Genomic DNA, 139,709 nt, shown 5'->3' on the forward strand with positions numbered 1-139,709 from the left:
GATGTGTGGCAGTTCCTGAGTACAGAGACAGAGAAGAGATTGGAAGAGAAAGAGTTAACACCTGGATAAGGAGTGCAGCCCCTCTTGGGAGAGAAAGCCAGGCCTTGTCACTTATTTTGGAAAAATGGTCCAACACTGAGAGGAAGTGGGGGCAGAGCTCATCGTATTAGTTCCCCACATCTGCATTGTCACACCCCTATCCTGAAGCCCCAGGAAGGAGAAACAGTGGATATGTGTGTGTGTGGTGGGGAGCTTGCAGCCCAGGAGTGTTGCCTGATCATGGTCTTAGGCTCAGAAACTGCCTGCAGCTCACTCCCTGGGATGCTCTGTAGTCTTTCCCTCCCCACAAACAGGGGAAGGAGGACTGAACACACATACAGGGGAAAATAGGAAGGGAGACCCTCCTTCTCCTGTCACCTAGCCCCTTCTCTCCCTTCTCCTTTCTTTCCACAGTCCTGCCCCTCTTCATTCCCTTTGATGGGTTCTTTCAGGATGATGAGGTATTTGAGACCAGAGATAAGACCAGGGGTCTTGCTGACAGGCCTGTTTCCCTATGTCCTGTGTTTCCCTCCAAGTTTACCAAGCCAGAGTTGGGGCCTGACCTCAGGATGCAGGTAGGGAGGGCTGGGAGAGTAGAGAAAGGCCGCATCCCACCTAGGAATGGGCCATGGGTCAGTCCCTCATTGCTCTTCACTTATTCCTGAAGGCTGGTTGCAGATGCTGCGGTGAGAGCAAAGGGGCAGAGAGCTTGCCCATCCTGCCCCCAAACAGAAAACCCTGTGCCTGACACCACACTTCGGGTGTTGGCTCCTAATCATCTCCTTTGGGAGACAGCCAGCCTGCTCTTGCTCGGGCCTTTGGCCAGTTGGGCCTCCAGTTCCAGTTCCCTTCACAGAGTAAAGGACAAGTCCAGCCCGGGGGCAAGGGTCCTGTTCTCCTGGCACCTGGTTACTCTAATCAAGCAGGCATGGAAGTGTGAGAGAAGGCATCTTCCCATTGGAGCAGTTCCCCCCATGGCCAGCACCCCACACTTGGAGGGAAGGGCCAGGAGGCTCTGCCTGGACCCATCATCACTGCGCACCTCCAGGAGCCCTGCCTGGAATTAGGACCTCCCTTCTCTGCTTAGGGAGCGCACACTGAGAAACGATGGCCTCTGCTCAGCTCGCATCCCAGTTGACTTTGATTCGACTCCTGGGCCCCCTGATAGCTCACTCCTGGTCCCTCTCCCTCTCCCTATGTGTTCCATGGAGAGTAAGACCAGGACTGGAGAGAATTAAAGGTGGGGTCACTGGGCCCAGAATCAGAGTGGCTATGCCATCTCAGCCCGGCCCACCCTCTCCCACCTGGCACAGACAGGCTTTCCTAATCTAAAAGCCAGCTTCCTCTCTTAGTCTTTTATCTTTCCCCCTCTCTTCTCAGGAGCTCTCACTCCAACCTCTCCTTGCCACCCTCCCCTCTGGCCAATCCCCTTAATTCCCTTGGACATTTTGAGACCAGCAAGGAACAGGAGAGTCACAGTGGGGGGTACTTACTCCCTCCTCAGACTAGAGGGACTTGAGTGGACTGCCCTCCCCCAAAATAAAGCAGTGAACTGCCCCACAAAGAAGAAAGGAACCAGCAGGGTTGGGTCAGGCCTCTCCTTCCACCCTTTGGCATAGAGAAACTCTGCACAGAAACCCACATGCAGAACTGGAAACAGGGCTCCAGCTTTAGAAAATAAAGTGTTTGTTTATTATGAAATTAGAGATGGAGGCCCCTCCCCTTCCTCCCTTTTTCCCCTTCCCCAGCTGCCTCCCTCTTTCCTTTCCTTCCCCTCCCCTCCCCCTGGGGCTGGGAAGCACACAAGACAATTCCCAGAGCTGGGATGCCCAGGGCAGGCCAACAGCTGCGCAGAGCTCCAGGGAGGCGGCCGTGTGGGGGGCTGGAGCTCTTGCCCTGGGAGGTGGGCTGGCACCCTCTCTCTGCTGGAGGCCAGTGGAGCCAGGATGAGGCCATGAGTGATGGATGGAACCATGCGGGCAGGTCTGTAAAGACAGGAGAGCCAGGGGTTCTAGGCAGTGAGTGGAGGAGGGCTTCAGGCCATCCCTCTGCTCCCTCCTCCCCCTTAATTAGGGGCACTGACCTGGGGCCAAAGATCCCCCTGCAGGAGGGTGGGCAGCAGTGGCTGGAAGTTTCTCTTGTTTTTTGGGATGGACAACAGAAATAACTGAAAAGCCAGTCACAGGGACCGGAGAGAATGCAGGCAGATGTGGGCAGGAGACAGACACAGAGCATGTGTGTGGGCAAGGGAGACAGAGAGAGGGTGTGGGAGAGATTTAGAATCGGGCAGACAAAAACAGAGTCACGGAGAGAGTGGAATCACAGTGAAGGAACAGATTGAGAGTCGAACCACACAATCCAGACCCAGACAGGAGAGTGTTACAGAAAGAGACAGAGATCCCTGGAGGGAGACAAACTAACGACTTGGGAGAAGGGAGGCAAGAAGGAGGTTGCCCTGGGGAAGCTGGGAAGAGGGACACCGGGAGGAGAGGAGGCCTGGGGGGCTCGCCCCCAGGCTGCTGCCGCCTGCCTGGAGCCCAGGGCGTGGGGGCTCACTCAGAGAGCCTGTGAGGGGTGCCCCACCGCAGCGGGCAGGGCTGGGGCCCGCTCTCAGGGGGTCGGGGGCTCCTTGGCCCCGTACAGCTCAGCCAGGGTGCGGAAGAGGGGACCCCAGTCGTCCTGCGGCTCGGCGGGGCCGAGGGCGCCCCCCGCCTCGCTGCCGGAGCCCAGGGAGCTGAGCGAGCCGCAGGAGGAGCCACGGCCCTCGTAGCCGTAGACCTGCACGGAGTCGTAGGGCGGCACACTGGGGTCGTCGTCCGCCTCGCGGAGCCGCAGCGCCAGGAGCTGCGCCACGTCGGCGGGCCCAGGGGGCCGGGGCTGGCGGGGTGCCCGGGCCCGGGGCAGGACGTCGCGGCGCGCTGGTGGCCCGGGGTTCGGTGGGACTGCCCCGTCGGGGTTCTGCAGGGCGCTGATGTCGAAGGCCTCCGTGTCCTCTTCGCCGCCACCCTCGTCGTCATAGGTGATGATGTTCTCACGGACGTCCTCCTCCTCCAGCACCATCAGTGCTTCCTGCTTCTGCCGCCGCAGGGCCACGAAGAGCACCACCAGGGCTGGGAGAGAGGCGCACACAGGCCCGCTGAGTCTGCGGGGTCCCCGGGAGCACGGTGGCCTGCTTCCTTTCTGGACCATGCGCAGGTTGGGAGACAGAGGAGACAGTGTGGCCCGGGGTGGTAAGACCTGGGTTTGACACCTGGCAAGCCTCATCTGGAGTCTGACTTCACCCTGCATTCGACGGGTGACTATGGGAAGTTGCTTCACTTCTCTGAACCTCTTTGACCCTTAGAGGGCTTGTGTAGATAACAGGGAAAATGAATTCCCCCCTTAGAGCTGTTGAAAGGATGAATCCGAACTAGCACAAGTGATGTGCCAGGCACCACATGCCGCCCAGTCAGGCTTCAGTAAATGTTTTTTAAGGCTTCTGGCTCGCATTGTGGGTTGGTAATGTCAGGGACGTGAGACCAGAGCTCTTCTCTTGGACACACAAGGGAGTGGGAAAATCTGGGCATGGTGCTTCCTTCAATACCAAGGGGGAGACTTCCCCAGATCCAGGGACTTGGCCCCTCTCTCAACCCCCTGCAGGCTCAGACCCCACGTTGATGTTCCGAGGTGGCCCGACTCACCAAGCAGGGTGCCCACACAGGTGACGATGGCAAGCAGGGCCCCAGTGCTGAGCCCGGCCGGTGAGAGCTGAGCCTCGGGCCGGCAGGAAGCCACCGAGCCATCGGGCCGGCAGCGGCACACGCTGACAGTCACTGTGGCGGTGCTGCTCAAGGCTGGCTGCCCCCAGTCCCACAGTTCTATGGGAACCAGATAGGGTGCCTGGCGGGGCGGAGCAGGGCGAGAGGGCAGCAGCAGGCTGGCGGAGCCATCTGTGGGAGAGGGAAGGTGTGGGGCCCCTTCCTGAGACATGGTCCCAGTAGGGTGGGCGCGGCCCAGGGAGACAGCTGCCCATGGGGAGGATTGGCAAAGAGCAAATGTGTGCACATCCACATCTACCTTCTATCAGGTGGAGGGCCCAGATGTGGGGGCGGCAGTGAGGCAGACCAGGCTAGAGGGTGGTAGGGGAGCAGGAGAGCAGGGAGGCCACCCACCTCGGTTGTCACGGACAGTGAAGTTGGCATCAGGGCCCAGAGGACCTTGAAGGGAGACACGGCTACTGTTGCCCACCTCATCTCTGTCCAGGGCCCGGATGACCTGAATCAACTGGGAAAAAGAAGATAGGCCTTGTATGGAGTGGGCACTGGGAGGTCTTAAAGTCCCGAGCCCTCTGCCGCAGCAGCTCACCTGGCCGGGGACTGCTGAATCACACACAAAGGTGTCATAGGGCTCAGCCAGCTGGGGGGCGTTGTCGTTCTCATCCAAGATCTGGATGGCTACTTGCACACGGGAGGCCTGTGCGGAGCTGTCTGAGGCCAGAACATGACACACACAGTAGTTGACACACAACATGCACGGTGTGTGGGCACGGATGCCCCGTGTAGCGCCCAGCATACACACGCGTCACGTGGACATACATGGGGCAAATGGTGTGAGACGAAGGGAACAACACCAAGAGTATACGACAACATTCAGGTGGGAGCCAAGATAAGTGCAGTGCAGAAGGTACATTCCATGGGGGCACGGAGCACCCGGGACAGGCATACATGTGCCATAAATGAAAGGCAGACAGAAGGTGCATACAGGATGCATGCAGGCCAGTCATGAAATAAACGCATTCATACCACATATTCGATATACACTCAACATTTACAACAAATACAACATACATGGAGTGGGTGTTGGATACACACCGTGCATTCATTGTCACCCCCCACCCAGGGTCGAGAGTATGCATTTTCATACATAGCACCCACGAGACAGACAGACAGACACACACACACAAACACACATGCCCCATCAGCAGTAGGAAGGCTACGGTATAGCCGTGAGTAGCACTTAGACTTGGCCTTGGGGAGCCAGGCCAGCCTGGGCCACAGCCAGACACAGGCCCCCTTCTTCATGCAACCCTTCATCAGGTTGTTCCCTGTCATCACCGACTTGCCCCTCACTGCCAATGCCATCCAAGGAAGAATGGAAGATGGGTATCCCTGCCCAGGCTGGTGCTCACTTCTCCTGGCTGAGCCTCCCAGACTCTTTAGTCCTCTCCCAGGTCGGGAGAGAGCTGGCTGGCCCCAGGGAGAGGGCCAAGGTCCCAGCCTGTGCAAGGGAGGCTTGCGTGGGCTCTCTGGCTAAGGGTTCAGGGCTCCATCCCTTCTCTGCAATAAGGGTCTTAGGCCTGCTAGTTGATCTTAGGGTTTTCTGGAGAGCAGGATTTGGTGAGAGGGTGAGAAGACAGAGAGGGAAACACACACACACACACACACACACACACACGGCTAGCAATGTATACACAGGCAACTCTAAACACTGCATACACACAGGGACATTCACATGACAGACATGCATGCAACGCCACATAACACACAGCGACGGGGCCATAAACATGATCTTCTACACATAAGAGGTAACATGGTGGCAGGGATAAGTGCTCTGACTCCATAGCCTCATAGGGTCTCGGGTTCTGCCCCTTCACAGCAGCATGACCTCGGGAAGCTACTTAACTTATCTTTGTCCGAGTCTCCTTATTTTCGAGTGGGGAAGTAATTGTACCTCCCTCCTAAAGCTGTGACGGTGATTACATTAAGCTATCCACATTTGGTACTAATGTATACACAGTAGAACAGTACTTGGTATACAATAAGTCATAAATTCTTTGTCCACGAACACTCACATACACAAAACGATATCTACAAACAGCCACCTGTACCAATCCTTATATACCTCTAATCACACATTCGCACAAATATTCTATCTGCTCAACTACACACACAAATACGTGTGGGTATATATGAACTGTTACACACATGGAATTACACACACATGTAGGTTTGCACTCACATGTGCACATACATAGAGCTCTTCGCTGCCCTGTACAAACATCTCATGCGCACAAGGACAGTTCCCAGAGACAGGACACAGAAGGCAAATGCAGGAGGCCCTGGGGTGTGAGCAGGAGTGATAAGGGGAGGTTCTCACAGGGAAGGGAGGTGTCCTTGCTTCCACAGGCCATGGCAGCCCATAGACAGCCAAAGCATGCTGCTGTCAACTGGTGGCTGACAGGGGCAGGAGCTGGCCCTCTCCCCTGCCTTGGGGGCTCTCTGCAGGGCATCCCGGGGAGGGGCTGCTGGAAGAACCCCTCCAGTCAGCCTCCGGAGGAGGGCCCCAGCCCCACCCTGGCTTCAGCCTGAAGCAGACAGCAGGGATGGCAGGGTCTGCCAGGGTGCAGATTGGGGTTTCCCAGGACTCAGGAGTAATTTGAGGTTTCCCAGTTGGGGAAAGTCAGGTATGGGAGTGAATTTAAAGTCAGGGCAATACACAGACAGATCACTGTGCCCAGGCCAGCCCAGCCTCAGAGACCAGGAAGCCTGCCTGGCGGTGGTGATCCAGGCTGGGAAGGCAGCCCTGTACACTGGTGAGGCCTGGTGGCAGTGACTGCCTCCCCCTTCCCCACTCAGGGACAGCTCCTCTGCCAGGCGCCTGCTGCCTTCCCTGTCTCCTGGAGGTCCAGGACTCCTCACCGAGCTCCGTGGCCAAGACCGTGAGGTTGTGCCAGACGCGAGCCTCGCGGTCCAGAGGCACCACCGTGCGGATGGTGCCGTCTTCAGGCTCGATGGAGAAGCAGCGCTCTGGATCCGAGTGGGGGAGGATGGAGTATCTGGGGAAGATGGAGTGGAGCTGGAGGCTGATCTGATCTGTGGGCAGCACTGGAGCTTGCAGCTAGGCCTCCCTCCCTTCTGTTTGTCTTGCTGGCCTCTTGGCTCTTCTGGGCAGAGGGCCCGAGCTCACCGGGCTGAGCATGCCCAGGGTACCCAGAGCCATGATTCACATTAGGGTCCCCTTAAAAGACAAATGGCTTGGGGAAGTTATGGACATTAAACACCGGTCCTAAGACTCAGGGGGACTGGGTTTCCTGGTGGGGGAGAGACTGAAAGAGGTGGAAGGGGATAAACAGCCTGTCTTTCTGACTTTTGGGCTCTATTCTAGAGATCCAGAGACACCTCTGCCTCAGACCAGCTGTGTGACCTTGGGTGAATTGTTTAACCTCTGTTTACTCAACCAAGATGGGAGTGCCATGGCCGGGATGCTGAAAGGTGGGAAGAGCGGCTCTTCTCAAGGCAGACAAATCTGGATTGGAGTCCCAGCTCTGCTGCTTCCTGACTGTGTGACCTTGGGCAAGGAACTTAAGCTGTCTGGGCCTGGCCTCTAAAACGACTGGGGACGACCGTGTTCACTTCACAGGCCCGTTGTGAGAACTGAATGTTCCCAAGTGGGTAAAGTGTACAGCGCCAAGGGAGTGACCGGTTGTGGTAGCCAGCCATTCAGCAAAAACGCACATCAGATGAGCTTGCATCTGCTTGCACCGCCACTGGGAGGCGCCACTGCTATCCTCCCAGAGGGATGGGTGTAGCTGGGGGGGCGGAGCTAGCCGCGTCCTCCAGGCCTTCCCAGGCCCTCAGCCCTGCAGGGAGGGAGACCTCTGCCAGGAGGTGCCCAACCTCGGTGGGAATAGCCTGCCACTGGGCTCCTCCCCTGAGGCTCAGCCCTTCCCCTGCCCCGCCCCAGCTCACCTGATCGGGCTGGCTGGGGAATCCAGGTCCGCTGCTGAGACCTGGCCCACCAGCGTCCCGGGAGCTTTGTTCTCAGACACTGCCAGGTAATAGGCAGCCTGGGTGAAGGCAGGCGGCTCTGGGGCGTCCTGCACAGCCACGCGCACGGAGGCCACGTCCTTGAAGGGCCCTCGCCTCAGGTAGGCTGGGTCAATGAGGGTGTTGGTGGCCTCCACGCGGAAGGAATAAGAGCGCCGGGTCTCGAAGTCCAGGGGCTATGGGGAGAGGAGGTGGAGTGACTGAGGCACATGGAGACCAGGGCAGGCCCCAGCTCCTGGAAGTTGAAAGGACCCCTCCCCAGCATCCAGTGCTCCGCCCTCCTGAGAGGAGATGTAGGCACCGAGGGGCAATAGCCATGGTGAGGCAGATTACTTAGCCTGGGACGCTAGGTCTGCCCCCACCTCCATCATAGATGGGCTACATGAATAGTCCTGAGTCAGGCTTTCCCACTTGTTCGCCCCAGTCCCTCATCTGAAAGAGGATGAGATAACCATGATCTCTAAGCTTCAATGCAGTGGTCCCAAGTCTGTTCCAGACCAGTTAGAAGGGAGCCTCATGGGGCAAGAGGCAGTATGAGTAAGTGTTAGCAGACAGGAGGCTAACCTTGCGGACAGTGAGGAGCCCGTCTCGACCCTGGGAGTCAGTGCTGATGCTGAAGGCTTCAGACCCCTCTCCATCCAGGATGCTGTAGGCCATGAGGGCGTTGTCCCCCAGATCTGGGTCCTGGGCCCGCAACCGGCCCACCAGGGTGCCTGGCCCAGCCGTCTCCACCACAGAGAACTGGTATAGGCCTTGAGTGGGGACGGAGGGGAGACATCTTAGGTCCCCAGCCCTCCTCCTTCTCCCAGTACTTCCTTCCTTTTCTTGGGGTCTGGCTGGGGGAGGGTGGGGAGGGAAAGCTTCTCTGGAGGCTGTAGGGGGTGGGGGCAGGCAAAGGACGGCTCTGGGAACAGCACTGGCCCCTTACTCTGAGGGAACTTGGGCGGGTTGTCGTTGACATCGCTGAGGGTGACCGTCACCGTCGTGCTGCCCGACAGCCCCCCCATGTGGCCGCCCATGTCCTTGGCCTGAATCACCACCAAGAACTCCTCCTGCGTCTCCCGGTCCATGTTGGGGATGGCTGTCCGTATCACTCCTAGGGAGAGACGACGGGTCAGTGGGTGCCTGTTCGCATGGCTGCCCTACGAGGCTCTGAGCTCTAGCCTCACCAGTCTGGGGGTCCACAGAGAAGAAAGGCAGTCCATCCAGCACGGTGTACACAAGCTTGGCGCTGTTCCCGTAACTGGGGTCATCGGCATCATGAGCAGTCACCTGGATCACTGATGTCCCTGTGGGGGATCCCGGCACCCCACTCAGCAGGGGCAGGGCCAGGTGGGAAAGAACAGCAAATGAGGGGGACCCAGACACGAGAGCAACGCGGGAAGGAGAGGTGAGGGTGCTCCAGGAGATGGCATCTGGGATGGTCAGAGTTGGGGTACTCACCGACATTGGACATCTCAGGCACCGTGGCGTGGTAGGGCCCGAGTGGAAAGATAGGTGGGTTGTCATTAATGTCTTGCACCTTGATGATAAACTCTGACGGGGGCTCCAGAGGCCGGTTGGAGGCTCGGTCCACAGCTTGGGCCAGCAACACGTACTGTGCCTTCTCCTCCCGGTCCAGGCTCTTGGTGACATGGATATTGCCTGTGGCCTCATCAATCACAAATACAGTGCCTGCCCCCTCCCCGGTCAGCAGGTACTTGGTGCGGCCCTCGCCCCTGTCCACATCCGAGTGCAGCTGTAGGGGTCAGGGAAAAACGGCAGCAGGTTCCAAGCATGGGGACAGAAAGGTTAAAGAGTCTAGGTCTATGACTGGGTGGAGTGTTGGGAGTCCTGAGGGACCAAGGTCATTGAAGAAGTGATGAAGTTGCAGGATTGGGCCTAAGGGCCTCGAGAGTCAGGGCAGACCTGGGGAGGGCTGGTCCTTACCTTACCAATAAGGACAGGCTCTGGACCCGCATATTCTTCAATGACAAAGAACTGGTTCCACACCCAGCTCCTTCGGTTCCGCAGCAGCACTGGTCCTGGGGCCCCCCGGGACCCTGCCCAGGCCCGGGCTGGGGCTGCCAGGCGCCCCATGCAGCCCCAGCCACCTAGCCAGGCCAGCAGGAGCCTCACCAGGCCCCACATGTTTGGGCTCCAGCTAGGGCTCTGGTCGCTGTCCCCGGGTACTGAGGCATGAGCCAGCTGGGCCAGAAGGGCAGACGCGTTGGGGCTACCCCATGGATCCACACCTGTAGGGCAGGTAGCTGTTCAGGGTCAGGGAAACCCTTAACTTTCCCTGTCCCCCAACCAAAGTTAGAGGCTGAAGATCAGACCTCCAAGGAACCAGACACCCCACTGCCCAGAACCCAGACTGAGACAGAGCAGACAGTCTGATCCTTCCCTCCACCCAGGCTCTGCCTGTATTCACCTCCAGCCCTACAAGCTGATAAATCTCTGACCAGTCAACTCTGAGTAGAGAAGTGAGAGGAGAAAACAGGAGGGGAGGTGCAGGGTAGGTTTGGAACCCCAGATCTGGCCCCTGTTATTCCAGGTTGGCCATGCACCCCGGGGGGCTGGAGGCGTTGGGGACTACCAGGGAAAGGGCTTAAAATCCAGGGGCTGGGACTCATGGAGGTGTGGTCTCAGGGTGTCTGGGGTCAGGCTGAGCTAGGAGAAGGGGTGCAGCCTTAGGGTTGAGAGACTGTGAAAGTCCCTCCTCCACTGGGAACCCCACCTCTCCCGAACCTGCCCCTAGCCCACACTGCCAGCTGAAGTCCTTGAAGGGGGACTGGGCTCCTGAGGAGGGGGGGGGCAAATCCAAAAGAAGAGGGTGTAGAGCTGGGGGCAGGGCCAGGAGGCTGAGAGAGGAGAGCAGAGACTACAGACTCAGTGTTAGTGATGGTGAGACCCAGACTCAGGCACTGTCCGGCACAGACCGAGACAGAATGGCAGCAAGAGACACAAGGAGAGAGATCAAAGGAGGCAGCCTGAGTGTCTGACAGGCAGAGAGGAGTCATAGGTAATAGGTTTGGGAATGGTGAGGGTGGGTGGCAGAGGGGTTTTCTGCAAGTGATGGGCAGGTGGGGGGCAACCCTCAGCAGCAGGGGATCAGAGCAGGCCTCTGGAACTTCAATCTGAGACAGGGGGCAGCCAGGAGGGGGTTCAGGAATGGAGCCAGAGAGAGGACCCTTCCCACTGCTGTCTCCTCCCTCTCCTCCTGGGGGGACCCCTCAGGTAGCTGTGGCTGCTGCCCCTCCTCCCCCAGAGCAGACACACACCTGCCAGTCCTTTGCCTCCCGGGGGAAGAGGGAAGCCGGGACTGAGCGGGAGGCGGGACGAGGCGAGGAAAGGGCTGGAGGAGTGGGAAACTGGGTAGAGGCAAGGAAAGAGGAGGCGAGAGGGGAAGGGACGGAGGAAGGAAAGGAGAGCGGGAAAAGGCAAAGAGAAAGACAGGAAAGGAAAGGTAGGAGAAGGAAACGGCAAAGAGGAAGAGGGTGTGAAGAAAAGACAGGGCAAGAAGGAGAGGGAAGGGGCAGAGGAGGCAAACAGGCAGAGAGAATGAGGGTGAAGAGAGACCCAGGAAGAGGAAAATGGGGAAAGGAGGGAGAGAGGTGCGAGGGAAGAAGGGAAAGAGGTAGAGCGCGGGAGAAGGGAACGGGCAGTGGGCTCCTAGCCGCGGAGCGCACCGCTCTTAAGATACCCGCAGGCTGCGGGCCCCCTGCTGCCCCTCCGCGGGTTCCCGACCCCGGGCTCCGGGACAGGCGCCCTTACCTGACAGTGCCGAGGGGCCCAGGCCGGCGGGGAGCGTCCCCGCCAGCCCCCTTCGCCGGGTCCCAGGGGCGCAGCCCCGAGCCGATCCGAGCGGGCGCCGCGGCTCCGCTGCAGGTCTGAGCGGCCCCGGCGAGAACAAGGGAGCGAGACGGAGGGGGCGGGGGAAGGAGGCTCCGCCTGCGGAGGAGCGAGGCGGCTCCGCGGCGCGCGGGAGAGAGCCCAGCCTCCGACCCTCCCCGGCCAGCCCGGGCCCGCGCGGCGGGGGCGGGGGCGGCGCTCCCTGGCCGCCGGGAGCATACAGATGCGGCGCCCCTCCCGGGCCGTGCCCGCAGCGCCCGGCGGGGCACTCGGGCGGGAGGACTTCCAGGCCCCGGCGCCAGGCCGTCTCCGAAGGGCTGGCGGGGAGGGTGCAACCGGGAGCGCCGAGCGTCCCCGCACGTCCCCGCCGCGGGTCGAAAGGCGAGCGCGCGGCGAGGCGGGGAATAGGCGCCGGCCGCAGAGAGGCCGGGCTCCAGCTCCTGGGGCAGCGTCTGGGGCTGCTGTGGACCCCGGCCGCAAGGAGGCGGCATTTGGGGACCCGGTGCGCGGCACCACAGCCGGCCGACTGGGGAGCGCTTAAGGCCTGCAGAAGGGTCCAGGGAGTCCGCAGACTGGGCCCAGGGAGCAGGTCAGGGACCGAGGCAGGCAGCAGTGGGAGGGGGCGGCGGTGGGGAGTGGAACCTTTTTGGGAAGCTCATTTACAGGCTCCCACTGAGCGAGTGGCTGCTGCCCCCTGGCGGCCGCTGTGGGAGGCGTCTTGTAGGTGGCGAGCAGGTGACTAAACGCCTCTAACCTGGGACTGGGAACCTGGTCTGGGACCCTCCTCTTCCCAGGGGCCTTCCCCTCTGGCCTCCTGGGGGTGGGATTGGTGGGAAGACGCTCTGTGGTGATGCGGATAGACCAAGACAGAGATGGAGGGTGGGAATTTCCTGCTCCAGGAAGCAGCAGCCTGCCTAAACGAGGGTATGGAGCGAAAGCAATGGTGCCTCAGCGCTGAGCCGTCCTTTTCAGTTCAGTTTGGCTATCCCCCAGGCCCTGCCCAAGGAAAGCCAGTCACACACACTAGTTAAAACTAAGTCAGATTTTTATTATTTTTCCATAGACCACATCATTTAATAATAAAAAAAATAAAAATAAAAATTGAACAAAAGGAAAAGGTGGATATAAAGTGGAACCGGTGGGCAGGAGGCAAGGGCTGCAGGACAGAAGAGACTGGGAACTGCAGGGGCCCTGGGACTCAGGAGGAGATGCTGATTCAGCTCATAGGTGACCCAGTCTCCTGGCCCCGGCTGTTCCCAAGAGGGGGTTGTGAGTACCCAAAGGAGGTGGTGAGCAGGATGGAGGAAAAATGAGAGGTCTGGGGCTCCTAGCTGTTCCCCACCTCGGGGGCCAACCACCTCCATCCCTAACCTAGCTCTTCCCTCTCAGACTCAACAATGGAAAATGAGAGGGAGGAGAGGGCTAACTCCCAAGAGATAGGTTATGGGGGTGCGGCTTTGTGGGGGAAAGACAGCCACTGCTCCATTTGGTATGTGGGGACAGGTGGCAGCCATACGTGAGCACTGGGTAAATGGTGTGAAAGACCCCTGGTTCTAGGGTGGTGGAGATTGTACCTATCCCTCTGTGGCCTCGAACCCCCCAGGGCAGGGTGGCTGATGCCTGCAGCTCTCCCTCGTGTGTTCCTGGCTAGCGGCGCCCACCCCGGTCCCGCACAGGTGTGCTCCGACTCCGGCTCCTGCTGTGGCGCTTGGTATCTCTGCGGTCCCTCTCCCTGCCTCGCTCCCGGTCCCTCTCCCTCTCCCTCTCCCGATCACCCCTGTCACGCTCCCTTTCCCTCTCTCGCTCCCTGTCCCTCTCTCGGCTGTGCTCTCGACGCTTCTCCCGCTCCAGCTGTCGGTTGCGTTCCCGTTCTGCTTCCTTCTCCCGCTCCTTTTGCTCTTCCTCTTCTTGCTCCTTTCGCCGTTTCTCGCGTTCCTTGGCCCGTTCAGCCCGCTCTGCCTCCTTCTGAACAATCTGCAGCAGGCAGCAAAGGCAGAGAAGAGGGATCTCAGCCCCACTCACGCCAGTCCTGCTTTGTCTGTATGTCCCTTGACCCTGACCTAGCTCAGGATCATTGCCAGCTTTGCCGTTAAGCAGAAACGGGGTTGTCAGCAATCACATCTTTGTCTCTGGGCCTAATCCCTCCAAGTGTTCGCCTTTTACAACCACGATAGGCAGCGGGCACCATCCATGCCCCATGCCCCGCCTCTGATATTTCCTTAGCTACTCAGATGTGAACAAACTACTTTTCCCTTCAGTGGAGTACACCAGCCTCAAATTCCCAAAAAGGCTCATTACAAAGAAACTTAAATTTAAAAAGCAAAAAATCCTAGGGCTGCCTGGCTGGCTCAGTTGGAAGGGCATGCAATTCTTGTTCTTGAGCCCTACATTTGCCGTATAGATTACATACTAAATAAATAAAAATTGAAAAAAAAGGGCAAAAAATCCTAGAAACAGAAAAGCAAAGAAATGGTTTCTCAGCTAGCTAAAAGCAATTTCCAAGGATGGTCGGCACAGTCAACTTCCTAGATGCACAAACCCAGTTCCTGTTTTCATGTTGACCTTCACACTCTCAGGTTTGGCTTCTCTGTGGCATAGTCCTCTGGTTCTTCAAACTGCCTTACCTTGATCGTTTCTTCCCTTATTATCCTATGCCGATACCTGGGCCCTAAGCACGCCAGTAGTCAAGTGCATCTCCCTGCACCGCTGCGAGGCCTGGCTGCTACTCGGAGTGGAGCATGAAGTGGGCACTCACCTGGCTGTCAGTCAGCGGGAGCCAGTAGATGCAGGGAGCTGCCTTGGTCTTACGGAAAAGGTCATCCAGCAGCTTGGCAGGTGGTTCCTCCTGAGCTTTCTCTGAGGTGGAAGAAAGGGAGTTAGACCTTATGCCCTATGACCCTGTGTCCCATCCCATTTGGGTTCCTTTCCCACCTACTAGCAGGTATGTGTGTCCCCACAGCTAAGTACCTTTCTTCTCACTCTTCTTTTCTTTAGACTTCGCACGTTCCTTGCGGCGGCGGTCACGGGACCGTGATCGGGAACGGGGCCCTTCTCGAACTTTGTCCCGATCCCATTCACGCTCTGATCGAGTTCGCTCCCGCCGCTCCATTTCCCGTTCCCGCTCTGCCCACTGTTCCCGCACCGCCCGCTCCTGCTCCCGCTGCTCTGCCCGGGGGTGCTGTGGTGGCTGGGCTGGGGGTGGGGGCGGGGGGTGCAGGGGCCGTGGTACCCCCTGCTCCTCTGTCTTAGTTTCAGAGGGACGGTCCACCAAGAGGCCCCGGTGATAATCCAGCTGTGGGTAGAGGAGGGACAAGGACAGTCAGGATGGAGAGGATAACACTCCCACTGAAGGAGCCCAGGTATCAGGGCAGACAGATTTTGGAGCCCCTTGGTCCAACGAAAGGAACCAAGGGGTAGGGAGAAGAGGGAAAGGAATCTCAGTGACTGCAGGTTTGGCCAGGATCTCAGCTGGATTCTAGCAGATAATGGCCTTCCCTGCCCCTCTCCTCCTTCCTTTCCCTAGGTTTCTTACCTCATCTTGCTCGGCGTAGTCTGCACAAAGGAATTTGGGATTGGACTGGGGCCATTTGACCCCATGTAGAGCTGTGCGAGTGGCAACTGCTTCCTCTACTGTTGAGTACTGGTGGAGGAAGGGAGAAGGCAGAGGGTCACAACAGGCCTCAATCCCTCCCACTTGCCACAACCCCCTTGAACCTGCCCACATTGGTTACAAAAGGAAATATGCGCCACAACCTAGAAAATCAGCTTCCTCCCCTCACCGTTACAAAGCAGTGAGATTTGATCTTGTCAATCCAGAAGGCCTCTTCCACTAGAGTTCCCGTCCGGCCCAACAATTCCTTTAGTTGGCCTAAAGTGAAGGGGCGCACCTGCCAAGGAAAATGGAGTTTCCAGGTCTTGAAGAAGGCAAGAACACTCCTGTAACTAGTCTTCAGCTTCCCCAAGTATCTGGCACAGAAGTACAACTTCAGAGTGTGGGTGCAGAGCAGGGAGTATGAGAGGAGCGAAGAGCAGTAACACTAAGGGAGACACTAGGTGCCAAGCCCTCTGTAAATCCTCCAGACAGCCCTGTAGGCTCATACTTTGTCCCCATTTTTCAGAGGAGGAGACTGGCTGTGAAAGATTAAGTCACTCAATAAGTGAGTAACTGGCAGATCTAGGAGTGGAAGTAACAGGAATGCAAAGCTCAAACTTTTAACAGCCACTGAACAAGGCTGTTCTGTGGGAAATGACTCCGACTCACCAAATTGGAGATGTGGACTCACCAAATTGGAGATGTGGACGATGTTACTGATCTTGCCCCGGGGTGGGGAGGGCACCTGAGCAGTTCGGACTGGGTCATCAATTGTAATGGAAACGCCAGACTTTTGCTGGCTAATGGAACGACGAGTTAAAGTATCTCCTAAAGTCACTATCAAAAAGAGCAAAGGAACAGATTTCAGCAGGGAGCAACGCTAGCTCTCTTACCTCCGCTATGCCTTTCTCTTACTCCTTACCAAGCAGTCACTCTTCCACCCAACTGTGCTGAGTGCTTACAATGTGCCAGGTACTGTCTAGGCAGGGCGCCTGGCTGGCTCAGTCAGTTAAGTGTCTGCCTTCAGCTCAGGTCATGGACCCAGGGTCCTGGCATCGAGTCTGTTTCGAGGCTCCCCGCTTGGCAGGAAGCCTGCTTCTCTCTCTCCCTGCCACTCTGCCAACTTGTGCTCTCCTATCTCTGTCAAATAAATAAAATCTTAAAAAAAAAAAAACACACAAAGGAACTATCTAGGCAAAGCTCCTCATTATGGAGATTCAAAGATTCAAACCTAGCTTTCAAGCAGCTTACTAACTAGGAGAGGAAGGTAAAACAGAGATGCAAAACACTAGAATAAAAAGCAGGAAACATTAAAGGCTTTAAGAGAGGTCCAAATAAAGTGCACTGGGGATTCAGGGAGCTACAGGCTTCACCCACCTTTCTTTACTTCATGCTCCACAGGAGGGGGCAAGGCCACCTCTACCGAAACCTGGGGAGGTATAGGGGGTTCTGCTTCAGGCTCCTTCTCTTCTTCCTCTTCTTCCCTTTGCCCATTCTCCTGGCCCTCTGCAGGAACTACCTGTAAGGTATTAGATAATGGAGGAACTCTTAAACATCAAACTGGCCCATTCTTCTCCACCTCTGGTTTCCTGAGAGGGTGGGACAGTCAACCTAGCATGTTCCTTCCACTAGGAGAAAGATTTTATTTTCCTCCACTGGATCCGGGGATTATGAATGCCTCAGCTCTGCCATGAGGAAAACAAAGGCAGGAGTGGGCAAATTTTTTCTGTATGGGTCAAGATGAGAAATATTTTTAGGCCTTGTCATACACTCTGTTGCAACTCTTCAAGGAGAACGTTACAGCACTTAAGCAGCCAGAGATAAGAGTAAATGAGATGGTATAGCCCTGTTCTAATAAAATTTTCTTTATTATGGACAAGAAATAGGATGTGGTAATCTGCTGACCCCTAAAATCACAATTAGCCCAACCCTCTGCATAGATGGCAGATCTCCCTTCCAGGACTCTAGCCTGGCAGCCTACTCAGTCCACTGCCTGCTCCCCTGACACTGGGTACAAGAGCCTTACCTGGGTGACAGTCCGGCAGATCTTCAGCCCCTTGTCATGGGTTCCATCATCACCATTACGCTCTGTCTCATCCTCAGAGATTCGGGAGTCATCAGCATGAAGATCCACAATAGCCTCCTGCCCCGCCAGGGGTTTGATGTCGGGGATGAGGCTCTGGGACACAGATACCCCCCACCCCGTTACACTGGGCCCATGTCTACTCCCACCTCAATGTGTCTCATCCTCCCCTCCCTGGCTCCTCCCACCTCACCTTGAGTGACTCAGTGGTGATACTGATGGAGGGTTTCTTCTGTGTGGTGGCTGTGCTGGCTCCCCAACGCCGCTTCCGACCAGGCTGGCCCCCCTCTGTGTCACTGTTTCCAGCTGGCACCCCCTTGGTAGCTGCTGTCCCCAAGAAATAGGACCGAACAGTTAGATGGTCTTAGGGTCCTCTGCTGGTTCACACCATTAACACCTAAAGATAGCCTTCGACTGGAATTTCAGTAAAAGGTTTGTTACTTAAGGAAACTGTATTTGGGGATTGGGGATACCAAGCTTCAGAGCGAACAATAAAAGGACTAGAGCCACTTTCTGACCAATAAAAACTACTGTATCTCTGAAGGCAAAGAGGGATGGTTAACTAGGGTGGTGAGCAGTTTAACCTTTTAGTGGCAGAAATAACTAAAGTCATGGGAAAGACCGACTGAGAAGGACAGGGAATGCAGAAAAACAAGACTATGTAATACTGATGTCTAAGTAAAATTTAAGACTGTGATGGGATCTGATCATGCTTTAGGTTCATTTTCACACTATGACTTCACATTAAGTTACAAAGATCTATCACACTTATTCGATTTAGAGTTCCTCATTGGGAAAATGTTAAAAATGTTACTGTTTGAGGTGTGAGCACTCTCCTTTCCTCAGACACTCCCTCAGAATAAAGGATAAACTGATGAACATTATAGAGGAGTCCCTCAAACCCACTGCTGGTTCTGAGGGTTCAGGTATCTGAAAGAGAAAATGCACGTAGGGCTAGATAGGAAACTGTGAGACACCTTATAGTGTCATTAGTTAAGAAAGAAATGTGACCTGGGGAAAATGACAGGGATTATCTGAAGTTTTGAATTTCAAAATGGAACCCTACATATGCCAAGACGACATAGATTCGTTGGGTGGAGGAAGTGGGGTGGGAAGGGGTGACCCAAGAATGCCACTGAGAGTGAGTGGAAACCTATTTCTCTACGAACTGATTTTTATGGTACTCCTGACCTTTATCAGGGATTTGGGGCTAGACTTACAGACAACGGAGATCTTCCTCTTGAATGATTTGGGCAGCGAGCTCTGTATAGAGAAGAAAAGGGGAAAAAAAAAAAAAAAAGAGAAAGAGACACACCCCACAGAGAGGGGGGAAGGAGGTTAGATGGGGCAGTCTTAGCACAGGCTCCAAAGACACAGAGAGAGAGAGACACAGAGACAGACAGAGACCAAAACAGAAGCGGCAAACGGCAAAAACGAAGCAGAATCAATGCAAGTTAGAGAAAAAAATAAAATCAAACATCACAGCAGGGGAAAGTCATCTAGTCCATACCACACCTGTGTATTAGCTTAACCAGAAATAAGCTGGAAGAGGAATTCAGGAGCCTCCCAGCCCTTTAAAGGCATAGGTCTTGTCCTCTTCCACTGTCTCTATGGGTCAAGAGGACAAAACGAAGCAGATACGCCCAGAATTGGGTCATCTAGTCCTCCTAGGTCTTCTTGCAAACTCTCAGAAAACATGAGGAAGCAAGGAAAACCAACTTTGGGATGGTCACTACAACAAGGTAAGCCTCTTCTTCTCAATGCCCAGCCTGACATCCAAGGACTGTGGCTCTGATTTACTGGGACAGCAGACTGTTAAGGCTGTCCATACCCCTACAGGGCAGAGCAGCACTAGACCCATCAAAGAGGATGCTCCTGAGCCAAGGGCCAGGATAAAGACTCTAAAGGTGCCTTTGGTAAAGGAAGGTTATTTATTTTTTTGAGGGTCAAACTGTCCCCAGGGAGCCTCTTGGCTTTTCAACCCACTATAAAGAGCTCTACCAGAGCCTTACTGTTTCCTCTCCAACCAAGGCTTAAGCCTTAGGGGCTCTGCCAAGGATCAGAAACTCCCAAACCTGCCTTTGAGCAAGTTTTTGCCCCCAACACTCAGTGGGACAAAGACTCTGGATAGAGCAAAAAGAGGGAGAGGGAGAAAAGGGGATTAGAGTATTTTTCAGATTTCAGTGCTTATTTCTGGAAAAACTAAGACCTACCACCCTTCTAAAGGGTAGGGCAGGACCCTCTTGATGAAATCCCTTTTCCCCATCCACCCCCCAGCCCCGTTTGTGTCGTCTAACCAAGTCTCCTTGGTCTCCGTTAAGGGCCAACCTGACCCCTAGCCGGGCCGCTCTCGATGGGTAAGTTAGTGAGGAAAAAAAAAAAAAAAGAAAAGAAAAAAAAGAATAGAAAAAAAAGTAAAGAAAGAAGGAAAAAAAAAGGTCTTAATTAAAACAGGAAAAACATGAACCAAATAAATAAATCCAATAAAGAAATCAGAAAAATAAAGAGAAAATAATCAAATAAAAGATTAAATAAAAAGAAAAAGAAGAAAATAAAGAAGAAAATAACTAGGAATATGACAAATGTTCCAGGTACCATCTCACACCTGGGATCTTCAGTTCAGCCAATCGCACCTCACTGTGTACTGTATCTAGTCAACCGCCGGTCCAATCAGAATGAGCCCTCCCTGCTAGGCGCTGTGCAATTGGTGGGGGGTTGGGTTGGCAAAAAAGGTGGGCGCACGGCGTGGTGGTCAGCACGGCACTGCCAGAGTCCTCCCAGGGGCGCAGGGGGGGCGGGAGGAAAACGTGTGGGGGGACGCTGCCCAGTTTCCATGATGTCAAGACAGTTCACTGGCGGTGGCCAGGCTCAGCGAGGGGTACAGGGGGAAAAGGGGCAGAGACATCAGTCCCAGCCCTGTAGGGGCATCATCTTGCAGTCCCTGATGAGATGGCCTGTGAGCAGCAGGAATGGTCCTGGCCTTTTATCGTGAGAGGCAGGCAGGACCCTATGTCCACCAGTGGCAAGTTCCAGCAATACCACCACCCAATACTTGGAATCCAGGTGATGACTCCAGAGTCCCTTTCTCCTCTGCCTGTAAATGGGGAAGGGGTCCTCTCACCGAGTGGGATCATGGAGCCTCTGATGAAGGCAGCCTGGGGGCAGTAGGTGGAGAGCCCCAGGACCTGGCACACATTCAGCAGCAAGGTCAGAATACTTTTCTTCTGAGAGTTGTGTGTGGCATCTCCTCAGGGACTCCAGCTGAGACAGTGCTTCCAGTCAGGTGGATGGATGAACCCCTGCCTCCAGGGATGGAGGAGAAGTTGGAGCAACCAACATGCTGCCCTTCACCATGGACAACAGGGACCAAAGGAAAGTCCATCTGATGAGCAAGTGGTGATACATGGCTGGCTGTCATCAGCATTAAATCCCTGGGCTCAAACCCTAGACTTCTCTGCAGGGCTCCTAGTCGTCACAGCTTAAGCCGAGAGCCTCCACTCGGTATTTTACAGCATGGCACTGTGATCACAGACATTGACTCTTTAGGAGATCTTGGTGCCCTAGATGGGAATCCCAACAGTCTGTAGCAAACAAGGCAGCCCACAGTCCTCAAAAGGGTAAGGGCATGTGGACAGGCGCCCCAGCACTGACACAAGCTCTTCTTGGGGTGTCCCAAATAGGGAGATGATGCAAGTCCACCCCTTTCCAAATGCTTTTTGCTTTCTCAATACAAGTCTCTCCAGAACAGTGCTCTTCTTGGCCCCCTGATGTAAGCAAGGCAGGGAGGCAAAAGGGGGCCCATCACAGGATCCCATATACATGCCCCCCTCTGGCCAAGACACCTGGATAGCAGACTCGGCTCTGATTGGGCAGCTCAGTAGCAGCGGGTGGGTCCAGAGGAAGAGGCGGCATCAGCGATTGGCCAGTTGGGCAGGGTTATATTTTACGGGCGGATTACCGTACATGAGGTACTTGGACAAAGTTTTACGGGGAAGAAGGACCTTGTAATAAATAATATTCTGCACATCAAATCACTTTCACCGGCCCCCACCCCCGCAACACACACCAAAGAAAGGCTACACACACGACAGTCCCTCCCATCCTGTTACCCCGCTCCCAAACCCAGCTAATTCTTTATCTATTACTTTAAGAGACAGAAGACTTCGCTGGCTCTGATGGGGGGAGTCCCCATGAATTGGGTGCAGGATACGAGATAACATATATGCTAAAAAAGGAAGCAGAGGAGTCAGAGATATATGGAGAAGGGGCCTTTGGGATCACCCCAAGTGCGGGCTTCTTAAGTAGCTATATCTCTCCGATATGACCACTAGAGGGCAGAGGAGGAACAAAAATTCCTCAGCACAGTTCATCAGCTGAGAACCACCAAAGCCCACTAGATGGCGGTGAGCCCCCACAGGCTTTTAAAAAGGAGGGAAAGCTAACAGTTACCACAGGGAGAAGCCTGAGAGGATAGCAGGAAAACTGGGCCTGGGTGTTGGATAAAGGGCCATTAACTGACTTGTCCTTTAGTTACAAACTTCCAACAGTTTGGACTGCACTTCCCCAACAAAAAAAAGAGGAATGAATGAACCCTGTCCCCATCACAAGGGGTCTCCCTTGCTAAACCAGCGAATTCTCCCTTGGCCCTATCCTGATCCAAATCTGCCTACCCCCTCCTTTAAGCTATCCCACTGTGTAAGAGTGATTACCAAAGTGTTCTAACTCTTTCTCCTCAGCCCGCTCCTGTCCACCCACCCCAACAGGTGGCTTGGAAATTTACCTCTTTCTTCTCCTCATCTTCAGCATTGCCCTCTGGGCGGTCATCATTGCTGACTTGGTCTGCAATAGGCACGGGGGGTTCTGGAACCTCATTTTCAGGTCTGTTTTCACTTGTGTCCATGGTCACTTCCTCCTTCTCCTCACTGACAGTATGGGCAGAGGTAGGGAGGGAAGGGCAGGGAAGAACCAAGGGGAAGAGAGAGCAAGATGTTAGGTTTGGGGTCAGGAAACCCCCATGCCTCATCACTTGGGTGGGGTTGGGAGAGCTGCTTTTCAGATGAGACTAGATACTTTGCCCCCACAGGAAAACTGGAAAACTGTTTTCCTTGGGAGAAGAGCACAGATCGTAGCAACCACATCCACCCACTGCTCAGATGGGATAAAGCTGTGACATGTGGGGTCAGGACTACCAACTGTTTTTAGGCAATTCAAAAGAGTACTCTTACAAGTAAAGAAAACTGCCCTCTGAACAGTCCCTCAAATGTGACCGATTTGCCCACAACCCTATACCCTCCCTATCCCCTGGCCACAGGCATCTTTTAACAAAATTGCATGAGAAATTAAGGGAAGCCTGACTGCTTAAGACAAGAAAGAATGGCTGTGGCAAGTGATCCCACGCTTGTGTTTACAATCAACTGCTTAATAAGGCCTACCGACCCACAGGATCTGGAAACAGGAATGGAGAAATTGGGGAGGGGGGGAGGCTGTGGTTGCAGGGAAAGCAGGGCTGGTAAGGGTTCAAACTTCAGTAAGGACACTCTCATCCAAAAGGAAAAATGACAAATGCTGGAGTTTGAAGGCTCAGAGAAGAATCAGGCCACTTTTACCTTCTCAGAGGTGTAGGAATTGTTCTTACATTCAGCTTTCGCCCAGTTTCTCCCACTCCCTCATTCCAACTTCCAAGAGATAAAGAGAGCAGGCCTCCCAGTCAGGACACACCCTCCCCCACACCCTGGATCCCCTCCCCACTACAAATACTGAATCCCCCCACCCCCACTCTGAATCACACAAGTTAGCTCCCACTTCAGGGAATGAATCCCAGAGATTCAGTTAAGATAAACTATCTTCCCATCTCCTTTTTCTGTCTTCATTCGTAACTTCTATCTCTAATCTCACTCCCACTACCACCCAAAACATTAAGGGGAAAAAAAAAATCAAATTAAGATGATCAGGGACCCAAGACCCAGGAGAAGGGAAATGAAGCATCCCCACACTGAGAACCACCACCAGAAAATTCAGCATTCCCCATAGGCTGACTGACACTCAGAGGTCAGAACAGCCTCCCTAGAGCAGGCAGGGAGGGATGCACGGGAAGGGGGAGGGGAAAATCGGAACTGTGCCCCCAGCTATCCGGCACCCACAGAAACACGCGATTCAACTGCCTAAATCTAAAGAAAAGACTTATACAAAAAATACCTATTTCCCATACGGAGAGGGCAAGTTGGGCCAATTAGAAACCAGGCAGGAAGGACAAAGGGGGAAAGCAGAATGACTGAAAACAAACCAAAACGAAAAGACGGAATGAAAGCCATGGGGAAGAGGAGGAGGATGAGGTAGGCTAGAGCGGTGGGGAAAAGGGATACATGGAAATGTGAAGCTCTCACCCTTCTTTGCTTTCTGATAACATGATTTTTTTCTCCCCCTGGAAGTGCTGTTTATCCCTTTCTGGAATGGAAGAAATAACAAAAACCAAACAAAAAAAATCCTAAAAATTAAAAAAAAAAACCCACAACACCTTCCTTGTCCCAAGAGCCCACCACCTCCTCCCCAGCCACCCGATCCAGAGAGAGAAAATCGAGATGCAGCAACTGGGGATCCAAAAAATGGTAAATGGAAGGGGAGGTGGTGGTGGTGGTGGTGAGGGGAGGCTAAAATAGATCTGGCTTTTAAGAGATAAGCGTTAAGTCCTCACGGCAAACCCCGAGTTCAGCTGGATTGGTCTCTCTGGAGAAGGAGGAGGAAGAGGGCCAGGCTGCTGGTAGTGGCTGGCTCTATTGTATTGGCGGAGCGGCGGCGATCAGCCGGAGACATGCAGGGGAGCCATCTTGCCACTTACCCAGCAGCCCGTGTGTGCGGATGGGGGAGGGCCCTGCTGCAGCAGGGGAGGGGAAAGAGAAGAGGGAGGGCGCTGAGTGAGCAAGGTTCTTATCCTCTGGCAGGCCACAGGGAGCTCACTGCTGGCTCAATAGGCCTGGCCTTTTTCCTTCTTTTCTCAGGTTACAAAAGCTACCGAGGCCTAACCCCACAGGGAAAGGGTGCACTCTCCTTGTCTTCCCAGGGGGCGGGGGAGGGGGGCTGGGTGGAGAGGACATACAAAGTTACAGCTGCTTGCCTGGAAGATTCCAGAGAAAAGAAGAAAGGGAAACAGCCGAGTTTGGGAATTAAAAGTGACTAAAGAAGGAAGATAACAAAGTCAAAGTTTAAAAAGACACAGAATGGAGGGTCATGAGCAAGTTTTCATGTGCCCACCTCCTTCCATCCTAGAAGCCAGTCAGCTGTTCATGCAGGGAGGTGGGATGAGAACTGGCTCTATCCAATCACTGGAGGAGCTAGCTGGCTGCTCACCCCAAGCAATGACCACGTGTTATTACTCCAACCTGTCTTTTCTCCAGGGATGGCGGGAGGAGAGGATAGAAGAGAGCTCCTTTTTGAATTACCAGTAGAGAGGGGGAGAGAGGTCTCTGAAGAGATGACAGACAACTTTGTTTCACAGAGTCTTTAATCAGGTCACCCTGCCCTGGGGTCCACTGGAGCCAGAAAGGAAAAGGATAAACAGGGCAAGGGAACCTTGGGTAGCTGAAGCATGAAGGCCACTTCTTGGAGCAAGGGCTCCAAGGTGGGGGCTCCGAAGTAGATAGGAAGCCGGAGAGAGCTGTTACATGGGCGGTTGGTGGGGGCGGGGGGTAGAGGGCTGTCTGCTGGGCCTGAAGTGTTTGGGAACTAAATGGAAATTATTAATCATGGGCATCTTCACCAGACTAAATGTGAAATAACCTGACTCTAACCACTCAAAAAAAAAAAAAAAAAAAAAAAAACCACACTCAGTAGATGCTCAAAGACTCCTTTTTTGACTACAGAGATGCTCCTTTTGCATCCTAGCGGCAGCAGAGGTTTAACAGTAAGGTATTTAATCAAAAGCTTGGTATTTATTGTCTCATTTGTAGTATCAGAGCTTTCAGCCAGGAATAAATTTTCCTCCCCACTGCTTAGAATCTTGTACATGCTGACTACATGCTAAAGTGGTCATGTTTACACATTACTCTAAAAGTTCCCTTTCACTTAGTCATCCCTGTCTGCTCATTAAGACTGAGAGCTCTGCAGTCAAACTGGCTAGGGCCCAATCATGACCTGACCTGTTCCCACACAAGTTCTGTGACACTGGGCTAGTCTCTGATCCTGTAAAGTGGGGATCACAAAATACCTATCTTATGGAACAGTATGATAAGGCTTTGCCCTCAGAAGTCTGGCTTGGACAACATTCCAGGTCAAGGTAAGGATATGCATTAAAAACATGTACATTTAATATGCCATTTATCTCATTTGATACCACCTATGGAGCTTTTTCTGAGTTTTCTCAAAGAGTAGACTGCACTTTCTCTGATGTGAAGGCACTCAGTAGTTGGTCTGACAGGTTTTCAGCAAGGACCTCATCACTTTATAATAACCGCTGGATGACTTGCCCCACACCTCCACCTTGTAGGACTCCTCAGGGTCAGGGACTACATTTCTCAACCCTAGCCCAGGGCCTAACACAAAGAAATGGTCAGTAAATATTTCTGAACTAGGCTGTCATTGTGTGTACCAAGTGGACACTTTAATGACTGCCTGCTGATCTAAGTTTTCTTCTTCTTAAAGTAAGCTCTACACCCAATGTGGGGTTTGCACTCATGACCCCAACATCAAGAGTCGCATGCTCTCAACAGAGCCACAAAGCACCCCAAAGTTTTCTTCTTAAACATCACTTTAGATGGAATTCCCACAAGGAATGTTACCTCACAAAGAATGTTACCTTCCAACATCCTCAAATGAACTGTCTTAAAATAGTTTCAGCTGCCAATATGCCTCTCCAGAAGTAGCTTCCCTGGAGGAAAAATTTTTCTTTCATTGGAAATTCTTTCTCGTTTTTTCAAGAATGAGAATTTTATGACATTATCCTTGGCCTTCTTTAGACTCAGTGAGTTTGTGTCATCTATTTCCCCAGAAACAATTCTGTGGGATCCAGGATTCCAAAGACTTTATTTTCATAAGAAAAAGGGGAATCCTTGAAACTGCCCCCAAAAGAGACTCAAACCTACTGGTTGCAGGACCAGTCCCAAAGCCTTGTCAGCTACTTGTCAGAGGTCCACGCAGCTTTTCTTTGTAGCCCTTTTTAAACAAAAGGCATCTAGACATCTCCCTTCCCACATTTAAGTTCTTGCACAAATATTTCTGGTATCTTTGAAAAATCTGTAAAACTGCATGGGGGCTTAGGGACAGGAAACCTCTATCCATAATTGAACAGCACAAAAAGCATCTGCAGCCCAGAAGAAAAGGACAGAACTATTTGGAGATTAACAACATCACATTATAGTTCATATCTAAGATTCAGAAAAAAAGAGAAGGAAATTTCTACAGGCGTGTATGTTTGAATTTTAGTTACTGCAGAAAATTCACGAGGAGCTGAGGACCTGATATGAAATAGTGGGATGCGACTATTCTCAGGCAGTGAGTCTTAAATACAGAATACCGCAGGGGCATACTAGTTTCAAGATAACCAAGGATGATATGATTTGGGGGGTATGTCCTTAGATTCCAATTTCTCAGTAAGCAAATACCATTGATGATCACCAATAAATTCTACTTTTAAAAATTATGCATTACTGGCATACTGGTACTGTGGGTTCCCTGGAGTGACCATTACATTGTCATATTGGCTTAAAGGACTATTTTCTTCCTTGTACTTAGGCAAAAGGACAAATAAACATAATAAGCCAAAAGCCAAAAGCCGCTATTGCCTGCAAGGGTTGTGTACTCAGAAGGTTGTATTAAGAAAAATTCAGGTTTGCATCAACTACTGCTGGATAATACAGTTGCTCACATGTTAAGTTCTTTTTTATCCCCTATTATTTTTTTTTTAATGTAAAAACAGAGTAGCATCATATTCTGCTGTATGAAGACACTTTTGTTATATCCATAGCAGGCAGAAGACTGGATTTTGGAACATGGCTCAACTGAAATAGGACTGAGGGCCACAAATTCCTGTTCCAAGCAATGACAAGATACCTTACCTCATAAATTAACAATTCCTCAGGGCACAATCAGAATCAGAATGGATTTAACAAAGCACAGAAAAAGTTAGGCAAGCTCTTCCAGGTGCTGACAGGTCCTTGAAGTCTTTTTTTTTTTTTTTTTTTTTTAACATTTTACTGATTCAACAGGCCCCAGCTCCGTCTCTTGTTGAGACAGATAGGAAAACCAAGGTGAAGCCACAAGTAGTCTTTTCCATTTAGCACTGTTGATCCCACTTTTAAAATTGGCCAGAGGCTCCAGAGGTCACCAGACTGAAAACTAGGACTCTAGAGGAGTGAAAGACTAGGACGACTGGTGTGAATCAGATGCAGTATGGCTTCCAGAAATGGAGGTAAAACTCTTCAAGAGTCATTTACCAAATCCAGTGCCAGAATAGCCTATGAGTTTAGGCCCTTGGGCATGTCTTTTTATTAGGCTGCTGAATAGACCATCTGGGAGACAGGCAGAGGGAAAGGGGATGTGTGTGAGTTACTCCTGAACTCAGACTGCATTTCTCACCTATAAGCTGCTTCACTGAAGCTTGCCTAGGCAACAATGGACAGTCTGTATTTCCCCAGGGTGCCACTTGCCTATCACCTTGTTGGAATTAATGTGACTAGATTACCTGTCATAAAGTGGAAAATCAAAGGCACCTTTACGTGGGGAGAAAAACTCTGTACAGGACTCCGAGTTTCAAGTGCCTTGGACTTGCATGCTAAAGTCCAGAAATAAAGATGCTTCAAAACAGCATCAAGTGCTATTTTGTTGCCAGGATTTCATACACCCACTAAATTTCAGGGCAAGCAAAAACCTTCTTAGAAAATTACTTGCTTCCCAAAGTGTAAAGGAGGCAGCTCCTCAGGCCCAATTACTAGTAGGTTGTCAACACCTACTTCAAAACTGCCATTATACAAAGGACATGCTGCAGCCCCTTGGGATGGGGTAAGGAAGGTAAGGTATCTCTGGTTGATCGATATGGAAGGGAAGGTGTCACCCCATTTCCTCATCGATGGTGTAGCTGGGGAATCCTGAACACCTTCCAGAATCCGCGGGGTTTTCACTTTATGGTCCTAGAAGAAAAACCCTCTCCAAAGGATAATGTACCCTCCCCAAAAGGGAAAAACAAAACTTTTCAAAGGAAGTAGAGTGAACTTTTGACTTTCAACGAAAAAAGTAATGGCCACAAGATGGCAGCAGAGACAAGACTATTAGAATAGACAGTAGTGAAGGTGTATCCCAAGGCAAAAGCTATACAGATAGTAAGGAGTACAAAACTAGTATTAATGTCATCAGGAAATAAGATAATAAATCATGTCACCTGCCCTCCACCCTCCAAAATCAGTCTGAAACGCTCAGAAGAGTGTAAATTATTAGACTTTTACATAAAGGGAAAAAGCATACTGGTAGTATTAGTGTTAAAAAGACATAAAACCAACCGAGAACAACTTTAGGCAGCCAACTGTCTAAACTGGATGTTCACTAAAGAAGCACAGGATTCTTGATGTCTAAAAGCTAAGCAATCTTGGGACGCCTGGGTGGCTCAGTTGGTTAAGCAGCTGCCTTCGGCTTAGGTCATGATCCCGGCGTCCTGGGATCGGGTCCTGTATTGGGCTCCTTGCCCCGCGGGGAGCCTGCCTCTCCCTCTGACTCTGCCTGCCACTCTGCCTGTGCACTCTCTCTCTCTCTCTCTGACAAATAAATAAATAAAATCTTAAAAAAAAAAAGCTAAGCAATCTTATTTCCACAATGTTTTGCTTTTCATTTCCCTTGGGACTCTAAAGCCAGGAATTTGGGTTCAATGGCTTCTTAACGTATGTATAGTACCTAGCTCAGAATAATGAATGATATAGCTATTCTTACTTTTACTTTTCTAGAACTAAATATAAGGAATAAAAACTCACATTAACTATGTAAATGGTAAAAATCAATCCAAAGGTCCCAGAAACAAACTTCTGGTTGACAGATGCTTCATATTTTGCTGTACTGTATCCATAAAAACTAAGATAGACTATGCTTAATAAAAAGATGGCTAGCAACTAAGGAAAACAACAGAAACTCAAAACACCTCTCTGTGCCTTTCTTGGTAGACTCTTGACATCCTTTATTAAAGTGTGTTCCCAGGCTCAGATATAGCTGGTAAATATGAGTTAAACACTGAGTTAAAATGCCCTGAGTCAACTCCCTTACACAGCCCTGAGTTTGGAAATCAAAGCCTCCGCTATTTGCTCCTTAAAGGAACTATTTTGGTCAGATGATCCCAGATAAGCTCTCTAACCACCACTTTTCAGAGTATCTTAAGAAAGTCGGTGGTGCCTCTCAATGTAACTGAAGCCTAGCCTTTGTCCAGATAAAGCTCTGCCTTTACGTTTTAAAAGGAAACTAGGACTGCTTAGTCAAAGAACCCCAGGGAGCAAAGAACTACTCCACACTGCCAGTTCCCTGTTATACCCCAGCTGAGAGAGATTACTTACACAATATGATGAATCCTTTCTGATTCTGGTAGGTGAGCGGTCTGGGTCTCTGAGGTTTGGGGCTGTGTGGCAGCTGGTGGCTCTGCCTCTTCAGCTTCACATTTCTTTGGGCTCCCCTGTCAGAACAAACATAGCAAAACACCCATAGCAACAAACTTAAATCTGCTTGGTTCCTTTTTTTTAAGCTGGAGCTGGTAAAAGGCAAAGCAGGACTTCCATAGTGGCAGCTCCACACTTAGCCCTATAGATCTTTGTTATTTTTGTTTAGAAAGTGGAATGGAATGCTGCTTAAGGAATTTCTATGCCAGCAATCATTTTATTAGACTTCTTCTTTGAGAGAACTAAGAAAAGCCTTCCTCTGGGGCAGAAAAAAGGATGACACTCTGTGGAAGTGACCCTGGGAGCCCTGGAGAGGAGGACCTTGCTGCCTAGCCTCATATAGAGCTTTCATGAACTAGGGGGTTGGAACGGAGGTCACTGGAATCATACAGGTATCCCCAACCATCTATATTTCTACTGAACCTTATCCAGACTGACCTTCCAGTTTTATAGCTAAGACAAAAGGGAAAATCATGCCTAATCCTCCATTTCCTTCTAGGGAGGGGCATAATAGCCTACCCGCTCAGGCTGTAACCTCTGGGTCACATGCTTTTCAGCTGGCTCAGGTTGGCTCAAACGCCTCGCTCGGATAGAGGATGAGGTGGAAGTCCTGTCCTTTGGCTCAAGGACCTGCAGTTGTGGCACTGGTGGAGTTGCAACCTCCTGACCAGAAGAGGGATCTTTGGTTTCAGTGTAGCTGGTGCTGCTGTCCCTGGAGACTCCAGGGCTCAGAGACTAAAGAAATGAAGCACATAAGGCAAATTATTTTATATGGTATATATTCAGTACATCACTGAGTCTTCCAACTTCCGCTGACTCAATTTAATACTTTGGACCCTTCCCTCCCTATGTTTATTCCTCCTTGAATTCGTGATCTCCTTGACTTCCTAGAGTATTCAGCAAATTAAGTCCCAACTATGTGCTAGAATACTAGGATACACATGTAAAAAGGCCTGCACATATCTTCAAGTTTATAGTCTAGTGAAGACAGATAAAGGATTCAGCTTTGGAATCCAAGGGACTCAAAAAAATTAAAAGGACTCTGTTTAGGGATTGATGAATTAAAAATTAGATTCTGAAAAGATGGGAAAGTAATCACTGACCTGGGGAGTAAAGGAAGCTTTTCCCATTCCTGACAGAAATCATAATAGGTTCTCCTGGGGTTGAAAAACACTGGAATACAAACAAAACACCAACGCACCCAGGATTCTCCCACACTTACTTTTCTGCTGTTGCTTGAAGCTGAACGAGAACGGGAACGGGAACGGGAACGTGACCTGGACTCTGATGTTGATCGGGAGCCCATCTCGGATCTGCCACGAGGGTTGGTGTGAGTACGTGCCCGAGATACATCTCTCTGCTTGGATCTTGGAGATGAGTGAGACTGAGAGCCTGAGCTGTCAGGAGAGCGAGATCTTGATCTAGAACTGGAGGATGAAGAGGAGGACCGGCTTGAGGAGGAGTCAGCTGACTCTTTCAATCTGTGGCTTGGGAGAAGGGTATGAGAAGCCCTTCTACCTTCCTTCTGTTCCAAAGACAGCTGTTTCAGAGATTCCTCGGTGATCCCTTTGGCCGGTGCTAATTCCTCGATTTTAAGAGGGAGTGGTTGAGCAGATTTTTCTGCCTCAGTTTCAAGACCCTTCTGGGTTGAGCATTCAGCTAGTGTGCTTTTCTGAACTAGAGGCAGGACACTCTCCTCTGGCACTTGCTCTGTTTGAGTTTCTGCTTTGGTGTCTGCAGGACTTGACAAAGGAGATAGGCCTCCCACCAGCTGGACAGTATGCTGAGATATTAACAGCTCCCTGACCTCAGCATCTGTATTAGGAGGAGAGAGCTGAGTGAGGACAGGGGGAGCTGGGCCTTCCATGGGCTCTATTTCTTCTTCACTCTGGAGTTGTGTAGTAGGTGGTGGAGAAGATGCTTCCTTGGTAAGTAAAGGTGGGGGAGTTTCCTCCTCATTGGCATTTTGCTCTGGTTGTAGCACAAGAGGGGCCTTTTCTAGATCTTCAGTCAGTCGAGGGGGGGAAGGAGACTTTGATTTTTCCTCCAAGCCTTTTGAAGATTTTATTTCCTTTTCTTCTTTCTCAAAAGGAAAAACTGTTTTCATTTCTTTCTCCTGCTGATGTCTGGCCATATGACTTCTTCTGGCTTCTTCCTGGGACCTTGTGACTCTTCCTCCTCTCTCTAACCCCTCCTGTTCCTGGGATCTTATGGTTTGGGGTCTCTCATCTATCATCTCCTCTGGTTTTACTCTGGGCAACTCTTCCCCCTCTTCTGCTTCCTCAAACTGTTTCAGGACTGGTGCATCCCTAGATTTTTGTCCTTCATCCTCCTCTTCCTCTTCCTCCTCTTCTTCCTCTTCCTCCTCCTCCTCTTCTTCCTCCTCTGTTTTCAAATTTCTATCTGCTCTGACCCTCAGATTTCTGGAAGGTGTTTCTTGATCTTCTTCCTCCTCAGCCACCTGGCTACACTCAGAGAGTTTAGCTGCTCTTGCCTAAAAGAAAAGATATACAATGGATCCAAGTATCTTTGCTCACTATCAGAGGGGAAAGGGTCTTTCAGGAGATACACATAGGAAGGAAAAACTCAATGATACAGGCTTGCATCTACACAAACAAGTGTGCCAGTAAACAAGCACGACCTATCAAACTCTTATGGGGATCAAAACAGAGTACAATAATGAAACTGCTACTAGTTCATTTTTTAGTTTCAAGCTTTAAAAATAAATACAAACTGAACATCTAGAAAGTGGCAAGGGGGTGGGGGAACCAACCTATCATTGCTTAATGTAATTATTTATATCATTTTAGTATATTTAATTTTTTTCCCCATCGTTTCTTTTCCATACTCATAATCATACCACAATACACTTTTGTGTTTTGCCCACTTAACACTGTATCATATGGCTTTAAAGTTCTAATTGAATAACTGTATCTTTTCTAATAATGTACTTTAATAATACAGACCAGCCTGTTAACTTTCATAATTTAGTTTTGATTTTTATATATTTGCTTAGAAATCTGAGTAGACCTAATCGAAAAACAAAAAAATAGTTCTTTTGTCTGGGCTGCCCATATACCACCCAGACTGAGAAGACCTGGACACTTTGGGGGCCACTGGGGTCACAGCCACATCAGCAAACACTGAAGTCAGAGAAGGCCAGGGTAATGCTGGGGCACACATCATCACGTGATCAATTTCAACAAATATCACCCAAGTTACTCTGGAAACGTTGGTATGAGGCATGAGCACTTAAAGAGGAACCAGAGCTTCTGCCCATCTGTCAACCTTGACAAATGGTGGACCTCCATCAGTTAGAAGACACGGGTAAAGGCTGCCAGAAACAAGCCTAGACCTGCTCCTATCCCTGATGTGGTGCACTCAGGCTACTAGGAAGTTTTGGGAAAGAGAAAGCTCCCCAAACAGCCTGTCATCGTGAAGGCCAAATTTCTGAGTAGAAGAGCTGAGGAGAAGATGAAGGGGGTTGGAGGGTGCTGTGTCCTGGTAGCTTGAAGCCATCTGGAAAAAGGTTCATTAAATGCCAACAAATACTTTTGGAAAAAAACAAAAAAAAAAAAAAAAAAGAAAAATGAACAAAAAGTACCCCCCCCCCGCCAAAGAAAAAACCCACAATGAGATAAAGAGGAGTACTACAGAAATGTAAAGAGACACAAACTTTGAAAAAGTCCAAGGAAGAGGAGCAGGAGATACCCAAAGCAGTACTTAAAGAAGTGACAGATGCTTTAAGAGGTATTTGAGTTACCTGTCTGACCCTGGATGATCGTCTTTCTCCTTTTCTTGGTTTATCATCATCAGATTCACCTTTCTCTTCAGAAACAGAGGAGCTTTTTCCTATCAAATGAAAGAAAATCAAGTCAGATTCATGGCATAAACATTCATTCAAGAATGCTTTCTAAAATTCAATCACAGCATATGAACTCGACGATACATATCTGTATTAATTAAACTACGTGAGGGACTATATGAAGTTCTAAGGTGGGGGGTGGGGCGGGCGCCTAGGTGGCTCAGTTGGTTAAGTGTCTGACTCTTGGCTTTGGCTCGGGTCATGATCGCAGGGTCCTGGGACCAAACCCTGTGTTGGGCTCCACACTCAGTGGGGAGTCTGCTCCAGGATTTTCTCTCTCCCTCTGCCCCTCTCCCTCCTCACATATGCGCACTCACTTGCTTGCTCCCAAAAATAAAGAAATAAATCTTAAAAAATAATTAAGTTCTAAGGGTCTTATTAATAATTCCTGCTGTGCACATCTGGAATATTTTCAGTATCTCAAAGCCAATTCACATATTACAAACAACTGGAAAATAATCATTGGTGGCTTCATAACTACCAGGGGCTTCAAACTGTCTTGCAGGGATGTACAAAGTGTACTTATTTCTATAAAATGTTTTGTCACCATTTTTCTGGATTGCCTATTGCAACCACTAGTTTTGAACAAAATAGGATGATTAACAGTTCGCGAAACAACAATCCTATGAAATAAAGTACTTATAAAATGAATTGTTTTTAGGTCCTAAAGTTCCTAGAAATTACTTCAAGACACTGGACAGGGCTTCAGAAATGGGCCCTCTCAATTATGTCTTTACATGAAAAGCTCAAAGTGAGATTTCTTTTTGAAGGGAAAAATAAGGGGCGCCTGGGTGGCTCAGTGGGTTAAAGCCTCTGCCTTCAGCTCAGGTCATGATTCCAGGGTTCTGGGATGGAGCCCCCGCATCAGGCTCTCTGCTCAGCAGGGAGCCTGCTTCCTCCTCTCTCTCTGCCTGCTTCTCTGCCTATCAAATAAATAAATAAAATCTTTAAAAAAAAGAAAAAAAGAAAGAAAAAATAAGTTTAAGAAAGCTTGAAAACCATCAATCTAGGTCATTTCAAATAATAACTCCATATAAAACTGGAAAAAAAATTTCATTCACATTCCATGAATGAAGTTAACTGTGCATAAATCACTTAAACAATTTAATCTTGGGGCACTTGGGTGGCTTAGTTGGTTAAATGTCCAACTCTTGATTTTGGATCAGGTCATGATCTCAGGGTCATAAGACTGAGCCCTGCATTGGGCTCCGCACTGAGCACGGAGCCTGTTTGACATTCTCTCTCTCCTCCTTCTGCCCCTCCTCACTCTCCTGCAAGTGCTCTTACTTTTTTTTTTTTTTAAAGATTTTATTTATTTATTTATTTGACAGAGAGATCACAAGTAGGCAGAGAGGCAGGCAGAGAGAGAGAGGAGGAAGCAGGCTCCCTGCTGAGCAGAGACGCAGGACTCGATCCCAGGACCCTGAGATCATGACCTGAGCCGAAGGCAGCGGCTTAACCCACTGAGCCACCCAGGCGCTCCTGCATGTGCTCTTATTCTTAAAACAAAATACAAAAAAAGGACCAACAACCAGGCTGTGGTCTAAATGTCTTGACCAAAAAAGGGCAGAAATGAACTGAAAGATTTCTAATATTCCTACCAGTATTAAAATATTACACAAAATATGGGGTGCCTGCGTGGCTCAGTGGGTTAAAGCCTCTGCCTTCGGCTCAGGTCATGATCTCAGGGTCCTGGGATAGAGCCCCAGGCTCTATAGGGCTCGCTGCTCAGAGGGGAGCCCGCTTCCCCTCCTCTCTCTGCCTGCCTCTCTGCCTACTTGTGATCTCTCTGTCAAATAAATAAATAAATAAAATCTTTAAAAAAAAAAATCACACAAAATAGCAATGCAGATATTGATGGGAGCCAGTTTAGAAAACAGCTTTAAGATAAGTATATTCCAGATACATAGTTAGATTGGGCTCAATTTTAATATAGTACAAAAGGCTTAAATAAACCATGAAACCATATCCTAGACTAAACTGGTACAACTAAAACAGATGGTGTTTTATTTTTATTATTATATTATTATTAGATGGCTTATATTATATATACACATATATATTATATATACTATTATCAGATGGTTCCAACCCAAGGTCTTGTTTCTATATCCCGACAATCTAAAAGGAATTAGTCTTTGCTCCTGTAATTAAAAGAAGAAACAGAAAATGAACTAAAAGACTGCACATATTCTGTAAAACTTTACTCCATGATCACTTTACTCACAGGATCTCTGAATATATACCATTTCATATCTGGGTTAGTGAATAAAGACTTGCATTATGGGTGTCTGTACAGGATCTATGGTTAGGATATTCAGTAACAAGCCAGATTCTCTAGCAAACACTGAGGGATAATCTGTAAGAAATTAATAATGTGGTGATTGTAATAATTAATAATTAAATTAAATAACCTGGATTATTTAATTAATAAATTAACCAATAATTAAATAACCTGGAATAGGTTAAATTACAACATGAGTAAAACCGAAAAGAAAACTGTTTTCCATTAATTTTAGATAAAGCTCCTCTACAAGTTTAAAATAACCAATTTTTATAGTTTAACAAAAAAGAAAAAATAAGGTAGAGGCTAGGGGGTAGGATGAACAGGCAGAGCAGAGAGGATTCTTACAACGGTGAAAATACTCTATGATACTGGAATGATGGATATGTCATATACATCTGTCCAAACCCATAAAAGGTACAACTTAAAAGTGAACCATTAAGGTAAAATGTGGATCTCAGGTGATTATGACTTGTCAATGTAGGTCCTTCAGTTTTAAGAAATGTACCACAATGGGGGCACCTGGGTGGCTCAGTGGGTTAAAGCCTCCGCCTTTGGCTCAGGTCATGATCCCAGGGTCCTGGGATGGAGCCCCGCATTGGGCTCTCTGCTCAGCAGGGAGCCTGCTTCCCCTTCCCTCTCTCTGCCTGCCTGTGATCTCTGTCTGTCAAATAAATAAAATCTTAAAAAAAAAAAAAGAAAGAAAGAAAAAGACATGTACCACAATGATGGAGGAATGTTGTTAATGGGAGACACTATGCATGTGAGGGAGTAGAAGGCATACTGGAAATCTCTGTACCTTCCTCTCAATTTTGCCATGAACCTAAAACCATCTAAAAAAATGTCCTGAGGGGTGCCTGGCTGCCTCAGTTGGTAGAACATGAGATTCTTAATCTCAGGGTTATGAGTTCAAACTCCATGTTGAACATTATTTTTATAAAATTTTTTTTAAAACGTCTGAAATTCATCCAGATACTTAAGAATTTAAAAACATAAATAAAAATAAAAAAAGAAGGGGCGCTTGGGTGGCTCAGCTGGTTAGTGTTGACTCTTGATTTCAGCTCAGATCATAATCTCAGGGTCATGAGATCGAGTCCTTTTGAAGCCTGCTTAAGATTCTTTCTCTCACTCTCCATCCGCGCCTCCCTATCCCCTTGCATAGTATACTATCTCTCTCTCTCTCAAAAAAAAAAAAAGTTAACTAGGTCAGAGGGACAATAAATATCTGAATATTGCAGATATTTTAAGCTTTACAAAGACAAAGAAAGGTGAGGAAGATTATAGAGCAAAGTTTCAACTGCGATTTTGTTTTTAGTTTGTGAGACTATAAATTGTTTAAAAACTTGGTTTTTCTTCTAGTTTTTCCAAATTTTCTTTAATACATACTACTTTTTATAATAAAATATTATTTAAAAGGATAAAATCCTATCCTCTGGAGAAAAAATACACCCTTCAAATCCTATGAACAGCTAAAATTCATAGGCCTAGCCAACCCAACTACTGGCTTTTATCACTGCAATTCTTTTTTATTTTATTTTATTTATTTGAGAAAGATAGATAGTGAGCAATGTGCGTAAGCAGGGGGAGTAGCACATGGAGAGAGAGGGAGAAGTAGGTTTCCTGCTGAGCAGGGAGCCCAATGTGGGGTTCCATCCCAGGACCCTGGGATGGGCTTAAGAAGGCAACCAACTGAGCCACTCAGGCATCCCTATCACTGCCAAGTTCTATCCAAGAAACATTCTCTTTGTTTTCTTTCTTTCTTTCTTTCTTTTTTTTTTTAAGATTTTATTTATTTATTTGACAAACAGAGAGCACAAGTCAGCAGAGAGGCAGGCAGAGAGAGACGAGGAAGCAGTCTCCCTGCTGAGCAGAGAGCCCGATGCGGGGCTCAATCCCAGGACCCTGGGATCATGACCTGAGCGGAAGGCAGAGGCTTTAACCCACTGAGTCACCCAGGTGCCCCTCTCTTTGTTTTCTTATTAATTTAAAAACAGGAGTTATATGCACATATTTAAAGCCATACTAAAGATGCTTTGTGGTGAATAACAAGTTCTCCATAAGCACTTATACACTCTGTATAAACAAATGTGATTTTAAGGGGTAAGAAAAAGACATGTTTTATGAAGTTGGTCAGAGATAAATGTGTCAAAGAGTTCTAGAGCTGTGATTTTAAAATTAGGTATGTACAAGTAAATAGCCTCTTTCTCCACCTATCGAAAGCTGAATGCTGTTCTATTGGATCATAATGTTGTTTTGATGCTGTAAAACTGCAATGATAGGAGTCTAGGTGACTGCTTCTCTGGAAGCACTTAAGTAATAAGTCATCAAAGAGATGTAGCCTCTTTAGAAAGTTTTGGTCATGACTGTTTTGGAAAAAAAAAAAAAAAAAAAAAAAAGACAACTGGAGGGGACCCTTAGACATAAAACGGGAAATCAGTAAGCAGCACATAAAGAAGAAAAACAAGATAATGAAGAAATGAGGAATTACATTCTAGCTCCCTGTAAGGAAGTGAACTGATGCAGACAAGCTTCTGGGAAAGGTGACATCTTCTATTATGGGCACATGGCCACATTAAGTGTCTTAAACCAAGTGTTAATAATATGTGATATGTAGAAACTGAGCACTTTTAGCAAAGGGTGGAGCCAATGCAAGTTAAGAAATGTATTTCAGGAGTTGAAAAGCAAGGGTAAATGTAAGATTTCCAAGATTCCAAAGCCAGAAGCCTTCAGGCTGCTAGACAATAGAGAAGTGAAGAATGTTTATAAGGGCCATACAGGAAAATACTGTCTTCATTCTAGAAGACAAATCCTTGGATATGAGTAAGAAGCAGGAATTAAGAGAATGGAGGGAGACCGGGCAATGACACCAAACCTGAATCAGACTCATGTTAGCTGAGTAACTTAACTAGCATTTCTCCACAATCTCAGCTTGCAGATTTAATATGAGAAAAAGGAATGAGGACTTTATGCCCTATAAGCAAAAGGCTGGTTAAGATCCCCTGGAGCTATACCTTTGTTAAAGAATCTGTATACGGATAACCATTTTTTAACTTTTTTTTTTTTTTTTTTAAGATTTGTTTATCTGACAGAGAGAGATCACAAGTAGGCAGAGAGGCCCACAGAAAGAGAGGAGGAAGCCGACTCCCTGCTGAGCAGAGTCCACCGTGGGGCTCAATCCCAGGACCCTGGGATCATGACCTAGCTGACGGCAGAGGCTTTAATTCACTGAGCCACACAGGCACCCCAAAACGTTTTTTTTCTACTAATTTTCCTAGACTGGACTCTTCTTGAAATAATTAACTAGTGGCAATAAAGATTTTGATCACGCAACCATGATCTAGAGGTGATTCTAGACAACTTCTCACTACAGAGAATGGATACTGTCTCTCAACATGTTAGAAAAATCTGAAGAAAGTGGTAGAGAGAAAAGTCAAGAAGGAGAGCCAGGAAGGATGTTATACATCAATTCTTCCTATCTGGGATTTGGTCTACAGCACCTAAACAGGAGGTTGCTGGAATATAAGCCAAAGATCCTGGTTAATTAAAATACTAAAAAACTATTCTGTTAGTCATTCACCAGTTGAGTAGATTAACAGGGGTAGGGCCGAGGAAGCCATATTCTTAAAAACAGTTTAATATTAAAAAAAAAAAAAAAAAAAAAAAAAGCCTCAGATGCCATTACTGATTAGCAAACTGTTACTAAAAACCTTCCTTTAATGAAAATCTTATTAAAGAGAAAACCCTCAAAACATCCAAATAAGTGGGCACCCCAAGAGTTTACTGGCCTATGCCAGACTAACATTGCACATCTTGAAAGAATCTGATCTTCTGGGTAAACTCCAGGCATTACCACTGATGCAACTAAACATCACTAGAACTCCCAACTACCACTCCATTTAGGACCCTGACCAAATTCTGTGTCTAAGAGATTCATATTCTAGACAAGATCAGAGGTAAGAAAGTTTATGGCATGGGACGCCTGGGTGGCTCAGTTGGTTAAGCAGCTGCCTTCGGCTCAGGTCATGATCCCAGCGTCCTGGGATCGAGTCCCACATCGGGCTCCTTGCTCCGCAGGGAGCCTGCTTCTCCCTCTGACTCTGCCTTCCACTCTGGCTGCCTGTGCTCGCTCTCGCTCGCTCTCTCTGACAAATAAATAAAATCTTTAAAAAAAAAAAAAAAAAAAAAAAAAAGAAAGTTTATGGCAGAGGGACGCCTGGGTGCTCAGTTGGTTAAGCCGCTACCTTCGGCTCAGGTCATGATCCCAGGGTCCTGGAATCGAGACCCACATCGGGCTCCTTGCTCAGTGGGGAGCTTGCTTCTCTCCCTGCCTCTGCCTGCCGCTCTGCCTGCTTGTGTTCTCCCTCTCTCTCTCTCTCTGACAAATAAATAAATAAATAACATCTTTAAAAAGAAAGTTTATGGCAGAGAGTACACTGAAGAGCTCAAATGGCAATTGTTAGCTACTCTACAATTTACTACATTCAACTCTTCTAATTTATTTTTTACCTCTATCTTTCCTCTTCTTTTCCCTGTTCTTGCCCGCCTTGATCAATTACCACCATAGGCAAAGTCCGGCTGATGACAAAAAGCACTGAAGAGACTGGTTAACCTTTATTCTAAATCTTTATTAGCTTTTGAAACCTTATTTCTGTTTAAGAATCCATTTTTCATTTTCATTTCAAATTACATTTAGAACTGAGACTCTTTTTTTAAAGAGAGTTCCTCATCAAATCATGTTCCTATCATGAATTTTCAATGGTTTTCACCATTACTTTAGAATAAAAAACTCTCATATTCATTGGCTTTTGATATTCAAAGCCCTTGGCCATATTATCCTAATGTACCTTTTTAATTGTTCCTCTGACTATTCTTGAATATGAAAAGAACGCTTTACTCTAGCTAGATTCATTTATTACCTCTCCTTTAAAAATATCACATTTATCCCTAGCTTTATGCTTTCATTCCTTCCTAAAAATACTCTCTTGAGAGTTTCCTCTGAACCAATTCAAATCCTACTTATTTCTAGGGCTCAGCTCAAATACCACACCTTCTTCATGAAGCTCTCTAATCACACCAGTCCTCAGAGAACTTTTGCTCTGTATTTTTATGATCTGTGTGTTTACATTATTTATGTGGCACTTTAAAACACACCATCTTCTGTTGTTGCTTTTATATGCAATTACCTTCTCTCCTGAAAACATTTTACGAAGTGCTAACTCCCCATATGGACCATGGAGATACGTATATAGCAGAAATTTAATAAATATTTTCTTGACTTTTATTTGAGAAGAAACACTAATTTAGAAGAGTGTTCCCCTTCCTCCTGGCTTTACAATCAGGGAAAAGAGTGCTAAGAGCAAAATGGATCAATTGAGGCTCTGCTACTTTTGGATTTAAGGAGAAAAGAGATCTTTAAAATAACTTATTTTTCTTCTATCACTAAATATCTTCTAAAAATCTATGTTCAGAAAGGAATTCTAGGGGTGCCTGGGTAGCTCAGTCAGTTAAGCGTCTGCCTTCGGCTCAGGTCATGATCTCAAGTCCCAGGATGGAGCTCCACGCTGGGCTCCCTGCTCCGCAGGGAGTCTGCTTCTCCCTTTGCTCATGCTTGTCACTGCTCTCTCAAATAAATAAATAAAATCTTAAAAAAAAAAAAAAAAGGAATTCTCTATTATCAGAAGGGTTAGTAACTTTGACATGCTCTAAAAATATTAAATATGGAATGATCACCTCCCATATGACCTTTAACATTAATTATGATTCAAAATACTTTAAATGTACACATGGGTTTAACATATCTATCTATTGCCCATGTGTCTTATATACATGTTTTCCTAAAAGTATACCATCTTAGGTAGTTTAGAAGATAAATGCTGCATTTCTGGATTTTTGCTTGAAATATTATACAAAATGAGTGCTTAATTTTTATATGAAAAAACTAATCTTGCCTAAACTGACTCCATACACCGAGTTAGAGATCCTTGTAATATGCTCACATGATGCGCCGCACTGCTTCTCAGAGCACACAGAACAACAGTAACTACTGTATAACAGTTTGATTAATGTCTAACTCTTCACTAGGCGATACTTTCCTTAGGGCAAAGACTTGTATTTTCTCTCCTATTTTCCTGGTGCCTAGCATGTGCCTAGCATACAATAGGCACTAAACAAAAATTTGTTATATGTATTAATGAACTATGGCAGATACCCATTTTGGGGGGGGGAGGATTACTGGATGTGCAATATGTCATCTATACAACTGGTGAAGGGATGACAAAGGGTTTTGACTACTGCTCAATGCAGAGATAGAGGACACTGAAGAGATACAGATGAGAAGAAACATCATACGGCCTCAGGAAAAACACTCTGAGGGGTTAATGCAACATAGAGGTGAAAGCAGACTTCCAAAAGGACATAATTCCCATGACAAATAGATATGAAGTATCAGTGTCACAGAATTTCCCTGGGACTCTTAATGGAGGCTTAGGATGAAAGGAGGCCTAACTACCTCCCCCCACCAACTACGCAGGATTGACAAAACAGCGCAGTGGGGAGGGAGATACGTACTGGGCGAATGTCTGCTGAGCTCCAGCTCTGGTCTCTCCAGGCTGCTCTGAAAGTCAGGAGGCAGCAGGGAAGCCACTCCCTCAGGATGGATCATCTCGTCCTCCGACTCAGCTGAAGCTTCTGCAAAGTACAGATTGGGTCGGGGCAGGGAGGGAGTGAAGGGCTAAGCATGTGGGAATATGTAGAGGAATGAAGGAGATCAGGCAAAGTCGCGGGACACAAAGTATATACTAAAAAGAGCACTGTACATAGAGAAAAACTCCCTGGGATTAAGATCTACCTCATTTAAAGGGTAGCTTAATTTACTTAGAACTCTTGCTGCTGGCAGGAATCCTCTTCTAACAGAGAGTTAAATTGTTTTCTTCCCTGACAAGAGGTAAATAAACAACTCACTTGGCCTAACTACCAAAGCAAGTAAGTAGCAGTTTCAGCCTTATTCCTGAAATTGCCTAGTTAAACAGGCCTATCTACACAGTGACAGGAGTAACAATGAAAAACTCCTTGTGACACTCTGGGCTTACCTTCAAGTTCTGCAGCTTCTCGGGCTTCACGTTCCAGACGCTGCCTAAGTAGCTCCTGCTGCTTTTCCAGATACTGCTTTATGAAACTGTTCTGGCTCATTTCCTCGCCAATCTGTGTAGAAGACATGGAAAAAAGAAAAGTTGAGGAAAGCAAACCAGGGAAACGGAAGGAAGAAAATTCCTTGGAACAAAAGCTTCCTCCTTATATTTGAGCCCAAGAAAGATAATCAAAATGTTGGAAGGTCCTCTTCTAAGCTACTCTTGTTGAGGACCAAAATAAAAAATCTCATGATTCATAAAAGATGACAAAAAGAGGAACTGCACATAATTTCTTATTCTAAATATTCTGATCCCAACCAGCAATGCCCAAGTAACTTAAAATCAAAATTCCCATAAAATTATGCCTTTTAATCTAAAAATTTAATCTAAAATATTATCTAAATTTTTCTTCCCTTAGTAACAAGAACTGAAGAAATACTAGTTCATACTAGGTCATTTTTTTGTTGTTCCTTTCCAGGAATCATTTTGTCAAATATCTCCAAAATTCAAATACAGTACTTAGAGTATGAAACCGAAAGATTAAGAAAAGGGATGTCTGTTCAACATTTAGACAGAGTTTTAACTCCGTTTTCTTTGGGTGGGAAGAAATGGTAATATTATACTTAAACTCCAGGAGTTTAATCTCTTTTCCCATTTCTTCCTGCAACGCAGACTTCCACAGCACTCTTCCGTCCTTCAGTTTTCTCTTTGCAAGCCCTCCTCCCAGAACCTTCTTGCCTAGCAAGTCCTAGTAGAACTCCAAAAAAAAGGAAAAATATCTGAGTAAATACTATTTATGGTTTTAGTTATCTTTCCTAAGCATGGTAAATGCTTATCTTCACCTAAAATAGAGATGAGTCTCCTCTTGGTATTCAATGGACACATGAAGTATGAGTTGCATGTATTAGAAAGCATATGCATTTGCTAGAAAAAATCCTAGATTAATGAAAGCAAAGCTTCAAAGACTAAAATGCAATGAATAAAAGGAATATAATCACAAACTGATTAACTTACGTAGTTTCTTAAGCTTATACTTAACTAAACATCTGTAAACTGACTAGACTATGATATAGCTTAATGAAGTGGTAACCAGGGAGTAGGAAGGCTCTCTTGTTTTTCCACAGTATCTTGGGACTTCATCTAGTACCAGAGCTGCACAACACAGCACTAACGAAGACCTGGATGTTTTCCTTTATGTATGTAACATACTATAATGAGGGGATTTTAAGAGCTGAAAAACATCTTATGAGATCAAAATGTCTAAAAATCTTATTTTTTTAAACTGTGGGGGCGCCTGGGTGGCTCAGTGGGTTAAAGCCTCTGCCTTCGGCTCAGGTCATGATCCCAGCGTCCTGGGATCGAGCCCCGCATCGGGCTCTCTGCTCTGCGGGGAGCCTGCTTCCTCCTCTCTCTCTGCCTGCCTCTCTGCCTAATTGTGATCTCTGTCAAATAAATAAAATCTTAAAAAAAAAAAAAAAAAAAAAAAAAAAAACAAAAAAAAACAACTGTGGAATGACGACTTCTAAAGAAATCTTATGCTGAAACTCAATATATAAAAACAGATAAAAGTAGATCTAATTTAATTAAGAGGGGAGTGTGAACCCCTGCTCACTTGGGAAGAAAGTTATCTTTCCCAGGAAGCCCCCAAAAGCAGCTCTACAAAACCAAAGTCAAGCAATTATAAAACCTGGATTTAGTCCAAACTTTTCTCATATTGTACATAGGAACTTAGGAATCCAGGGCCTCTAAAGGTTAAGTTTCTTGCCCTAAGTAACAGAGGAATTAATGATATTTAGGAGGAAAAGCATAGTCAGTATTAGCACTAGAGATGGTGTTTAATTTCCAAAAGACTGAATTCTTCAAAAATCTATGTCAACACAAGAATTCTTCTTACAAGTATTTTCTTCCACTGCCCTACTATCTACTTTATTTCTACATTAGAAGGCATCCAACTATTCTTCCCAAATCAACGGCAAATAAATGACTTCAGATTCTTGTACTATACTTCATCAGTTGGAACCACATCTTTCTGCATATACCACTGCAAGCATCAGAAATTAACTAATAGCTTTCCTAATTCAGTTCTTGAATTCTTTATTAGAATTCAGCTGTCCTGGTATGAGGAAATTTTCAACCCAGGAACTTAGGAAAATACTGGTGCGGATGTAAGCACCAAGTATACATCATTATGTCCTTCTATATGTCTGTGCATCCAAAAAAGCCCACCTTATCTAATAAACCTTTTTTCTTACCTGGGAATTTGGCTGGAATGCAGCATGGGGTGTTGAGTGTTTCTGTAAATTTTCTAGCATTAGAGCCTGGTACAGAGAAGGGCAAAAGTCAGAATCTAAGGGAATAAACCCCAGCCCTCCCCAATCTCTTCATTGAATGCAATGGCTAACCACACACACTTAACCTGTACTCCTTTTCCAGGGACCTAAAAGCCCTTTACTAATTCTCTTTCATCTTCAGAAGACCCTTAAAAGTAGCCATGGTTACTGCTGCCAAAAGTACAAATGTAAAATGCAGGCACATAGAGAAAATCATTGACTTGGCTATGTAATAAAATCAGTGACAATGACAGAACCCGTACTACACTCTTTATTATCTTCTGTACTTCTTACTAATGCCCCTTCTAAATCTGGCCATTCAGGTAAAATGACTTCAAATACTCAAGTCAGCTTCAAATACAGGAAACCAACATGGGGCTACTGGTTGTGGTCTGATTGAGTTACTTGGTCAGTTACCCAGGACTAAATCTACTTGAATGAACTTGTATTGCTTCCAACAGAGTGGCACCTAGATTTATCAACTATATAAAAATTTCAAAAAGGAGGCTACAAAACAAAACCACCACAGACTCTAAACTATGGCTGACCCAATCCACACACAAAACTGTCAGCTTCTGTAGAGGCAACGGTCTGTCAATTTAACCCTTGAGCCAACCCAAACCTAATCTACACTACAGGCCATGTATCCTAATTAACCCCAATTAAAACCAAGACATTTTCATCTTCCCTCCGTTTACACCGAATCTATACATACAAATCCACCTACTTCATGACGATCCCACTCTAAACTACTCAAATCGATTCAAAACCCCCAACATATACCAACCTGCCCCACCTCTCTCACCAATATTCACCAAACTCTTATCCGCCCAAATTGCTTCTGGATGCCCTATAAATTATACACCCCTCTATAACCGAGTCCCTTCAAATTAAGGTTTCTCTTCATCTCACCTACTAATCTAATCAGGTAGACATTTTACTCTATCCCAATCCTATTCTTCCGGACACCAACACCGACACCAACCCCATTAACTCCTCCGCCCAACTATACCCCTAACTCCGACCCAGCCCAATTCCCCCCCTCAGGCCAGCAACGCCGGTGGTAGTAGTGGGATTTAACTCCTTCTGCAGCGCATGCGCCGAAACCACAGACACAAACAAGGAGGGGGTGGGGGAAGGAGGAAGGAGCTTAAGACACTCCGGGAGAGTAGCGCGCACCCTCCCATTTTGGGCTCGCGCCGCTGCCGTTAAGGCGGGAACCGGCGCTATCTCTATTCCAGCGCGAGCCTCACCAACCACCGTGCGCGCGGATCCGGAGGCTCGCGCTGGCGGCCTGAGCTCGCTCGCGCGGAGCCCGGACACTGCGCCTGCGCCGCGGCAGAGACTCGTCTCTACCGGGTCCGCTCCCCTCCGACACTCCGGCAGCGCCGACTTCTCACCCCTTTGAGCCGCTTGACCAGGGCACTCTTCTGCCCGCTCTTCGCTAGGCCTCGCTGCTCCAGTGCGGCCTTCAGGTCGGTCACCCGCAGCGCCTGAAGAGGCTTCCCGTCCAGAGTCACCTCCTCCAGCTCCGCCATCTTGCGTGAGGTACTCGGGTCCGTCCCGACGGCTTCGGGCATCTTCGGTAATTTCCGCCAACGCCCTTCGAACGTACCGAGCTGACCCCGCCCACTGCCATAGTCAACCCCTCGATTACCACTCAGAACTCCCCGGGTTCCTCCGGAACTGCTCGGGTATTTCCGTCTCTACATCGGCACCAATCAGTTCTTTCCCTCCTCCCAGCCACTTCCCCCTCCCTCCCTCTGCTTGCAGAGCTCGGTTATTTTCGTCTTACCGAGGCTGTGAATCGAATGTACTCGGAAGCCGTCGACTCTGGCATAACCAAAATCGGAGTTACTCGGCCATCTCCGAGCCTAAGGCTGAGACGCTGAGGAGCTTGGGTGTTTGGGGCTGGTCCGGGACCGGAAGTGCGTGGGCTGCCGGGCTGGCCGTGTTTAGGGTTTTCAGGAAACATGGAAGCAGGGGCGACAGTTGGAGTTTAAGCACTTTTGTGACGGTCTTCGGGTGCCCTGTGAGAGGAAAGGGGAGGTAAGCGGGGTAGAAGTCTCTGTCTAGGCTGGGTCAGACTCGGTGTTTGCGGGTTACGCTAGAAGGGCACACTGCCCGCTCTGCTACCGATCCCCCTGCCGCCTCCCAATCGCTGAGTCCCCGCCACTCCCATCTAAGACTACGTTGTTCTTTGGGTCCTTGGAATGCCAGGCTCTGTGGCCTCCAAAGTGGGCAAGTGGCAGCACCGTGTTTTGGGGCCCAAACTGTGAACTGATTCATATTCTTTGAACTTGAGTTTGCTGTGGAGGCCGTGTCGCAAGACCCGACGGAAGTTTTTTCTTACCCGAGTAAGAATAAAGTTCCTTAGGAGGAATTGCTGTGAAAAAGGCGATCTCCTGGACTGTTTGGGTACTGGACTGATGTTGATTGCTTAGGGGTTCTTTTCTTTGTTACTACAAATACTCCCAATTTTCAGCAGAGGAAACGCAGACAGAATAGGTTATTGATAAGTAGTTTAAGGTTTTCATTGTTAGAAATTCAAACTGTGGAACTCGAAACCTATTCAAGTTAACTGACCTTCTGTTTGCATTACTGATGCAAATCAATGGCAGGGTACCCCTGGATATTTTGCATTAAAACTTGAAAATGTGCAAAGACATCAGTTGTTACACATCTACTGCAGTGTAACACTTATTAGACTCCTAAGCCACCAAACCGACTAGACTTCAGTCTTGAATAAACATGTGGCTTCTGTTTTTTTTTACTGTGTTATCTTCTTTGGGATGAGGCACCCTCACTCTGCTCTTAATTTTTCGTGGTGCTTTATTGGAAATATAAGGAAGAAATGGATGTTAGGAAGTTCTGGGCATAATTCAGAGGCTATATACACATTACAAAGAAGGCTTTTTCATCATACGTGATTTTTTTTTTTCTTTTCTCACCATTGATAGCTCTGGATGATTAGCATCTATGCCCAGACCATCTGCATGTACTAGATTTTAAAATGTGTACCTTTTTTCATTTTAAGGAAGGTGAGATGCACTAACATTAATCGTTTTTTCTTCGCTCACCCTGGAATACAGAAGTAGGCCAGGGAGAATGAGCAAGAAATATGTTGGTTATTTTTAGGTTTCTTATAAGAATAATGGAGAGAAGAAGGGGTTAGGGAAGGTGATGGGTCTGAAAAAGAGGGAGGTTGGCAAGTATGAAATGAAGTTATTCTGGAGTGACTTCTCTGAGGTAATCGGATAATAATCTATATGAATTACCCTTTTGTTTTCCTGTAAGCTGAATTGTTAAAAAGTAATTTTATCTGTAGATGCTGGTTTTGATAAGATTTCTTGTTGGGAAGTTGTATTTTGGTTACTCTAGAGAGTATATAACAGTGCTTTTATGTTTCAGGATGCCACTGGAATCATCTTCCTCTTCAGTACCATTATCCCTCCCTTCTCCCCTACCCCCAGTACCAGATGGTATTACTAACTCTTCCCCTCCCCCAATGTCTTACATCACTTCCCAGGAGATGAAGTGTATTCTTCACTGGTTTGCCAGTTGGTCAGGTCCACAGCGTGAACGTTTCCTACAGGACCTGGTAGCTAAGGCAGTGCCAGGAAAATTACAGCCACTGCTGGAAGGGCTGGAGCAGCTTAGTGTGTCTGGAGCAAACCGACCACCTTGTATCTTTGAGTGCCAGCTACGACTTTGGGATCAGTGGTTTCGAGGTTGGGCTGAGCAGGAGCGCAATGAATTTGTCAGGCAGCTAGAGGTCAGTGAGCCAGACTTCGTGGCGAAGTTTTACCAGGCAGTGGCTGCTACGGCTGGTAAAGACTGATGGGCATTAAAGTCAAGAAGATAATCACAGCTGATAGAACTGCAACTTCACTGCGAGATCTTCAGATGTGTCACTTAAAGGCCTAGGAATGGTATCCTGATCCGCTGACTGAACTTTCTGACCAGTACAAGCTTGATTATTTGTTTGGAGGATGAAGGGGCAGAGGGAATGGGAGAGAGAGAATCTTAAGCAGGCTCCAGGCCCAGCACGGAGCCCAACACGAGGCTTGATCTCACAGCCCTGAGATCATGACCTGAGCCCAAATCAAGAGTTGGACGTTTAAGGGACTGAGTCACCCAGGCGCCCCAAGGCTTGCTTATTCAACGTTAACAGCCTATCAGCTGAACTGTTCATATGAATGTTTTCCATCTAAGTCAATCCAGATCAGCAGTCTGCCTCCTAGCTTGTTCCTTTCTACATGTCACACCCTCAAGAATTCCATGGCTTCTTTTGCAAGTATAACCAGAAGGAACCTACACATTGTAACCCAAGTGTATTGCTGGCCCATGGGGCTATAAAGTAGAGCCTTCCTATTCCAGAAACAGAGAGAAGGACTATTTAAAAAAGGTCATGTTTTTTGTAGATTAACTGGATTCACATGGCTGGTTTCACTGCCCTTATCAGATTCTGGCATAATTATGTTGACATCCCAACTATTAGCTTTCCTAGTAATAATTTTGTAAGATTATGGAAAAATCAGGAAAGGGATATCATTCGTTACTCCTTTCCCACACTGATGTTTATTTGAATCTAAATAGCAATGACTTTTCCTAAAGCATATGTGATATTCTTGGAGCTGATAACAGATTTCCTATTCTGTAAGTTTGCTTGTGAAACAAAAACAAGTGACACTCTTCATAGGTTGAAGGGTTTATTTTTTGTATCAGAATAAAGAATGAATCTTCAGAACCATGTCTCTTGCTTTTTTTTTTTTTTTTTTTCATTACAAGGCTAGTACAGAGGTGATACCTAAAGAAAGAGGCATTTTGAGAAAAGTAGAACTGAAGTGTAGACTTGCCATCCAGTTGTCTTCCAAGAAATAATCTTCCATATCTATCCTGTTATTCTCTGGGTAACATCACACCTCCCTCATTCCTGTAACTGGGCCCCTTGTATCTTGGAGCTCTGGTGAACCGTAAGGGCCAGATGGTGCCACCAGAAGAGTAGCTCGTTTCTGATAGGCCATGGTTCCCAGTGCACCCACCAGGATAAGCAGTGTTAGGCAGAGTCCTGTGGACAGTGCTAGATGGGTCACAGAGGGTTTATGGTCCAAGGTAACCAGCAACCTAGGAACACAGAAGTAACGTTTGTCTTGGAATAATGCCTAGGCTTACGGGTGAAGGACTTCACCTTTATCCTAATACGCAGAGATCATGAAAGCCTGCCTCTTCCCATCAGTAAGCTACAAAGGAAGTCAGGAATATAGAACCTGAAAGTAGGAAAAAGACCAAGGTCTGAGCCTCCCAGCAACTTAAGTTATTGGAAGGAGATCTAACTTGGCAGTGAGGGGAAGTTTAAGGGAAGAGTTAGACTATGGTGTTTGGGTGACTGGACATGGTGCCCCAGTAGTACTTAAGGGAGGAAGAGGACTAGGATCCCTATGTCCTAGACTTGGAGAAGTCCAATGATTATGGAGGGAAAGGTGTCCCATAGTGACAGACCTGAGGTGATCATATTAATTGTCTTCCGAAATAACCCTAAGACTACATATGAGTGAGAGCTTAATGCAATTTCCAACATCTGGACTCCAGAAATTTGAAAGAAAACTACTTAGGATATTCTCTTACTTGATGTGTCTTGTGGTAAAGCTGGCTCCTCCATAATGTACTTCTAGGGGCTTCTGCTGGAGAGTGAGGGTCAGGTGTCTGTGCAGCATACCAACCGAAGGCCCTTGGCAGCCAGGGGACTTGCTCATGTACACAGTGAACACCAGACTAGTGGTAATGGAGGGGCTGTGGAAATAGCACCTATAGGGACATTTGGATCTTTTTAAGGGAGGAGGAATCCCTGGAAGAGTATATCTCCTGAAGCAGGTGCAGGCTTAGGAGTGGGAAAAAGTGTTCAGAGGAATGTTGTGAAGTAACCCACTTAAGCCGTTCCTGTGGCCCACTGTATAAATCCTCAGCCTGAACTGTCCCTTTACCTGCTGGTGTTGCCTCTGCTCACCAGAGCCTGAAGTACTGCTTCGGTCAGCCCGTCCAGCTCTTCCTTCCCCACCGAGGGGCCTGGGGGCCCAGCTAATTGTAAAGACAGCTGGAATAACAGGTCTTGAGGCGGAAGACTCACAGGTGGGGAAGTAACAGCACCCGTACCTTTGAAAGTTTGACAAAGCCGACCCCGGGGACAGAAGAGAAGACCAGAGTACCCAGGTATCTGTAACGAAATACATGGCAGGATGTATTTAGGACCTCAGTTGCTTGCTCAAGCCCCCCTTCTAAGGAAAAAGTACGATCTAGATCGGGGTCATGGACTCAGTGGGCACTTAGTAAAAAATGAAAGAACATTGGAAGAGGTTGGATAGTACTGCTTGCTATATGAGCACTTTTAGACTTCCTTTTGCCAATGCACTATGTGGCTTTTTGCTTATGATACCCACCTGAATAGCCTTTCCGGGAAGGCATTGGACCCAGGCTGTCCCCTCAGCCCGCACCTCATACGCTCCTCTCTCTGTGCATTGGTGTAAGTAGCAGCGGCCTGTGAGCTCTGCTTCCATCGGATGTGGGATCTCAGACGGATGCCTGGTCTCATCCTCATGGAGCAAGTGTGAAGTGAGGTTGGCGAGGAAGCAACGACTCTGGGAATGGTAAATTTCCCCGTGGGGGTTCTCTGCCCCAGGTGGGAACCCGTTTTCCTTCTTCCAGCATTCGCTCTGAGGGGCGGGACAGGAGGCAGAAAAGTGTTTGCCGAAATGCCTTAGGAATTGACTCTGCTCTGGGCCAGTTCCATTCCTTTCCTTTCTATTCTCTAGTCATCTCACCCCATTGGCCAAGGGCTTGTACATGCGGCAGCCTTCCAGCATGGGGTCGGAGGAGCAGCTTCCCTTATCCAGATGCAGATAGTGGCAGCCCAGCCCGCTGTGTGGAAGGGAGGGCAGCTGACCACTAGGATCCCCAACAGCTGTATCACCCCCCAACCACACAGCACACCTACCTGCCAGTGCAGAAGAAGTCTGAGGAGCCAGCCCCACACGTAGTCACCAGGCCAAATTCCAGGCCAGATCCTGCTGGAGAGAAAGGAAGAGAAAGAGCCCTCCAAACAAAAGAAGCCCCAAGTGTCCCTCAGCTTGAGCTGTGCTCATGGCTTCAGTGACACCTCAGTGGCAGAAAATCCCCCCCCAAACTCTCACTGCCCCCACGGTGCTCTGCCAGTCTCCCCTGTTCTCACCCTGGCCCCACGGCAGCTCCTCTGCCACACTGTGATTGACTCGGTACCAGCCGGAGTCTTCGAAGGCAGCAAGAGTGATGGGATCCAGTCGAGTGCGCCGGGCACCATCAAAGGTAGCAGTCATGATAGAACCCTGGAGCAGTCGGGCCTCCCAGTGTGAAGACAGAGGGCCCTAGGAAGGAGGGAGCTGGTTGCCACCAGACCATTCCCTCTTCCTTCCAGCACCACCAGGCGTCCTGTTCCCACCTCTTCTTCCAAGGGAACCCCTGGTGAAGTCCCTGGCACTCCCAAGTGTCTGGCCAGGCTGTGGCTAACAGCTGGGGTGGTAAGAAGCAGTTGTCCCCACTCATCTCTCCTTGTCACTTGTTGCCTTGTAGAACAGTTCTCTCTAACTGAGCACAGAAGGGGAAGAAGGCAATATGAGGTGAGGAATGCTTAGGAAGAGGGGAGCAGAACTGGAAGGAAGGCATGGGTGGGGGGCTAGTGATCCCCTCTTGTTGACATCATGGGAAAGCTTGCCCTCATTCCTCCCATTTACCACTGGGTCCTGAGGGACAATCCCGCCACTTCTTGAAGAGCTGTCCTGAGAAGCCCAGAGCATGGAGCAATTCATGGAGAGTGACCTGAGGACAAATGACCGCAGGATGAGGGAGACCGGGGGTGGAGCAGGTTGACCTGCCACTGGATAGTTCCTCTGCCCAGTCAGCTCTTCCTAGAGTTGAGGCACCTTCTCCTCCATCCTTAATAGATTCTTTCATTCGTGGGAAGCTGAATGACGTGCCCCCTCTCCCCAACCTGTTTGCGCCTTCCTACTTATCATGCAGCAGTCACCGTGACAATGTCACTATGGCTGAGGCTGGGGCTGGAGAGATGCTGGGCACAGTAGATGATGGTACCAGCAAGGGGTCTGTCTTCCGAGTCCAGCTGGCAGCAGGCAGCATAGGCTATGACAGAGGGCTGTGGATGGGCCAGGACAAGGTCAGAGGTGGAAAGCAGGGAAGTGGGGGAACACAGAAGCACTCTTCCTGAAAACGGACACCCAGGGAACCCAGCAGGGATAGCTCCAGGGGAAGGCTTTGAAGGGGCTTAGCTCCCACCCAAACTTCATCAACATGACCAAGTCACCTCCAATAATCACAAGTTAATAAAAGCTGCCTTTGTGCTCTCTCCCCCTTCCCATGATATTTAAAATTAAGAGAGGAAGAACAAGTAAAAGGATTTGATTTGAGTCTCACCTCTCCACGGCACTTGGAAGTGTGGGCCACCCACACATACAGGAGAAAATCCGTGTCTTGGACCCCGGGTCCATCTGGCTGGACCAGTTGTGGGGGACCGTGCTCGGGCCACAATGCGTAACCACGGAGATGGGCATCTGGGATCTGTCCAGAAGTGAAATGTTGCATCTAGCTTAGCAGATGAGGACAGCAGGAAACTGGGAGTGAGGAGCAGGCAGTCTTTATCAGAATAGGGACTCTTGCCATCCCTCCCACCCCCAGGTCTCTGATTTGATAAACTGCCAGGAGAAGGGGCTCAGGAAGTTACTTTTGTTAGGAAGCACATTAAGTAATTTTGATGTTAACAGTCTTGGAGAAGTCTAGGCAGGCTAGAGATCTTTGGATTCCCAAATCTGAGAAATTGCTCTCACCTTTGCCCCCAGGCAACTCTCTCCTTGGTACCCTGGGTTCAAGAGGCTGCACCTGCCAAGCGTGAGTATCTGTAGGTGAGCTGGAGCCATCTTTGGGTACCCTGAAGAGGTCGTATATACATTCTCGACACCACGAACTCACCTGTGGTAGTTTGGGGCATCTGGGTCCCCCCAAACAGCGTGGCAGTACTGTGCGGGGTCTCGACTCAGAAGCAGAGGGCCTTGCACTGGAGGGACTTAAAAAGAGTGGTCAGTTTCACCTCAACATCTTAGAGTTCCTTTCCTCTAGTCATCTTCCTCCCTTACCCTCTGCTCCTCAGCCCTCCCTGTTGCCTCCCCACTCACCTGTGAGCATCCCCTGGAGTTGCTGAGCAGCCTGTCTGGCTGCGGCCAGGGCCAGGGCTTGTGGTCCTCCTCTCATTCTGGCTCCCTCCGGCTCCCAGGCTCCATCTGATACAGGGTCTCTGATAGAGTAGGTTCGAATTCGTAGGGGCTGAGGCTCACGGAAGCCAGACAGGGTGAGGGTGGAAAAGCGGAAGCTGGGTGCAGGTTGGGAGAGATGGGGCCTGAGAAGTGTCACAGACTTCTGCGTCTCATCATGTAGGCATCTGCTCACAGCCGTCCCCACCACCAGCAGCAGCAGGAACATTTTGCAAGTGTTTCTTCTTTACCTGGCCAGGATCCTGTCTTCTGCTCCTCTCTTCCCTGCCTCACTGACTTCCCGCTTCCCCCTCTCTACTCTCTCTCCATACCCCTCCACACCTCTCTCACTTAGCTTTTCAAGATTTGAGTGTGTTGTTGACAAAATCCACATCCACAGTTCCCACCAGGAGGTTGGATGTGAAGAAGGGCCAAAGCTGCCACCCCCAGGGGGTGCTTGAGGTGGGGAGCCGTGTGTGTGTGTGTGTGTGTGTGTGTGTGTGTGTGAGAGAGAGAGAGAGAGAGAGAGAGAGAAAGAGAGAGAGAGAGAGAGAGAGATGTCAGGGGTGGGGAAGGCAGTGTTATTACTTAAGGCCTCAGCTGATCTTTCCAGGGAGGAGCCTGCCTCATTCAGGAATCTCTCATCCTAGTTGCCCTCCTTCTGAGTAGATAACCTTGGAACCATCCCAGAACTACAAAATCAGTGTTAATGTAACGGTGTTCATGGGGACACTCTGTGCTTCATAGATGCTTACTTATCTTATTAGAGATGGGCAAACGAGGCTTCTGCACATCCCTGGCCCTGCTCTCAGAGCTGGGTGGACTCTAACTAAACTGCAAGGCTTTCATGCACCTCTCCTACCTACTCAGGGCACTTAGTAGGTGCTCAGGAAATACACTTTGGCTGACTGACCCCTCCTAGGAAAAGCTGTTGTGTTAGCTCCATGAAGCTTCACAGAGCCACATATGGTCATGCTGGAAGGGAAAGTCACCTCTTAAAATGGACGTTAATAGAATGTGCTCAAGGATGTTCTCACCCAGCTCTTGGAACTCCCTGTTTTCTCTGTTCATGCTGTGTTTTCACATCCTGTCTGGATACACTCCTCCTTCCCTGCCCACCTGGCCAATTCCTACCTTCCCTATAATTACGCTGGGAAGCCTTTTGTGCTTAACACCTTCTGCCCAAATTCCACACTTGGAGGGGGAAGGGAGCCCACTTCACAGGAGGGGCATCTCCTCCCCTCTCTTGCAATGATCACTGGCTTAGTGGCTTTCCCTTCCTTCCGGTCCCTCACTCCTTCCAGGTAAGCCTGCTTCCTGGCTGACTTGGTAGCTGCAGTGCTCAGCACTGTCCCCAGGGCCCAGTCTTCAGTTTGTGGATGAAGGAACAGAACCTAACCCCATTGCTTAACTTTTGAAGAAATAGGTCAGGGGTGAAATGACGTAAAGCAACACAGCTAATTAGTTACAGACAGGACAAGAGTTTACAGAAAAGCTGCTGATTTACCAGGGAGGCTGGATTTTATACTTGGACATTACCAAACCCATGGCTGGAACGACCAGTTACAAGGGAAGCAGTCAGATGCTGGAGACAAACCAACTCAGTCGCTTTCCATCTAGGTGACTTTGGTCCAATGCCTCCAGCCTTCCATTTGCAAAAGGGGGATGACTGCATGTCCCTGGCAAGGTTGCTTTGAGGAGGAAGCAAAGACTTCTTCAGGGGCATCTGGGTGGCTGAGTAGGTTAAGTGTCAGGGTCATGAGTTCAAGACCCACATGGGGCTACACGCTGGGCATGGAGCCTACTTAAAAAAAAAAAAAAAAAAGGATTTGTAGGGTGCTGAGAACAGCCTGCAGCTCATGTTCAATACCAAGTCACATCAACGGTTCATATTCTACACTTCCAACTCAGTGGAGAATAGCTCTGTTCTTCTTGACACGTGTATCAATCTTTATAGGATTCCTGTTCTTTTTCTAAGGCAAACCTTTTCCTCCAAATATCACATGCCCTCCTTTTCCTGGCTAGGCGGGCAGATTTGCCCAAGGGGGTCAAAGTCTGTGGGGGCTCAACTCAGGTACCCCCACGCAGCCCCCACCCTGCTGCTGTCACTCCTAGTACTTTGCTGCCCCCTTGTGGCTGCATCGAGGAGGGTGCGCCCCGGCCGGGCCGGAGTTCAGCTGAACTTCACACATGCCTGCAGAACTTCTACCTTCCAGCAGCAACGGCACTAGAAACAGCTAGAAACAGCTCGTGCTTCTTCTGCTGCAATACCTCTTTCCTGCTTCTGCCAGGCAAATTCGCCCTAGTCTTTCCGGAGCCAGCTGAGAGGGTCTCCACCTGCTGAGTTTTTTTTTCTTTACCCACCCCCACCTGGGGGGGGCGGTGGAGGTGGTTTGCCTCTTCACTGTCCTCCAATACCAGTTCTCACACGTCTTTCAAGTAGCGCTATTACATTCTCCTGACATTTATTTTTGTGCTTATTTGCCTGCTAGACTGTGGGCAGGGGCTGAGTCTGATTCGCCTGTGCCTCTTTGAAGAGGTGTTAAGTAGGCACAGAGGGATAACGGAGGTAGGAAGGTGGCTGGGAATAAAGAGGAGGTAAGGAGAGAGGGTGAGAATAACAGTTATGTGAGCACACCCTTTGTGCCCAGATGTCTTGCAAGTGCTTTAGAATCATGTATTCTTTTTGGCAACCTTCCAGGGTAGGAATGATTATAATTACCCCAGTTTTACAACCGAGGCACAGCAAAATTAGGCAGTGTGGGTCAGTGGTAAATGTGGGGTTTAAGCCACCATGCTATCATGTTCTCAAGTGCACAGCATGGAGACTAAAAGTAAGATTGATCAATCAGAGAAGCAGCTTGAGAAAGAGGGGGAGCAGGGAGAACGGGTGGAGACAGGAGGGAAGAAGGGTAAGGAGAGGATGAGTTGTGGCAGAGGGTGGGCAGACCACAGAGCAGAAGGTGAAGAGGACAGGAAGGGACAAGGTTAGAGGAGGAAATCAGGGAAGGGAGGGAAGGCGTTAAGGAGAAAGGGGGAGGAGGTAGAGGCCAGCTAGGATGAGGAGAGGGAGTGGGAGAGGATGGGGACGAGCAGAGCATGTCTCGGTGACCTCACGGTCCGTGTGGATGTTCCGTCTGGCATACTGACTTCTCAGTTCCTTCGCTGGCCCATCTCCAGCATTCTCTGTTCCACTTCAGCCAGCCACTCCCGGGAGCCTTATCATCACCAGAAACTGTAGCACCTATGAAATAACTGAATCAAACATCACCCGCTCTGATATGATCTCCTTTCCTTACCGTTGGTTTGCTCAAGTGGGCTTACTGCCGCTCTTCTAGGGGCTCATGGAAGAACCGCTGGCCCTTCCTGTCTTTTCATCTTCACCTCCAGGCTCATCACCAAATCCCTCCTTTGAAAGGGATTTCCTTCACCGTCTGTCCTGTGCCTCCTGCCCCCGAATGTTTGTCTTCTCTACACCGGCCCCCAGCAGCTAAGGACCACTGAGGGCAATCACCCCAGAGGACAGCCTGCGGTCATGCCATTGGCATCATTGACTTCAGCGGGGCACCCTCAAGTCAGAGATCTCAGTCCTCTTCCCTCACAGCACCTGGGGTCTTGCTCCTCCGAGCCTCTGCTCGGTCCCTAGCACTGGGCTCCTCCGTCCTGGTAAAGACAGAGCCACTGGACAGAACAGGCGAAGGCGCGCCTTTTTCACCCTCCCTGCACTGGTGTCTATCGCTGCTGCTGTCCCTTCTTTCTCCTCAGAGGACAGGAAATATCCTCATCCTTTGGGAGGTGGTTCATCCCTCCCACGCTCTGGATTCCTTCAGTGGGAGATGTGGCTTCAGCCCCTCTCTGACTCGGTCTCTTCCCCAGTCCATCAGTGACCAGGAAGGGCTTGCCTGGGGCCTTGGCATGCATTTCTCTGTCTGCTGGGAACCCCTGCCCTTTGCCTGTCTGACTCCTCACCTTGCAGATGTCTGTGTGTTACTTCCTCAAAGACGCCTTGTCTGACCTTCACCTTTCAGTCAGGTGCCCTTGTTAACATCCATCCCAGTCACCCTTCGCTTTTGCCACATACCCCTGCCCATTTAGAATAATCAATTTATTTGTGGTGGTGTGTGTGTCTGTCCCCTTCATGGATCTGTAACTGGGGCAAGAACTGCTCTCCACCTTTATCCTGTAGCTTCTATAACAAGCAAAGTGTCCAGCCTGAAGTAGGTGTTGTAAGTATTTTTTAAAGATTATTTATTTATTTGAGAGAAAGAGAGAGCACGAGGTGGGGAGGGTTGAAGGGAGAAGCAGACTCCCCGCTGAGCAAGGAGCCCAATGCAGGGCTCAATCCCAGGACTCCAGGATCATAACCTGAGCTGAAGGCAGTCGCTTAATCAACTGAGCCACACAGGCGCCCCTATAATTATTTTCTGAGCAAATGAATACACGAATGGGCATGGTGAGGAGACAGGAGGGATGTGAGTGGGGAGGGCAGGTGGGGATATAAGGTAGAAGGTGAGGAGAGGAGATGGGCAGTGTGGGGACAGGATGGTAATGAGGATGGGTGGCGTGCAGAGGTGAGGTTAGGGATGGAGGGGAAAAGCGGGGAGAGGAAGACCAGGCAGAGGCATCTCTCTGTGGGCCTGCGTGAGGCTTGCAGACCCTGAGTGGCTTCCCAGGAGCTCTTGTCCCTTGGCCATGCTGCTTGAGAGGTTTGGAGCCCCAGCCCGTAGGCGGGGTTAGACTTTATCTTGGGGTGCAGCCCTAACCTCAGATGGTGACAGAGCGGGAGCGAGCTGGGGTTTTGCAAACCGTCCCGATTGCAGCAGGCCAGCCGGCTCGCTCTGGACGGCGGGTGGGGCCTGGGCTTATCTCCCAAGCGCAGCCCTAACCTCAGATGGTGACAAAGCGGGAGTGAGCAGACGTTTTGCAAACCGTCCCGATTGCAGCAGGGTGGGATGACCTGGCCAGGGCCAGCAGTGCTAGGTGTAGGGGGCGACATAGGCTTGGACAAGTTGGGGGCCTCGGAGCAAGTCTGGCTTGTGGGAGCCATTCTGTATGTGGCTTGCCTCTACCTACCTCAGATTTCTGTTTCTAAAACCAAAGGGAAGGTCGCCACTCTGTAGGTGGGGCTCTCCCTGTTAGGAAGCCTGCCAGTTCCCAAGTCCTAGGACCCCTCTGCTCTTCCGGAAGTCAGAATTGGTGGCCAGTGGCAGCCATTTTCCTCTAAGATCACCAACCACGTCTCCAGCGGGGTGGCCTCCTGTGCCTTTGAAGGTTTTCCAGGACCAGGCCTGCTTAAAGTTGCACTGACAGGGGCCAGTCAGAAGTCCTGCCTGAGCTAGACCATTCCCACTTAGGAGTAGCACAGGCTGAAAGGGGAGGTGTGCTTGCTGGGGGCTGGCGAGGGTGACAGGAAGTGACTGGCCTGTCGAAGAGGAGGCACACAGGCCCTCAGCCAGCCCTGGCTATCGCTGCTTCAGCATCTCCTATACAGCCCCCTGCATCCCATAGCCCCCTCCCTCGCTGGCGCAGGGTAGGGGTGGAGGCGAAGAGGCCCCTTTCCACCCCCACAACCCCAACCGGGATCTTGCAACACTGGGATGGGGGCCCTGGGGGCCCAGGCATGTGGCAATCCGTGGGGGTGGGGTGGGAGGTGTGCACCGAGCAGGGGAGCGGCTTTCACAAGCAGCCACTGCAGGACTGACCTTGGCTGGCTCACCTTGGGCAGCTTCCTCTCTCTTCCCAGTATCACCAAACAGCCTTCCTTCTCCTCCGCCGTTTCCCCCAGGCCTGAGATCCTGACTTTCAACTCAGCATTCTCATCTGGGTTCCAGGCTCAGCTCATGAGGGAAAACTGGGCCTGAGCCCACTGTAGAGTCTAAAGCAATGGGAATGCACGTGTATGCTGTTTGGATCTTGATTTGCTGGTTTCTTAAAGTCACCGTGTCCCAAGGACTAGTGCCTTGGGGCTCCTTTCTGCCTCTTCTTTCCCTACAGCAACTTGGGAGAAAGGGCTTGGGTACTGGAATCTTGCTCTCTGGCCCATATGGGCTTCTTAGAGACTGAGCTCTCCTGCAGAGGGAATGGAAAGAAAGTTCTTGGCAATTCCATTCCAGATGGAGGAAGGCATTTTCTTGCTCTTCCCTTTCCTCCTCCTTTCCATTCAGCCAGGCTCCTTGGCTTCCTTTCTTTTTCTTGATCATCGGATGTCTTAGGCCTCCCCGCCAATTTGGCACGTCTGCCTCCTCCCAGAAATTTTTTAGGTTTCAACTTCAATGTCACCTCCTCAGAGAAGCTGTCCTTGACCACCCCAGCAGAAATAACCTCCCTTCCTGCTTGTGTATTTGGTTTTCCCGAGTGGAGTAATTAATGAATTTACTAAAAGTGCTTTGTAGAGGTGTGAAGGAACAGGACTGAGGGAGAGCTGCAAGGAAAGATGAAGACACTGACTAGCTGCCGCAGGCTCCGTTACTGCCCCCAAGGCCATAAGGGTGGCATCTGTGAGAGGGGACAATGGAAGGTGCCCGTCCCCGACAAGAGAGAGCTAGGGAATAAGCACTCAACTTTATCCTCCGTGCACCATCCTGTCCCACCTGGAGCACAGCAGGATGACCAGGGGTGGAGGGGATCTAGAAGGGCAAAGGAAGACACCTAGTGTGCACTAGCGTGGTGCCTTTTTCTTCCCGCCCATTCGGCTAAGACTTGGGTCTGTCTCGGTCACCACAGTGTTCTTGACACCCGACAAGGGCCCACAAGAGGAAAGATGTTCAACAAATACTTGTTGAATAAGTCTACTCTGGCCCACACCAGTCGAGGCCAGGTGAAAAGCCTGATTCAGAAAGTGTGACTACCTGTCACCTCCCTGGGACGTGATCTGCCAGAGATTTGGGGCCATGCTCGCCACTGTGCTCATGCACGGACCAGGTGTGCTCTTTTCTGAAGCTGGGGCCATTACTCTTCTGCAGCCCTGGTGCCAGGCTCCCGCCTTAAGGAGCCGCAGGGTGGTGGGGGGCTGGGAGGAGACCCAGTTCCGAATGGTGGGAAAGCAGCTCCGGGCTGATGCTGAAGCAACCGAAGATCCCATCATCCAAAACCTTGAAAATAAGTCAAGGGGCAGTGGTCTTGAGCTGAGAGGAGGAAATCCGGAGGTTGAGTCACTTACCCTGTTCTGTACAAACCCCCCTTATGCAACCCCATCCCCCTGGGCTAGAAGCGAGGTACAGGATTCTCCTGGGCATCCGTGGAGACGGAAACCTCCCCCTAATGAATTCAGGACGCCCACTGGTGAGGGAATAAACCATCCAGCGAGTTCGAATTTATCTACCCAGACCAGATCTGGGATAGTAGGCTCCAGGGACAGGTGAAGGAGAGAGGGCCTGATGGACACAGAGGCAAAGACAGGAGAGGGGCTGAGTCCTATGTGAGGCAGGCATGGTGCACACAGGTGCCCAACACATAGGAAGTCTCTGCCGCTAGGGGTGTGGAAATAAGGGGAAGGGTGGGAGAGAGAGAAGAGACTGAGAGGATCCTGCCTTTCCCCTCTCAGAAAGTTATTCCTTGACCTCCAACTCAGGCTTTCTCAGCAGGGGCCTACATAACATTGGTGGTCTGGGAGATACTCTGGCCCGCACTGTGTCTTGTGTCTCGACAGTCCTTGGTTACTTGCTGAATGGGACTGGCAGGCCCGCCCCGTGCGGTGTGCCTCTGTGGGGAGGGCGTGAGCATGGCCTAGAGAAGATGCCCTGTGCTGACACAGCAAAGGGACAGAGAGAGTGTCAGGAGAATGTCTCTTATCCCCTCTGGCCCTCAGCCGCTTTATCTGTAAGATGTGGCTCTCACTATCTTGCTCGTCTGAGGCCAAAGCCCACCAGACGATCTCTTGAGGTCTCCTCCAGCACCTCCGGAGATCCGTGATTTTTTTGGAGCTATTTTTGGCGCTGCCTCTAAGCAATTGTGTGACTCTGGCTAAGCACCCCACCACCACACCCTCTCCACCCAAGGCCTCAGTTTCCTCACCTGCAAAGTGAGAAGTTTAGATGAGATCCTAAGGTCCTTTCAGTTCTAGCAAAATGGAATAATAATGACTGGTCATCTTACCATGTGCCAGGCCATGTTTGTCTATGAATACAACAACACTGTGAGGTGGGTACTAATGCTGCCTCTTTCTATGGTACAGATGGGGAAACTGAGGCACACAGAGAGGTAACTGGTTCGCATTGTACAGCTAGCAAAAACAGGAGGGAGATCCAGATGGATGCCCTTGGGCTAGAGCTCTATGAAAGAGGATACGCTTCACATGAGGGGGTTTCACTGGCACAGGTGGATTATTTTCCTCATTATCAACTTTCTCCTGTTCACAGAGGTCTCGAGGCCTTTCCCAATGGAGTCTTCCCCCAGGCACTCAGATTCTAGTGCTATGGGGCACCTGAGTCCCAGGGAGTGAGGGACAATGAGGGAGTGGGTGGGAGCCACGGGGTGGGGGGTGGCGGATGTCAGGCTGGTGGGCTCAAGTTGTGGAACCAGAGAGAAGTGGTCGAGTCCTGGCTGCAGAGCTAGGGAGCCCTAAATATGGCAGAGCCATCTGGAACCTGACTGGAGCTCCCAAACCCATATTTCGAGGCGCTGGGGTCAGCAGACCTAGATATAAGGGACTGGGTGGCACTGGGATCTCCCCCCACAAGCCACAGAACTCCGTTAGGGAAGTATCCTGAGGCTGCTGCAGGCCCAGTGGGGTTGTCGGGTGGGGTGCCTTCATCATCTAGAAGGACAGAGCAGGCTCGGGTGGGGGCAGGAGGAGAGAGGAGCAGAGTGGCAGACACACAGCCTGGCCGTGTGGTGTGCTGTGGGCAAGCTGTGGGCAGTGTATCTCTATTCTTGGATATTCATCTGGGAATAGAACCAAGAGATATGCAGACCCAGCAACAGGCCCTCACTGCCCTTGGAGCCCCCATGTCCCATGTGCACCCCCCCAATTCCCAGGCCCAGGGTGTAGGCCCATTACTGAGTCATAGTGCAATTTTATTCGGCCACAGAATCATTATGCTGGGGTCTGCCCTCCTCCCTTGCCACCCGCTGCCATTTGTCCACGGTCTCTGTCTCAGGCTTGGCCCGTGAGGGGCTCTAGGCCTCCAGCAGGGTAGGTATCCCCAGAGTCAGACTGGGCCAGGGCAGGGGGAGGGGCTGGTGCCATAGTCTGTCAGCCTGGCTCAGCTGCAGCCCCCCACGCCTTTGATGAGGCTGGCGGCCTCCGGGATCTGCCGGAAGAGGTTTCGAAGGGTGTCCAGCTCCTGGGTCAGCTGCTCCACGCGACTGCGGAGGCGCTCATTCTCCGCCATGTACTCCAGCACCTTCTGCTGCGTCTCCAGGATGCGCCTCTTGGCCTTGTCGCGGCTCTTGCGCACGGCGATGTTGTTCCGCTCCCTCCGCAGCCGGTACTCCAGGCTGTCCTTGTTCACCGCCTTCTTGCCTTTGTGCGAGGGGCCAGCTGGGGATGGCGCCTTGAGGAGGGGGCTGCAGGGGGTTGCGGTGGCGGCCACAGGGGCCTGGAGGGGGAAGGCACAGACCGACCAGAGGTGAGGGCTGGCCAGGACGCAGAGTGGCTGCCGGGCGGGGAATCGCAGCAGTCGGAGAACGCCCAGGCATCAAACAGGTCCGGGGTCCAGAGCCAGCTCTGGTCTCACAGTCAGGACAGCCATAGCACCCCCCCCCCTCCCCGCGTGCAGAGGGGGCCCCTGCTCTGACCCAGACTCTCTTTCCCATTCCCACACTGTCTGAGGACACTTTCCTTCAATTTCTTTTGAGGCTCTAATCTTAGAATCGGTAGGCATTTCCCCTTCCAGAAGCAGGCAGCAGAGAAACTTCCTTCCCTCCTGGAAGGGAGTGATGGGTCCCGAGGTCTGGGCAGGTCAGCTGGCCAGTAGGACAGCCTGGACTGTGGAACGCCGGGATCCCAGCCACATGGTGGGGTTCAGGGTGAGAAGGAAGTGACAGAAAAGCAAAGCAGGGTCGTGGTGGTGTGGTGAGCACAGAGGGTTTGGGGGTGGGTGGGTCTCCCAGAGCAACACCAAACACGGACCCCTGAGCGCAAACAGAGTGCAGAGTGCCCCACACGCATTGGTCTCCCTCCAGCCCCTGGGTGGCAGGAATGAGATCTGACCTGTACTTACCTTGAGGACGCGCAGGGGCTGGCTGGGCGCTGCCAGGGCCGGGGGCAGGTGCATGGCCGTCTGCCCGCAGTGTGCTACTTGATACTGTAGGGGATTATAGCTGCCGCGGCTGGCCCCTCGGCTGCCCTCTGGCCCCCGAGGCTCCTCCTTCACAGCCACAGCCCTGGGGTCATAGCTCCCTGGGCTGCTGTAGATGCCAGACCCCAAGGCCTTCCTGTCAGGGCCGAAGGTATGTGGGGGGTAGGCGAAGGGCCGTGGGTCCGGCGGCAGGTAGTGGGGAAAGGCAGGGGTTCCGGGTCCCTTAAGGCCTCGGGCCTCAGGTGCCGGCTTCACTGCGAAGAGGTCAGAGAGGAGCTGTTCCTCCCCAGACTCGATGTAGGCAGAGAGGTCGATGGAAGCCTCATGCTCACACATGTCCCCCAGCTCCCCGGGCCCCGCTCGGCCCCCTGAGAACTCAAGAGGCTGCTGGCCAGCCCGGGGCTCACACTCGTAGTAGGTCCCGTGGGACATGGCCGGCCCGCCCCCTCGGCTCCCCGCCCCTGCCACCCTACTCTTGGGGCACCCTCTGGGATGCTCTGCCTGCCTTCTCCCTATCTCCCCCTGCCCTAGATCTGCCCTAGATCTGCCCTCTCCGTTCTCCTCTGTCACCCACTCCTGAGTGGCCTCTCTCCTCCCACCTCTGCTGTTTCCTTTTCCTTCCTCTGTAGTCAATGCCTCTTTTCTCTTCCCTTTTTTTCCCCCTCTCTCTCCCTGGGGTGACTTAGGGAGGGGCAGGGTGCACCCCAGAGGGAGGGATGCAGGGCTTAAAGAAAGGGGGCCCTGGCCTATTTAGCAGTTGGGAGCACTCCTTAGTCAGGGTCCAAGCCAGGGTTCTGAGATGCCTGGCTGATGCTTCTGGGAATGCCTCCCCCTTCCCTCTTGAGTCCAGGGGATTCCAGAGTCCTCGCTGAAGGCAACACCTCACTCTGAGTGTCCTCCTCCCTCCAACTTCCAAAAAGTTCTGTGCAGAAGAACGAGGTGCCAAGTCAGAAATGAACAGAAAAAACCCTCTTCCAGTGCCGACCCCCCACCTGATCTGAGCTCCTCCCTTGACACGCCTCCCTCTCTGTCCCCCAGCAAGGCTGGGCTCCACCTCCCCCCAGGGGCAGTCCTTTCCTTTTGTAGCCCCACCCCCAGGGCATTCTTTTGGGGGCAGGCCAGGGGCGTTGTTTGAGGGGGTTATAGTGATAAGTTCTGCGAACCAGCCCTACACGGGGTCCTGTGGTGCAGAGCATGCTCATTTGCTAGGTTTTTGTGCAATAGCTCAAACCCTCTGATGCTTCTAGCCCAGGGTGGCCCTAGCAGCCTGGCACTGTCGCTCACTGCCAAGGCTGGGCTAAGGCACCTGCTCCCGACTTGGGCCCTGTGCCCCAGACCCAGGCAGGCCCCTGCCCCAGGAGCCAACAGCTGCACTCCTCTGGTGGGTGGCTCCAGTGCTCCCCCTTCCAGCTGCCCTGCACTGTGGGAGCCTCTGGTTGTCGCTTGGTCCCCTGCTCCCACCCTGGGGCTCAGCCCTGTTTCCTGTGCCTGGGGCCACAAGGCTCAGGCACTCCCTGCAGCTCAGCTTGCTGTCTTTCCTCCTGCATGGCCCTTCTCTGACCTCGATGCGTGTCTCTTGGGTCCACTTCCTCTTGTGAGGCTTGAGAAGCCTTCTCTTTTGTCATCATCTCTTCCTGGGACTGCTTCAGGGGCTCCAGGAGAAGCCCATGCTCGGCACTTTGGGCCCCCTTTCCCTTCCCTTTTCTTTTTCCTCTGGGAACTCCCCACTCTCTCCTGTTAGAGGCATTGCTGTGGTTCTGTTTTTACCTTGAATTTCACCTACAAAAGGGACTAGAGGTCCAGAAGAGGGAAAGGATGCAGAAATGCGTCACTGGCTCTTTGATCATTGGCAAATGCTGGGAGCACCCCATGGAGGTCAGAAGGTTTAACAAGTAGGGTATACCAAGGGCCAGGCCACAGGGGGGACAGACGCAGATGGGATATGGGTGGCACTGAATGGTAAAATAGAGTAAGCAGGTGCAGACAGGCCTGCCTCTGCGTCAGGCTAGTTACCCTTCCAGACAGCATCTTCCTCCCTCCCTTGCTCCCCACCACCCCATCAACCCCAGGAGCTTTCTGGGCACAGTTTAGGGTTCTTTCTCTGGGAGCCCTGACCTGGCATTGGGAGATCTGTGTGCATCCTGGAGACAGAGCTCAGGGACCGGAAGGGTAGGTTGGGTAGGTATCGATCTCATCTCCCTTTCAAAGGACCTAGGGTCAAACAGGTAATCAGAGCTTGAACTACCTCAGTTTGGCAGGAATGCCTCTGTTGACCGGCAGGCGGCAATATTGGTCCAGAATTCGGAACTGGAGGGGCTGCTGTGGTCAGGCATCAGGTGGACGGCAGGGGGCAGGCTTCTGCAGCCCTTGCAAGGGCAGGACCCTGTCGGGCCTCTGGGAGGAAGGAGGGGAATCGTGGTGAGGTGGCGTCTTGCAGCGCAGTTACTGGGAGAGTGGGCAGGGTGAGAGGACTGGGGCGAGGGTCGTGTCTCAATGAGCAGAAATTCTAGCCCTCTCCGACTTTGAAGTAGTGATGACGGTTAAGGCCTGACGTTTTCTGGAGTTATGCTCTTTTTGGTCATTGAAACATTCACTTTTCCAGACGGATCGGTTCCATGTGAGTTAAGTAGGAAGGAAAGCAAGACCGATGCCATTTTAAATCTGCCTTATCAAGGAGGGAAACGAGGCTGAAAGGCCCAACCGCCCAAGGTCAGACAAGGATACAGCTTTGCTCTTGGGGGGAAAAGGCAGTGGGTTAGTTCTTGAAAACCCTAGGCAATTAGGAATAGAGAAAGGGGGAGCTGTGTGACTCAGAGAGCCCTGTTTGCCCTCAGTCTGCCGCGGGGGTGGGAGGCGGGGGTGGAGGGGTGGGGGGTGGGGGCCGGCAGGACGACTGCGTCAGAAGCCAGTGAACGGGGCGCTGGAGGAAGCAGGGAAGTGTGCAAATAGAGCCGGCAGGAAATGAGAAAGGCTGGGGCCAGGGGGAGATAAGTGATCTCCCTCCGGTCCCTCACCTTCTAGGCTGGTGGCTGACGTTGCTGGAGTACTGACATTACGTTTCCCAGTAACTGAGGAGTTTGGGGAGGGCAGGCAGCATTCTGGATGTCTAGGCAGGGGAGGAGGGGGGTCTGGACAGGAGCAGGGGTGGGGAGGGCAGTCCCAGACAAGAGCTGGGGGATTCTTGGGTTCTGTGGAGTTGCTCAGGTGTGGAATGAAGCCCTCCCTGAGCAGCAGGCTTTCTTTCTCCTTTCTGCTTCAGTTGCTACCTGTTTGCCTTAATGGAAACAATGCAGGTATATTTTCTTAGTGACTTTGTAAAAGGCCTCAGTTCAAAGATCACCTCCTTCACCAAGTCTTTACAACAGGGAGCCAGCCAAGCACGGCAGCAGTGGAGTGTCAGAGAGACCCAGGCTTAAATCCTGCCTCTGTTCCATCCCAGTCTGGTGACCTTGGGCAAGTTATTTAACCTTACTTGTAAAATGGCAGTAGTAACTTCTACTTTGTCAGATTGTTTAATGAAACTTTGTATGGAGAGCAATGTTGAGTCTTCCGCCATTCCTCCCACCACCGCCCGCAGTTTATCTGAGTCTCCTAAGCAGACATTATCTACAGCCCCGTCTGATGCCTCAGTTTAACAGGCATTTTGGGGCACGGAAGTAGCAGACACAGTGCAGACTCTGGGGATCTGGCAGATTCGGCTCCTGTCTGCCATGGCTGGAGGTCCCCCCTCCCCAAGTGGGCAGTCAGCAGTGCGTGTGTGCCAGGAGTGTTCTCGCCTTCTTTCCCTGTAGACGATTTGCTCCTCAAGGGTAGGGTCAGATCCATTTTTTGAAACTTTTCAGCTGTGGTGACCGTATAGCCTGGATAAAAATTAAGGAAAGGTAGATTGTCAAGTATGAATATTTTTATGAAGACAATGGAACAAAGCGTTTGAAATCTGTGCTGACCCAGAAACTTCAGGAATAAGTTTGTTATTCTCACAGCAACTAAAAAACTCCGTGGACACAATGGTTATAAAGTGTGTTGTGTGACTAACGAATGAATGCTTATGCAGCTATGATTTTGGTGCCTCCCCCCCCCATTCCCTAAGGTCAGAGCATCTGAATTCCTACCATTAAAGGGACTGACAGGGTTAAGACTGGATAAAGGCCCAGGCTAAACATAAATACCTTGTGTTCTGGAGGACACTCATATTTACCATGGCCCAGATTAAAAAGATCAGCATGTGTCACTTATGTGGGGAGGGGGGCTGCTGGTGATGGATAGGAGCGAGTGTCTCCACAGAGCGAGAGGGGCTTTGGGGAGGGCCGGACTTGCTGGAACAGGGCAACATGGAAAATACAGTGGCAGCCCATGGAAAGGAAAAGTGTGTGTGTTGGGGAAGAAGCAGTTCAAAAGTGTGGATTTGAGACCTCGGGGACAGCCTCTTGCATAAGACTGGTCTCTGCCCAGTTTTGCCATCAGTATCTGGGGACAACCTTGGGCTGAAGATTGAGGAAAGCTTTGAGATTCGGTTCAACCTTTTTTTTTTTTTTTTTTTTTTTTTTTTTTTTAAAGATTTATTTATTTGACAGAGAGAAATTACAAGTACACTGAGAGGCAGGCAGAGAGAGAGAGAGAGAGAGAGAAGGAAGCAGGCTCCCTGCTGAGCAGAGAGCCCGATGTGGGACTCGATCCCAGGACCCTGAGATCATGACCTGAGCCGAAGGCAGCGGCTTAACCCACTGAGCCACCCAGGCGCCCCCCTTTTTTTTTTTCTTTTCTCAGAAAGTACTAAATAGGTTAGGTGACTTGCCCAAGGACACACAGCTGTTTGGTGGCTGCTGAGCTGGAACTTAGAGCCAAGCAGCTGTGCCCTGTGACTGGCACGCCTCCAGCCTCAGCTGAGAAAAATGCCAGCCACAGATGAGGAGTGTTGGGGCTGGGTGGGGACTGGGAGTGAGGCGTTTTGCCTGCCTGTGTCCTCACGTGTCCCTCATGGTGGAGGATGATGTCTTAACACCCCCCCTCCCCTGCCCATGTCTGTCAGACGTGCAGGCTCTGGAGTAATGCTGCCCTAGAACAGGCAGCTGGGACGGCTGCCCACGAAGGAGGCACTCCAAGCACTGGGTCTAATCCCATCAACTTCCTCCAGCAATTAACCCCAATCACCAGTGGATGTGTCCCTACCGTACCTGGTTCCTCCTTTGTCCCCACTCAACAGCCTTCCTAGACCGCCGACTAGACACAGCCCTCTCATTCAGCTCCATGCAGCTGAGGGGACCCTGCCTCACATCCCAGTGCCTTCTGTCAAACCCCTCGGATCTGGCTGGCTGCTTTCCTAAGTGCCCCTGGCTTCTCTCCATAGGCTCAGTCCATCCCTTCCTTTCCCATTCAGTGCCAGCTGTCCCAGTGCCAGAAGACTTGGCTGACCAGACCTTGGAGAACCACTCTGCCATTGCCTCCCTCCACTCAGCTAAGTCCTGTCTGCCATCTACTTTCCCACCTGGGCAGTGGTGATGTTCTTCCTAGCTAGTTTGCAGGAACTTAATGAACACTTTGGGACTTCACTGAAGAAATGAAGTTATTGGTTCAAAATGAAGGTAGTTAAAAACCAACCCCTCCCCACCAAAAAACGCGAGAGAGTTGAGTGTGCTGGTACTGGGTCCCTGGGACAGAGCAAGGGCCTCTGGGAATGCCATCCAGGAAGGAACTTAGCAACCAAAGTCCTGACGAAGATAGGAAATGCCCAGGGACTCTGTCTCAGAAGGTCACTGAATTACTACCACCAACAACTTCGTTTCAATTTAAAATTTTATTACATCAAAAGAAAAAAAAAACCCTCCACAAAACAAACTCTAACCCTAGACCAACTCAAAGACAGAAGATTATTATCCAGGTATAACTAATGCCCTCCCCACCCAAACAACCTTACATTAAAAAATTTAAAAGAAATAGAAATGCCAGCTTCAAAAATATTTATCCAAAAAAGTAAGGCATTCACTTTATGAAACAAATGAACAAACAAATAAACCCTAACAATTGAAGGAGGGATGGAGGTTGGAGGAATGAGAAGAGGGAACAGGAGGGTGGTCCCCTGACCTTCCAGGGGCCAGGCCCAGCCCACCTGGGGTCCACTCTGAAGGGACCGGAACTCAAACCAAACCTGACATCTCACCAGTTGGGGTTGGGGGGAGGCAGTCAGGCAGGCCAGGTAGGAAGCTGGGAAAGCCAAGCAAGCCAGGAAGACTCCCAGCATATTCTAGTCTAAGCAGGTGGTAGGGGGAGGTAGGAAAGGGGGCCCTCCTGCTTTGGGATGAAAGGATCCTAGTCCTTAGCACATCAAGTGTGATAGGGAGGCTGCAAGGCCCAGGGTAAACATGGTGGTGTTCCCTCGGAGCGCAGGGAAAGGCAGCCTCTGCCCACAGGACGGCCAGAAGTGCGCAAACCAGAATGTATCTCCAAAATGTGTACTTTCTGCCACTGCCCTTTCATTCTGTTTGGGAGGCTGTCCCAAGACAGGGCAGTGGTGGGACCAGAAGGGGAGGTGCCTGAGTTGGGGGAGGAGGAAGGAACTGGCCTTCAGAAGACACTCTCTCCCCACATAGTATCTGAGGTTATGGGATGGGCACACTTCTGGGGGGTGGGTGGGAAAGCACCCTCCATTCCAGGAAGGCTTTTCATACCAGGTCTGTCCTGAGGGTTAGAAATCAGGGAGTATTTTTAGGTCCAGTTCTTGGATAGGAAGTGATTTAAGGCTGATTTGACTTGGGTTTCCGGCCTGAAGGTCTTGGGATCCTTCATACCGGTTGGTCCCGGAGCCAAGCCAGAGAAGAGGGAAAGGGCACAATGGGGGCCACCAGCAGTGCTGGTTCCATGGAGGTATGTGGGGACGTAGCTGCAGGGATCGTGGAGTGACTGTTCCTTCTCACTGGAGTGGGGAGGGAGGAGCTAAGCAGCTTTGCCATTAGGAGAGAAATGTCCTCTACATGGAAAATAAGAAGACTTTCTGGCTTCAGGAAGCTTTGGCACCAAGTGGGGGTCAGGATGCAGGAGACGGGGCAGGGCTGGGTTTCTGCAATTTGAGCCTTTCCCAATCTGTTCCACAGGCCTGGCTTGGGTTAGGGGGAGGGGGCAGTTCTCCTGCTCATTGGTCCTTAGCTCAGTAGGGAGGTGGTGTCCTGCCAGGAACCTTGTTCTGGACAGGGAGCTCAAGCTGGGGTGAGGGGAGGCACGATGGGGAGGGGGAGAGGAGAGGGCAGAGGGAAGCATCTCTCATTTCTTGGGTCCCTAGTAAAGGGAGGGGGATATCAGTCTCTCCAGCTGACCTTTAAAGATGACAGATTTGCCTAAGTCTGTCCCTCCCCAACTGACTCACTGTTGCTTCTGGTTCTCTGAGCAGAGGCCTCCCTTGGGCTCAGGAATGGGGAGGGAAGGCAGTACTGACTGGGCTCCTGAGGAGGCAAGTACAGGGTAGAGGGCCCTGTGGGGTACCGCCAGAAGCTCCACTCTCCTCCCACTTCTTGGAGCAGCCCTGGTGAGGGTTTTTGGACACAGGCCCTGGTGGCGAGAGGCTGGTTCTTTGGGTACAAATGTCAGTGTATTTGTCTATAGTTTCTTACCACCCACACCCAGGTTCTGCTCCTGCTGGACACACCGTGTGTGTGTGTGTGTGTGTGTGTGTGTAGTGTGTGTGTGTGTGTATTGGGGGTACCTAGGCAGGGAAGGAGAGCAAAAAGGGGGTATAGGAGGAAGGAGCCAGCTGAGAGGCGATGGTGGTTCTCAGGGTTGGGGCTGCTCCGAATCCTTGTCCTTGGAGGCCGTGGGTTGGTAGATGGGCTGCCGCTGCTCCTCTGGGTCCTCATTTATCTCCTCTTTACCCGAGCCTGCTTCCATCTTGGGGTACACAACCACACACATCTTCTGGCTCACGAGGGTTAGTGACTCTATGGGAAGTTACACAGAATGGGTCAGTGCTGAGCATCCCACCCACCCCGTCAAGCCGGCCATGACCCTGCTCCACTCCCCTGCCCCATGTGTTGCCTCAGCAGAGCCCTGGTGCCTTCAGGAGACTTCCATTCCAGGAGACAACCACCTTGCCTCTTCCTGTGGCTCTGAGCAGCCCGTCTGCTGGTTGCCCCTTCTCATCAAAGCCCGAGTCCCCCACCTTCTCTATGCCTCGTGACTACCAGTTCCAGGATCTCCCTTGGCCTCTCCCCCGGGCAGCTCCTACAGAATGGCTGTCAGGGTGCCTATTCTTCCAGCTCTAGGGTCTGTGTGCAAACCTCAGCTGTTCTCCTCTCCTCAGAGGTCTCTGGGAAGGCACCCACACTTCCCTGCCCCATCTTCTTCTCCAGGGCTCTGTGGACCAGCCTAGGTCTCCTGACCAGGAGACCTAACTCAGACAAGGAGATCCTCTAGCCACCTGGCATTTTTTTTTTTTTTTTTTTTTTTTTTAAGGAGAAAGCAGGCACCCCACTGGGCAGAGAGCCTGATGCGGGGCTCGATCCCAGGATCCTGAGATCATGACCTAAGCCGAAGGCAGAGGCTTTAACTCACTGAGCCACCCAGGTGCCCCGCCACCCGGCATTTTTAACAACTCACCAATGAAGTTATTGAAACACTTGGGCTTGTGTTGCCAGTAAACACCCAGGAAATAGACGGGCACTCCTGTCAGCATGATGGCCAGGCCAATGCCACACACCACGGGCTCTGACCACAGGCTAAAGATCAGCAGAAAGGCCCAGAACAGCAGGTAGATGACGGGGAACAGCAGGTTGATCTGTGGAACAGATGTGCTGTTAGATGTGTGGATCCCGTGGTCCTCAGGATCAGGGTGTCCTCTCTCTTCTCAATCCACAGAGAGGCACCTTTGAGGGCAAAGGCTAGGCTTCACTTGGCTCTCTGGCTCCCACACCCCAAGCCCTGATAGATCAAGTGTCATGTCAACAAATGTTGGTGAACTTGGGTAGTAGGACGGGAAGAGGAAGGGCGACTAGGAAGGGAATGATCCTCATTCCTTTCTCTTTTCTCCTGGGCAGAGGCTAAACAAGTCCTTGTCATCCATGCTTCTGCCAGGGAAGCCCATGGGGACTGATAGGCTCTCTGGTTTATTGGTATATGTTTGCTGACATCCTAGAGTAGAAGAGAGGTGGAGAAATGAGTGAGGGGCAAGAAGGAAGTGGCCCAGGTCTGTCATACTCCTTGTTCCTTTCCCAGTTCGAGGTAGGGCCCTCATCTGGGCACCATGTGGCAAATGTCCATCCTTCTTTTCAGGATCAGTCTCAATGTGTTTTTCTCAAGCAATCTGAGAAGGTAAGTCTGCTAAGATCCAAGAAGTCAGGAAACCTACCATACTGTCAGGCACTCTGGGACTTTGATTTTATTCAGAAAGAAGCATCAGCTCTATGGGCTTATTAGCCATCTTGTTGGCCACAGGTGGGAGTGCCCAGTAGAGTCTTCTTCAAGACTCCACATCTAGCTGCTTTTCTCTTCCTTGTCATCTCAGAGGGTATGCAAGTGTTGGGAGGAGGGAGGGTTACTCTACCTTGTCATCCCTCTAGCAAGCTTTCTAAGAGTGACAGGAAAGTGGTGGTGGAAAACAGATTTGGAAAGCTGAAATCCCCAGCTGGGAGAATCTTCTTGAAGGATCTAGTCTCCTGTTTCCAGAAAAGGATTGTTCAAATAGCTCAGGTCTATGCTCTATTCTAATTTGCACGAGAACCCATAATGCTCTTGCCTGTTTTATTCTGAGCAATGCCATTCATTCACCACAGTTATCTCTTGCAGCAATCAGTAGGTTCACCAGGCACACTACTACATATAAGGCTATAGTAGTTTTAAAAGGGAGGCTCATGGAGGGCTGTAGTGGACTGAAAAGCTTCAAGGGAGAGGAGGAACTTGAGGCCTATGTGGAGAATAGTTATAATTTGGATAGGCAGATGGGAGAAGGAAACTCATTCTGGGATGGAGACATAGTTCAAGTGAACTCAGCGATGGGATGGAGGGAGGAGGAGGAGATGGGCCATACTAGTGGATTCATGGAAATGCTAGAGAGGTAAGAGAGCCCTGAAAAATCAACCGGAGTTTATAAGAGTTGTAGGAAACAACTACAATGATGAGAGTATCATTTAATCTAACTTACTCTTCCAGCTATGATTTGTTCTGGTCCTGTCTCCAGTGGAAAATGGAAATGACTGCCCCACTTATACAATAGCACTTGCTTTCCAAAGGGTCTACTACCATCATAGAGAAGGTAGATCATATATGTGGTCAGCAGCTGAGAACAAGGGGATTTAAAAATCTGAGCAGCAGCTAGATTTGGAGAGGAGGGGAAAGGGATCTCAAGGGGAGGTTCTCGCACCTTGATAGGGCGGGGGATGTCAGGCTTCTGCCAGCGAAGAACGATTTGTCCCGCGACTGTGACTCCATAGAAGAGGTAGTTGATGAAGCCCACGTAGTTGATGAGGGTGTACATGTCACTGGTGACCAGCATCAGCAGGGTTGAGATGCACTGTGGGAAATGGGAGAAGCTCATCAGTGATCAGTAAGGTATCTGGACACTGAAGGAGCTGTTTACAGGTGGGAGACTGTTCCCCTGCCTCTAGACAGACGATGTCATTTTACGATGAATGTCCTAAAATATAGAGACTTTACAGCCTCCCCTCCCTAGGCATCCTGGCCATTGTTAACAGCTTCATTGCCAGGAAATTCTTTCTTATTGCAGGAATGATAATCAAAATATTTAACTACTGGTATGGCATGGGCACTAACCAGTCAGAATAGATACTGGCCATAAACAACTGGCTTGGCCACACAAGCAGTGCCAGTCTCATTTGTATTTCTTCCCTGGTTGTACCTCAAGCTAATTTTGGTGTTTCCTTTTTTTTTTTTTAATCCCTTAGGGAAGATTGTTAACTGCAGATTAAAGCTTTGATTCCTGCCCTCATCCTCTCCTGGCTGAGTCATGTAATTTATTTTTCTCCCCCCTCTACCTTTTTTAATATTCTAAACAGTTATAAAGCATTTGCTAGGTGGCAAGCCCTGTTCTCAGTGTTCTACAGATATTAACTCATTTAACTCTCATAACATCCTCATGAGGTTTTCTTGATAGAATCCACTTTACAATTTCAAACTCAGCTCAGTGGCTCTCTCGGAATCATGTTCTGCCCCTCTGCTAATTTGTTAAGGCCAACAGAAGATTCTGTTCTTAGAGCATCTGGGTGGCTCAGTTGGTTGAGCGTCTGCCTTCGGCTTGGGTCCTGATCCTGGGATCCAGTCCTGCATCGGGCTTCACATCAGGCTCTCTGCTCAGCAAGGAGCCTGCTTCTCCCGCTGCCCCTCCCCCTGCTTGTGCTCTCTGTCTGTCACAAGTAGGCAGAGAGGCAGGCAGCGAGAGGAGGAAGCAGGCTCCCTGTTGAGCAGAGAGCCTAATGCGGGGCTCAATCCCAGGACCCTGGGATCATGACCTGAGGTGAAGGCAGAGGCTTTAACCCACTGAGCCACCCAGGTAACCCTAAATAAATAAAATCTTAAACTAAAAAAAAAGAAGGTTCAGTTCTCATGTAAGATCTGACAGTGAAAATAACCTAGAAGATTTTAATGGATGAATAAGCCAGATTCTGACTGTATTTGCCTTGTAGCACAGTACTGTACCAATAGCTCAAACTGGAAAAAAGTCTGTGTCTCACTGGGAGTACTAGGGGTCTCCGGGCACCTTTCACAGCTAACCAATCATGATGGCCTTCATCCTGTATCTGAACATTCTGAAACTCCCCCTCATGGTGTACAATGAAGGCACTTGACTCCTGAGAGCTCTCAATTATCCTGATCTAACTGCTTCTCTGATGGACCAAAGTCATTTTCAATATTTTATTCAGGATCCAGAAAGAAAAAAATAGTAACTTAAAAGACTCAGTGGGGACAAGTCTTTGCTCTTTCTTTTTACCCCTCTAAATGATTCTACACTAGGCCATTCTACCCTCATTTCTTCCCTACCCCAAGTTTTCTTTTCTCCATTTTCAGTTGCTAGTCTTCCTTTCCTTATAGTTTGTCTTATTTGGTGTACCTGTAACACTGAATTTGTTTCAGTGATATTTCCTGAGAGACAGGCAGAGCCTCCTTGGGGCAAGAAGATTGATGGGGAGTGGTGGACGTGGTGGACGTGTATGTGATTGGCCAGGAATGGGGGCCCAAAGCTGCAATCCTGGGGGCAACAAGTGCAGGGGAGAGCCAAGAAAGGAGGCTTCTTTATGAGACTGTAGAGTTGTGACATAGTCACTTCAATCTGACCCAAAAGGATGGGAGAACAGCAATGAGCCAGGGTGAGAGCCTGAAGGTGTTTCAGGACACAGGGTCTTTCCTTGTTATTTCTCTTGATATTCACAAAACCCATGTATATCATTTACCAGATTATCTAAGACCCAATGAAACCTGGGAGCAAACCAGGAAGGTGACAGGGCTGTGTGTGGGAAGTGCGAACTTCAGCTCAGAGCAAGTACAAAGAGGGAGGGTGTGTGTAGGGCTGGCAGAAGGAGGCGCCCTTACTGTGAATAGCAAGGCCGGGATTGGGGTACAGCGCTTCACGTGGATCATGGCCAGCACGCTGGGAAGGTGGCCCTCCCTGGCTCCAGCAAAGAACAGCCTGGTAAAGAGAAAAACAGGTCAGCCTGGGGTGACCTATAGACTACCCAAGGAAGTTCCCTCCCCAGCCCAGTCTTCCTCATTCATGCCCACCTTCTGCTCACACAGGAGCATCTCCCCAACCCAACCACGTACCTGCCCTCCCATGCACACTCCAGCCCACTTATCACAGGACCCACATTCACAAGTGCAGGTGCAGGCAGACCAGAGGCAGCCAGTGGATAACGGATGGATTCTGGGTGCATGGAGACCCGAAGTATGGTCTGAGTGGCTTGGGGTTACTGATGATTATGACTTCACTTTGTGGGTCTCACAACGTCCTAATCCCTTTAAAAATGGGCCTCCCCCATCCTCAAGGAATACAGGTTCTCTGAAACATGGGGACTGAACTGTATGTCCATGGGAAGCCTTAAAAACACTGATATTCTAGTCAGGAGGTAGTTGCTACTGTGGGGATGGAGAATGGGTGGTGGACCAGAAAGGGACACGGAATAACTTGGTGGATATGTGAGAATGTTCTATATCTTGTTTTGAGTGGTGCTTACATCACTGTATACAACTCTCAAAATTCATTAATCTGGACAATCTGTGTATTTTATTGTATTGTATGTATTGTATTATATCATACCTAAAAATTTATAACCTTAAGCTACTTTTTCTATTCCCAAAGAAGCCATCCTAAGGAAATGAATAGTGAGTTAGTGAAATATATATATAAAAGATATTCTGATGATAAAAAAGATAGGAAATATCCTAAATGCCCCCAAAGTAAAAGACTGATAACATAAATTATAGCATATCTATAAGATGGGATATTTTACAGTCTTAATGTTTTGAAAAAAATTCATTACATGAGAACATACTCAAATACAATGTTAAATGGAAAGAGCAAGACAGAACACTATATGATTCCATACAGTATGATTCTAATTAATTTAGAAATTATGGTCATGTAAAAACATACCAACTGATTATCTCAGGGGGATGGAATTATGAGTAATTTTAATTTTCTTCCATAGACTTTATTTAAAAAGTTAATTTCTAAAATGGATGAGAAATTTTAAATTGGAATAAAAATGATTTTTTAATCCTTTTTAAAAATTAGATCCTTTTTTTGAGATAATTGTAGACTCACATTGCAACTGGAAGAAATAATACAGAGAGATCCTAGGTATCCAATCTATTTCTACTGGTAACATACTGCCAAACTATAGTATAATATCATGGCTAAAAATATGTATTTTTAAAAAGAGAAATTTTAACATAAAAGGGACTTCTTCTTCCCCTTTCCTTTTCTCAGAGAAAAGAATATTATAAGCCGTTGGAAGTTGTTTACATATTAGTATGAATTAAGCACCTAAGGGGTAGGAGGAAGGAGTTGGTGTAAAGGGCACAGGAAGGCACAGAATCAGCACGCTGGGTGTTCTGAAAAAAAAACAAAAACCTGTCACTTACTTTGGAATTTGTGTGTGAGGGGGAGAGGAACTAATAGCAGCAGTTTGGCAGAAGGGTGGGAGTCCATTATGGCCCCAAGTACCCATGTGCATCACCATCAGTTGCCATCACCAACTACCGAGGCTACTGTCACTGGTTTCATGCAGCCACGCAGCATTGCCCCTCTATGGTGCAGCCTCATGCACCTAAATGAGCTCCGGGTGCTCAGGGAGCCTCATCATGCACGTAGCCAGGGCCCCACATTCATGTCCCTCCTCCACATGCAGCCAGGACCAGTGTAACTGTCCAGGTCCAACAGCATTTGCCAGTGTCAAGTTCACAAGAGACAATCCTTGCCCAGCTAGCTGACAACAGAGGAGACAATGACATTAAGCATGACACACGCCCACACACACTCCTATTTCTCAGGAAGGGTCAACCTCTCCATATACCAAACACAAAAGAGTAAGGGAAAGAAGGAGAGAGGGAGGGAAGGAGGAGGAAGGAACGAAGGAACTGGAAAGATGAGCAGAGGAGGCCTGGTGGGTGAGCTGTGCCTCTGAATCAGAGGCCTCGCACGCCAGGGCCGCTGTGTCCTACATGCACACACAGCTGTATCACATGCATGCAGACCATCACTTGGCCTGCCCGAGGGACAAACCCCACTCTAAAGCGACTGTAGCCAGTCACTCTCTTCCATAGATCCCAGAGAGCCTCATGGGTCACTGCTCTTCCACTGCTCGCCCTCAGTTGGGGACTCCAGGTGGCCACAGCTCCTGTGTAACACGCACACGAGGTTGCTGTGGGTGAGTCTCAGTCTCATAGGGTCCCAGGCCACAGAGGACACCCACACTCCCTCTTTCCTGCCCTGGGTCCTGAAAACATGGCACTCCTTTGACATTTCATGAGAACTCCTCCCTGAGGTAATGGGTGGCTTTGGAAGCAGCTGAACTCAGGGACTGCCTGTTCTTGCTGTATCTTTCAAGTAGGACTATGGCCTGGGGGCAGGGTAACTTTCTAAGAAATGGGGAAAGTCCCCTTGAACAACACTGATAGGAAACAGTCCAGTGTCTGCTAGCCACAACGGTCCATTCTGGAGATAGGGAGAAGAGACCCTGAGGAGGGGCAGATTTCTGGGGATGTAGAGGCAAATGTTAGGGATTTCTGGACTGACTTGAGCTTCTGGCTTCCCTGAGAGTTTGGGAGTTGGGGGCCTGGCTTTGGACAAATGCTTTCCTTCAGCTTTTCCCCACTTCTCTCACTTTACACGCTCTGCCTAAGTCTTCCGAGCAGCCATGACAAGGCCGCCCACAGCCACTTGTCTGTTGAGCAGGGAGAAGGATCCATCCCACCTGCAGGCTGGTCCCAGAACTTCCATAAGAGGCCAGCCCAGAGCCCCCAGCCCACAAGCCTGTGTCCCTCCTGGTCCCTGATAGAGTGGGGTTCCTTTCAAGGCAGCATAGCCTGTTTCCAGGCAAGTAGCAAAGGGGCTCTGCGGTTGCTGCTGAGATACTGTCCTGCTGCTAGTCACGGTGCCCAGACCTAGGACTGCGTCAGGGACCTGGGACCTCCTCAGCCCTCTGCTCCTGCTGAAATGAGGTGGGACAGGGCTTCTCGCCACTACATGTGAAGCCACACACATCGCAGGTAACCACATGAGCAGCACACACCCCTTTGCGTCCAAGCTGACATACAAATGCCCCTTCGTGAGCAATCACCCCCTACGAGGTCACCACCCAGGTGCCCACACAGACCCCTGCTGACAGAGACAAGCCCCCCACATATACACAGAGCAGTATGCGCAGCAGAATGGGCCCTGGCCCAGGAAGGACTGGGACGACACCTACCGGGAAGAGGTGAAGAGAGACCCATTGACTCCTCCAAATGTGGACAGGGCAACAGAAATGGGCATGATCCAGGCCATGACCCCTAGGAGCTTCTCTCCGAATGTCTGGGAGAGAAAACAAGGGAATGAGCAGAAGAGGCAAGGTTACAACTCACCACTTGTACATCACTGCTGGGAATGCTCCCTCCCATCTTTATGCTTGCTGAGTCTCTCCTACCAGGGTCCTTGCAGGGAGAGTTGTTTCCCCAGCCCTTCCTGCACCGCACCGCCACTTCCCTTCCCATGGTAATCACACACAGTGGAGATTTAACAAGTGTTTTGGGCTATTAACTGAAGGAGACAGTGCATGGTGGTAATAATAATAATAATAACAACAACGATGATGATGATGCGCTAACATCTGTTCTCCTTGTTTTATGGATGAGAAAACTAAGACACAAAACAATTAGGTAGTCTGCCTAAGATCACAAACCCAGAAAGTGGAGGGCCAGGACCAGAAACCAGCTGTGGGAGTCCAAGCCTCAGTTACATTACACACTCATGAGTCAGGCAGGTTGGGGTTCAAATCTTAGCCCAACAGTTTGGAGCTGTGAGACCTTGAGCAAGATCCTTAATTTTTGAGCCTCAGTTTTCCCATCTGTAAAATAGAAATGGTTCTTAATTCATAGGGTGAGAATTTCTAAATTTACAGAATTAGTGTAGGAGGGGGAAAATGGTAAGAACAAGCCACTATGTAGGCTGAGAAAGAAAAGGTGGTAAAGCTACAGACTAGTCTCCCTATACTGAAGGAATGTAAAATGTCAAGGGACTAGGCTTTTTCTATATTTTCTGAGCCAAGTACACACTCAATTTCTCACACATTATGGGGGAGGTGTTGTTTAGAATAGATGTGCTGCTGGGTTAGGCCCGTGGTCATGCCCCAGGACACTGAAGAGCCTCTTTCTTTAGTCTTCTGAGAGGAAAAATGTGATGACAGTTTGGTAGGGTGGCGTCAGGGCTCAGGTGAAGCCAGGTCAGGGGGCTGCATGGCTCCCAGGTTTCTCCTGAGTATCAAAGCCCCAGTGCTTTGGATCCGCATGATCTCTTTCCCCAAAGAGCACAGACCATTCCTACTACCTGTTAATTGGCACACACTTTTCCCTGATGAGGAAAGGAGTCAGGCTGCATGAATTCCAGAGGAAGAAACAAAGGCAGAGAGGAATGGCATTGTCTTGTGCAAGATTATATCTTTCTAGGAGGAGACTGCCTCCATTACACAATCATCACATTTAGAGTTTAAAGTGCCCCAGAGCAGGAACTGGCAAATTTTTTTGTAAAGGGTCATATAGTAAGTAAGGTAGCTTTGTGGGCCATAGAGTGTGTGGCAACAAGCTGGTTCTGCTGTTGTCACTGTTCTAGGTACAACATGGCCGTCAGTTTCCACCTGGGCACTTGAAGATATGGTTTCTGCCCTGAGAACTTGGGATGACTTCCAATTCCACAAATTCATGGATCAGGGAAAAGTGAGTAGGGCCAATCAGGCAAGTCTATGTCAACATTCCTGGTTTGAGGAACTGTGAGTTTGATTTCTTACCACAGCGACTGCGTTTGATGCCAGCAGCTCCTGGGGGGACATTGCAGTGACATAAGCGACATTGGCAAAGACATACACAAATGTGACCAGTGGGATGGAGATGAAGATGGCTCTGGGAAGGTTCCTGTAGAAGGAGAGGAGGTGAGAGGGTAAAGGCCTAGCACCTGCCTCATCACGGGGTTTGGGAGGTGCCTTGTCTTTCTGCTCCAAACTGACCTGGCAACCTTATGTCACACTCCCTCTCCCTGGGGGGATGTATTCTTTCTCAAAATGGGCAGGGCAATTTAGAGAAAATGAAACAGGGTAGGCTGGGAATATGCTTCATACCGGTTGATCTCTTTCTGACTGGGATCTCCATGATACACCCTTCTCCCCTGCCTCAAGACACAAAGACCCTCCTGACATTTCATCCTCTAAGGCAATGGTGCTATCTCAGCACTGTTTCAGCTTTTAATCTGCTCTGAGACAGTCACGGGATCATTTTCCTCCTCCTGGCAGGGCAGATGACAAATGGTTTAAGTTCCTGAGAAATAATTGTTTCTTCAGGATAGAGCAGGTCACAGTCAGAACAGGGGCAGAGGTGGAGAAGTGGCCAATGGACACCTGACTCTCTCTTCCTAGTAGCAGGTGCTGTGGCCTTTCAAGGGATTTGGGAAGAGCTGGGCTATTTTAACTCACTTGTAGGGATCAACAAGTTCCTCAGTCACGTAATTAAGAAAGTTCCAGCCTCCGTAAGCAAAGGAGCCCTGAAGGAAAGCCAGTGCGATGAGGCCGATGTCGGGTTCTTGGAAATTCTCAAATGCGTTCTTTGGTTCCAGCCAGAAATACTCTCCTGTGGATGCAAGGGGCAGGGAGGGGGCTGCTCAGAGAAAGGAGCTAGAGGCCTGGAGGCCTCTAGCCTGCCTAGTCCTGTCTCAGCTCCTCCTGCAGTGAAAATCCAGCTCTTGTCTTGTTTCCAGTGAACTCCACACATTGGAGAAGCAGGACCAAAAGGAGAATGGAAATAAGATTAGGACTTTCACAGAACCTAGGAACCAGGAGTCCAAATGCAGGCTCAGGTTCAAAGCACAGATCTTAATGTTCTTTTCAAAGGCAAATTTGCTTGGAAGGAAAGGCGGGTTAGGGCAGAGTAGAGTAAATCAGGGGTGGTGGGCAGGGGGTGGGGGTGGGAGGGACCTGGGATTTGGAGATGCAGGATTAGGGCCATTGGCAGTCTCTTGACCACCTTCCTATAGATCTAAATTTATACATTTTCACAAAGAAAGCATAGAGAACAACAAACCCTCAAACAGAAGCTCCTCTAACACCATAGAAGTTCATGCGCATTCTGCTTTCTTTATCAATAACCTCTTGTCTTTCTAAGGCATCTCTCTCTCTCTTCATGGTATAGATTCCCTGAGGACAGGGTCCTTCAGCAAAGAGCTTTTCCACTGCCTTCCCAACCTTCAGCACAGTGTCCTACATGCACATGGGCCCTCAAGAAAGTTTGCTGATGATGTTGTAACGAAACACAGAGTAAATGCCCATATTTTACTTATTCATCTGCAATCCATCGTTTGGACAGAAAATAAGGAAATTAGAATGATCAGGAGAAAGCATCAGAGCCAGAATAGAAGAGACTTTTATCTCTGAAAAGATAGCATAGTGGGTTCTTTCTTTCTTTTGTTTTTTAGGGGGAAAGCATGAACCCAGTCCTCACGACCACATATTATATAGTCCCATTTCTCATGTTTGGGGAAACTGCAGGGGTCAGCATATCCATAGTGCCATGGATAAACCTTGCCCTTGTAATACCCCCTTCATGATCATGGTATCTCCCCTACCAGGCAGGGGATTTCTTAAAGTGATTTCTTTAAGCCTACACAATATTACCTGCTAAAGAACTTAACACAACTGGTTAAAATAACAGCAGAACCTTAATTATGTTCCCTAGAGTAAATATCCAGGCACCCCACATGGCCTTCAAAGCTTGTAGGTGGGTGGGTGGTCTCTCTGTTTGTCATCTGACTTTCTCCAGGAGGCAGTGACACTGGGCAGAGCCTAGTGGTGCCATGGTTCCTGTGGAAACCAAATACAGACTTGGACTTGGAAGGGACCAAATCCAGTGGGGAATGTTGGCAGGGGCCCCAGGAATGTCGAGCTCTCTCTTGTAGAGATTATGAGTAATTTTGAAATGTGTAAAAATCTCCTCTGTTCTCCATTTTAAGATACGGGCAACATACAATGTAAGATGCAGGGAGCTTCTCTGGAGATGGGACAAGAGGGGAACAGGAGTCCAGAGGTCTGGGGGCTTCACCTAGCTGGGCCAGAGCCAGGAGGTTAGCATTGGAGACCTGAACTCTGCAAACCAGGTGGGGAAGGCTCAACTTCCAACCATCCCAGGAAAATGGTTTCTCTTCCCCTGTGTGAAGCAAGTGAAGAAGAGAAGTCATTCAAGGTCAGAATTGGAAAATCTCAGGGTGCACGTGTCTAAAGACAATGTGAGGGGGTGTGCACATGAAAAAGGCAGCAAGTTGGTTGGGGTCCTGTTTTTTGGGTGCTACTCACCTTTGCAGATCTGGACAACTCCCATGATGATGATCAGGGCCAGGGCCAGGAGTTTCCCAGCTGTGAAAATGTCTTGAACCCGGGTGGCCCACCGCACGCTGGCACAGTTGACCCATGTGAGGAGCACTGAAATGACAGACCCCCAAACATACCCTCAGGGCTATAATGAGGCTGTAGGAGGCCCTCTGGACAGAAGTAGAAATGGTTCCCTGCTTCTGACGATGGGACTATAACAGGCGAGCTAAATTTCCCTCAGACCCAGCCCCCAGTCTCCAGAAACTTTGGCTAGGTTAATGGGTTACAAATGGAGATTACATGCCACAAATTAGAGCTTGGTCAGAGCGTGCCCTGCCTAGGGCTCGAAGCCAGAAGTAGGCATGGAAGTGAAGGCACAGGCTTTGAGGGAAATCAGCATCTCACCAGAGTGCAAGTATGGGCTTTGTTTCCAGGCCATTGTGTGTTCAAGGGGAGCCCTGAGCAGCTGGTGGGTCCTGAATGTCATCTTCCTCAGCCTGATTTTGGGGCAACAGAGGGTTAGGGGGAATCTTTCTTTTTCTTTTTTTTTTAACCTGTGGTATAACTTACATAGAATAAAATTCATTTTTCTAAGTGTACAGTTTGATGAGATCTGACAAATGTATTCAGTTAGTTAATCACTTCCACACTCTTTATATGGAACATTTCCAACACTCCCAAAAGTTCTCTTTCTGGCATGTTAAGCTCCTTTGAAGTCAGTTCCCTTCCCCTACCTCTGGCAATCACTAATTTGGTTTCTGTCCCTATAGTTTTGCCTTTTCCAAAATGTCACATGAACAGAATTGTACAATATGTAGTCTTTTGTTTGGCTTCTTTCACTTTACATGATACTCTTGAGATCCACTCATGTTGCTGTGTATATCAATAGTCTGGTCCTTTTATTGTCATGTAGTACTCCATTTTATTTTTTTTTAAGATTTTATTTATTTGACAGAAACATAGCAAGAGAGGAAACACTAGCAGAGGGAATGGGAGAAGGAGAAGCTGGCTTCCTGCCGAGCAGGGAGCCCGATGCGGGGATCGAATCCAGGACCCTGGGATCATGACCTGAGCTGAAGGCAGCCGCTTAACGACTAAGCCACCCAAGTGCCCCAACGTAGTACTCCATTTTATGTATTGGTTTCTACTTACTGGCTAATGGACATCAGGGCTGCTCCCAGTTTGGGGCTATTATGAATAAAGCTGCTATAAACAGCTGCATAGAAGTATTTAAATGGATTGTAGATATCTTTGAGAAGAGTTTTCCTTTCTCTTGAGTAAATATCCAGGAGTGAGATTCTGAGTCATAAGGTAAATGAAAAACTTTTTTTTTTTAATTGTTATTTTTAAAAGTAATCTCTAGGGACGCCTGGGTGGCTCAGTGAGTTGAGCATTTGCCTTTTGTTCAAGTCATGATCCCAGGCTCCTGCAATCAAGTCCCACACTGAGCTCCTTGCTTGGCGGGGAGCCTGCTTCTCCCTCTGCCTGCTGCTCCCCCTGCTTGTTCTCTTTCTCTCTGACAAATAAATAAGTAAAATCTTAAAAAAAAAAAAAAAAGTAATCTCTACAGGCTTGAACTCATAGGCCCAAAATGAAAAGTCACATGCTCTACTGACTGAGCCAGCCAGGCGTCCCTAAATGTATGTTTAACTTTATAAGAAACAGCCAAACTACTTTCCAAAGGGGTTATATCAGGGCGCCTGGGTGGCTCAGTCAGTTAAGTGTCTACTTTCGGCTCAGGTCATGATCCTGGGGGCCTGGGATCAAGCTCCACATTGCTCAGTGGGGAGCCTGCTTCTTCCTCTCCCTCTGCTGCTCTCCCCAGCTTGTGCTCTCTCACTCTCTCAAATAAATAAATAAATAAATAAATAATCTTAAAAACAACAACAACAAAACCCCACAAAGTGGTTGTATCCTTAGCATCTCCACCAGCAATGTAGGCGAGGTCCTGTTGCTCTGAATCCTTTCAGCATTTGGTATCCTCAGCTCCAAAAGCTTGGCTCTTCTGAGAGGTGGGTAGGGGCATCTCACTGTTATTTCAATTTGCATTTCCCTCATGACTGGTGAGGTTGAGCATGTTTTCATATGCTTATATGCTACTAGTACTTTGTCTTCTTTGGTAGCATAGGGACTTTTAACTCTGCCTCCTATCCTAGGAGTCACAGGGCTCCCACAGAGATCCCAACAACATGGAAACTCCAAGGGATGGAGGAGAGTTCAGAGGCTGAATCCTAGGAGGAAGGGACTCTATTTTACAGCCACACTCTCCCAGCAACCCAGGGAGCCTGTGCCACAGGAATGGGACTCTCATCTTCCTGGTGCTTAGGAAGTCCTTGAGAACAAAGAGAAGAAATAAAATCCTCTTGTTTCCCCTTCCCCTGAGACAATGACGAGGACTCCCCCCCACCCACCCAGTCCTCCAAAGGTACAAGTCACACATGTAGAAGCACCAGCCTTTCTTCTCAAGCGCTGCCCCGGCTTCTGACTTCACCTGAACAGTTGCTCAGATTATATCAATACCTGATCTTTAAACTGTGTTTTTACTTTTCAAGTATATTCTGACCTTACTTGATTCTGAGACCAAGTCAACAGGGTGAAGACCTGACATTATTATCTATCTGTAACCTTTCTCCCCACACCGGCTCTACCTGGCAAACTCCTTCTCATCTTTCAAGATCCAGCTCAAATGTCACCTGTTCTGTGTCTTTATTATTTTATGTATTCCTGACAATGTGGCTGCAAGGGAAGATACACCAGCTGCATTTTACAAACAAAACAAACAAACAAAGTTTGTCCCTCCTCTTTTTTCTCAGACCACGTTGTTTATATTTAATTTTGGCATCTACTTCTTTGTATTATAAAGATCCGTTTCTTTTTCTCTGTCTCCATGTAGACCAGGAGAGCAGGAACTATGACTTTTCATGTTTTCAATCCCTGGGCATCATTAATGTCTGCAAATAGCATGTGCTCAACAAATATTTAATACTTGGATACAGAAAATGCCTCAGTTCATTAGCCCTGCAATCTCATCTCAGTCTACAGATTTTACAATGCACACAATCTCCCCTGCTCCCCAGGAATCTCATCAAAAGGAGACACGAGTCCCAGTTGGTTGCACAGAGTCAAAAGAGCGACAGGAAACTTGAATTCAAGAGTAGAAACTCTTGACTCCTCACAGAGAAGTTGTTATCCAAGATGGTGTCATATAAGGAGAACAAAAACATGTTGTCAGAGGAAGGATTTTAAACGCCTGAACAGAGAGAACATCTTGTAAATACTCGAATGTTCCAGATGGACCGAGACATCCTGATAAACACACATTTGGTTTATCTTACTCAATTCAAAAAGGATTTCAGGATCACATGCCTGGTGACAATCCAACCCAAATCATTCTAAGCAACAGAGCCTGAGATCTGTTTCTCCTCAGGGCCTTGAGGACTGCTAGGTACAAGGCTGGGCCCTCAGCTCCCAGGAGTTCAGGAAGACACAAGCAATGACTTAAGGATAAAGGAGATTGATTTATGAAAAGAAGATTCGGACATAAAACCCATGAGGCTCAGGGATAGGTAAGGATAACAGAATAAGGAACCAGACTATGATTCCAGAGAAGAAAATTATCCTCTATCAAGGGGAGGACAGGGCACGGTGGGGAAGAGAGGGCAAAGTACTTGGAGGAAAACAAGGGATGAGCAGGACAAGTCACAGACATTCTTTCCCCAGTGGGTGGGGGGAATGTGGCCACCTCCTGGTGGGCTGGGATAGAAAACACAAAATCATGTATCTCCTTAGGAGAGGGACTTTGTCAAGGCAGTCAGAAAGATTCCTTCAGTCAACTCCAGAATATTCCTGGGGGATGGGAGATGTTTGAAGGAAGGGATAATTTGTTAAATAAACTCACTGTGGGTATCTTCTGTCCCACCTGACCTTATCTTCACAATTTCACAAGAACCCAGTCTTTGACTAATATTTAACCTTTTACCTTTACAGAGATCTTTCAAACATAAAAAGAGAAATCCCGAGAATTGGGTGGGGAGACATTTTGCCTGTGACACTAATCTCCTTAGAACAATGACTGCAGGCCCTCACATCTGACCCTTATCCCTGCTGTTGGGTGATCACAGCATGTGACTGAGGGGAAAGAGGGCACTTTCAGTCTCCTGCTACCACAGGACAGCTTCCCTCACAGCAGGCTGAAACCTGAGCCTCCAAACAGAGAGGAAAGGTCAGTGAGTGAAGGCAATACTGTTAGGTGCTTGCCAAGCCCCTGCCCTGTTCAGGCATCCTACCTCTCTGCCTGTCTGCTACCCAGAGCCCCTTTGTATTGTTAATGGCTATGGCTCCTCTCTCTTCTCAGCCAGAAGGTGCATTTTGAATGCTTGAGAAACAGTGACCTCAGGGAAGCCACATGCAGGTGGGGACCAGTGGCCTCTGCAGCTTGAAATGTAAGGGTTTTCCTTCATCAATCCATCCATCTGTCCATCCATCTAACCACCCATCTACAAATGGCCTACTGTGCTGGGCGCCCTGGTAGGTGGGGGAGTTATAAGACACAAGTCCTTGTCCTCAGGAAGTTGAGAGCATAAGGTGGGGAAGATGGGTGAACTAAAAGATGATAATACAACAGTGTGCCGACAGCAAGGCTCTTCACGGAAGCAAGTGGGCATCCATGAGGAGTCCCAAACGCAGCCCAGGGGACTCAGACTTGTGTCCTATAGGAGGGGGAGACCCTAACCAAAAGGTGAATTTTATAATTTTGACCGAGCTGGATAACAGAAATAAGGCATAAGACTCTGGTTCTTGTCCATCGTAATACGGCTGTGTGGAGGTTCCTGCTTCTCTAGAAGCCCCCATGGAATCTCGGGCTTATCTGTATTTCTTGGGCATTTTCTCCTTTCTCTTTGGTATCCTTTCTGTTTGCTAGGTTTAAAAAAAAAAAAAGGTGGAAAGACTATCAAGACGATACTTCAAAAAAATGCTGAAGTCAGGGGTTGGTTACTTAATCTGCCAAGCTGGAAAAGGTGACAAGGTGACACCTTAATGTCAAGGTGACAGGAGAGATACAAAAAACAGGCAGGCAGGAGTAGGGCACTCAGAACCCAGAAATCTTGTGAGCTCCTCAGAGCTCAGGGCCCAGGGCCTCTCAGCTGCTGAATAGGAGAGGTGGGCTCGGGACTCCCTGTCTGTGGGAAAGCTGAAAGCCTGACAGAAAGGTGCGGAGTCCTTGTCAGATTTTTTGTGACAATGCAATCCTGTCACTGACCTGGACAGAGGGCCAGAGTTAGAAAAAAGAGACATGATGTTGGAAGCAGAGGTCAGAGAGGGAGAAAGAAAGATTTGAAGAACCCATGCTATGGGCTTTGAAGATGGAAGAAGGGTCCACGAGCCAAGGAATGTAGGAGGTCTCTAGAAGCTGGAAAAGGCAAGGCAACAACTGTCCCCAGAGCCTCCAGAAAGAACACAGCTTTGCTGGCACCTTGAGTTTAGGACTTCTGACCTCCAGAACTATAAGACAGTAAATCTGTGTAGTTTGTAGTCACTAAATTCATGGTAATTTGTTATAGTAGCAATAGGGAATTAATTCAGGGCCAGGCACCATACAGAAAGACCAGAAAGCAGGTGGCACACACTGAAATAGCAAAACTTTTAAAGAGCAACCAGGCGGCACACCGCCGGACCCCAAAGGAGTACCTGTCCAAAGGAGAAGCCCCTCAGGTCTTGTAGAATGCCAGTGGAGGTAAAACGTGTAGAACACCAGTGCTTCTTCTGGTGGGGCTCTCCAGAAGAAACAATGAAAGTGAGGTCACCCACGTGCTAACCTAGTTAGCAAATTTCTACACCACATGACAGCATCCCAACTCTTCAATAACCTCAATCCTATAGCTAAGGTGTCACTGCCTCCTGTTTCTTCCCTTCCTAATTCTATATAGTATTAAACAGGCTCACCCTCCAATAACTCTAGCTGTGCTTTTCCTCCCAGAAAAATCCAGGGGCAAAAGACACTGCTAATATTCCTCTTCTATCCAATTCCAGGCTCTTTTTCCAGTAACCTCCATATTCCATACAACTTCAAGCCCACACAGGCAACCCAGATACACATACAAATGGAGGCCCAAGTTTCAAACTTCTTACAAGGCGAGTCTAGTGCTGGGAGGCTCACAGAAGTGACTCTTTTCTTCTCTGCCCCTATGGTTTTGTTGGTCTCCCAATTTTACTGATTAGATGCTATAATTACAGATCATAAAGGAAGTAAAGATGGAAAGCCAAGAGATGAACTCAAGAGTCCTGAGACTGAGTTTCTTTCTTAAGACAAAAGGTAGGGTGGCCACACTGTGTGCTATCTTGCAGGGGACAACACCAAAAGCACCCTGACAGAGCTAGTTCTGGGACTTTTCCAGGTGGAGTCAACCCAACCCAAACCCCCAGGAGGTAAGGCAAGGTTAAAGCACTACAAATTTTAGAAAGGAAGAATAAGAACTACATGTTTTGGGAATCTTTACCTTAGATGAATATGTTATAGAGTATAGGTAACAGAAACAATTTAAAATTAATCTCTCCAGTCCATTTTTAAACAGAACATCAGTGACTTGCAAGCACAAAGTAAACAAGTTTTCATTTAGAACATTTTAAGCATGGATTTGGGAAGGAATTGTGGGGCTGGTTTTAAGTGTCCGCAATCAGCACAGCCAGGGCTCTGTTTTCAGGTGCTCCCTTGCTTCTGGACATAGGATTCTGGCCTCTTGCTGAGCTGGGTTGGCAAATGGTCATTCTGTGCCTTTATCAGAGGGCCAGTGGACACCTTCCTGCATACATCCCTAAACTAATCTCATTCCTTTTGTCAAGCCAGCTTCTGCTTCATGGAGCACACTGTTCTGGTGTGATGGGGTGAAAGCCCAGATGTGGCCATTTAGATAGGAGGCTGGACTGGTTGTTATAAGAACAGTGCTCAGAAGAATGACCAGGTTGGGGCTTTTCTTGTAGACAGCTCTCAGCACTGGAGAGAGATGTTTGAGGCCTGTGCCCTACTACCCAGAGGCACATTTCTAGCCTCATGAGCAGAGCCAGGAATGACCTGAGAGCCTGAGAACCTCATATGTACATGGAGTAAGACCCCAGTTAATGTCCTCCTGCCCCCACCCGTTCCCAGTTGCTTATTCTTCCACTATGTCAGCCTTTCTTTCATCATATACATATTATCCCACTGTCCCTCTGTCCATTCCCACATTCTCTCTCACCCTGCTCCTGTCAGTGGTACCCATGTTCATTGCTCAAGGGCCACCCTGAGTCAGTTACCTGAAGATAACTAGTCAGTTTGCTTTCAGAACAGTGGGAAGTAAGATGCCAATGTAGCAAAAAGGGGAAGACTACAATGGCCACTCCTGAGAGACCAAGAGAGTTGTGTCCATTGTTCCCAGAGCTTTAGAAAATAATTTCTCACTGGAAGACTTGACTCCCTGCTTTGTATTCCCTTCTCTGGCCCCTTGTCAATGTCACCATCACATGTTCTCTTGAACTATGGGAACTTCTTTAGGATTTCTTGGTCTTGCTGCTTGTATCTTTCTCAGGAGTGGGCTAGAGGCAGCTTGGAAAGGTTTGTTTTCCTTTAGCATATTCAGAACTAGGCCTCTCCGTCTTTTCAGATAGGAGAAAACAGGCAGTAGAAAGGGGCAAAAAAATGCCCAGACTTGCCAAAGTCCATAAAGACAGGTAGTGAAGAAGGGAGGGAAAGAGTGAGCCTGAGAAATGCCAGTGGGGAGGAAGGAAGAGGAGAAACAATACACAACGTTACGAGTGAGGAGAAAGAGCTCAGAGCATAGCACAGAGAGAGAAGGCCAAGACAGGAAAAAAGAAAGATGTAATGCACTAAGCAGACAGCTGTTGAAAAGGGAAGCTGTGACGCCACTTTGTAGAAATCAGAACACCCTGTTCCTCTCCAGAACATCAAAATAAGCACCTTTCTGGGATGGAGCTCCCAGCCCTCTGAAGCAGCCGTAAATTTCACCTGGGTTATGGGCTTGCCTGCCAGAAACACTGGGATCTTAGTCTCACCTTTTGCTGGGGTACGCACTTCTCCTCCTTCCACCTTCCGCCATGATCTGCCAGCTCCCCCTGACTCCCTCCCTCCAGACCTGGAACTAAAGGGGCAAAGTGACGCCCCTCAGACCAGCCCTCTAGTGTTCATGGTGCCCATGCTGGAGCACCCCGTGAGCACCCGGCCTGTAGGAGGGGGTGTGGCGAAAACTGGGCTCTGTGATAGGCTGGATAGGACTCCCTGGCCGCCTCTCCCCACCTCCTGCTCTAGTAAGGATCTGGGCACGTGTTTCTAATTGTGGAAAGGCTGCCTTGGCTTGGCCTGCCAAACCTCAGCTGTTTCCAGATCTAGGAGGTTACCAGTGCTGGCTGCCAAAAGGCACTGATAGGCAAAGAAAACACGGAACCCTGTTTGAGTTCTAACGCACACAACCTGAGGCTCTGATAAGATTCCAGGTCTCCACAGGGCTAGCCTGAGCTATCTTTCCTTCTCTGAGTCCTCAGAGAGACCTGGAGGGAAACTGGGTATGAGTGAGGAGACAGAGCCAGCTTCTTAAAATCCTTCCCAGTGCCCAGGACGAGACATTTTCACTTGGGGTGAGGAGTTGCATTATAAAGTCTCAAGTTGTTGACTAACTGAAACAAAGGTTGTATTATGATACATGTAAATAACTTGACTGATGAAAGACAAAAACATCAAAACAAAGCAACAGCAATAACACCAGAATAAATGAAATGAGCCCTTCCCTAAAAACTAAGCTTTGATCCCAGCTGTAAGGCCACAGCGAGGCTGTGAAACAGATCTTGCTACCATGCCACAGTAACATTTGTACTTCTCCAGCCCCTTTCATCTGGAAGCATTCTTCCAGCTAAGCTCCCACCCACGCTGCCCCACCCCCTTCCCGGCTCTCTCTTCCCCTTCCTTCTTCCCCTGACCCCTCGGTGCCAGTTGCTAGACCTGGAGTTTCTGCTGAATCACCCTCTGGTACTGAGTTTAGCCAAGAAAACCCAAACTCCCAGCTCAGCATTTTCCAAGAGCTGAGTACTTCTCTCTTCAGCAGAAACTAAACATGGCCTCTGAGCTAGGGATGGTGGGGGGAATGGAAGGCAGCTGGAAAGCAGGGGAGACAGACCTAAGGCATCATGCCACCTCGGGGAAGCCCCTTTTGAATCCTATTAATTACCGTTCCAGTCCCGGCCTGAAAAATTCCTGTTATCTCATGCCCCAGTTCTCAGGGTGGTTGCCTCTCCAACACACAGCAAGGGGAATGCGGTGTATTCTGTAGGGTTTACACAGAGCTCAGGAGGACGAGTCTGACTTTCCATCATCCTCAGCCTTTGAAGAGACGGTGTGGGAGGTCTGGGTTGGTTCTTGGACTGGAAGACTTGTGGGCTCTGTTAGTGTCACTGAAGCTTATGAACAGGGACCCAGGCTGCAAAATTCCCAAGACTGGTTTGGTTATAACCCTATTCCAATGGTAGGTAGTGTCCAAACTCGCTAAACTCTCATCTTTCCTCCAAAGCTCCCTGTGACACTAAGCCTCACTCCCATCAGTCTTGACTTGTATATTCTTGGATATGTGATATAAATTTGGAGTGTCACATTAACCCTTACAAGTTCACCAGACACAATTAATGCCTGAACTTCATAAACTACAGGCTCTGGCTTCTCTGGGAAAAACAAAGTAATCCTGAGAGTCAACAACAAAAGGCGAGAGGAGAATTTTATCTTCTATTGGTTCAAGAAAGTTAGCAAGTTATTTCCATCCTGGTGGAAGCTGAACTACTGGAAAACTCTATTTTAGGAGGCCTCAATCCCATTCATTATTCTCCCAACTAGGTCTGGACACATTCCCAGTAACAAGCTCCTCATTCCCCGGTTTCCAGAACTTGGGCTATGTGCACCCTCTGAACAGCAAACGCCACTCTGAGATTAAAAGCTGGAGACCAGAAGAGACAGTATGAAAAGCCAGGAAAGAGGAGGTGATTTGGACCAGCAATTAAAGCATACTGAAACTGAAAAGAATGCTTTTCAGTCAGCTACCTTGACTTCTCAGGTAGCTGGTGGGAACAAAGAGCCTGGTCTGAGAACAGAACTTGACTTAGACTAATTGATAGCAGTGTCCATCACCAGTGGATCCCTAGGGAAGAAGACCTCCGTAAAACTCTAGAATTCACCATGATACTTATAATTGCTTATTATGATATATAAACTATAAAGTAGTTACTGATAGTTTCTTCTTCTTAGAGCTCAAGACTGGGTCATTCTTATGGAAATGTAAGATGAGAATAACAAAGATACCTTCACTCCTAGGGCTTTGGGCATGAGGAATACTCCAAAGGCCATATAGGGCAAAGATGGGTTGAAATGACACTGAAGAGCAGGTGTTCACTCTGCCATTATGGGCATGGAGGCCAAAAGCACATGGACTGCCTTCCTCAAGGAAGGCATCAGAATTTGAGTATTGAAAAGTGAATGGGAATGGTTGCAAAGTCAGGGGGCCAACTCAACTGAGTAAGAACTACACCCATGACAAGGCACTAAAATATGATCCAGAGTTGGCGGCGCCTGCGTGGCTCAGTGAGTTAAGCCTCTGCCTTCAGCTCAGGTCATGATCTCAGGGTCCTGGGATCGAGCCCTGCCTCAGGCTCTCTGCTCAAAGGGGAGTCTGCTTCCCCACCGTCTCTCTGCCTGCCTCTATGCCTACTTGTAATCTCTCTGTGTGTCAAATAAATAAACAAAATCTTAAAAAAAAAAAATCCAGTGTTATCTTTGATTTATTTCATCTGCATTCCAACAAGAATGTGCCATCCTTGACTCCCTAGTCACCCTAATCATCAGGTCCTGCCATTTTTACCTTGTAAAGGCCAAATACACATATTTCTGTATTTTCCCACAGCTCCATCCCCGATTCACATCATTGTCATCCCTATCCTGGATTTCTGTAAACACATTGTACCTAGTCTCCTTGCTTCTGGTCTTATTCCCCTCTCCAATTCATCCTTTATCCTTGTAGCCATGAGTCTTCTAAAATGTAAATATGATCACGTCAATCCTTCCCATTGCTCTTAGGGTAAAGTCCAATCTCTCCAGCATTGCTCATAAATGGATTCCTGGCTGGATCTTCACTTCTATCTGTATCTCCTATCTCCTAGTCTATGCTGTGGCTATGCTGAACTACCTGGAGTTCTCCCAAGGGGCCAGGTTCTTTCTTGTCCCCAGACCTTGGCACATGTTAATCCTTCCAGCTATAACATTCTCCCTGCCCCATCCCATTCCACTTTCCTCTCCATGCTGGATACTGCCTGGCTATCTCCAACTGGTCTTTCCTTAACTTATATGTAGTTTTCTTCAAGATTTTCCTTAACCACACTCCCCACTCCCCATTTCTGTTATATCTAGCTCGGCCTGGATGTTATACTCTCGGAGGATTTACTACGTAGAACTGAAATTTCCTGTGAACTTGTCAGAATCATCCAATGGATGGTTCCCTAGTACAGGAATCTTTTAATCTCTCATGGCTAACAAAGTTCCTGAAGCAGACACTCACAGATTTGAAAATGATTGAATGATTCTGTATCCTGTGTGGTACCTAGAAGACACACAAGTAGACTCAGTAAATGTTGATTAAGTCTTAATTTCCCATTGCTGCAGCTGCAAATGAGACAAATGAGGGGCTTTTTTTGGTTCATGGTTGTATCTCGTGCCCAAAACAGTATCTAGCGCATCATGGGCACTTAATAAATGTTTGTTGAATGGAACAGGGTGTGGAGATTCTCATTTGCATAATGCTTCCCAAGAGTCTCAACCCCTTTCTGAGTTGTATCACTCTAGAGCAGGCTTTGGACCAGTAACCTGAGGTGGCTACCCTGAGGAAGACTTCCAACCAAATACTTGCTAAGGGCTCCCCAGGGCTTTGCGGAGGCAGCAGAAGGCAGAAATGCAGAACACATTATGACTGCTCATCATAAATGCTGGAGAGTTGAGATATTTCATTTTGATTTGTACTAGATAAACTAGATTGCTCTCTTTTAGTAGTCAATTAATCACCACGTCCAGTTGATTCTACTCTGAAATCTTTCTTGTTTTTGTCACCTTGTAACTTCATTTTTATTTCAAGCCAGGACTTCTTGGGCCTGCACAAATGCTTGGCTGGCTAACTCATCTCACTGCTTCAAATGTCACAATCTTTCTCCACTCAAATGTAAACCTAATCATGTTACTCCTCTGCTCAAAATCCTTCCGTGGTTCTCGTGTCTTGGATAAAGACTCCTCTCTCCTGCATGATGTACAGGATCCTTCCAGAACTGGCTCCTGCTTGCCTGTTGAACCTCATCTCCTGTCACTCTCTTGGGCTTTCCACACAAAAGTACTTGCTTTTCTCCAACAGGTCATTTTTCTCTTGATGCCAGGTCTTGCTTGTGCCCATCCCTTTACCCTGCTGTTCTGTCTCATGCCTATCGGGAGCTACCTATTTACCTTGGAAGATTTAGCTCAATCTGGGAGCCTTCCCTAGTATTCCTCTCCCAACTTTGAAGCACCTTTCTCTGTGTTGTACTTTTGTCATCACATTGTATTGTAATTATTTGTTTGCACACCAATCTCTTCATTAGCCTTTAAACTCTTCCCAGACTCTGTATAAATAATGCCTTATCTCCACTCAAAGCAGGAGCTCAATCTGGGGATTAACTGATAGATTTGCAGTTTCTTTCTTTTTTCTTTGGGAAGCCACTTACAAAATACCTTTAGTCTTTATGAATCATAAAAATGAAAAATGGGGTTTTAGTCAAATTGACCACTCAGTAAAAAATTAAGAGATTTTTCAATATGCAGTTGACCCCTGAACAACAGTTTGAACTGACCAACTCTATTTACATGTGAATTTTCTTTAGTACAGTACTATAAATATATTTTTTTCCTTATGATTTTCTTAATATTTTTAGCATACTTCATTGTAAGAATACGGTATATATAATGCATACAACATATAAAATATGTGTTAATTAGCTGTCTATGTTATTGGTAAGGCTTCCAGTCAATAGTAGGCTAAGAGTAAAGTTTGGGAGGAGTCAAAAGTTATATGTGGATTTTCAATTATGCAGGGAGTCAGTGTCCCTAACTGCTGTGTTGTTCAAAGGTCAACTGTATTTAGATTTTAAATGTTGGCTAGCTAGAAGATGTACAGAGAAGGAAGATGACTTGGATGTATGGGAATCAAGTGTAGGTGGTCTATGTTTGTCTGACGAGGATTATGAGGCACCCAAAGAACTCTGGTGGCTAAGGACGGCAGGAAGGCACTGCTGCTCAGGCATCTGAGGCAAAGAGTTTAGTGCATGACGATAAATTTGGGCCTTGAGAATGTGAAACCTCAAAGGCAAATGAACCGAGATTAAGGGACTTAGAAGTTAGGAACAACTAGAACCCTCTGATGTCAAGGGATTAATTTGCAAGAGACTTGCAAAACAACATACAGGTTTATCGATCATAGCATCCTGCATCAAGGACCTGGGGACTTTCCACAGAGGAATGCAGAGCAACTCAGGGTTAAACGTTATATGTAACAGTAAAGTCCTTTCCCTTCTAAACTGCTCAAGGGAAAAGAAAAAGAAGGAGGAGGACAAAAAGAAGAAAAAGGAGGAGGAGAAATCTGAAACCCTAAAAAACCAACCCCTTAGGTATCTAAGTAGAAAGCTGGAAAACAAGATAAGAAGCATTTGTTTTACTTGTGAAATACACGCAGGGCACTCTTGTCCCCTCAGGGAGAGAAAGGAGAAGGAGCTTCTTTAGTACAGGCATTCAGGGGAAAGAGGAGACTTGAATGAAAAGAAAAAAATTCTACTTCAGATCCTGGACATGACCCTAGACCCCAAAGAGAGGAGGGAGGCCAGGAGCTGCCTGAGTGAAAGTTGACCAGTCTCAAGGACAGGGAGACAGATCCTGAGAGAAAACCCAGAGTAAGGGAGCAAGAAGCACAAATGGGGGACCGCAGAACACCTGATACTCCTTCAGTGCCACTGGGACCACTTTGTTTACAACTAGAAACTCAGGACAAACAGTAAGCTGCAGAAATCACCTATCCATATGTATATGATGAAACACACACATGTCTATATGCCCAGACATGGAGGCATGCATTTTATTTAGAACTGGATGGATACCTATCCACAGTTAGCACGGTTACTGGGCATGGGAGAAGGGTGATAGTAAGGGGAAGCTCTCACAGTCGGCTCCCTTTATATATTCCTTGAATCTTTTCCCAAGAGAATATAGTCATTTATTTACAAAGTAGTAAAAAGGGAAAGAAGGAAAAGAGAAACACTCAAAGCACATCCTAGAAGAAGGCACCAAAACCAAGTTTCAACACCTCCTATTACCCTCCTTCCTAATTCCTTCCTCCCACTAATATGCTTGCTCTGGAGAAAGGAGAAGGCTTTCCATTTAATTAAAATGTAAAATACATTCTTTTTTTACTGCCTGGTGGCCAGGGATATTCTGCTGACTCAGCAGTGAATAATCAGCTTTGACCTACATAATAGAATAACTCAAAGTGGCAGCTGCAGTTGCATAAGCAGATCCAAATCTGCAGTTCCTTCTCCCTCCCCCCAAGGCTCCTTGCAGGCAAGCCAGTTCCGCAGGTTCTCTCCACCTCTCCAACCCCCATCTGGCTGTCCCACCACCATTTTTCATCCAATGTATTCTGGCCCCACCATAGAACCACACTTGACCTGATCTCCCTCCCACAGCCAGTGCCAGGCAGGGGCTTTGCCACATGGATCTCCCTGCTGGGCTCCCCACCCTGTCTTCTAGCTCTCTCCAGAACACACCAGTGAGGGTGGCCTTTCCCTCAAAAACTCTCATCCTACAGTGGGTCAGCTTGCCCTTGGCATGCCAAGATGATCCAGCAGAAAACAGAGCCTCTGGTTAAAATACACTCAGAAGAGCCCAAGATCTCCACTGGTTCTCTCAAAAATATAGCTGGACTGGGCCACACTTGGCTCTCCTGCCAAAGAGCACCAGGCCTATTTTCACACAGCCGGCTGGCCTGGCACCAGCTAAGAGGACAGGGAGCCTGGGGGGAAAAAAAAGGTAAGAGCATTTAAGGAAAGCCTTCCTGACCGTTTGGTTCTTATTTCACCGGATAACTTTTTATTTTTTATTTTTTTTAAGATTTTTATTTATTTATTTGAGAGTGAGAGAGACAGGGCATGAGCGGGGGTAGGGGGCTGGCAATCATGACCTGATCTCTCTTAACCAACTGAGCCGCCCAGGCACCCCTTCACTGGATACTTAAGAGATGATTTGAGGGGCCTGTGAAAGTGGGTTCCAGAAAAAAAAGTATCCAACAAACCAGAAAACAGAACATTTCTTTGCACAGACTTGAAGCGGCTGGGAGTATTTGGTGAGAAAATGTGAGTGTGTGGCTACATCTGCTCACATACCCCTGCAGGGAGAGGGGTCCTGGGCTCCATATGGCCTTCCCATCTGGGAGGAAGGGGGTGGCACAGGATTAAGGTGAGGACCTGTTTTCCATTTCCCCCAAAAGAAATAAGGAGAAATAAGTTCAGGTTTAAGAAGATTTTCCTCCTTACAAAGGTGAAAAAGTACTTGTATACCTATCTCAAGGACACTGAAAAACTCCTGTCTCTGGAGGACAGGACTGACCAATGTTAAGTTCAAGATAATCTCCTTGCAGTTCTCTTTAGGAGGCAGAGGACAAACCAGATAAGCTTTACTGAACCTCGGATGGCAGAAATTGGGAGGGGACTTTGTCATGTGGTCTTCGGAATTTTTAATTCTAATTCCTCCTTCCCTCTGTGCTAGCAGTGTCAAGGTGAGAGGTGGGCTGTGGAGGGGACGGCGTGCAACCTGTCTTTCTGGAGAGGCAGACAGTTCTAATTTCCTGTCCTGAGGGGACATCTGTGGGGCTGTATTACTGCAGAGGGTATTTGCACAGGGGTCACCTACACTTGGCAGGTTGGGGGTAGGCAAAGGAAGTTGTAGGGTCAGCAGTCCAGGGAACTCTATCCTATGGCCTGCTTTCTCTCCTTGGTGACCAGTCTGAGGGTTCTCAATTTCTCATGGGAGAGTAAGGGCGGCCTCTTGTCTGAGACACTTCAGCAGTATCAGCAGGAAAAAGGAAGCAAGTCTGCGTGCACGAGACACTGAAATAACAGTGGCCAGCACTTATGGGGTCCCTCTTCCCACGCCCATTAACCTGGCTAATGGCAGAAACAGCAACTCTTCCTGCATTCCCATGCCCCTCCCCACACCTCTCCCTCCCTGCTCTGGATCCTGCTAGCAAGCAAGGACTGAGTGACTACCCTCAGGGTCCACCCTCAGTGACTACATGACCCTGTGCTAAGAACATGTGTTGTTTCATGCAATCCTTGCAACCATGACCTCCTGTGCAGGCAGGATTACAACCCCCTCTCACAGTGGGATGGAGTGTGGAACTTTGCCAAGCCTTTGCCACAATTAGAAAATGGTGCAGAGAGATACAGCCTCAAGCAACCTGGTTCTGGAGCCCACATTCCTTTGCCTCCAGGGCCATAAGCAGACCTGACCAAGCATAAGGAATACAGTCCAAACAAGTATCTTGGCCCCAAAGTACCACCTGTCTGGATGGTAGGGGTTTAGCCCAGGGCTGAATATCATTGCCAAAGAGGGCACACTTGCCAAGGAGACCACTCCTTGGATCCCAGCTGGCTGCACTGTGAGAGGCTTTGGGGTGGGCAAGTGATGCCTCCCTCCCTTTCCCACCAGCACGACAGAAGGAAAGTGTCAAGACCTGGGAAAGGGTGTGGCCGGGATGGTCACTGCTCTCAGCTAAGGGTATGTGTGTTGAAAAGTATGGTAGGGCAGGGGTCATGTTAACACCAAAAGTGGAGCCTTTGAAAAAAGTCCAAATATTTACTTTGGAAATTAGTTTTGTGGGGGGCACCTGGAGGGCTCAGGTGATGGTCTTGATTTCACCCTGATTTCAGCTCAGGTCATGATCTCAGGACCCTGGGATCCAGCCCCTCATCAGGCTCCCTGCTCAGGAGGGAGCCTGCTTGTCTCCCGTTCCCTCTGCCCCTCCCCCCAAAAATAAAGAAATAAATCTAAAAAAAAAAAAAATTAGTTTTTGGTTTAAAGATATAAAACACCGCAACCCATTGAGATCCCTGAGAATTCCTTAAAGTACGAGTTGCAGAACTTCTCTACAATAAATCTCTAACTATTCCAGCTCACACAAATCTTTCCCCCTTCTCTGAATTTTTACTGCAATTGACTCTTCACCACAGAACCTGTGTATATAGCTTTTCTCCCCAGTTAGGCAGGAAACATATCAAAGGTGTGGGGAACCACAGAAAATGCATTTATGTTCTCCCAACTCACATGTTTACACTCTCCTCCCAAAGAGTTTTAAGATGTGAGTTGGCAGGTTGAGGAGGAGGTGGATGAAGCCAGAAAAATCTTCCTGCAAACAGCAGGAAGCTCCAGCATCGTGTACGGCATACGTACGTGCTGGAAAGAGAAGGAGTCAGGAGACCCGGCTCCACTCAGGGCCTCCCACCTTGGGTATGTCACTTGCCTGGCTCCTTTCCTTATCTGCTTTAGGAAAGTGATAATCCAGGCCCTGCTTACCTCATGGATTTGTCATGAGGCTCAGATCAGATAGTATAGATGAAAGTGCTATGAAAATTACTGTGCCTCTGAGTAGCTACCAACATTCCTTTTTTTTTGAAAACCAGCTCATTATTCAGAATCAATTCATCCAAAGCACCCATGTAGGAAAAGCAATGGGGGGAAATAATAAAGGAGGGAAGGAAAGAAAGAGGGAGAGGCAGGAGAACCGGAGGCATGCGGGCCGCCAGGAAGGCCAAAAGAGGCCATCCTGAGAGCAAGGCCCAGATGGCACTTACATAAGCAGATGGCAGCCAGGAGTCGAAGGCCAGACTCTGGGGGGAAGCAGGTGGGGAAGAGTGGCTGCAGCACATAGTTGGAGAAGGTGAGTGCGATAACAGCCTGGTTGGTGGGGTAGATCACCAGCACTGCAATCCATAGTCTCAGGAACCTGAAGAGGGAACAGGACAGAACTTGACCCAAGACAGCTGCAGGGACCCTCACCCCCACCAACATGCATGGCAGGGATTCACGAGTTGTGGGGGGAAGCCTGGGCATGTCGCTGGGCAGCGTTAAGAGAGGTGGGTGGGCTAAAGGGGTACATCTCCTTTTTGTTTTCCGGGATGCTGAGAAGCCCAGTCCCTGCTCAACCAGACAGCCAGCCCTCCGCAATGACAATAAAGTGGTTTGATGACAAGGGGTGAAGAGTCTGTTAGTATAAACACATGGCTTGGCTTCGCTTCTCTCTCCCCTGTCCTCTTACTGTCTCTTCTCTATGGTCTGGGCCCCAGCATCCAGTGGTGGAAAATAAAATTGGCAACCCCAGAATTCTGACAGCCAGGACACGCTTAGGGTGTGGCCGCTTAAGCAACTGCCAAGGGTGGCACTGAGCGGGGTCATGAGAGGGAAGTGCGCTCCACACCCTTGGCCCCTTGGTGAGCGCTCAGCTCCTTAGTAGCAGGGCCACAGATGCTGAGGAAACTCAAGCTCAGGGCCTGGCCCTGCAGGAAGCCATCATCCTTGGTTGTGTGAGAAGAGGGTACCCCGTATCTAAGGTGGTCACTCTAATTTGTCAAGATAAGACGGCTTTGTTTTGGGATGTGCTTTCCCTAAGAGTCTATAGTCAGAGTTGTCATAAAGTTCTATTTGCTGTCACCCATAGAATCTTGCCCACTGAGGTCAACAGAGAGGTCAAAACTAGAACCTGGTTCTTCTGCCACCCTCAGGAGAATCAAGGGGACACATAGCTACACTAATGACCATGACAGGGAGGCAAAATAGGAATCCAAAAGAGGAATCCTTGGCACATTGGCAACCACTGGCCTTGGCTTCTAGACCACCCAGGCCTTCACAGATCCTCTTACCCAGCCAGTCCTCCAAAGATGTCCTTGACGTAGGAGTAATCACCTCCAGATTTGGGGATGGTGACCCCAAGCTCAGCATAGCACAGGGCTCCCACAGCGGTGATGAGACCAGTCACAATCCAGACAATGAGAGCGAGACCCACAGAGCCGGCGTTCTCCAGCACACCTTTCGGCGAGACGAAGATTCCAGAGCCAATGATGTTCCCTGTATGAGGCACCAAAGTTGCCAGGAGAGACAGTGGAGTCAGCATTCGCAGGAGTGGTCTTATCTCTGGTTTGATTCTAAAATGCTTTTGGAATGCATAACTCACCTTCAGGCAGGTGTGTCTAGTAGTAATTTACAACTCACCTTCAGGCAGGTGTGTCTAGTAGTAATTTACATGTCTCCTTTAGTTCTCAGTATAGAGTCATATATCATTTCTCCCATTTTACAGAGGAGGAAACTGAGTCTTAGTGATATCCAGTGCACTGCCTGAGTCCACATGGTAGTAAGTGGTGGGTTGGGTATTGAACCTCAAGATCCTCTTACTGGACTTACCATGGTCCACCCGAGGTAACAAAGGTCTTAAGACTAACAAAATGGCAAGACTGGAAAAGGAGGCTGTTCTCAGAGATACTCTGCAGGGTAGAAAGCTTCAAAAGTGAGCCTAAGGGCAATACATTTCAGACAGACTGTGGTCATACCCCGTGACTGGGGGTTTTCAAGACTTATGAGCCTCGACAGCACTCCTGGAGACTGGCTTTCACCCCAGACAGGACAGCCGCACTCTTGGTGAGGAACATGAAATAACCCTATAAAAACAATCCTAAAAATAGTCCTAGTCCTACAAAGTGGTTCATAGAAATGCAATATGTGCAAGGGTTTAGCACTACATTCTTGAAAGGTTGTCCCCCTCCATTCTTTCATGTGACCCTCACAACAACCTTCTGAAGTACAGAAAGAGGAGGAAGAACAGGTATTATTCTCTCTATTTTGCAAAGAGGCTAAGACACAGAGAGGTTAATTGCCTTTTCCAAATTCCACGGCTACTGATGGGTAAAATTGGATCTAGAAGTTGGTCTCCTGATGCTTAATCCAGTGCGCTTTCCACTAATCTATTTCTGCTTCTGTGTGCAAGGGGGTGACTTTCTCCTGAGAGATGAAGCTGGCAGCAAGGACTGAATGGTTGGCTTTGGGGATGCGTGTGCTGGGTAGGGGAGGAGTAAGAGGGTGGGAGCAGCTCCTGACAATTCCTTCCCAAGCTTCCCTCTACTTCTTGTGATTCAAGGTGGTGATCAGGGTGCACTGCACAGGTGCTTTGAAAACTCTCTCTGAGCCCCACCCAGCTGTACTACTAAAAGTCTGAAGGAAGAAGCAGAGACTAAGTGGATCCAGGTAGAAATGGAGAACAGGAGTATTATGAGGCCAGCTTGGTTTGACAGTGTTCTGAGGACATCTCATATTCCTACCACTTCTCTTAAGGGGTTCAGATCTGGGCTGAACAAGATGCAGAGTATAGGATTTTACACTCAACTTGCAAAAATGACTTTCAGATCTCAAACATAACTCCACCTCAATCCAGTCCTGAAACTTTTCACTTCTAAATCAAAATTCAGTTTTTAATCCCAGGCCATGCATCAGTTATTTCAGTCAAAGGGGACAAGAAGAGAATATTCACTTTCTAAAAGCAATACATTTTATTCCTCTGGGATAGCTTTTCACACTAAAAAACTGTAGTGTGAGATGAATGGGAAAGGAAAAGGGTCTAGGCAGGTGGAAGAGCAGTAACTGTGAGATGGACATACAGGATCTGCAGCTGGATGCAGCTGGAAGGGAAGCACATTTGTCTCAAACTTGCCTTTCTTCTTTTTCTTTTTTAAGATGTTATTTATTATTTATTTATTTGTTTGTTTGTCAGAGAGAGAGAAAGCGCACACAAGCAGGCAAAGTGGCAGGCAGAGGAAGAAAGAGAAGCGGGCTCCCTGCCAAGCAAAGAGCCTGATACGGAACTCGATCCCAGGACTCTGGGATTATGACCTGAGCTGAAGGCAGTGGCTTAACCGACTGAGCCACCCAGGCATCCCTCAAACTTGCCTTCCTTCTCTGCAGATAGTCCTACCCAACAGAACTGGGCCACATATAGAGATGATGCTAAAAGAAGAAACAATACCTCATGTTCAACTTTGTGATCTAAACATGAGGCAAAGAGAGATATAAAAATGAAATTCTGGGCCCCACCAGTTCTTAAAGGCTTTTCCTTTTCTCGTACATTTATTTTAAATCCTATGACAGGAACAAGAGACACCTTTCAGCACCCCCTCTCCTCCACCAGTCTCCACATGTGCTTTGCATGAAGACTGGGCTAGTGGAAACTTGGAGGCCTTCTAATGGTGTGTCAGGACTCAGGACACAGTTACCCTGGCAGGTGACCCTTAACCTGCTAAGTGAAATGGAAGATACCAAGTGCCAGAAGCTGAGAACTGGAGACGGAGTTGCTAACAGGGCAAAAGGTGATAGCAAACTCCTTGTCTAGCAGGAATTTATCAGAAGAGTAATTTGTAGGGCATTTCAAAGGCAGCCATGAAGAGAGTAACACACCTAGATTATAAAACTAGTTCAAGGGGTTAGAAAAACGATCAATACAGGAGAAAAACAAGGTTTGACTTTGGTCTGCAAGGTACTGAAAAGGGAGGTGATGGGGGAAGAGGTAGGTGTTTCTCAGAGCCAGGAATGTCTGTCACAGGGAGGAAGTAGGGGTGAATGTTATTAAAGAGATCCTGTCTTCTCAGGAATGAAGTGTCAATGTTCTACTAAGGATTCTCAGAAAACAAATACCACAGTGGGGCTCAGGAAGCACTTCTGTTCTCCAGCTTTTGTTCTGCCATTTCCAGAGTGTGTGCTCCTTTCCTCATTCCAGGTGGAGGCAGCCACTGGAAGATGGGATGTACAACACCAACAGCCATTTACACAGTCTGGTCACTTCCTGCCTCCCCTTATTCTAGATATGTACTTCCATGGGGCTGCTGGAGTGATGGTAAGGTTTGTAATAAGCTGACATTGGGACAAGAATCTTCATTTTACAAAAATTGAATTCTACCCCTTGCCCTACAATCTTAATTTTGGCCAAATTAAAATTACAAAGATAAAAACTTCAAAAAAAAGGTGGGGGGGATTATGCTATAGCCAAAATGGAGTGCTAGAGAACAGAAGGGGAGGAATATCTCTCTTTGATTCTAGGAAGCTGCTACCTAGAAAACCAGAATCAGATAACATTTCCTCCACCTGAGCAGCCTCTGGAGCTTCTAGAGGGGGAAGAATGTCAGACATAGCTGAAAGAACATTCAAAAGTAATGCCTACTATATACAATCTTAGTGTGATTGATTAATATTTCTGTCTCCCACTGGACTATAAGACTTACGACAGCAGAGACTCTATGGTTTCCCTTCACCTGTAAAGTGTCACACAGTAGACACTCCATATATATTTACTGAATGGTGTCAGACTTCCATCTAGAACTTAGCTCCACAGAGCACTATATGTGTTTCTTTGAAATCTCCAAATCCTATGAAGTATGTCAAGTATGTATTGCAGGCCAGTGAATAAAGTAACCTACTTATTTCACTGCTGAAAGGTGATCCAGCTATTATTACCATCTCCATTTTTTAAAAAGATTTAATCTATTTGAGAGAGAGAGTATGAGCAGGGGGTAGGTGGGGAGGAGCAGCGGGACAAACAGATTCCCTGGGGAGCAGGGAGCCCAAAGCAAGGCTTGATCTCAGGACCCTGAAATCATGGCTTGAGCCAAAGTCAGAGGCTTAACTGACTGAGCCTCCCAGGTGCCCCTACCATCTCCAATTTATAGGGGAGGAAAATAGGGCAACTATTTTTTTTTTATTTTTATTTATTTATTTGTCAGAGAGAGAGCGAGCGAGAGCGAGCACAGGCAGACAGAGTGGCAGGCAGAGTCAGAGGGAGAAGCAGGCTCCCTGCAGAGCAAGGAGCCCGATGTGGGACTCGATCCCAGGACACTGGGATCATGACCCGAGCCAAAGGCAGCTGCTTAACCAACTGAGCCACCCAGGCATCCCAAAAAATAGGGCAACTATTATTTCAATTTTCCAAATGGGAAAAAATGAGGGAGGTATTACCATCCCTATTTTATGGATGAAGAAACTGAGACACAAAGAAGTTGTTATTTTCCTAAACCACAGAGTAAGTTAATAGTGACTGGATTAGAACCTGAATCTTCTATTGTAGCCTCAAGCTTTTCCCAGGGAATAGTCAGTTTTACCAAGATGATGCTTATTATGAGAAGATGCTTATTAAGATACTGGAACACATATCCGACTCCTTCCTTCTACCGTACCACGTTCGATGGTGATTTACAAAATGTTCTCATTTGTTACTTTATTTGATTCTCGGAACTACTTTCCTAGATGCACAGGGTGGATATCATCATTCCGATTTACTTTTGCTAAGACTGAGTTTTAGAGAGGAGAGGAGACTTGACCAAAATCTCACAAAGCATAGGCAGCAAGGCCTGGACTAGAGGCCAAGTCCTTGAACTTCCAGCCTGGGTTTCCTCCACTACTCTACATGGCCTCTCCTCTAGAAATTGCATAATAGGACTTTTACACTTGGACCCTGTCCAAATGAGGTTTTTCTGGAGTGGCTCCGAAAAAGGAGAAGGGGGAAATGTCTTTTCTATTTTGACTATGAAGCTTTCTTAAGAGGCTGGAAGAAAGTTGATTACTGTGGAGATGTATTTCTCCATTGTTTTACTTTTAGACTCCTTGTCTATAAAACCATTCAAGAATGAAATGCCCATCCATCTAATATAGCCGAGGTTTCAATCCTCCCTTTCATCCACCCCAATTAGTAAAATAATCATGTTATCACATAGATCTTCTTTGGTCAAAAGGGGTCCTAGGATGCCTGGACAATGAGGCCCAGCTTGGCTTCTGTCAAAAAAAAGCTAAGCAAACCACTCCATTAAAAAAGAGGCCAAGTTGTATCTGTGGACAAGTCATCACTAGAGAAATGTTGGAATTAAGAAAATCCATGTTTGCCATGAATAACCACTGACTTCCCCACTTGTGGGCCAATACCCATGTGACTCCTATTAAGGCTTTACTCACATCCAGGCCTGTCCACACTAGAATGCTGCAGACATCAAAGAATTTCCTAGGGCATGGATTTACAGACTTCTAATGCCCAAGAGACCCTCAGATACAAAAGGTTTGGCCTTCCTTAATAACTCATGCTAGTCTTAGAGTCTAGTCAGAGCTCCTCCTACGGCTTGGAGGTTCTGTCCATTTCCATAATGTTCAGAGAAAGCCAAGGTGAACTTTCTTTCTTTTCTTTTTCCTTTTTAAGATTTTATCTATTTTATTTGAGAGAGAGAGAGAGAGCATGAGCAGGGAAGGGTAGGGGCAGAAGGAGAAAGATAAACAGACTCCCCACTGACCAGGGAGCCTGATGTGGGACTCGATCCCAGGACTCTGGGATCATGACCTGTGCTGAAGGCAGACGGTTAACCAGCTGAGCCACCCAGGTGCCCCTAAGGTGAACTTTCTTTATGTTTCTTCCTTAAAGTGGCTGAGAAGATCTCAGGACTTTCAGGATGGGGGGAAGATGGAAGCAGAGTCTGGTATGTTGGGGGCTTTGATCCTCATGGCAGGAAGCTCACCCTGAGGACACTTTCCCATCAGGACCATACAAATAGCTACATCAGAGTGACCCTTTGGAACTGCCATTCTGAGAAGAATAGAGATGTGGAAGGTGCTGCAGGAATCCCACTGTTTTGGATCCCTTACTGAAAAGTGAGGAGGGCACTAAGGCTCAGAGATGGGGGAGCCACTGATTCCTTGCTTTGCCACCCACAAGCCATGTAACCTGAATTTCTCTGACAGTCCCTTTCTTCACCTCCTGAATGGAATGATTGTTCCTGTCCTGACAATCTAATGGGTTTGTTGTGGGGATCAAGGGAGGAATATGTGTAGGAGCACTTTGTAATCTGTGAAATACCAGCAAATATAAGGAATTGGTAGAATTTATAGCAGTTAGAATAGAATCGATCTCTAGAAGAATCCAACGGACTTGCTTTGGAGGCTTGGCTCCAAAACAGCACTGCAGAGCCAGGACCATGAAGCATTCTCTGAGTCATTTGTCTGCTTGTCTAGGTATAATTTTTAGATGCCGCAGGTGGGCGGCCAGCAGGTAATTGCATCTTAAAAAGTATTTACTGAGCACCCACTCTGTACATGCTTGCTTTAAAAGGTAATTGGGAAGCACTTGTTCACACACGGACTTTTAATGACATAGATGGAGCCAACCTCCACCCACCAGCCTCTGAAAGGCAGGCATCCTGGCCTGAGGGGCTACTAGTGCTGAGCCCTCACATATGCCCATTAAAGATTCAATTCTGGCCTCCAGCGTTCCCCTGTCTTGTTGGGGAACCAGGCACCAGCAGAGACAGGTTTTATCTATCTCAGTGGTTCTCATCCAGGGGCAATTTTGTGCCATTTCCTCCAGCCCTAGGGGACAGTTGGCAATGACTGGAGACGGACTTGATTGTTACAACTGGGGGAGGGGAGTTCCACTGGCATCTAGTGGAGGCCAGGGCTGCTGCTAAACATCCTTGGTTACACGTCACAGCTCCCCACAACAACAAAATATCTGGCCCATATGTTAACAGCACTGACGTTCAGAAACACTGTTCTAACCTCAAGCCTCACTGTCATCATCTGGTTCATCCCTAAAGCTCCTTTTAGTATATGTGCTGCCGAAGTGAGCACTAAAGTTCCTTTTAGATTAGAACTTGGATGATTTTTGGGGCGCCTGGGTGGCTCAGTGGGTTAAAGCCTCTGCTTTCGGCTCAGGTCATGATCCCAGGGTCCTGGGATCAAGCCCCACATTGGGCTCTCTGCTCAGCAGGGAGCCTGCTTCCTCCTCTCTCTCTGCCTGCCTCTCTGCCTACTTGTGATCTCTGTCTGTCAAATAAATAAATAAAATCTTTAAAAAAAAAAAAAAAGAACTTGGATGATTTTTTAAAAAAGATTTTATTTATTTATTTGTGTGAGAGAGTGCCCAACCAGGGGGAGAAGCAGACAGAGGGAGAAGCAGGCTCCCTGCCAGGCAAGGAGCCCAATGTGGGACTTGATTCTAAGACCCTGGGATCATGACCAGAACGGAAGGCAGACACTTAAGCAACTGAACCACCCAGGCGCCCCAAGACTAACTCATTTTTTAAAAGATTTGTTTAGGGGCACCTGGGTGGCTCAGTTGTTTAAGCATTTGTCTTTGGCTCAGGTCATGATCCCAGGGTCCTGGGACTGAGTCCTGCTTTGGGCTCCCAGCTCAACGGGGAGCCTGCTTCTCCCTCTGCCTGCTGCTCCCCCTGCTTGTGTGCTCTCTCTTTCTCTCTGACAATTAAATAAATAAAAGATTTAAAAGATTTGTTCATTTTATTTTTTTATTAATGTATAATGTATTATTTGCTTCAGGGGTACAGGTCTGTGAATCATAAGTCTTACACAATTCATAGCACTCACCATAGCACATACCCTCCCCAATGTCCATAACCCAGCCAGTATTTGTTTATTTTAGAGAGAGAGAGAGAGAGAGAAAGCATGAGTGGAGGGAGGGGCACAGAAAGAAGAGGAGGGAGAGAATCTCAAGCAGACTCCCTGCTGAGTATTGAGCCTGATGTGATGCAGGGCTCCATCCCACAACCCTGAGATCATGACCTGAGCTGAAATCAAGAGTTGGACACTTAAGCAACTGAGCCACCTAGACACCTGGAGAATAACTGATTTTTAGGCCAAGAAAATTTTTTATTGTGGTAAAAATCATATAACATTAAATTCACCATCTTGGGGCGCCTGGGTGGCTCAGTGGGTTAAGCCGCTGCCTTCGGCTCAGGTCATGATCTCAGAGTCCTGGGATCGAGTCCCTCATCGGGCTCTCTGCTCGGCAGAGAGCCTGCTTCCCTCTCTCTCTCTCTGGCTGTCTCTCTGTCTACTTGTGATTTCTCTCTGTCAAATTAATAGATAAAATCTTTAAAAAAATAAAAATTCACCATCTTAACCATTTTTAAATATACAGTGCAGTAGCATTAAATATATTCACACTGTCAAACATCTCCAATGGATGATTTGTTTTTAACTGACTGCTATCATTCAACAAACACTTCCTAAGCATTTGCCACGTGCCAGGCTGAATACTCAGGGATGTGAAAATGAGTAAGACTCAGTCCCTGCCCTCAAGGAATTGTGTGAAGTGAGGACACGTAAGTGGACATGGAGCTGACAACGACTGTGCTATATGACAAGGTATCAAAAAGGAAAGGTCACTGGCGTGGGCCACTCACAACAAGCTTCCTGGAAGAGGGGAAATACAAGACAGATGCTGATGTGTAAGAAGACTCAAATCAGCAGCGAGGAAGGGGAAAGCCTTGGCTGGTTGATAAACAGGTCAGGCTTGGTCTGAACTGGCCAGTTCTTCTCATCTGCCTGATTGGTCCAATCTAGATTTCTGAACCAGAATTACTGAGTATGTGTCAAGAAATTGGAGGTGGGAGGAAAGTAAGGGTGATGGAGGAGGAGGAGCTCAAGGAGAGAAAGAAACTAAAATTTATTAAATATATACCAGGGGAGACCAGCTGTATTTTAATACTCCACAAGAAACTTCCACTTACAGGTAAGTAAACTGATAACTAACTTGTTGCAGATTACAAAGCGTATAAATGGGCAAGCAGTTTGCAAATTTAAGACTATCTCCTAAGCCCCTCATCTTCTGCTACATTACCAATGCTTCCTCCCTTTCAAGGACACGCTGATACAAATCGTACAAAAATTCATTATATGCCCTCTACTCCAGCATCAGAGCCTGCTTAACAAAAGCCACCTTATCCCTAAGGTAACGGACCCACCTGTATCAGCTGCTTACTAAATATGCCCTAAAGAACCGTACCCTAAAGAACCAGCTAAAGCATTTATGCATTTCATAGATCTTTAAAATTTATCTACAGATGAGAAAAGTACATTGAGCATTTCTGCAGCAAGAGTACTCTCTCTGGGTAATCCACTGTCACAACGTGAAGCAGTGTGAAGTTGCCTGGACCACCTTCTGGCATATTGTGAAACCCTCGCCCCAGAAGTGACGTCACTGCTCATGCTGAGGTTATTTAAAGTAGGGAGCAAACCAATGGGAATACTCGTGACTGTGACAAAGGATGAGGGATGAGATAGAATCGATAAAGCTTTCAGCTCAAGCTTCATTCATTCTATAAATAAAATAGCTTGAAATAGGTCTGAGGGATACTTTTTGCTTCTTAGAAACAAAATTCACCAGTGCTCAGCACAGGACCTAGCATATAATGTGCTGAGTAAGTGTTTGTTGAATGTTAAAATATAGACTAGTCTCAAATCCTGTTATCAGCAGCTCCTACCTCGATCCCAAGGAGAAGCCTGCAGTTTGCCATTTCCAGATTTCCTGAGAGAAGGGACTTGGGGAGCCTGATTTGTGGGCATGTTCTGGAAGGGACGCAAGGCATAGTCTTTCTTGTTTGGTGTGCTCAGCCAGGAGTTAAAAATTGGAAGGGAACAGTTCCTAGTTCCCAAGCTCCTGAATGGTTGTTGTTTTTGGTGGTTCAGAATATATTATTGGATTTGTTGCTCATGCCTGCTTTTTTGACACCCCTACATAATCACCCCAAACATTAACAATAACAAAATAGGAGCAATGGCAAAAATTCCTGATGTATTTCTTTATAGGTAGCTGTGATGCTGGATTAACCCTCAGAGGAAAGCAGAAAACCTTGGTAGCCAGGCAACTTGAGAAACTCCAATCTGTATGCCCCATACCTCCATGCCACTTTAATATGCTGGTTTAATTCAGAAAAGCTATATATATGGTGCCAACCTCTCCAAGAAGTCATTTGATCTGTGTACAGGGTATTTTTGTCGTTGTTTTTCCTAAATAAAATGAGCTAGTTGGTTCTGTTTCTTAGACACAATTTTTTCCTTGCTCGGTTCCTACTGTTTTCCCCCAACCCCAAGAATCTCCTAGACACTCAATCGCAGAACTCTGCTCTGTGGGAGAATGTATTATACCCCTGCCAGTAGCAGGCTCAACCAGACTGCTCCTTGAGCTCTGTGGTTCCTGGAGGCAGGAAGCATGCAACAGGATCCCTGTCCCCAGCTGCCTGGAGTTACATGCTGTGGAGCATTTTGGTTAAGCCCAGCGGCTTCAGAGTTTAATGACCTGAAGGGAATCCTGGCTCTGTCATTGCCCACTTATTCATTCAAACCCTTCCTGTCTATGACTGTACTAATTACATGAAATTAGGAGAGAATATTTAGAAAGCACTGATCAGGTACTATTGTCAGTGCATCATAGTGCTCAATAAATGGCAGCTACTTATTTTTAAGATTACACTGCTGGGTATAGCCTTTCTCTATTCACCAAGATGTGTTTGTTTTGACAAGCCTCCTACTTGGCTTCTGTCTCGAGTTTTCTCTGAGAACAATGAGTTTTAAACATGTTTTTATCTTGAATGAACCAAATCCTAATCCCTCTGTGTTTTTGTTTTTTTTTTTTTTAAGTTGAAGTACAAACTCAAGAAGCAATTGTCACACTCCATCCCTCTGGTTAACATCCAATAGGCATTTTAGGGATTAGAAAGCTAATAAACATCATATTAGAGGTTAAAATGTAAAATCTGAAGTGGTGGAAAATGCATGGGTCTGAAAATCTTTTGGACTTGAAAAATTTCCAAATCACTCCAGTGCTATTGTAGTATGGTCATACAGATAGCTATACTTCTTTGTTGACAAACCCACTTAGGGAAAAAAAAAAAAAGTCAGGGGTGCCTGGGCAGCTCAGCAGTTAAGCTTCTGCCTTTGGCTCAGGTCATGATCCCAGGGTCCTGGGATGGAGGCCCTCTGCACTGGGCTCCCTACTCCCCGGGGAGTCTGCTTCTTCCTGTCCCTCCACCTGCCGCTCCCACTGCTTGTGCTCTCTCTCTCTGTCAAATAAATAAATGAACTCTTAAAAAAAAAAAAAGGATTTCCCCCAACCTTTTCAGTATCAGACATCTAGGGTCTTTCCTGACTCCGATGTCAGGGTTATGGTCCTCCATGGCCCACTGCCCCACCACACAATACACACTGGCTTTATTCCTTTCCCTCATGGTGGCTAAGAGCTTTGGCTCTGGAGTTAGGCCATCTCAGTAATCCGTTGTGACCATGGGCAAATTACCTACCAGATCTGTGACTCAATTTCCCATGTTTAAAAATAGAGATAATTATGATACCTGCTTTCAGGGGATCGTGGTCAGGATTAAATAGGGTAATATACATTAAAAGTTCATAGCACAGGAACTGGCATTTAGTAAGAGCTCAAATACTGTTTTTTTGTTTTAATTTTTATTTTTTAAGGTTTTATTTTTAAGGAATCTTTATACCTAGTGGGACTTGAACCCACAACCTTGAGATCAAGAATCATATACTCCACCCACTGAGCCAGCCAGGCACTCCGCTAAACACTATTTAAAAAATAGTGTTCAGTATTGTTTTGCAGCAAGTATACCAAGTCCATTCATAAATATACATGTGCTAAAAACAAAATGGTCTGACATACTATGAGTATTTTTTCTTTAGGCTCTTTAGCTGGCCTGGTGCCTCCAGACCTAGATTCTGGGTATGTACCTACATATGTAAATGGCATAAAGTGACCGAAACAGCCAGGAACTCTGCGGGCACCTCTACCACGGCTGGGGAAAACTCTAGTCCATAGAGGAAAGGTGTGGATGTGGGAGAGTTAATAGGAGCAGGGTCTGTGCTGACCAGATCCTGCAGTAGCTGAGCCAACCTCAGGCTGCCCCTCAAGTCTTACTGCAATTGTACCAGGAATGTTACCTTTTGCTCCCAATCAGCTGAGCTGATTTCTCAGCTCCCCTGTATCCTGGGGCACTTTTTTTCTGGGAACGCACCACTAACTGCTTCATCTGTAAAAACAAATAAGGACCTCTGCCCAGGGTCTAAAGGAAAGCATCCCTTTAGGACATAAAAATAGAAATAGTAGAGAAGAATGCTTAAAAGCTGAGTTCAGGATTTAGATAAGCTCTAGGTTTGAATCTTGCCTTCAATACTTTTTAGCTGTGTGAACTTCAACAGGTTGCTTATCCTTCTGAGCCTCTATTTCCTTACCTGGAAAAAGGGTAATAAGTGCCCCCCAAGAAGAATATTGTGAGACATAAATGGGATACTGATGTTGGGTAATTGCACAAGTTTCTGGCATATAAATAAGTGCCTAATAATGACAGCTTTGGGGCACCTGTCTGGTTTAGTCCATGGAGCATGTAACTCTTGATCTCAAGGTTGTAGGTTGGAGGTCCATGCTGGGTGGAGAGATTATTTAAAAAAAAAATAATGATAGCTGCTCCATGGGGCACAGGGGTGGCGCAGTCCATTAAGCATCTGCCTTTGGCTCAGTTCATGATCCCACAGTCCTGGGATTGAGTCACCCTCTCCCCCCACCCGCATCAGGCTCCCTGCTCAGCTGGGAGCCTGCTTCCTCCTCTCCCTCTGCCCCTCTTCCCTATTCGTGCTTTCTCTCTCAAATAAATAAATAAAATATTTAAAAAATTTTTTTGCTTCTCCATCACACTCTCTTTAGATTTTGCAGGGACCACACATTCATGGTAAAATCAAAGTTCATCTATTGCCAACAGATTTCCTTAGCCAAGTATATGAAGAGCAATAGTCTTATTAGATTAGGGCAAAGGTGATGTTAAAAAATTAAAATGGCCTGGAGTGTCTGGCCAACTCAGTCAGTGGAGCATGCTACTCTTGATTTCAGGATTGTGAGTTCAAGCCCCACACTGAGTGTGGAGCTTACTTAAAAAAAAAAAAAAAAAATTAAAATGGCCCAAACTAATTGATTTGGGGGCTTGATGAAATTATTTCTTTCTCAAAGATTTTTCAAGCCAGGTTCCCAACAGTCCTTCAGATAAACACTTCTTATAACATATTCAGGTTTTTTTCAAGAGCCAACTAAATACAACAATCATTTGAGTTATTGTTCCATGTCAGACTAAGTACCAAAGATTCAAAGATGTAGAAGATACATTTTTTTTCCTCAAGGAAATAACTGTTTAGTTGTTAATCTTTTTACCTGTGAAATCTCCCAGAATCACCTTCTCTATTCTATCTTTTCCCATATCCTTTAAGATGTTTCTTAATCTAGGGCTGGGTGAGAACTTCTCACTCTTTGTGTTTCCCACCATTCATCTAACTTTGTCCTCATTCAACTCCTACATAACTCAACAATATCATTAGCTTTTAAAGTTTTTTTTGTTTGTTTGTTTAATGTATATGAATCTCATCTCCCCAATCAGATTATAAGTAACTTTAGGGCATGAGTTTCTATTAGTTCATTCTATATTTCTATAACACCTGCCATTCTGTTATTCCTTATTTATTTATTTTATTTTATTATCCCCTCCCACCCACTCCCCCTGTTATTCCTTATTTAGATCATCAAGGATGACTGTCAATGAAATTTTATGAGCTTGTACAAAATACATAGTTTAACTTATCCCTCTAAGTCAATTGGGTATGAGATAGATGGATTTGGGGCAAGTGAGCTACTTTCCCATACAGCATCACCTGATCCATTTAGGAAATTTCCTTTCTCTTTTTGCCTTCTAATTTTCTCTCTTCCACAGTGTTGGAAGATCACTGAATTCTGCATGGAAAATGCCATTTCTATTTTTGCCTTTGGTCTTAAAAAGGCTTGAATCACTATCATTCTTGAAAAGGCTTAAATCACTATCATAGAAATCCCTCTAGAAGAGGACAGGGCAGCTACTTAGCACATCTGAAATTCAACAGCCAAGCAAGAGGAGAAGCAGAAAGGATTTTGCCCCCATATCATCCTAAAGGGGAAAACCGTATCTTACCCTGGCTTAAATGGAGTTGGAATAGTGCCTATTAACTCAAAGATTCTCACACTTTGGAAAAACATCCTGATTTCTCTGAAATCACCTATATGGGATCTTTCTTCACCACAGAGTTATTATTCTTATCACTGTAATGTCAATGGGAATATTGGGACCATTCTCACAGTGAAGCGCGGTCCACAAGGTTGTGGACAAATCAGTAGTAACATTCACCCATCTGAGATTTTTTTCAACATTTATTACATTGTTGAAGGGAGAGACAAGAACAACCTCAGTATATAGGAAAATGTCCTCTACCCTTGAATACCTGCATATACACAGGGTGGGTGAGCAAGGCCAAGGCAGGAAGGAGGTTTGATTGTGCATGTGAGTGTGCACATTTGTGTATGAATCAGAACCTTCCCAAAGGGAGGAAAATGCTTAATCCTATCAGTCAAACTGGTGAAAGAGGTAACAGGCTCTGGGCTATTTATAGACCTTAAATTGGCATGTGCTGTACATATTGAATACTTTGCTGATCTCATTTTTTTAGAGCAGTTGAGATAAAGGAAAAGCAAAGAAAAGGTAATAAGATTCAGATCATGACTGTAATTTTAAAAATAACATTACCTTTCTTATAATTGTAGATGCCTGGAAAATTTCGCAGAGTCAGAGAATTAGATAAAACGGGATTCAATTTTGAAAACAGAGTGGAGATAACCTGATCACTGAAGTCTGGGTGTAGAGGTGAAGAGGATTATCTGAATACTGTACTGATTTTATTTGATTTCAAGGGTGCTCTCCAGTGTCACTATTGCTTCCGTGCCAAAATGCGTCTGTGCTGCTGCATATAACATGGGGTCATCCAGAGACACTGACTTGAGGGCAGCAGTAAGCAATAAGCCCTCAAAAGGAACTTTGGAGAGTTGACACAAACATAGCTGTCCTGATCATCCCACGTCCCTTTCTCTAGGAAGAGGGTAAAGCTCTCTACCAAAAACAGCAGAAGAAACGCTCACCCTCTGAAGTAAGGACAGTAATGAGCCATTGCCCATCCATCTCCAGGGCCTCTCTGGAAAGAGGAAGGTGTGTTGTTTAGAGATGGAACCATATTTGGGACTCTTTGCCCAGCAGACTGCTGTTAAGGGGTTGGAGTGGCCTGCACTGGCTCTCTCAGGTACACTTGGGCCCCCCAGCTTCGAAGTCTTCTGGCTGGGATACATTTTACCCATCAATTTCTCCTTGACTCCATGTTCTAGTCATTCTAGTTACTCCTATTTCCCTTTGAGAACCTCAAAAGGTCTTCCATAAATGTTAAGAGATGGGCGGACTTGCTAGGCAACCAGAGAAACTGCAAATTCTATGTTAGGGAGAGGCATGATCCATCTTATCTCTCCTTTTCTTCCATGATTTATTTCCTCATCTGTGAAATGGGAATAACAGCACTGTCGCATTTACTTTACAAAGCGTGACTGCTGCATAAGATGAAAATCTACAGAAGCGCAAGGCATTAGCATTGCTGTGATAGTTATTTTTGTTATTACACATCCCCAAGGCTCACAGCTTCTCAGGACTTAAAACAACACAATATCTACTAAACTAAGTAGGTCTCAAAAGCCTGTCCCCAGCCTGTTAAAGAGATGGCTGCATGAAAGCTTGTTAGAAATTCAGGTTCTCTAGCCCCACCATAAGCCAACAGGATCAGAGCCTTCAAGTGTGAAGCCAAGAGACCTAGATTTTCAACAAGCTTCCAAGCAATGCTGACCATCAGCCAGGTGTGTGAGCCCTATTTACTCCATTCCATGAACACTAGACAGAACTGCTCAAACACTGGTTTGAAGGAAGAGATGGATGACATACACAGCTTCCTAGACCCCTCAGACTTGACCAGTGGGGGATGGGTTACAGCACAGGTGAATGACAATTCTTTTCTTGGGGAGTAGGAAGCAAAAACAGCACTTTCGAGGAGCTAAGCTTCCACAAGAGGACCACCAGAGAAGGGAAGGAGTGGTGGGTGGGAAAAGTAATTGGACTCACCTACAATGATACCACAAGCACTGACCAATCCAATCTCTTTCTTCAGGGCTACTCCACCTTCTCCGGAACCAGACTCGGGGCTGGCCTCCGACTCGCTTCCACCGGGGTGGTTCTTTTCAGTGTTGTTTCGGTGCCTGGCTCCTTTTTCCATCTTTCTCGTAGGATTCCACCTCCGAAAGGTATCTCTCTTTCTGAATAAGTGTGGGTGTAAATATATTTTAAGAGACTGTCTTTCAAACTGAAACGTCTTTTTCTGAAACAAGGACCACTCCTACCCCTCTTTAAAAAGACTCAGGCAGATAAAAAGAGAAAACTGAAAATATTCCTATTCCGTATCAACACTTTCTTGTCACTCGTGCTTAGAACAAGGAAAGGACTGTTAAAAAGGGGTGGGGGGAATAAACATAGATATTTAAATATAAAAATAGAACTGTACCAGCTACTCCGGCTGGAATTTTCCTGAAGGGGATGTAGATCTTCAGAGACCAGGATGGTTCTGCAATGTGTACCAGGCAGTGGCTTATTTTAGACTCTTCAAAGATAGTCTGGGTTTCACTCAGCTCTGCCCCTAAGAAAACAAAGATTGTCTTTACCTCCCCTTAGCCTTTTCTTTTTGATGAAGATAAGAGTTTTCATTAACTGAAGGGAAAACAGGCAATCCTCCGGTACTTTCTTCTCTTCCAGAAAAACAACTGTGGACCAGACCGGTTTGCTCTAGATCTTGTTTCCACCTGCTGTGGGTTTGTTTTCCCCTCCCTGTCTTCTGCCTTCCGCTTTTTCCAGATGTCCTCTTCTGTTCGTTTGTTTTCCTGTCCTTGTTTTCTTTCTTCTGAGCTCCGTCCTCACAGCACAGACTGCCCCATCTCTCTAGGTTATGGGAGAGTGACTCTGGCACACAATATTGTGCTTCCCTTTTAGCATGGGGTTTTATGTGCCGAGATAGCTCCGCCCCCCACCTCCTCGGTCTCTCCATCCTCAGTCTGTCTCCTCCCTCTTCTTCAATTTAAATATTAGCACACAGCCCCCAAAGATCACCGAGAAAATGGATTAAAATATTCTGCCTTGTAATCGTCTCTCATTCTCCATCTTTCTCCTTGTAAGAAGTGGAAGTAAAATCCTTCCATGTCAACTGTTCTGGGAGAGTTCGTTAGCTGGTATAGCATTACAGGTCATACAGCATTTGCGAGCTTTATAAATAAGGGACCGGTTGTGCAGACACTTTAATGCCATCAGAAATACACTGGCAACTGTGCTAAAATATTTATGTCCGGATCATTTGAGGATACAGGAGAGAAGGTTGTAAGGACCTTGTTTTCAAGTTTCTGAAAGTAGGAAATGCACGGCTGGGGGAGGGGAATGCAAAGAATTAAGAATAATGGAAAAGAGGTTCATTTAAGTAATTGTGAGCTGTGAAGGGCATAAGTGAAACAGAACCACCAAAAGAGGTGGTAGACTTACTGTTCACATCTCTTATTTAGTGTAAGCTAAGACAGGACAAAAATGACTCCCATCTTAGATCCAGGAAAGAATGACACAAAATCTGATCGAATGGAACCTTTCATAGCTTCTAATACTTTTTGCATAGATAAATTATTTGAGAGATAGCCCAGGCAAGGAGTGGGGAGCTTTCAGCACCTTTCTGACCATAAAGCAGATTGCTGATGTTAAGAGATGGCCAACTAAGGACACCTGGGTGGCTCAGTCCTTAAGCGTCTACCTGCGGCTCAGGTCATGATCCCAGGGTACTAGGATCAAGTGGCATGGGGCTCCCTGCTCAGCGGGAAGCCTGCTTCTCCCTCTCCTGCTCCCTCTGCTTGTGTTTCCTCTCTCTCTGTCAAATAAATAAATAAAATCTTATTAAAAAAAAAAAAAAGAGAGATGGCCAACTTATTACCATATTGATATTGTGTCTTGGATTCCCTGAAGAATTTCACCCAGGAACTGCTGCCTTATGGCAAGAGCAACAATATCTATTGTATTTGTAAAGTACATTGAAAAACAGCAAGAAGCAAAATAGCAGGCCATACTATAAATCTAAAATAAAATTGTTTTGGATCTGTATTAAAGAAATTGTGCAAAAGCACTTGATTTTAAAGTGGGTCTAAAAAATAAAGCTGACAAGTAAGTACAGAAATTTGGCCTCACTTTTTGGAAAATGTTCCAAAGACTTCAGATTTTAAGGAAAATACTTAATTGCTTAAAAGAGGGATAGTTGAGCTATTGTAGCAAAGACTTTTCAAATAAGATAAAGTCCAATCCACAGTATTTCCACTTTGCCCCTTAACCACTCAGCAAGTATTAAGAAGTTTCAAAGGTTGGGAGTTTAACTTTTTCTTCAAGATACAGCAAATTGAAAGCCTCAGCAAAATAAATAAACAAATAAATAAATTAATAGAATTTTTAATAAAGACAGCAGAAAAGGAAATATATAGCACAAAACTCCACAGGAGGGGATGAGTCATGGCAATTTTGAGTTGCCTCTGGCCTTTCCTGAAGGACAAAGCATTGAGGAAAAATTTGATGGATTCATCTTTAAACAATGCGATTTGAAGATTTCTGCCCAAATTTCAACATTAATGTATAAAAAATAATCTTTCTCCTTCTCAAAGATGAGTTGTTTCAGTATAATATATATTTCTAATTTAACTGATATAGATTTAATATGAGATAAAACATGAATGTGCATTCTGACCACAGAATGGCAGGCTTTAGTCAGCTGAATTTATGATTAAAGAAGTTAAGGAGGGTTATGGGATCAAACACATTCTACACAGCCACTAAAATACTTAGTACTAGAGACTCTTCCCCTCTTTCAACAGGAACATTTATTTATTCAGATTACATGGCTCACTTCAGGTTGGAATCTTTTTGTGAAATAAACCCTAGGGAGGGGCGCCTGGTTGGCTCAGTGGGTTAAAGCCTCTGCCTTCAGCTCAGGTCATGATCCCAGGGTCCTGGGATTGAGCCCCACATCCCATTGGGCTCTCTGCTCAGCAGGGAGCCTGCTTCCCTTCCTCTCTCTGCCTGCCTCTCTGCCTACTTGTGATCTCTGTCTAAGTAATTAATTAATTAATTTTTTAAAAAGACCTAGGGATGTCAAAATTCTATATGACTAACACTGAACACAAGAGAGTACAAAAGTCTTGATGTAATATGCTGAAAAAAAAAAATCTACAGTAATGATTAACTGAAGTTTCTTATTTTTTTTTAAAGATTTATTTATTTATTTGACAGAGAGAGATCACAAGCAGGCAGAGAGGCAGGCAGAGAGAGAGAGAGGAGGAAGCAGGTTCCCTGCTGAGCAGAGAGCCCAATGGGATGTGGGGCTCAATCCCAGGACCCTGGGATCATGACCTGAGCCGAAGGCAGAGGCTTCAACCCACTGAGCCACCCAGGCGCCCAACTGAAGTTTCTTATTGAAATTTTGAACACTGAATTATTTTTTACTCATTATTTTACATTTACCTTTATATCTTTTATTCTACTTTCTACACTTAAATAGTGCTGCTTTACAATCTACAAACTATTTTATGCCCAACAGCTCAGGGTTTTTTTTTTTTTTTCTTCTTTATTAAATACTTCAGGTAGACAAGGCAGTTTTTTTTGCTTATTATGAAGATTAAGAAGCTGAGCCTTGGAGAAGTGTCTTACCTGAGGTCAAAGACAAGACAATCTGCTTCTGGGCAAGTGGATGCCAATAGTTTACACATGGAGAATTTTCCTGGGACATATAGCTACTTGCTGATGCTAAACTTTTTTCACATAAGGGAAACAGAAAGTCTTTGGTCAGGGCCATGTCCACATCTTCTTGAGTTGGTGTCATAACTGTGCCTTTTAGGGGAACCTGGGTGGCTCAGTGGGTTAAAGCCTCTGCCTTCAGCTCAGGTCATGATCCCAGGGTCCTGGGATCGAGCCCCACATCCCATCGGGCTCTCTGCTCAGCAGGGAGCCTGCTTCTCCCTTTCTCTGTCCGCCTCTCTGCCTACTTGTGATCTCTGTCTGTCCAGTAAATAAACAAAATCTTTAAAAAAAAAAACAAAACTGTGCCTTTTAAAGATTTTATTTATTTGTTTGTCAGAGAGAGAGAGCATAAGCAGGCAGAGGCAGACACAGAAGCAGGCTCCCCGATGAGCAAGGATCCTAATGCAGGACTTGATCCCAGGACCCTGGGATCATGACCTGAGCTGTAGGCAGCAGCTTAACTGACTGAGCCACTCAGGTGTCCCATAACATTGCCTTTTAGAGAGCCATCTTGATGCCAACACTTAATATCTGTTCCCACAGGACTCAGTCTGCCCTCCCCTCCAAAATTTGTCACTCCCTTTACATAGTCCTCAGTTTGGCCATTTTCCAACTGCATTAGTACAGCTCTATTTCCAGTATCTGGGTGACTGTTTATTGTTGATTTGCACACTTACGATGGGAAGAAAGTGGTCATTTCAACAAAGGAAAGGGTGGGTAAAAGGGTCGTTTTCTTATGAATATGGACTTACCAAGAGAAAGGCTGTATGAGGCTGACACCTACTGCACAAAGAAAGATATGGCACAGGAACACGTTACTTGTATATATTGAAAAAAAAAAAAAACAAACAGTCATGCTGTCATATATAGTCCCTTTTTGAAACAACAGCTAAGAAGTATCTGTTAATAAAGAGGAATGGAGCACAAAGTTCATTTACTCATTCTTTTTTTCCCCCCTTTGGGACCCAATTATTTTAACAGAGCTGTGAAGTCTGAGATCACAAAGAGAGGACCCAAATCTCTTCCTGGAGGAAACTCACAGGCCATGCTCCCACTCCATTCTTCTGCTTGCACCAACATGACCAGAGTCAGAGGAAACCCTGGTTTCAATGAAAGCCAGTTTTCTTCCTAAAGTCATAATGACCACTGGCCTATGGTCAAACAGTCAAACAGTGGTTTCCTAAGCTAGTGGTTCTGGGACCCTTTATTTCATTCAAAATGGAAAGTAGATCAAAATTAGTGAGCAAAGAGGAAAGAAATAAAAAAGTAAAAGCCAAAACAAGTCAGAAAGAAAAGAAGATGAAATGAGGAGATGTAGTTAGATAATAAGCCCTTTTTGGTGTATGCTCTGTTTGGATTTTGGACATATTCACAAGTTCAAAGAAAGTTGTATCTTCTAGGGTTTATGCAATTCTGATAATTTGGATGGAGAAGATCCTGTTTTGTTATGATGGTCAATTAATTCATGCTCTTCTGGAGATAATGATGAACCCTTGCTCTGACACTAGCGACAAAAATTCCAGCAGATTACTCTTCTGTCTGCTGCACTTGACTAGATTCCAGGGAACTAGCCCAGCGCTAGTGGGAAAGAAATAAAGGCTCCTGAGACAGCTGCATGTTCTTAATTCCTTTGCCGGGGCAAATCTGTCTCAAGACCTTGGTATTCTTTTTAAGCATTTAGGTGATTCAAATGCTGAGTACTTAAGTTTGGAAACTTCCAGTTCCTAATTGGTTTTCACTGAGGATTTATGTTTATCAAAGATAAAGACTCTTATCTTTTAGGATTATGGAAAATAAAATCCCTGAAATTAAAGATTTATTTTGTTCATTGCTGTAGCCCCAGTACCAAAAATGGTGCCGGAACTAAGTAAATATGACTGATTGAATGAATGAATGAATGAATGGTAATGCACATTAATGCACAATAATTAAACAATATCTGATGGACTGATGTGTTTTATTTATTTATTATATTTAGATTTATATATATTTATACATTATATTATATTTATAATATATTTATAATATATTTATAATATATACATGTTATTATATTTATATATTTATAATACATAAATATAATATATTTATATATATTATATTTAGATATATATTAGATTTATTATAGTAAGATGTAGTCCTCTGTGCTTAGAGAGAAGCTGGACTGGAGATGGAGGAGAAAAACACAATCAAATGTTTGACTTTGAAGATCATTTCATATGGAACACAGATCTCAACCAGGCCCCCCAACAATGCCTGGCATTCTCACCACTGTCCTGCAGTCAACGGAGTCTTTCACTCACTTTCATTCTCTTCTCTGCAAGTACCATCCCCCAAATCTTCACTCCAGTTGATGTCCTTGCCTATTGCTTCATGGAGAAAACAGAAAGGCAAAGAGAACTTCCATATCCTCCAACCACTAACACGGTCATTTGGTCTGCCTGACGCGCACCCACATATTCTGTCTTCTTTCCTATAGAAATGGATGTGCTGTGCCTGTTCCTATGTATCTTCCTGACTTGTGCATCAGCTTCCCAGACTAACATCTACTCAGGGACTTTGCTCCTACAATTATTCCCCTCTCTCCTGCATCATCAGTTTTTTCACTCTTAAGGGGATTATTCCTATCAGCAAATAAACATGCTGTAATACTTCCCAGAAAGAAAGAAAGAAAGAAAGAAAGACCGACCAACCCTTAGCAACTTCCCTTTGCTCTACATTCCTTTTCAGCTTCGATCCAACTTCTTTGATCCCTTGTTTTTACTTCTTCACTTCATTCATGCTTGAACCCACTACACTTAAGCTCTCATTTCCATCACTCCACTGAATCCATTCTTGTCAAGTGACCAATAGCCACCACATATTTCAATCTTGTGGCCATTTTTCAGTCTTTGTCTTACTGGTCTCACAGCAGCATGGCTCCTGGACATCCAATTTCCTGGCTTTCCGCTTCCTCACTGGCCTCTTCACAGGCTCCTCAGCTGGATCTTTTTTCTTCTCAAACTCTCCTCTTCTCTAATGTCCCTGACTGGGTGATCTCATCCAGTCCTATGACTTCAGAAACATCTATACACTGATATTTCCCAAATATTTAGATCCAGCCCTCATTTCACTCATAAACTCTAGAGTTAGTTATCTTTTTTTAAAAAGATTTTTATTTATTTATTCATGAGAGACAGAGAGAGAGAGACAGAGAGAGCGTGCGAGCAGCAGAGACAGAAGGAGAAGCAGGCTCCCCAAGGAGCAGGGAGCCTGACGTGGGACTTGATCCCAGGACTCCGGGATCATGACCTGAGCTGAAGGCAGATGCTTAACCAACTGAACCACCCAGGGGCCCTACAGTTAGCTATCTACTTGATGTCTCTGCTTGGATGCTTAATAGGAACCTCAAACTTAATAGGAACCTCAAACCTTAATAGGAACCTCAAATGTCTAGTGCCTTCATGCATCTCCAAACTCTCTCTTCTTCCAGTATTCCCCACTTTAGGAAATGGCAAATAGTTAGTTGGTCGAGCCAGATACCCTGAAGTCAACCTTGACTTTGGTCTCTCTCAAGTGCCCTACAATTGTCTTGTCAGCCAATTCTGTTAGCTGTATAGATTTACTCTTATCTAGAAATGAATCCCTTCTTAACATCTCCACTGTTACCACCCTAGTTCATCACCATCTCACCCTCAGCAATATTCCCTGGACTATGCAGTAGCTTTCTAGTTGGTCTTCTCATTTCTATACTTATTCTGTGACAAATGTCCTTTCAACACAGCGGCCAGAATGATCCTTTATAATTATAAATCAGGTCATGTCACCCCCTGCTCAAAACCCTTCAATGGCTGCTCGGCATACAGAAGATTCAGATTTGAAGTCTTCTTTATCGTGATCCCATTGGCCACTCGACATTTATATTCTTCTGCTCTTCCTTCCACTTAGTACTACCAGACTCACAGGACTTCTCACTATTCTATGAAGGCTGAGCTCTGCCTCAGGACTTTGGACTACCTAGGGCCTCTCAGGAACACTTCCTCTAGACAGTCACCCTCTTTGTTCTGTCATGTTATACATGTTCCCTCAGTAAACGTTGCTCCTTACAGAGGGTTGCTCTGACCACCCAATGTACCTTATTTTTATCAGCACTGCTTAACATTGTATGTTTGTTTGCTTGTTTGTTGTTTGTCTCTCCTGTTAGAATGTAAGCTCCAGATTGTTGAATTTTTGTTTTTTTGAGGTGGGTTATGGTCATGGTTAAAGAATATTTCTCTGTTAGGGGCACCTGGATGGCTCAGTTGGATAAGCGTCAGCCTTTCCGTTCAGATCATGATCCCACGGTCCTGGGATCCAGCCCCACAGCAAGCCCCACATCAAGCCCCTCACTGGGCTTCCTGATCAGCAAGGAGCCTGCCTCTCCTTCTTCCCCCTGCTTGTGCTGTCTCTTGCTCTCTCTCTCCAAAATAAATAAATCTTTAAAAAAAAGAATACTTCTCTTTTAGAGATATATGCCAATATATCTATGAATGAAATAATATGACATCTTGGACTTACTTTAAAATAATATAGGGGGAAGGATAGAAATAAAAGAAGGTCAACTATGAATTGATATTATTTAAGATGGATAGTAGGTAGATAGGAGTAACTTGGGTTGTACACATTTAAATTTTTTCATTCAAACAAACAAATAAAACTTTGCTTGTTTCTTTACCATTATATCCCTAGTGCCTAAAGCAGTGCTTGGCATATAGGAAGAATTTGTTAAAGAAAAAAAAAGAAAGAAAACAGGCTCAAAATGGAGTCACTTGTGCTAAGCCCTATGTCAGCAAACCAAGGCTTTATATCTAATCTAACTGCATTTTCAGCCTCTCCCAGCAATGTGAACTTTAATCAATCTGGTATTACTTGATCAGCACTAGTGAGGAAATCTTCCTGATAGACCCCCTGCCCTTCTCCCAAAGGAAGGTAGCCTGGCCTGAAGTAATCCACTCTTTGGTAGAAAATTCCTTTTTCTGTCTTCATCTGCCTATGAAAGACTTCCATTTTGTACAGCTCCATGGAGCCCCTTTCCACTCTCTAAATGGGATGTTGCCTGATTCATGAATTGCTAAATAAAGTTAACTATATCTTCAAATTTACTCAATTGAATTTTGCCTTTTAACAAACTCATAAATACATATTCATTCAACAGTCATTGCATTCTGAATCCGAAGAATAAAGGTATATTTTCAAAATAAGTTTTAATCATTTACTGCCAATTGTTGAAAATCTAAATTCCAAGTTCCAAACAAGGATTTTATAAAGAGTACCCCCTTCTGGGCCCTGAGTCCAAGAATGTCCTAATTGTGAAGATGCCAAAAGCTATGGCATGTGGCTAATTTGGTGATAGCTATGCCTTTAATTATTTTCCTTAAGACTAATTTTTAAAAACATAGCTTTGTTCTTTCCTCTTTTTTGCCAAATCATGGTAATTAACTGTGATATCCCATACTAGAATAGCATAGCAAAGTTGGGAAGGAAATACAAAAGTCTAGGTAGGTGAAAATTTATGGATCCAGTCACTTAGAACTTTTGCCAGGCTACAGTGTGGAGATCACTGATATTGAATATAAAAATCCCTAAAAGAAAATGTGTCTTTTAAGAAATTTCCAGAACTACACAATTTATTAGACTAATAGCGAAAGCAATTCTAGTAGAAATTTATTGTATGTAACTGGGTGTAATTAATTTCATTAAACTACTTAGCCAATCTAATCAACTATTTACTGTGCTAAGAATATAATGGTGAGCAAAGACCTGCTTCAAGGACCTCAGGCATGTGATGATTAATTTTATATATTAACTTGACTTGCCACATGGTGTCTAGATTAAATATTATTTCTGGGTGTGTTCATGAGGGTGTTTCTGGGTGAGATTAGCATTCGAATCAGTAAACTCAGTAAAGTTAGTTGCTCTCCCCAATCAGAGTGAGCATTATCCAATCTGTTGGGGGCCTGAATAGGACAAAAGACAGTGAACAGAGGAATTTGTCCTTGTTTGCCTATTTTAAACCTGCCTGCTGGAGTAGGGACATCTCATCTTCTCATCTTCTCCAGCCTTTGGATTGGATTTTAACCATTGCCTCCCATGATTCTCAGGCCTTTGGACTCAATGAATTACAATACCAGCTTGCCTGAGTCTCCAGTTTGCAGATAGCAGATTGTGGGATTTCTCAGCCCTCAATAATTGCATGAGCCAATTTATCATAATACCTCTAACTTTGTTTCTGTCTCTGTATCTATTTTGACCTCCACCTGTATCTATACAGGCAAAGCTCAGAGTATGATACTGCACATTCAGTTCCAGTAAAGCAAGTATTGCAATAAAGCGAGTCAAATGAATTTTTTGGTTTCTCAGTGTATATAAAATTCACCACTTAAAAAAAAAAAAATTTACATTTAGGGGTGCCTGGGTGGCTCAGTCTGTTGGGTGTCTGCCTTCCTTCAGCTCAAGTCAAGATCCAGGGTTCCTGGGATTGAGTTTCTCACTGGGCTCCTTGCTGATGGGGAGCCTCCTTTTCCCTATTCTCGCCTCTCCCCTGCTTGTACTCTCGCTCTTTGTTGAACAAATAAATAAAATCTTTAAAAAAAAAAAGGACTAACAGATTTAATTTTTAAAAATTACATTTACACTATATTGCAGTCCATAATGTGTAATAGCATAATGTCTAAAAAAAAAGTACATATCTTAGTTGTAAAATACTTTATTGTTAAAAAAATTGCTAACCATCATCTGAGCTTTCAGCAAGTCATAATCTTTTTTGTTGGTGGAGGGTCTTGACTTGATGTTGATGGTTGTTGACTAATCAGGGTCGTAGTTGCTGAAGGGTGGGGTGGCTGTGGCCATTTCTTAAAATAAGGCAACAGTGAAGTTCGCCAATTGATTGACTCATCTTCTCACAAAGGATTTCCCAGCACATGAGAGTCCTAGATGGCATCTTCTTCCCATATAACGCCGTTTCACCTAGAAAATCTGTTCTTTAGTGTAGCTACTTTTAATTATCTTAGCTGGATCTTCTTGGTAACTTGCTGTGGCTTCTACATCAGCACTTGCTGCCTCACCTTGCACTTTTATGTTATCGAGGTGGTTTTTTTCTCCTTAAACCTCATTAACCAACTTGTTGTAGCTATAAACTTTTCTTCTGTAGCTTCCTCACCTCTCAGCCCTCAAAGAATTGAGGAGAGTTATGGCCTTAGGCTTTAGTTTATCAGAATGTTGTGACTGGTTTGATCTATCCAGACCACTAACACTAACAGCAATAAGGCTATTATTATTTCTTATCATTTCCATGTTCACTAGACTAGCACTTTTCATTTCAAGAACTCTTCTTTGGGAGCACCTGGGTAGTTCAGTCAGCTGAGCATCTGCCTTCATTTCAGGTCATGATCCCAGATTCCTGGAATTGAGCCACATGATCTCAGATTCCTGGGATTGAGCCACATCAGGCTCCCTGCTCTGTGGGGAGGCTGCTTCTCCCTCTCCCTCTACCTGCCGCCCCCTCTGCTTGTACTTTCTGTCAAATAAATATATGAGATCTTAAAAAAAGAATTAAGAAAAAAAACCCCAACTTTCCTTTGAATTCACAATTTGGCTAAATGTTTGGTATAGAGGCCTATCTTTCACCCTATCTTGGCTGTTGACATGTGTTCCTAACTTAAGTTTAATAATTTCTAGCTTTTGATTTAAAGTGAGAGATACATTTGGAGCACCTGGGTGGCTCAGTCAGATAAGCATCTGACTCTTAATTTCAGCTCAGGTCATGATCTCAGGCTCATGAGATCAAGCCCTGTGTCAGGCTCCACACTGGGCATGGTAACTGCTCAAGATTCTCCCTCTCCCTCTGCCCCTGACTCCAGTTTGCGTGTGCTCTCTCTCTCTTTCTCAAAATAAATAAAATAAAATAAAGCAAGAGATGTGCAACTCTAGCTTTCCCTTGAACACTTAGACACCATTTAAGGTTACTAGCGGGCTTTATTTCAATACTATTATGTCTCAAGGAATAGAGAGGCCCAAGGAGAGGTAGAGAGAAGAGGGGATGGGTGGTCAGTAGAGCGGCCAGAACACACACAGCATTTAAGTTTGCCATTTTATATGGGAGCTGTTCGTAACGTCCACAATTACAATGGTAATATTGAAGAACACTGATCACAGCTCACATTAATAATAATAATAATAATGAAAAAATTAGAGCATTAAGAGAATTACCAAAATGTGACATGAAGACACCAAGCGAGCAAATGTTGTTGGAAAAAAAATGGCATTAGGGTTCCCACAAATCTTCAATTTGTAAAAAATGCAGTATCTGTGAAGTGCAATAAAACTGTTTCCTCTATCTAACCTCTACCTCCACCCAACCATCCATCCGTCCATCGTCCCCTATTGGTTCTGTTTCCATGCAGAACTCTGCATAATAATACAAGGACCTTAGATACAGACACTTTAGGTGTTTCTCTTTCCTCCTGAAGTCCTCAGCTTAGTTACTTAGATTCCCTGACAAAGGATCATTGGACATTGAGGAAAGCTCTAGCACAAAATCCATAGACAATAAAAAACATGGATGATGCAAGGAGCAGAAAAAAACTTCCAAAAAATTACAATTCATATATTCAAAAGGGTGTTTAGAGTGAGAATAGAGGACCCAGCTCTGAGCCCTGGTTTTAGCCCCATTAGGTCATACCAGTCATTGATTTCAAAACCAAACTCCTCTCAGCTACAGACAAAACTGTTTTTCTCTCCTGTGTTCCCATTTGCTATGCCCATAGCATCTTGCTATCATAGCATCATGGTCTTAATCAACAAGGCCTGAGACCTTCATCTTTTTCCCCCATCCCTTTCCCTTAGCCCCATATCCAACTGGTCATGAAGCTCTGTTGGTTCCACCTCTGAAAACTGTCTCACAACTGTCTTCTTATCCCATAGCTGTTGCCCTATTCCAGAAATCCTTCTCTCTTTTCTGTCCCCATTGCAATAGGCTACCAACTAATCTCCCTGCCTGTGACTGTACATCCCTTCTTTCTGTCCCTAGAATTATAAAATATGGGGTTGATCACCTTTCTTTCCCACCCAGACGCCTCTGATGGTTCTCCATTATATAAAGCAGGAGTCCCTATGGCTGGCTGACGGAGCACCACAATTACCCCAGGAAATATATATTTGGCACAGGGGAAGTTCTCAATTTCTCAGGTAGACCTTCTCCTATGGTACCCTCTGGTGGCAACTTCATGCAATGGCCTATCTTCATTTCACTACCAAATTATGAGATTCTAATTCAGTGGATCTGCTTGTTGCTTGAGGAAACTACTAGCTTATAAAATAAAATTCTGAACTCTTGTATAGAAGCTTCAATCCATCTTTCCAGCTTTTTCTCATAACCTCCTCTTTTCCTCACCTTCCCTTTTTATGTTCCACTCACTCTTCCCCTTCAATCACAATGGACCACCCTGTATTTTCCCACATTGATGTCTTTACTGATGCTTTCCCTCCACTTGGAAAACTTTCACTAGGTTCATTTAAATATCTGTTCATTTGGAAATCTGTCCGAATTAACCTGACCTCTCTTTTCTCTGTGTTCCTACTCCTACGTCTTCAAGGAAGCCTTCCCAAATCACATGCTTTCATTGTTATAGGTGTTTTGTCTTTTATGACAGTAACATACTTAATGGATATATATTTATCTGTGAGATTTTTTTAAGTGTCTTTTTCTCCTACTATACTGTAAGTACCTTGGGCAAGAGCCATATCTGTTACCATATACAGCTGGTACTCAATTGTTTGTTGACTGGGTGAATTAATGTTTCTGAAATGATCACATATTCTGTTTTGTAGTGTGTAGAGTTGTAAGTACTTAACGATTCCCTTGTTAGGTCACAGGCTTTTTAAAGAGATAGATAATATCGCTTATGTCTTTGTACCTCCCCCCATTCCCATGTAGCTCTGCACCTGGGATACAGTAGGAGCTTAGATACAACTGCCCTAATAGAACCCCAGGGAACACTAACTCCATGAGAGCCAGGACTTCATCTTTTTTCTTTGTTATATCTCCAGTGACTAGAATTAGGATTACTGATCCCAAAGTGATATGTTTATTTATTTATTTATTTATTTCCCAGTCTGGTTGGAGAGAGAAAGAACTGAACAATTATAAAATAGTGAGACAGGGCCATGATAGAGATATACAAAGGATGCTCTCGGAGCTCCACTCTGTGGACAGGCCAGAGTAGGCATCTGAAGAAAGTGATTTATTGATTGATTGATTGATTGATTTTACTTATTTATTTGACAGAGAGAACACAAACAGGGGGAGTTGCAGGCAGAGGGAGAGGGAGAAGCAGGCTCCCCGCTGAGCAGAGAGCCCAACACAGGACTTGATTCCGGGACTCTGGAATCTGAGCTGAAGGCAGATATCCAACCAATTGAGCCACCTGGGTGCCCCTGGAGAAAGTGATTTCTGAGTTAAGTCTGGAAGGATGAATAAAAGTTAAGGAGGATGATATGTCAAGCAAAGCAAAGTTTGCACAAAGGCACACAAGTGAGAGAGTGTGACTTAAATTCAATGAGACTGAAGTGCATGGTGACCAAACACTGAAAGATAAAAGGGAAATGCAGATCATGAAGAGCTTGAGTGCCATGCTCTCAAGTACTGGGCAGTTTCAAGCAGAAGAGTGATTGGATCTGGCAACAATGGTAGGATGGAATGGAGTTGGGCAGATCTAGAAGCAGGGAGTAGTTTGGAGGCTATTAATAAAAGCAGCAGAGAATAAAGAGGGACTAAAAGAAAGCAATAGTGGTTAGGGGTGCCTGAGTGGCTCAGTTGTTAAGTGATTAACACTGTTGATTTCAGCTCAAGTCATGATCTCAGGGTCATGAGATCAAGCCCCATGTCAGGCTTTCTGCTGAGTGTGGAGTCTATTTGTTCCTCCACCCCCTCACCCGCTTGTTCATGTTCTCTCTCTAATAAATAAATAACAAAGTCTTAAAAAAAAAAAAAAGGATTCTCTCTCCCCTCCTACCTCTCTAAAAAACTGCAAGAGTGGTAAAATGGAAAGATGGTGGATTCAAGATATGTTTATAAAATATACAAAATTAATGAACAATTGCGTGTCTAGAAAACTACTTTTAGAAATAATTGCATGGATGCTCAAAGATAAATAACACAAAGACGTTTATTACAGCTTGTTTTTGCAATAATTAAAATTTGATGAATACTGTGTCCATCAATATGGGATTTATTAATTAAATAAGGTACAATGAACCAAAACATGCAAATTTGGAAAAGAATGATGTATAAAAATGAAATTTTGGGGCACCTGGGTGGCTCAGTGGGTTAAGCTTCTGCCTTCAGCTCGGATCATGATCCCGGGGTCCTGGATCGAGCCCCGCATCGGGCTCTCTGCTCCACGGGTAGCCTGCTTCCTTCTCTCTCTCTCTGCCTGCCTGTCTGCCTACTTGTGATCTCTGTCTGTCAAATAAATAAATAAAATCTTTAAAAAAAAATGAAATTTTAACTAGAAACAAATTGTAGATGTGTATATCAGATTTTTGTTTAGAGGTGTATAACATATATGTATGTTGGTATATGCACTGAAAAATTATAGAAGGATTTATATAAAGGCTATCAACCATGTTTGTCTTCGGGAAATAGGATAAGAACAATAGGTTCTCATTTCCCAATTTATAAATTTCTGTTTTAATTTTTTTAAATGGACAACTAATTTTTTTAAAGATTTTATTTATTTGATAGAGAGAAAGCAGGAGAGCACAGTCAGGGGGAATAGCAGAGGGAGAGGGAGAAGCAGGAGCCCCGCGGAGCAGGGAGCCAGATGCTGGGCTCAATCCCGGGACCCTGGGATCATGACCTGAGCAGAAGGCAGTCATTTAACCAACTGAGCCACCCAGGTTCCCCTGGACAACTAATTTTCTTAAAGCAACATATTATTCTGGATAGAAAAAAACAATATTTTTCTCTTTCTATAAAGGACACTTGTGAGACAATTAGTGAAATTTGAATAAGGTTTCTAGATTAGATAATAGTACCATATCAATGTTACTTTCTTGATTTTGTTAATGGTACTGTATTTATGGGAGAAAATGTCCTTATTTATGGGAAATATACACTGAAATATTTAGGAGTAATGAGGCATTATGCTTGCAAATTACCCTCAAATGGAACAGAAAAAAATAATAATAGAGAGAGAATAACAAAGTAAATGTGGTTAATGCTAACATTAAACAGAAATTCTATGTAATTTTCTGTAAGTCTGAAATTACAAAAATGCTTTTAAAAAGGTATAGAACAGGGGCGCCTGGGTGGCTCAGTGGGTTAAAGCCTCTGCCTTCGGCTCAGGTCATGATCCCAGGGTCCTGGGATCAAGCCCCACATTGGGCTCTCTGCTCAGCAGGGAGCCTGCTTCTTCCTCTCTCTCTGCCTGCCTCTCTGCCTACTTGTGATCTCTGCCTGTCAAAAAAAAAAAAAAAAAATCTTAAAAAGGTATAGAACAGAATATAAAGTATGTTACTATTTGTGTGTGTGTGAAAATGCAATATATACATACATTTGTAAATATATAAATGATCTACAGAATATATGCAAGAAGCAACATTATTAATGCCTTTGGAAATGAGGATTTAGTGGCTAGGAACAAGGGGTAAAAGTTAGTTTTTCACTGTATATCCTTTGATAACTTATGAATTTTCACTAAATAATTTGCCTACCAAAAATAAATATAATTTACAATAATAAAACATTTTGCAAAATGAAGTATTTCTACTCAAAAGTAGAGAGGAATACAATGACTCCCACATGCCAGAATCCTTACCCCAATTCCACCATTATCAAGATTTTGTCATATTGGGGACACCTGGGTGGCTCAGTCTGTTGGACGACTGCCTTCGGCTCAAGTCATGATCCTGGAGTCCCGGGATCGAGTCCCACATCGGACTCCCAGTTCCATGGGGAGTCTGCTTTTCTCTCTGACCTTCTCCTCGTTCATGCTCTCTCTCACTGTCTCTCTCTCAAGTAAATAAATAAAATCTTTAAAAAAAAAAAGATTTTGTCATATTGCTTTATTTATTCTTTCCCCCTCTATTTCTTTTGTCTTCTTTGCTGATATTTTACTTATTTATTTATTTGGCTCCATGCCTACTGCGGAGCCCAATATGGGGCTTGAACTCACATCCCTAAGATCAAGACCTGAGCCTAAGATGGAATCAGACACTTACCCAAATGAGCCACCCAGGTGCCCCTTTGCTGAAATATTTTAAAGAAAATTTCAAACATCATTCTACTGCAACATATCTCAGGAAGCACCTCTTAAAAAAACAGATATTTTGCTACATAATCACAAAGTCATTATCATATCTAAAAAATTAATAATCCTTTAGTATCAGCTAATATCCAGTCCATAATCAAATTTCACATGTTGAAAAAGGTCCACATACTGTATATAAACACTGCACTCTAGCTGGTAAATTTACTTTCCATGGGGTATATATGGGTTAACAATTCTGAAACCGGTTTACATATATACTGGGGTTCATTTAATAAATAAATGTATAATGGATGTTGGGAGCTAGGGTTCTCACTGTCAGGAAGAAAACAAGAAGGAAGGCCTAGAATGAACCCTGTGGTAATAGTTAGAATTGGAGACATCAGTATGAACTCATGTTTAACTTAGTACATATGTAGATAAAAAGAAACAATGACAGAAATACGTGCATACACAAATTAGTATACACACATATATTACCTAGGGCTGTCCACTGAGAGGGCCTAGAAGCAATGACATCCCTATAGGAGTGGTCACACCTTGTACTCAGATTTTGGTTTCAAAATACTGTTCTCCAATAAAAGCAACCAAGGATCCCTGCCGAAATGTCTGATTTTTAGAACTGGGTCAAGGAAAATACAAAATAAGTCCGGAGCATCTTGTGATACCAGAAAGGAAAGAAATATCAAAAGGTTAGAGAAGTCAACCTGAGGAGTTCCCTAATAGCCAAATGGAATAATTTGAGCAATAAAACAGTGCAGTATTAGGTTAAAATCCAAAGTGTAAAATAAATATAGAAGTGTCTATATTGATATAGTTAAATGACTAAAAACATAACTGAATGGTGGAGTAGAAACAAATCTTCTTTACAGAATTCCATATAATGTATGTAGATATTCTCCCTTATAGGAGGTAGTGCTTAAACACTGCTTCCCCACTTTGACGGTGTGCTAGACTTGTAATCTTGCTTCCAAGGAATATAGAAAGGGAATGATATTTGAACTTTAAAGGCAGCATCTCGCAAACATTACCTTAATTAAGTCATCAGATTAACATCACCATTTTGTCATGTTGATATCATGAACACCCCAATGTGATGTGATGTGATGAAAAGGGCACTTGCATCTATGTGGTATTCTTTTATTTTTTTAAAAGATTTTATTTATTTTATATATAGAGAGCACGCGAACGCAAGGGGGTGTAGGAGCAGAGGAAGACGGACAAACAGACTCTGAACTGAGCACGGAGCCTGACGAAGGCCTAGATCTCACGGCTCTGAGATCATGACCTGGCCCGAAATCAAAAGTTGGATGCTTAACCAACTGAGTCACACAGGAGCCCCTATGTGTATTGTTGTTTAAAAACTGTGTCATCACAGTGTTGTGCAACCATCACCTCTAGTTCCAGAATTTTTCACCACCTCAAACAAATTCTGTACTCATTAAATAGTAACTCCCCAATTCTCTCCTCCCAGTCCATGCTAACTTCTAATTTACTTTCTCTATGAATTTGACTATTCTAGATATTTCATATAAGTAGATCATACAATATATTTGACCTTTTTTAAAAAAAAGATTTTATTTTGGGGTGCCTGGGTAACACAGTTTGTTAAGCATCTGTCTCCCTGCTCAGCATGGAGTCTGCTTCTCCCTCTCCCCTGCCCCTTACCCCACTCAGCACTCACTCTCTCTCCCGAATAAATTTACTTGAGAGCGCTAGAGAGAGTGGAGAGTGCAACAGAGAGAGAAGGAGCAGGGGGAAGGGCAGAAGGGGAAAAAGCAGACTCCATGCTGAACAGGGAGCCCAACCTGGGGCTTGATCTCAGGACCCTGGGATCATGACCGGAGCTGAAGGCAGATGCCTAACCGATTGGGTCACCCAGGTGCCCCAATATTTGTCCTTTTATGTCTGGTTCATTTCACTTAGCATGTTTCCAAGTTTTCTTCATGTTGCAGCATATATCAGAACTTCATTCCTTTTTGTGGCAGAATAATAGTCCACCGTATGGGTATAGCACATTGTTTATCCTTTCATCTGTTAATGCACTCTTGTGTTGTTTCCACCTTTTGACTGTTGTGAATAATGCTGCATTAATATTGTGAACACTCATGTATAAGTGTCTGTTTGAGTCCCTGTTTTTCTTGTTTTTTTTTTTTTTTCTTAAAGATTTTATTTATTTATTTGAAAGAGATCACAAGTAGGCAGAGAGGCAGGTGGCGGGGGGCGGGGGAAGCGCGGAGCAGACTCACTGCCGAGCCGACAGCTTGATACGGGGCTTGAGCCAAGGACCCTGAGATCATGACCTGAGCCGAAGGCAGAGGCTTTAATCCACTGAGCCACCCAGGCGCCCCTGAGTCCGTTTTTGATACTTCATGACGTAAACCTACACGTGAAATTGCTGGGTCATATGGTAAGGCAGTTCTATGTTTAACTTTTTGAGGAATCACCAGACTATTTTCCAGCAAAGACATCACTGTATATTCTCACCAGTAACATACCTGAGTTTCAATCTCTCCACATCCTCCCAACTCTTGTTTTCCTTTCAAAAAATTATAATCATCCTAATAGAAGTGAAAT

At 46.9% G+C, this 139,709-nt stretch overlaps 6 protein-coding genes and 1 non-coding gene across 18 annotated transcripts; 1 reads left to right on the top strand and 6 right to left on the bottom strand.

The window, feature by feature from the left end:
* Positions 1-1,733: 1,733 nt before the first annotated feature.
* Positions 1,734-12,162, bottom strand: CDH24 (cadherin 24). 4 transcript variants are annotated; one of them, XR_009355585.1, is made up of 13 exons: positions 11,601-11,881; positions 9,774-10,078; positions 9,288-9,582; positions 9,014-9,133; positions 8,773-8,940; positions 8,409-8,596; positions 7,767-8,020; positions 6,717-6,853; positions 4,384-4,505; positions 4,191-4,302; positions 3,720-3,968; positions 2,123-3,149; positions 1,734-2,024 (listed from the first exon to the last, which is right to left on the bottom strand). XR_009355585.1 is itself a non-coding variant. In XM_059181645.1 (12 exons), the coding sequence occupies exons 2-12, from the start codon at positions 9,972-9,974 to the stop codon at positions 2,650-2,652; spliced, it is 2,346 nt and encodes a 781-aa protein (XP_059037628.1). In that variant the 5' UTR covers positions 9,975-10,078; positions 11,601-11,881; the 3' UTR covers positions 1,734-2,649. The 4 variants fall into 4 exon arrangements, 2 of the variants coding, with proteins under 2 accessions (XP_059037628.1, XP_059037629.1); XR_009355586.1 differs by having other exon boundaries at positions 9,288-9,468; positions 11,601-11,880; XM_059181645.1 differs by having other exon boundaries at positions 1,734-3,149.
* Positions 12,163-12,705: 543 nt separating this feature from the next.
* Positions 12,706-47,158, bottom strand: ACIN1 (apoptotic chromatin condensation inducer 1). 4 transcript variants are annotated; one of them, XM_059181641.1, is made up of 19 exons: positions 46,977-47,158; positions 45,499-45,564; positions 43,208-43,319; positions 42,687-42,806; positions 33,734-33,822; positions 31,193-32,464; positions 30,490-30,705; positions 29,872-29,987; positions 22,134-22,275; positions 18,574-18,616; positions 17,547-17,680; positions 17,297-17,413; positions 16,648-16,789; positions 15,962-16,107; positions 15,458-15,565; positions 15,211-15,318; positions 14,646-14,970; positions 14,434-14,534; positions 12,706-13,652 (listed from the first exon to the last, which is right to left on the bottom strand). In XM_059181641.1, exons 1-19 carry the CDS (start codon positions 47,154-47,156, stop codon positions 13,326-13,328), a joined length of 3,864 nt encoding a protein of 1,287 aa, XP_059037624.1. In that variant the 5' UTR covers positions 47,157-47,158; the 3' UTR covers positions 12,706-13,325. The 4 variants fall into 4 exon arrangements, with proteins under 4 accessions (XP_059037624.1, XP_059037623.1, XP_059037625.1 ...); XM_059181640.1 differs by having other exon boundaries at positions 17,297-17,449; positions 17,547-17,677; positions 46,977-47,157; XM_059181642.1 differs by lacking the exons at positions 29,872-29,987; positions 30,490-30,705; positions 31,193-32,464; ... (3 more) ...; positions 45,499-45,564; positions 46,977-47,158 and adding exons at positions 23,737-23,797; positions 24,045-24,196 and having other exon boundaries at positions 17,297-17,449.
* C7H14orf119 (chromosome 7 C14orf119 homolog) lies at positions 47,036-50,326 on the top strand. 2 transcript variants are annotated; one of them, XM_059181648.1, is made up of 2 exons: positions 47,036-47,161; positions 48,988-50,326. In XM_059181648.1, exon 2 carries the CDS (start codon positions 48,989-48,991, stop codon positions 49,415-49,417), a length of 429 nt encoding a protein of 142 aa, XP_059037631.1. In that variant the 5' UTR covers positions 47,036-47,161; position 48,988; the 3' UTR covers positions 49,418-50,326. The 2 variants fall into 2 exon arrangements, with proteins under 2 accessions (XP_059037631.1, XP_059037630.1); XM_059181647.1 differs by lacking the exon at positions 47,036-47,161 and adding an exon at positions 47,199-47,625.
* Positions 50,290-55,398, bottom strand: CIROP (ciliated left-right organizer metallopeptidase). Its single transcript, XM_059181649.1, has 14 exons — positions 54,792-55,398; positions 54,589-54,682; positions 54,447-54,498; positions 54,037-54,180; positions 53,633-53,758; positions 53,340-53,424; positions 53,048-53,193; positions 52,802-52,973; positions 52,568-52,637; positions 52,395-52,491; positions 52,014-52,286; positions 51,561-51,790; positions 51,205-51,384; positions 50,290-50,703 (listed from the first exon to the last, which is right to left on the bottom strand). Exons 1-14 carry the CDS (start codon positions 55,093-55,095, stop codon positions 50,496-50,498), a joined length of 2,181 nt encoding a protein of 726 aa, XP_059037632.1. The 5' UTR covers positions 55,096-55,398; the 3' UTR covers positions 50,290-50,495.
* An 8,462-nt stretch (positions 55,399-63,860) lies between these two features.
* On the bottom strand, positions 63,861-66,045 carry CEBPE (CCAAT enhancer binding protein epsilon). Its single transcript, XM_059181650.1, has 2 exons — positions 65,030-66,045; positions 63,861-64,405 (listed from the first exon to the last, which is right to left on the bottom strand). The coding sequence occupies exons 1-2, from the start codon at positions 65,537-65,539 to the stop codon at positions 64,070-64,072; spliced, it is 846 nt and encodes a 281-aa protein (XP_059037633.1). The 5' UTR covers positions 65,540-66,045; the 3' UTR covers positions 63,861-64,069.
* A 4,837-nt stretch (positions 66,046-70,882) lies between these two features.
* On the bottom strand, positions 70,883-121,024 carry SLC7A8 (solute carrier family 7 member 8). 5 transcript variants are annotated; one of them, XM_059181653.1, is made up of 12 exons: positions 120,699-121,024; positions 120,106-120,296; positions 104,143-104,347; positions 103,078-103,229; positions 85,129-85,254; positions 83,260-83,413; positions 82,582-82,705; positions 81,010-81,113; positions 77,633-77,729; positions 75,450-75,599; positions 73,691-73,868; positions 70,883-73,032 (listed from the first exon to the last, which is right to left on the bottom strand). In XM_059181653.1, the coding sequence occupies exons 2-12, from the start codon at positions 120,254-120,256 to the stop codon at positions 72,869-72,871; spliced, it is 1,605 nt and encodes a 534-aa protein (XP_059037636.1). In that variant the 5' UTR covers positions 120,257-120,296; positions 120,699-121,024; the 3' UTR covers positions 70,883-72,868. The 5 variants fall into 5 exon arrangements, with proteins under 5 accessions (XP_059037636.1, XP_059037635.1, XP_059037634.1 ...); XM_059181652.1 differs by having other exon boundaries at positions 120,542-121,024; XM_059181651.1 differs by having other exon boundaries at positions 120,106-121,023.
* LOC131837767 (U1 spliceosomal RNA) lies at positions 84,254-84,415 on the bottom strand. Its single transcript, XR_009356352.1, has one exon. It is a non-coding gene; the product is annotated as a U1 spliceosomal RNA (small nuclear RNA).
* Positions 121,025-139,709: the final 18,685 nt, after the last annotated feature.

The sequence above is a fragment of the Mustela lutreola genome, chromosome 7, assembly GCF_030435805.1.
Source record: "Mustela lutreola isolate mMusLut2 chromosome 7, mMusLut2.pri, whole genome shotgun sequence".
NCBI lineage: Eukaryota > Metazoa > Chordata > Mammalia > Carnivora > Mustelidae > Mustela > Mustela lutreola.

Excerpts from the sequence above, each read along its gene's own strand:
- ACIN1 (XM_059181640.1), bottom strand. The coding sequence starts at position 47,156 with ATGCCCGAAGCCGTCGGGACGGACCCGAGTACCTCACGCAAGATGGCG. Across the intron at positions 45,565-46,976 it reads TGGTCAAGCGGCTCAAAGGG|GCTCTAATGCTAGAAAATTT; the intron begins GTGAGAAGTCGG and ends TCTCTGTACCAG. Across the intron at positions 15,566-15,961 it reads TCGTCCACATCTCCAATTTG|GTGCGCCCCTTCACTTTAGG; the intron begins GTGAGTCCACAT and ends TTTCCTTGGCAG.
- CEBPE (XM_059181650.1), bottom strand. The coding sequence starts at position 65,539 with ATGTCCCACGGGACCTACTACGAGTGTGAGCCCCGGGCTGGCCAGCAG. Across the intron at positions 64,406-65,029 it reads AGCCCCTGCGCGTCCTCAAG|GCCCCTGTGGCCGCCACCGC; the intron begins GTAAGTACAGGT and ends TTCCCCCTCCAG.
- SLC7A8 (XM_059181653.1), bottom strand. The coding sequence starts at position 120,256 with ATGGAAAAAGGAGCCAGGCACCGAAACAACACTGAAAAGAACCACCCC. Across the intron at positions 77,730-81,009 it reads TCTCTCTTCACCTCTTCCCG|GCTGTTCTTTGCTGGAGCCA; the intron begins GTAGGTGTCGTC and ends TCTCTTTACCAG. Across the intron at positions 73,869-75,449 it reads ACATCCCCCGCCCTATCAAG|ATCAACCTGCTGTTCCCCGT; the intron begins GTGCGAGAACCT and ends TCTGTTCCACAG.
- C7H14orf119 (XM_059181648.1), top strand. The coding sequence starts at position 48,989 with ATGCCACTGGAATCATCTTCCTCTTCAGTACCATTATCCCTCCCTTCT.
- CIROP (XM_059181649.1), bottom strand. The coding sequence starts at position 55,095 with ATGTTCCTGCTGCTGCTGGTGGTGGGGACGGCTGTGAGCAGATGCCTA. Across the intron at positions 54,499-54,588 it reads GATGCCCCAAACTACCACAG|GTGCAGCCTCTTGAACCCAG; the intron begins GTGAGTTCGTGG and ends CACGCTTGGCAG. Across the intron at positions 53,194-53,339 it reads TTGTCCCTCAGGACCCAGTG|TTAGAGAGAACTGTTCTACA; the intron begins GTAAATGGGAGG and ends TTCTGTGCTCAG.
- CDH24 (XM_059181645.1), bottom strand. The coding sequence starts at position 9,974 with ATGTGGGGCCTGGTGAGGCTCCTGCTGGCCTGGCTAGGTGGCTGGGGC. Across the intron at positions 9,583-9,773 it reads AGCCTGTCCTTATTGGTAAG|CTGCACTCGGATGTGGACAG; the intron begins GTAAGGACCAGC and ends TGACCCCTACAG. Across the intron at positions 8,941-9,013 it reads CTCTGTGGACCCCCAGACTG|GAGTGATACGGACAGCCATC; the intron begins GTGAGGCTAGAG and ends GTCTCTCCCTAG.